Raw genomic sequence first — 144179 nt, forward strand, 5'->3', positions numbered from 1 at the left:
CGGGAATGTCATAATGGGGGCCGCGCGAGTGCGGACGCATTGGCGGCGGTTATCGCCTGGCGGGCGGCAGTAGCCGCCCGCCAAGGTCGTAATGACCCCCAAAGTGTCCCCAGAGAAGCTGCAATACTGTCAGAAAGAGGTAAAGTACTTAGGTCACTTGATTGAAAAGGGCTCCAGGAGAATATCAAAAGAAAGGGTGACAGCCATATTGCAGATGAATACCCTGACAACCAAGAGAGATGTCAGGATGTTTTTGGGAATGGTGGGCTACTGTCGTCAGTGGATTCCCAACTTCTCAATTATCCCTAAACCATTAGTGAAAATGACAGGTAAAGAGGTTCAGGATGACCCAGGTACCATAATCTTGTCCGAGAAAGAGATGGAGGCATTCATGGAATTGAGGGAATGTATGTGTAGGGCACCAGCTTTAGGTATGCCTGACTACACGAAGCCTTTCCTACTGTTTTGTCATGAACGTGATGCTTGTTCTTTGTCTGTCTTAACACAGGTCCATGGAGGTGCAAACCGCCCAGTAGCATATTTTTCAGCTACTTTGGACCTAGTCGCAGCAGCCTTACCGGGTTGTTTGCGGGCAGTTGCAGCAGTTGGTCAAAGCCTCACACAGTGTAAAGGCATAGTGATGGGACATTCCTTAACCATAATGGTTCCACATTCAGTTGAAATTCTGTTAACCTGAACCAAGACTCAGCACATGACAAATGCTAGGCTGACAAAATACGAAACAATCATTCTGGGGTCGTCTAACGTTTCTCTCAAGAGATGTACTGTATTGAACCCGGCAACTTTACTTCCTGTTGAAAATGCTGAGATTAACAATGCTGAGGAAGTAGAACATGATTGTCTTGAGGTACCAGAACTATGCAGCAAACCAAGACCTGACATCAAAATTACCCAATTAGAAGAAAATTACTACATTATGTTTGTTGATGGTTCATGTTTGAGATACTCATTAGGAGTACTGAGAGCTGGGTATGCCGTGTGTACAATCACCGGTATCTTAGAAGCTTCCTGGCTCGAAAGGGTGTACTCTGCACAAGTGGCTGAATTAATTGCACTTACTAAGGCATGCCACGCAGCTGAAAACCTGAAAGTCACTATCTATACTGACAGCAGGTACGGATTCGGAATTGTGCATGATTTTGGCCAATTGTGGTCACAGAGGGGTTTCATGACCTCTTCTGGTTCACCAGTGAAAAATGGCGAAAAGATTAAAGATTTGTTGCATGCAATTCAGTTACCTCTTGAAATTGCCGTGGTGAAATGCAATGCTCATGTTAAGTCACAAGACTTTGTGTCAATGGGAAACGGTTATGCAGATAAAGTCGCAAGGTTTTGCGCATTGAACTGTATATCGTTCAAGGATCAGTGGGAATTGTTACCGGAAACTGAAAATGAAACCTGCCTAAACTTTGCATTGAGGGTGGTTGATACATTAGATGAGTTAAGATCACTACAGGGTCGTGCTAGCAGGGAGGATAAACGTTCCTGGCAGAGAATGCAATGTATACAGAGGTCTGACGACTTATGGGTCTCAGAGGAGGGGAAAATGGTTTTGCCAAACAGTCTTTTGTCACAGTTTGCAAAGTTTTACCATGGTCAAGCACATCTTGGCAGAGACGCAATGATCAGGTTGTTTAAAATCGACTGGTTTAATCCGAAATTCAGACAAGCTGCAGAGGTTATCTGTCACAGGTGCATCATCTGTCAATGGATGAATGCAGGAAAAGGGACTCTGGTGACTTTGAGCCGCATAGGGAGAGCTGGAGGTCCGTTTAGCAAGATGCAAATGGATTTTATTGAGATGCCTGTGTGTGGAGGCTTGAGGTATGTGTTGGTGATTTTGTGTGTTTTCAGTCATTGGATTGAAGCATACCCTACAGGTAGGAATGTCAGTCTCACAGTAGCAAAGTTGTTGCTCAGAGAGTTAATACCACGTTTTGGATTCCCGATCTCTTTAGAATCAGATAGGGGCAGACACTTCGACAATGAGGTGATAAAGCTCTTGTGTGCTTCATTAGACATTGAACAGAAGCTGCATTGTATCTATTGCCCTGAAGCATCAGGACTAGTGGAACAAATGAATGGTACCCTGAAGTCGAGAATGGCAAAAATGTGCGCAGCTACCAATCTGAAGTGGCCAGATGCATTGCCCTTAGTACTGATGTCAATGAGAAACACACCTGACAAGAAAACAGGACTATCTCCCCATGAGATACTGATGGGTCAAGCTATGAGATTGCCCGCAGTACCTGCAAATGCTCTTGTGAATATCACCGATGATATGGTGTTGGACTTCTGCAAGGGTCTGGCTGATGTGGTCCGCTCTTTTTCTCACCAGGTGGAGGCTACCACATTGCCACCGATCAGTGATCCAGGTCACGCCCTGAAAGCCGGTGACTGGGTGGTTGTCAAGATACACGTGAGGAAGTTGTGTTTGAAGCCGCGTTGGAAGGGGCCATATCAAGTAATACTGACAACAACCACTGCTTTGAAATGTGCAGGCGTTCCAAACTGGTTACATGCCAGTCACACAAAGAAGGTGACGTGTCCAACTGATGAGGAACTCGAAGTTTGCAGAATAACAACTGCAGAGAAGGAAGTCTCATGGCCGGAGAGTATTCAAAGGGGAACTGAGACTGGAGGAGAGCCCACTGAGGACGGCTTAGTCTCTCAAACAGTAAACGAGTTCGAGAGAGGTGACAGTGAGCCAATCTCAGCAGAGGCAGCAGGAGAACCAAGGCAAAGGGAGGTTCTCCCAGAAGTAGACGGATACGAGTTTGAAGTTGAGCCCATCTCAGACCCTGAAGACGAGGGGGAAGAAGTAGAAGGAGGCCAAAGTGCACCGACTCCCTCTGAGCCACTTGCAGGTCAGTCAAGAGAAAACACCATAGCAAAAGAGGAGGGCGCTGTTCAATGTTCTGAAAGGCCAAGCAGGAAGAAAACACATAAAGGAGACAACTGGGCGAAGCCACAAGCTGCAATAGAGAAAGTGGTCCCTGGTGACACAACAGAGGAAGAAGTTGATACAACCAGAAAAGAGGACCTCAGTGAAGGAGAATTACAGAGTGAACGCAGACTGAAAAGAAAAAGAGTCGCAAACAGAAGGTATCTAGGTCCTGAATGGGCGTACGCAACATCAGCTGAATGGCAACAAGAATTCTTGGCGTTCTGTTTTGATCGAGAGGTACCAGATCAAAACTACGGCACCTGAATTTACCTTTAGAAAGAGACTGTGTTAAATTGAAATTAAAATTGAAAGCCGAAAGGCTGAGAAAAGAGACTGATAAATTACCGGATGTGACACTATTAACCTGAATTGACTTTGAAAAACCGATTATGACAAACTGAATAACCTGAATTGACAAAAGGGGTCCTGGAGTGAGTGAAACGCTGTAAATATTCGCAGAGAGAGAGAGGCTTTGCATTAGAAAAAAAAAAAAAAAAGAGTTTATATCGTCCTCAAATTGATTGTTTGCTTTGTATTTTTCTGCTATCTGATTCTTTACAGATCATGGGTTAAACTAAGAGTAAAAAGAGTAGGATGTGTGGTTGGTTGAGTGTCATTCTAAGTATTGTATGTGCAATAATAATTATAGGTGTGATTGTAGGAATGCCATGGATTGACAAGAAAGTGACTAACAATGCTTCAAAACCTGAGACTGCTACACTAACACCGTGGGAGAAGTTTGAGCAGGATGCAAAATACTTACATGCAGGAACTAATTCCAAAGGGGAACTGTCTACTAACGTCTTTTATTGCCTGCTGAATGAGTATGTTGATACTATGGATGCGAGAAACTGTTATGTGTGCATAAAGATTCCTTTATCAGTACAAGAAGGGGTTACTTATCATAGCCTGCCTCTAACATACGGGATAAGGTGTAGCTTGCTATTAACAAGATTCTATGATCAAGAACATGTGCAATATTTTTACTCTAACTTAGATGTAGTGTTTTCTTTTGTGCCTGTGATTGAGTTCTCGAACAAGTTAGCTAAAGAGCATAGCATAAAATTAGTTAGGGGTTACTTTGAGCCGACACTGACATTTGGAACAGCTTATGCGCACCGCAATAATCTAACCTGCTTACTAACACCTGTAGAAAAGTGCTTCTTAGATCACACTGATAATAGACGCAAAGCATTGAAAGAAAGGCTAGAAAAGGGGTTAGAAAAACGCACAATTGCAAATGATTATGCTTACACCGCAATAAAGACACAAGGCAAATTAGCTATAGATGCATTACATGTAGGTAGGCTTTGTATATATAGGCCGAAATCCGAGCATGACACTTTATTTGTGGGAACGAGTGAATGCAGGCATGTGTTTTTGTTTCAGAGTAAATGGACATTCATGTTAAATGGACAGGATCCAGCGATCCCTGGGATCTACTATATTTGTGGGCTTAATGCTTATTACCGTCTTCCAAAGGGATGGTATGGGACATGTTGTTTGGGGATAGTTTTCCCAAAGATTTACCAGATTGATGACTTAAAGCAAATTCCTAAAGTGTCTGAATTACAACATACTAGACAAAAGAGAGAGACAGGGGCTGCTGTCGTTGGTGACATATTTGGAGCCATAATTCCTTCAGTAGGGGTTATATTAAACTCCTCAAAGATGCGAAAGTTGTCTACTTTTGTGGATAACATGCTGACAAACTTCACAGGGGCTATACTCCTGATGGATACTGAACTTGCAGTGGAAAGAGCTATGACTCTTCAAAACCGGCTTGCTTTAGACATTCTTTTAGCAAAGAGCGTCAGAGTCTGTAAGATGCTTAATGAGCGCCATTGTTGTGCGTTCATACCGGACAATAGCAAAAAGATTAGAAGTATGCTTACTAACCTAACTAGAGACAGTGCAGATTTGAAGGAACCTGGAGTTTGGGAGAAAGTTGGGAAAGGAATTACCAGAGTAGGGAATTGGTTCAGTAATATTTGGAATGGGGTTCTTGCAAAAATATTAGAGGTCTATTGATTGTTCTGATTTGCCTATTGGGATTATGGGGATCATGCAAAACTAACGAAAGAATTAAAAGAAATCTGACAAAACGAAATAAAAGAAATGAAGAAAATGAAAGGGAGAAAATGTTTAATGAAATTTGAGAAAGTTCACACAAAGGGTAGGATGTTGAAATCCGCGTTATGACGAAAGTGAGAGGTTGACAAGGGAAAGGTTTGTGTGATGACAAAGGTCATCAGAGGAGGGACTGAGAGAGCGTAGCTTATATAATCTATATTAACATGAAATGTTTATGAACTAATGTACAATAATGCTGCATAGAAACTGTATTAATATGTTTTGCTAAAACGTGCACTTGAAATGTGCCCACGGGGAGTGGCCACCAATGTACACGGGGACTAATAAAAAATGACTAATGCTAATGAATTATTATATTTAGAGATAGTTTTACACTAATTATTAATGGTTATGTTATTAAAGTTTTGCTAATAAATCTTTTAGGCCTTAGTTAGCATGAGTCGAGGCCTAGCTGCCTGACTCTCATATTAAATGTGTTTTTCTCTAAACGTGCAGTGTGCTGACTTGCTAAAGGACATGATCTCTTGTTTTTTTTTCCAAACTAGAAGCTGAATGTAACTATAGTAGATCCGTTCTCATGTAGCTCATCTTGCTTGTAGAAATATGTTAGCTAAATGCAACAGTGTAGATTAATGTTAGGTACAAGGTCGTCTAAACCGGTACAGACTTTGGAGCCAGTGACCGAAGATGCGCAAAGAATTACAAAAGGATGAAATCATACCGGACATTCTAACCCTAAAGACGTCAATCATAAGGACCAATAAAATGCATGAGAACTGTTATGGGGTGACAAATTCAATGACCTAATGTAAAGTTAATTGGTTAAAGATAGTGGGGTGCAACCCTTTGTCCAATCACATTTTAGGGGAATGTACAAAGAAAAGGGGATAAAAACCCTTGACACCAGGAAATAAATCAGAATTGGAGAAATTAGAACAGGAGGGATAGGAGAGAGACTAGGGGAGATGCTGATGCGATTTGCTATGATCCAGACACTTAGGCAGTCATTATAACATTGGCGGTAAAAGCCGCTTACCGCCGTGCAGAAGACCGCCAATACACCGCCGCGGCTGCGGAATTCCGCCACAGCTATTATGACCCACATCTCGGAACCCGCCAAAATTCAGACACCCACACAAGTCCGCAACACCAAATGTCAGTGATAAACTGGCGAAAACAAAACCTCCACCGTCACGCCAACAGAAATACGCCCACACTATCACGACACACGAATCCATGCGGCGGTCGTTCACCCGCGGTATTCCATTGGCGGTACACACCGCAGCGCTCAAAATACACACACTCTTACAAAACACAGCCACATTGGACAATTCAAAATACACACACCTGATACACATACACACACACCACTCCCACACACCTAATACAATATAAAACACACACCCACATCACCCACAAACCCCTACGACAAAAACTGAGAAAGAAGCACAGAGAGAGACACCACCAGCAAGTACAACAGCATCCACAGGCACATAACACCATCACCCACACAACTTCCACGCACCTCACACAACACACCACTACATATCACCACACTTATCACCACACACACCACCCCACACATCACCTACACCTACACCACCCCATGGCACGGACACCCCAGGTTCTCGGAGGAGGAGCTCAGGGTCATGGTGGAGTAAATCGTCTGGGTCGAGCCACAGCTATTTGGAGCACAGGTGCAGCACACCTCAATTGCAAGGAAGATGGAGCTATGGCGAAGAATAGTGGACAGGGTCAACACCGTGGGACAACACCCAAGAAATCGGGAGGACATCAGGAAAAGGTTGAACGACCTACGGGGGAAGGTGCGTTCCGTGGTCTCAAGACACCACCTTGAGGTTCAGCGGACTGGTGGTGGACCCCCACCTCCTCACCCACAACTAACAACATGGGAGGAGCAGGTCTTGGCGATTCTGCATCCTGAGGGCCTCGCAGGAGTAGGTGGAGGAATGGACTCTGGTAAGTCAAATCTTAACTATTACATCCCCCACCCTACCTGCATGCTATCACATACCTCCACCCTCGCCCCCACCCCATCACTCCAACTCCTCACAAATGTACCAATATCACAAACCACACATCCCAACACAACAAAGCATGGACACCCATCACCAAAGCATGCACACTGCACATAGCCATACACCCCCCTAAACCATCATCACAGAAGCTCCCACACAGGAATGCCAGCACTGGGTTACACGGTCACCCACCCATTGCACACCATGACACACACAGATGCAATAATCATGCCTTTCCACCCCAGGACATGTCAATCAGCTGTGTGTCCACCACTACAGGGAACCCAGGATAACCCACCACCCCAACAACAACAGGGACCTGGGGGCAGTGGCAGTGGGCACACGGTCCAGGGGACGGAGGCCCAGGAACACAGGGCAACTGGGAGGGCTGCCGTGCGACAGGGTGCGGACAGGCCAAGGGAACCCACTCTCCACGAGGCCCTCTCCTCCATCATGGGAGCATACCACCACTCTCAGGAGACTATGGCAATGGTACTGGCCAAGTTTCAGGAGACCCAGCGCATGCAGGAGGAACAGTATATGGGCTTCAGGGAGGATCTCAGAACCATCAGCTCCACCCTGGGCACCATTGTAGGGGTGCTGAAGGAAGTAATCAACACCAGGAGGGACACTGTGGCACTCCAAGGGGCCCCTGACACTAGCATGGACGATGAACCACCCGCCACCTCCGCCGGCGCTAGTGGACAGGACGCCCCGCCACAGGACCACTACACCAGCACCCCACCCCCTGCAGAGGGAGAACCACCCCGCAAACGGTCCCTGAGATCCAGGAACAAGACAGAGTACAATGCCAAGACCCCCGCCAAGAAATGAGACCACCCTGATTGTCATCCCACTGTCCCACTTTGTCACCCTGTCCATAATTAAACTGCTCCAGCTCCACTTCCTATGCCCATATGGGCAATGCACCTGTGAGACTAATAGACTGGACTCTGCCATGGACACTCCTCCGCCATCACCCCTCACCATTTAACTTCCCCCTCCAATATTTAGCATTTAAATAAACACACCTAAAGCACAAAATGATCTGGAGTCTGTCTGTGATTTCGAAATAGTGTATTTGAAATTACAGTGACCAAATGTTCTTGAAATAGTAATGTCAACATACCTATGTCACACAGCTCTAGTCCATGAGGAATCTAAGCAGATGACACACGTTGGGACCAACATCTGTTAAACCGTAAGGGAAAGTGGCAACTCAGTGACCATACACTGGGTGAAAACGACAGACAGTAGAGAGGTAGTAGTGTAAAAGTACATGTAGTAGTCAGGAATGTATTCTCACCTGTGTCTCACTGGAAATATTGCTGGATCACTGAGTCCCTGTTCTGCATGTCTTCTTCCTCTGCTTCATCCTCATCACTGTCCACCGGCTCCACAGCTGCCACAACACCACCATCTGGACCATCCTCCTGCAGAAAAGGCACCTGTCGTCGCAAAGCCAAGTTGTGAAGCATACAGCAGGCCACGATGATCTGGCACACCTTCTTTGGTGAGTAGAATAGGGATCCACCTGTCATGTGGAGGCACCTGAACCTGGCCTTCAGGAGGCCGAAGGTCCGCTCGATCACCCTCCTAGTTCACCCATGGGCCTCATTGTAGCGTTCCTCTGCCCTGGTCCTGGGATTCCTCACTGGGGTCAGTAGCCATGACAGGCTTTGGTACCCAGAGTCACCTGCAAATGGCGAGGGACAACTGTTAGACGCACACTAACCTGTAAGGAAAACCCCAGACAACCATTCCCACTGTCTTGCTTCCAGGGGCTCACCTAATAGCCACACACGGTGCCTCTGGAGTTGACCCATCACATAAGGGATGCTGCTATTCTGCAGGATGTAGGCATCATGCACTGAGCCAGGGAACATGGCATTCACATGGGAGATGTACTGGTCGGCCAAACATACCATTCATGGAATGATAACTCTTCCGGTTTCTGTACACCTGTTCACTCCTGTGGGGGGGGACCAAAGCCACATGGGTCTCATCAATGGCACCTATGATGTTGGGGATATGTCCAAGGGCATAGAAGTCACTTTCACTGTAGGCAAATCCTCCACCTGAGGGAAAACGATGTAGCTCCGCGTGTGTTTCAGCAGGGCAGACAACACTCTGGACAATACGTTGGAAAACATAGGCTGGGACATCCCTGATGCCATGGCCACAGTTGTATGAAATGGCCCACTTGCAAGGAAATGGAGCACTGATAGCACCTGCACTTGAGGGGGGATTCCTGTGGGATGGCGGATTGCTGACATCAGGTCTGGCTCCAACTGGGTACACAGTTCCTGGATTGTGGCACGGTCAAACCTGTAGGTGATTATCAAATGTCTTTCCTCCATTGTTGACAGGTCCACCAGCGGTCGGTACACCGGAGGATGCTGCCATCTCCTCACATGTCCCAGCGGACGGTGCCTATGAAGGACAACAGCGACCACAGAGTCAAACAACTCAGAGGTACGTACCCACAGTTTACACAGAACACCAATCATACACAAAAGGTGGCCTGTATGTGTGTTGAGACTAGGCCTAGGTATGTGTGACGCAGTTGGAAATTAGGCCATGTGGGCCCCTGAAATGGCAGCTGCCTGACCTCTAAAGTGGGACAATGGGATGTGAGGTAACTGCGCTGGCGTTGTACTACTTCGCGGTAGGCGGTCGGAGACCGCGGCGCAATGCTGCATTGGTTAACATTGGACCCTATTGGTCCCAGGAGCCAATGACGATGTACGCCGGCGGTGATGGTACGCACCGCCGCGGACGTGACCGCCGTGGACGTGACCGCCATTTTCTATCTGTTGAATCACTCGATACCTGATCTTCGACAGGAGAGGACCTACACTGCAAGTGCTGCTGTGACCTCAGTCTGGAAGAGACAATGGCTCGTGCGTCTGGGGAAAGGGCCCCTGCCTTTACATCGGAGGAGTTGGTGAAGCTTGTTGATGGGGTCCTCCCCCAGTAAACGCTACTCTACGGTCCTCCAGACAAACAGGTAAGTACATAGGGAGCATGTTGTATGGGCTATGCCTGTGTGGAGAGGGCAGGATGTAAGAAGGAAGGGGGCAGAGTTCTGCATGCATGACAGACGGTGGGTGCATGTGCCACATGGCAAGGGTAGGGATGGGGGCCACTCACTTTGACGGTGCAATTGGTAATGGCTTCTCTTCTTCCCCTGTACATTTCATGTAGGTCAGCGCCCACCAGAAGAAAGATATTTGGCGTGCCATCGCCAAGGACGTCCGGACCCTGGGGGTCTACCACAGACGGAGCACCCACTGCCGGAAAAGATGGGAGGACATTCGCCGCTGGAGCAAGAAGACGGCGGAGGCTCAGCTGGGGATGGCCTCCCAACGTGGGAGGGGTGCCCGTCAAACCATGACCCCCCTGATGTTCAGGATCCTGGCGGTGGCCTACCCGGAGTTGGATGGGCGCTTGAGGGCATCACAGCAGACACAAGGGGGTGAGTACACTCTCATTCAGCTGACTTTGCGCGCTGTGGAGTTGTCTGGGTGGGGGAGGAGGGCTGTGGGTTTCCCTAGGCCAGGGCGAGTTCCATAGGCTAGGCCCCTCCGTAAATCATGGCCCTGTGGCCCCCCACCCCACCTCTGTAGAGTGCCAAGTACAGCTATTCATGCCCCTGTGTCATCTATGTGTGCAGATGTCATCCATAGCCTTGTAGGCATTTTCCCAGGAATTGCACTGTAGAGCCCAAGAGCGCAGCATAGTGCAGGGGGCTTTTGTGTCTGTCTTGTCCGCCAACTGTAGCGGTAATCCATGCACTCAACATGTCTTTATTCTGTCCCCCCCCTTTTTGTGGTCTCCCTGTTCTTGTGTACATTAGCATCATCAGGCGGAGGAGCAGTGGCACCGGAGCACGAGGGAGCTGCATCCCACATGTCCATGGAGGGCCACACTACGGACTCTGAATTCACCATTGGGACGGAGGGCGAGGGGAGCTCCACGGTGGCGACAGGAGCTGAGACCAGCGACATAGACTCGTCCTCTGATGGGAGCTCCCTTGTGGTGGTGGCAACATCTGTGCCCCCCGCATCTACAGGTACAGCCACCACCCCCCCCCCCCACCAGCACCGCCCTCCCAGCAGCCCCTCAGCCTTCGCCCTGTGCCCGCTCACCCAGGAGGGTGGGCATCACCTTCGCCCCAGGCACCTCAGGCCCTGCCCCAGTCACCCCTGCTGCCCTCAGTGAGGAGGCCATTGACCTCCTCAGGTCCCTCACTGTTGGGCAGTCTACCATTTTGAATGCCATCCAGGGTGTAGAAAGGCAGTTGCAACAAACTAATGCATTCCTGGAGGGCATTCATTCTGGTCAGGTGGCCCTTCACCAAGCCTTTCCAACTCTGGCCTCAGCACTGATGGCAGCCATTGTCCATCTGTCTAGCCTCCCCCCTCCAACTTCCTCCACCCAGACCCAATCCCCTGTACCTCTGCCTATCCCAAGCACACCATCAGACCAGCCTGCACACACCTCACCACACAAGGGAAGCTCAGGCAAACATAAGCACCACACATCCCACAGGCACTCACGCAAGCATCAGACACACCAACATCCACTGCCTCCACTGTGTCCCCCTCCTCGTCGTCTCCCTCCTCCTTCCCGGTCTCGTCTACACACACACCTGCATGCACTACCTCTACAGCCACTACGTCCAGCACACCCCGCTCAAGTGCAGTCACCACCCCCACTACCATTCACACGTCCCCTGTGTCCTCTCCTAGTGTGTCTGTGACGCCCCCTCCCATGATACACAAACGCAGGCACACACCCACCCAACAGCCATCCACCTCACGACAGCCTCCAGCGCATGCACCTGCACCCCAAGTCACCAAACGTACACCTCCTACTACCACCACCTCTTCCTCCACTCCCAAACCCCCTCCAGCTACCCGTCCCAGTGTGTCCAAAAAACTTTTCCTGTCCAGCCTTGACCTTTTTCCCACACCTCCCCCACCCCGTCCATCTCATAGGTCCCGAACTAGCACCTCAGCCACAACATCTCCGCGACCAGTGGTGCCTGTAGTCACAGGTATGTGGAGTGCACCGGCCACCAGGACAGCCAGTGTGGCACGGAGCCACAGCATAGCCAGTCCCCCTTGTGAAGCATCAGAAGTTGGCCAGTGCCCGGCGGGAGAGGGAGAAGACTCCAGCCACCAAAGCCGCACCCAGGTGTCCTGGTTGGAGTGTGACACCTCCCAAGGTGGGGAAGGGCCACAAGAAACCCGGCAAGTCTGGGAAGAGCAGCACGGCGGAGAAGACCGCCATCATCCCCGCTGCCCAGGAGGCCACCGCCAGCCCCAGCCCAGCTGCCCAGGAGGCCACCGCCAGCCCCATCCTAGCTGACCGGGAGGGCCCCGCCAGCCCCAGCCCAGCTGCCCAGGAGGCCACCGCCAGCCCCAGCCCCGCTGCCCAGGAGGGCCCCACCAGCCCCAGCCCAGCTGCACAGGAGGGCCACGCCAGCCCCAGCCCAGCTGCCCAGGAGGCCACCGCCAGCACAAGACCAGCTGGGCCATGAAGGACCGCCAGCACAAGCCCCGCTGGGCCACGAAGGACCGCCAGCACAAGCCCCGCTGGGCCATGAAGGACCGCCAGCACAAGCCCCGCTGGGCCATGAAGGACCGCCAGCACAAGACCCGCTGGGCCATGAAGGACTGCCAACTCAAGCACTGCTGAACAGAGCACCGCCAAATCAAGCACCGCTGAACAGGGCACCGCCAAATCAAGCACCGCTGAACAGGGCACCGCCAACTCAAGCACCGCTGAACAGGGCACCGCCAACTCAAGCACCGCTGAACAGGGCACCGCCAACTCAAGCACCGCTGAACAGGGCACCGCCAAATCAAGCACCGCTGAACAGGGCACCGCCAAATCAAGCACCGCTGAACAGGGCACCGCCAACTCAAGCACCGCTGAACAGGGCACCGTCAAATCAAGCACCGCTGATCAGGGCACCGCCAAATCAAGCACCGCTGAACAGAGCACCGCCAAATCAAGCACCGCTGAACAGGGCACCGCCAAATCAAGCACCGCTGAACAGGGCACCGCCAAATCCAGCACTGCTAGCCCATGAGCGGCAGGGGCACTGATGCAACTGGGACCGTCATGGGGTGAGTGATGCACTCTGGGCACCAGTCCCCCTCCAGAACCAGTGGAGGGATCCATCCACTACCTCTGTCCTTCACAGGATGAAGCACTCTGGGCACCAGTCCCCCTCCAGAACCAGTGGAGACATCCATCCACTACCTCTGTCCTTCACAGGATGAAGCACTCTGGGCACCAGCCCCCCTCCAGAACCAGTGGAGACTGTTATCAACTTGAGAGACTGTGGCTTTGCACTCCCCAGGATTGAACAGTGGGCAAACCACCCACTATAGAGACTTGAGAGACTGTGGCTTTGCACTCCTCAGGATTGAACAGTGGGCAAACCACCCACTGTAGAGACTTGAGAGACTGTGGCTTTGCACTCCCCAGGATTGAACAGTGGGCATTGAGCCCCCTGGTGGATCTGGCGTCGTGCACTCATCCGGCTGAGGTGCCCCCCCTTCCCTTCCCCCTGAGGTGCCTGTTGTATTTCTTTCTGATGCCCCTGCAGTGTTCTCTCTGTTTTAATCTGGTATCGAGTGTGGGCCTCGCCCATGCATTTTGGGCCAGTGGTCCACGGACTATAAATGGTGCAATACCTGGACTTGTATTATTGGTGTATATATTTGTTTATAGTGTATATATATTTTATAGTACTGTATTTTAATAGATTACAATGGTTACAATCATTTCCTTTGGTCTTTGCATTCTTCCGGGGGATTTGGGGGGTGTAACTATAATATATAGATATGTATTAGTGTGTGTGTTGTAGTGGGTGAGGGAGGGGGTGGGGGTGTTGCATGTGTGTGTCCCTGTATTTTGCCTCCCCCTCCCCTGTGTCGTAGGTGCAGCACTCACCGTGGTCTTCGCCGCCGGCATTCGTGCTCCTGGTACAGGAGCAGGAAGACTATTGCAGGTAGAATTTGGAGTTCCGGGTCCATGGTGTCCTCGTTCCTCGTGGAGTGTGTAGAGGTGAGCGTTTTCCCTTCGAAATTCCTGGTTCCGCCGTGTTTTTATCTGCGGTGAATCCACCCCGGAAAAGGTGGCGGATTGGCCTGTCATAATAGTGTGGCCGGTACATTGTCTTCCACCTGTCTGTTGGCGTTGACCGCCGCGCTGTTTGTTTGTACCGGCGTGGCGGTCGGAGTGTTAAAGTGGCTGTCTTTGTTGGCGGTTTCCACCATGGTCGTAATTGCTAATTTTTTACCGTCGGCCTGTTGGCGGTCTTACTGCCGCTTTAACACCGTCCGCCAGGGTTGTAATGAGGGCCTTAGTCACTTTGCTTAGTGACTTGATAATTTTAGATTAGAACCATCCTTGTCCTTAGATTGCCCATTTACACTTTACCTCCTTATGAGGGAAGTGCCCCCTTCCACCTGAGCTGAGTTCCTGACTGATGGCGAATCAACTGACGTCCTGAAGGTGAAGACCGAACCTGAGTGCTGCCCAAACTTGGAGGGTAACTATATGACAATGAAATTGTGATTGTCTGTTTGCTTTTCCTTTCTAGGTACCAACTGCTTTTCTTTTGACAGAGACCTTAGTTAGATGTTTTCCAAATTGGTGTTACTAAATTGTTTTGCATGAAGCCCAACATGCCAATGCTAATTCGAGGTTAGTTGAGAGGGGTTCACTAAACTGACGCAAATAGACAAATGACTGAACCGATGTTTTGTTGAATAATGTACTAATGATACTCTGCTAAGGATAGCCTATGTTTACGCCTTGCTATATTTTGATGTTTTTGATTCTTGCTTTGATGAAATCTTATCAGAGTTGCCATATTGTGACTATGTTAATGTGTTTTTTGGTTTTGAGACTAATAAACTTATTAGTAGAATTGTAATCAATAGGGAATAAATATCACAAAACTCATACTTAACTGGTGTGGTTATTCGTGACTGAAAGGTCATGGTGGTGTCTTGAGTTTAATTAAATGTCATTGACTAAGGTGAAATGCATTGTTGTGATAAATATTGATGACATTATTGACGTATTGATTGACATATTGATTGGTTATCTCGTCCTAAGGTGTCTTCAATCAGGGTCAAAAGATTCATTGGCCTAAAACGAGTCCCAATGTGTAATAATTAGTCCTAAAGGGATGCGTTAGCAAAGTCTATATCAGCAGCCCAGACAGCTAGCAGTGTCATTATAACCTCCAAATCGTCAGCACATCAAAGCAGAGCTGCCATCCAGCCAACATCAGAGACTACAATATGCACAGGTGCAAGTTTGCACGGCCCATGCATAATGTACTGCTGTAATCCAGGTTTTTTTCTTTGAATTCTGGGACTTGTGGTTTCGTTTTATAGTGCTATAAATAAGACTAAAAGTCCCAGAAGTAAAAGGAAAAGTCTGGACTGCAGCAGTACAGCACTCGTACCCAGCTGCACAGGCGTCTATAATGCCGGGTAAAGAGCTCAGCTCACCTATTTAAAAATGCAGAGTGAGTATCCTAGCGTCGACGTGCATATGCCATTTTTGACACTTCATCAATTCCTATATGCAGCTTTTCAGCCTGTCTTTTTAGCAGGTTGCTACGTTTAAAAATAAAACTAATTGAAAAAGTGAAACTACAAGTCCAAAAATGCAATGTGCACAACCCAAGAGGCAAAACGTGTCAGGCAGAATAAGACGCCACTTGGCATCTAAGCAGTTTTCAACATGCTCAATCAAAGGTTCGCGTAAGTGATTCAGTAAGGAAACTATAGACAACTGAAGAGAGAAGCAAGAGACTACAATTGATTGGCTGCTGTTGTGTGTAATTCATTTCCAGCTACTTTAGAAAAACATTTTCAAAAACTACAGTACCATCATGAAGGGCTTTATCTGACATCCTCTGGTTAAATGAAAACGTGTCAGCGGAAAAGTGAAATTACTACAAAAACACTTATTAACTAAAATATGTGCCAATAAAATTGCCACTTTAGTGTCTGTGTGAGCAGCTTTACTTAATTATTGAGGAGCACTCCATTATTCCCCAAAAATAATGTTAAATGAACAAAGCAAAACATTTTTGTTTCATAGCAAAATCTTCAAGTAATGTAATATTTAAACTTCTAATATAAAGTGTTTGTTTTGCAAAGCAGCCATCTCAAGATGTCTAATGTCTGGGCATTGTAGTACTTGTAGTTTTGCTTTTCCTGGTACTGAAGCGGAACTACAAGCACCATAATGCAATGGATGAAAGTCAAACATACACAGAACAATATGAGGTCTAACTGTAAAAGTCTAATGAAAGACTTCTTTGGTACATTGGTGATAAGTGGCCCATCTCCTGCAATGTGTCCATTATCAGGGTTATATATATAATTTCATAGTGGGAGCTCTCATAATGCAAGAATGCACAGCAGCATTAATTATTTACCTTTTTGGTGTCTAAAATAGGGGTTCTCCCTTGTGGATTTTGAGATTATCAGTGGCATTAAAGCATGAAGGACCTGGGAACTGTGCAAAATTGTTCATTAAGCCGGTGATGGTGGCAGGTAACTTTTAGAGAATTATTGCTGGAAGAGGAGTCCTGCAATTGTGTGAGGTCATAATGTAGTTAATATGTTTTCATGCAGATTCCTGCTAATCGTAGAGTCATTTGTATCCTATAAGGCAGTGATTATACATCTGTGGGGAATTTCTACGGCAACTGGTGGAAGAATTTTTTATGCAAGACAACAGGGGTGGCTCCTCTGTTATGGCGGAGGAGTGTCGCCCCCCCACCAGCAGCAGCCTCTATAACTTTTATAGTAAAAACATAATAAACTGTTCATTATGTTTTTACTATAAACGCTGGCGCGGCCACGGGCGTGACGGGGACAGAAGGGGAGTGCACAGCCCTCCCCCTCAGTGCGCATGTATGTTTGGCCAGCCATCTCAGGCAGGCCAAACATACATGCGCAGTAGGCTCTGTCCAACCAGGCAACGCAGTGCCGGATTGGAGAGAGCAGGCAGAGGCTCCCATTCTGCCTCGGACCCCCCTGGCTGGGCACTCAATCCAATCCTTGTGCTTCTTTCATGCTGCCAGCAGCATGAAAGCAGCAGTAGGATTGGACGCAGGGCAGGCTGGGAGCCTGTGCCTGCAACGATGGAGCAGAGCAGATCGGATGGAGCAGAGTGGAAAAAAGGAGTTTGAATCTTTTTTTTTTTTTTTTTGGGGTCCCCGCCACTCGCCTCGCCGCCCCTTTTTCCTCCCACAAGCCGCGCCTGCCAGACAATGACTACGTTTGGAAAAAAGTGTCAAGCAAAATCTCACATGAGACTCAGTAATGTTTCACATTGGCACACTGCAAACATGAAAATAAGACAGAAGAAGACTGGAAATTTGGCAGCCCTTGAATTTACATGTTAATTTGTAGATCCCAGTGATAATGGAGCGCCTTCAGATCAGCTTCCACATACAGTTTTTAGGGTCGAGCCTGCGTTGCATGCGCTCGCGAGACGCTTTAGGTATCAGAAAAGGGCTCAGAGCCCCGTCGACGTCACGTCAGTGTCTTTCATTGGCAAGTTGACTTGCCTGTTAGAATCTGCTTCTTTTGATTAGTAGAAGGCACGCATACGTCAAGCCTTTTCTGGTGGTTAGCCCTCCTCGAGCGCAGCGACCAAGTACAGAAAACATGCGAGGCTCGCTGGGTTTGTGGGCTACTTTTTCTCTGTTTATAGGTATTATTACGTGTGAACTGTAGCAGCGCGCGCTGTTTTTTTCTTTTAATGGAAGAAAAATCTGGTTGGGAGTTTACAACTGCGAACAGCTGTAACTCCGACAAATGCAAGACCCTAGAGCATTTTAAATGCTTGTTTTTCTTATTAGTGCATACACTATGGCCTTGTGGTCAAGTAATCACTATAATCATTTAGAGTTATTAATTTCAGCCTCTCCAGTTCTCAGTGGTAGAAGTGGGCAGTATCTGAGGGGCACAACGTGACCATACTTTTATGATTTATGAAACACCATTCCCCTACTTTTGGTAAAAGACAATCAGACGTTAAAATGCAGAGCAAACTTCTAATCAAAAAGACTACCAAAATGTATTTAACTTACTTGATGGGGGTGGGGGTTGGAGGAGGACCATATCCAATTTTCCATACAAGAATTAAAATTCCTAGGATCACTTAATTTCTTTTTTAAATGCCTTCAGTTACGTGCATTTCGATTTACAGATTTTACTTCTCACCTCTTTGGCTGGTAGGCATTACTTCACACTACGAAGTTGTAACTAAATTTGCACGGAGAGGCTGCTGGCCAATCAGAAGCAGACAAACAGTGCCTAATGGGGTGCTGGACAGATTGGGCCAATGACTTACCGGTTCTCATTTTGACTTCCGGGACTAGTTCGTATAAAACATGGGCATTTAAATCAGGCACGTAGCTGTGTTTTTTGACGGATTGAGAACAGGATAAGCAGGGACTGTAGCAGCTTTTTTTACAGTTCTACTTTCTTTGCCTTTTGGCTGCAGTGATAAAGCATGGGCTGGGAACGGGAATCAGCCGTTACGCGGATTTATATGTTTGTCTGGTTTGTGTTTGGTGCTGTAGCTGCAAGAGCGGAGACCCAAGTGAACGGAAAGCAGCGACTGCTGAACAGCACAGGTGGTGTCATCGTCACTTTTTTGTATTGAATGTTCTTGCCTGACATGTTTATATGTATACTCGTAATGAGTTGTAGTTTTTCAGTTTTTTTTGTTTTTATGAAAGGTGCAGTTATTGACAGTAGGACAGATAAAGCCTTCAAAGCGTCTTATAGATTAAAGGGGGTGTTTGAAGGCGTTACCGGCGCAAGACGTGGTCCGAATATGCTGTGTATAATAGTCATACCTTTTTACAAAATGTTATTTTCTATATGTTCATTGTAATGTTCACCTTAATATAAAGATTTAAGTAGGGGTTGTCTCTGATGCGTGTCCTATCTTGAAAAAACTCTTTACTAACCTATCATTTACGGATTACGTTATGTGTGGTCGATGAATACTGTGTAAGTACATATACAATCCAACATATTCAAAACCTGCAGTGCTGCGAGGTCATAATACTAGCATAGCAGACCTAGGAAATTTCTACTGACCTAAACCAGCCCCTGCCTCAGTAAGCGTGTAGACATTGCTTAGATCCTGAATAAAAGTTGTATTTTAAATACCGGTTCACTGGCAACTAGCAGTTTGCACATGAATCGGAATTCTGAGTTGTGCACCAGTTACTTCACACTGCTCTTTTTTCCTGACATTTCACCAGAAAAAAATCCTAAATACATCTTTCCAGGTAAAATGCAAGACATGAGTGCAAATTATGCCGCAGTGGTTGCTTAAGGTATTCAAAATCTGTGCAGCACTATTGTAACTACTGTAATATGTATCTCACTGAATGCACATCTGTAAATAACAAGGTATATGGAAAGAGGACATAAATGCAAATCGTGCAGTAATCAGTGCATATAAAAGTGATTACTTTTGTTGTAAGATGGGGGCACTTGGAAGTTATTTAGGTCACAATTAAGTACCGCATGCCAGGATAGTGGTTATTACTGTGCGCACTAATGTTCACCCAAATTTTACCTAACTTGGAGCCATGAACTTAGTTTCCAAATTTCTTTGTGCGTCTAACATGATAATATCCGTACAGGTGTATAGCTTAAAATAGATTAGTCTCAGGTTGTGTTCACTAAGCCCTCCTAGTTTGCCTATTTTAACACATCCTATCCTTCAACAAATAGCCACCTCTGCTTTTACCTTTACAATACGATTATGTATTATAAACTGAGAAGAGGAATGTGTTTGGATAGTGCTATCTGTCCTGTCATTTTTTTGCTGCAGCCACTGGCCTTGTCTTCACTCCAACACTTTTTTGTAATATTATAGAGGAGTCGTTCCCAACCTTTTTGACTTCTGTGGACCCCCACTTTATGATTACTGGAATCCGGGGACCCCCTCACTGAGTCATTACTGGGAACCCGGCCTAAACAATGTGAATGATTTGAAACTCAAAATAATACACAAAAAATACAGAAACAAGCATTCCTCGAATATATACACAAGTGATAAGACATTTTATTTAATTTGCAAACCTATCAATAAAAAAAATATATAGGGAAGTTTGGTGTTTTTCTGAATTCAATTTTAACCACACATTGTCCATATTATTGTGTTTGATGCACCTGCACTGCTCCCACTAATCAATGAGGATACTCATATCTTTTTTTTTTTTAGCCTCTAATTTCAAATTCTTTAACATTTACAGTATGTTTTAAAATGTTCAGTTGTACATTTAGCCACGTTATTAATCTGTTAATATTAATTTTCTAAGCAGTCGTGGACCTGCTGAGGAGCTTTTGCAGACCCCTAGGGGTCCCTGGACTACCAGTTGGGAACCACTTATATTGAATAGCTAAATTCTTAATCGAGAGCATACATAAGTAATTACTTGCCTGATAAGTCAAATGGCCAGCTTAGTGTACCTATGTACGCCATGCTTGGGGGCACATTTAGAACCTGTGGACAGTCATTCCATCTGCCAGGATGGGAAAGCTCGTAGCCTCTGCCATTTAGGTGAAGGGACATCCACCCTATTCAGAAGGTCACTCCTGCCTGTCTAGGGTTCTTGGGATGTGAAGGGTGCCACCTGGCGGCTCGTCCTTCAGACTTGCAGAGCGGGAACCAGTTTTAAAGAACATCCTTGGCACAAGTCTGTGTTGAAAAAAATAAACTTGAAGTTGTTTTTTACAAAACAAATGTACTGATGTTATGTTCCTTCTCTTTTATTGCTTCCTCTATTTGGAATGCGCTCCATCTTGGCCTGTGCAAAATAGAGGAACATCCTATGTCTAGGAAGCGGTTTCATCTTCTATTTTATAGTTTTTTTTTTTTTTTTTCTTTTTTTTTTTTTTTTCTCTTCAATGCTGAGTTCAACCTTGGGGTGTTCATTGCACTTTTAGAAGTATAACGTAATGCATGTCTTGCATAGATTGGACCTGAATAGTCCATCTCATTACACCAACCACCCCAACGCTGCTGGAAGACTCCTACTTGCGCACAGAACCAGATCAGGATAGGCACTCTTACCTCTCTCCTAAAGCATTGGAACGAACTCTCACTCCATATCAGAGCCGCCTCTGTTCTTGAGCTCAACAAGAAACTCAACAACTTTTTTTTTTTTTTTTTTTTTTCTCATTAACCAACATATTGTAGGCAGGGATATGCACACATACCTGCTCAGCGTCAAGATACTTCAGGGGTGATAGGTTATGTGCATTTGTATAGCACACTATCTTGCATCTGCAGGTTTTAAATGTTTTTTGTGTTCCCTCAACTACTCAACATAGTGTCAGTGGCAATTTTAGAAGAAATCTAGCAGAAATTATGGCTTGTAGCCATTCACCTCTGGTGATACATTGCCACCAGAGGGATGAATTGGGTGTCAGGTACTTGACTTCTAGTTAGACTAAGAGGTGGCTCAGCTACATGGCGCTTGTACCTATAATTTCAGTCTAACGAGATAAAACGTGCATCTATGTTCTTGTAGTGGATTTAAGGATAGCCCCTCCCCATCATTTGAGGTGTTGCCTTTGCTTCCAATGGTTGACTTGTTTGTCACTTCCAAAATTAATCTAGTTGTATCCCTCATTCGATTACTTATAGGCTCATTAATAATTTGACCTCCCAGCCCCTCTGATAAGAATCTGGTGCAATATCCTTGTTGGATTTTATTTATTTTGTTTTCCTCTTCCCTGGCAGTGCCAAAAGCAGGTGCAAATTGGCACAAGACATTGCTAATAGTTAGGAGGCCTGTAGTAATGGTAAAGTTTATTGGCCAGATTGCATAAACTGTGCTTGTGCGGTTTCCTGAGATTTTTGGACAGTGGCGGAAGATTCTTTACTTGGTCGAATCCAGTGTAATTTTTGCACGTGCCAGGTGCAAGCTGCTGTCCTTGTGGCGATGTAAAGTTTTTGCAGCAGGATCATTTCACACCTTGCATGGCTGTCAATATAAGAAGTCTCTGACAATTTGGGTCAGTATTAACCTTTTAACACTTCTGACCCCTAGTAGCTAATCTTAAATATGGTTTCCAGGGTAACAATAAAAATCTGTTAATTCAGTGTCCAGACACACTTGTAGGTGCAAGTGCAATTTTCAAACACACATGTTAAGTAAACCAATTTCCAAGTTCAGTTATCTCTATAGATCCTGTTCAGCAAAATGTATTCTTAATTGGCGATCTGACATGCAATTTTCGTCACTGGCGTTTTCAACAGTCCATTGTTCTCATATAGCCTTAAAGTCTGCCAAAGCAGACTATTCCGGCGTTCAAAGCCTTCTCCAGTATTGTTGGCCTCGGCTGAAGGAGAGGGATAATAACTTTGGAGCAGAAATTTAGTGGCCAATAAATTCTGCTATGGCGGGTTTGAGCTTATTAAATCATTATCTTCCTTCAAAAGAGATCTGTCTCACGACCCAGGATTAAATACAAAATAAAATAAAAAATCTGCAGCTAAATATTTTAATCTCTCTTATTATAGAACTCCAGCCATTAATTTCAGTTGGTGCGGGGAACATGCAGCCCCATCACTGACAGAAAATAAACAGCAGGAATTGTGACATAAGGGAAGTTTGATGCTTCTGCAGTCTCCAGCTTTCTTTCCTCTCGCGCTGCCAGATTGGTTCACTTTGGTAAGGCACAGGTAGTGACACAAGCTGCAGAGACTCTCTTCTCCCCTCCTCCTCCTTCCAATGGTGTGTAATTGTGAGTCACTAGAGGAAGGAGTGTCAGCATCTGTTCTCTCTTGTCCTTAGCTGGCCTCCGTGGTCCCTCTGCACAACTCTCTATACTGGGGAGAAGCGGAGGGTGTGACAGGACATTGAAATGTTGAAAGCAGGGGGCTTATACATCTGTGTTTACAGGCCACACTCCCTTTATTCTCTTCAGTTCAGAGCTCTACTGTCGGGTGTTCTAATAGAAGACTACGCCGTCTGCCCAACGGCTCCTTTTTAAATCTGAAATGTTTTAGAAGTATCCCTGCCCTAACTATAACGCACAATACTATTGATAGTACTTTAGCACAGGTGAGCGGTACATTTTTAGTCTGGTAACCCAATTAAAACCTTTACCACATGCCCTTGCCCAATGATCCAACGTGTAGTTGGCCAAGTCGCAATAGGACCATCTAAACTGCATACCTTTACTGATGCTTTTGTCTCTGCACGTTTGTTTGCACTCCACACCACTCTTGCTAGTTTTGTCTACCCAGCCTCCTCCTGGCACATTCTGCATTGTGGTTAAGCTCACTGGCTGCCGCTAGCCTGTCATCTCAAGTGTGAGACTGTGCAGCTTCGTCCATTTGCCCGATTCCCTTCACCCTCGTCCCCATAGCTACATAATAATAGCAAAACCTCTGTGGTTTGCAGATTAAACCCCTTTGTCACTCTGTGCCTTCAACCCCCTTTGGCTGTGTGGCTCTCATAGCCGGTTGTACTGCAGTCTATTAATATACGAACCTTGCAGGACCATGTTTGTATCCTGCACAAGTGTTATAGCCGAATTTAAAAAAACAAATGCTCACATTTCTAGTGTTTGCTCTCGTTAATTGCATAACACTCTCCTGGTGATTTCTGTCCCCTTAATTATTTGCTCTTGAAAGCTGCTAAAAAGGTGGATGTGTCCTTCTGGCTTTTACTAACTGGAGTGCTTCACTGCCAGTTTTTGATAGTGTTCTTTAACGGAAAGAGGTAAGAAGTCGTGTATATACTGCATTAACACAGTTGACAAGTCACATCCAACCTTCCCTCGCCACAACCTCACCCCTGTCAAACTGCAAAAAGTGATCCGGTTGGACAGTGGCACTTTCTAGTACTGATCTTTCACTTTCGAAGTGTCCAACTCACTATCATAACAAAGGGAAGAAGTAAGATTACCCATCTCCTCTGTTCTGCTTATGGCCTCTATGAGAAAGGAGTCTGGAACCTTGGTCGTCACACATAGGGAACGCAGAATAAGATTTGTGCACCAGATAAAGCCGCCATAAACGCCTTGTCCATAGCGTTTTCACATTGAACCAGTAGTCTCCTACCAGGAAAGCATTTGTGAACCTTGATGGTGACCAAGATGTTCTGACAGGCGCACGGCTAGAAACGTAAACTACTCCACAATTTCCCTCCCTCCAACCCACACGCGGTAGGACTTGCCTGCTAACGGTAAGAGGCATGCACTACATAGGCCTTTTCTCTCTGCTTCAGGGTTGGACTGAGACAGGAAATAGGCCCATGCACCAAAATAAAAGTAGCCCCCATTCGCTAATTCGATGGCTAACGAATGACATTTGCGACTTTGGGCAGTTTTGGTCTTAGAAAAGACACGCATGAATGTGTTTGCTGAGGGCAATGCTCATGATAATATCTGGAAACCAACACTAATGCCTAGCCCACCAGACCATAAAATAGGCCCACAAAGGCCTAAACACAACCCAAACTCTGGCCTTTCAAACCAGTCCTTCTGGCACTTCCAGATTAGGAGCTAAGGTATGGTAGGCCAGTTTGGCTAGGGTAAGGTATGGTAGGTTAGGTCTAATAGATGAGGCAATAGTAGGTAAGTTATGATTAAGGTAAGCATGGTAGGTATTTATAATAGGGTAGGTATGGTATAATTGTATAGGTATAGTAGGACACATATTTGTTTCCTATAATTGTTTGCTTGGGTCAGTAAGCTCTCACATTGATACCGCAAGCATGTACTGCTATATGGACAAAGGCAGATTATTATCATTATTATTATTATTATTTTTTTTTCTGGCCCTTTAAGAAACGTTATGCATGTGCACGTCTTTATTTTGTGAACGAAAAAACGGTAAATACAAATGCCAACAAAGTAAAACAAATAAATGTTCTACGGCGATTTTCTTAGTACTGTTGTTGGGAAAAAATCTCATTATGGCAGCAAAGTAAGTATATCAAAGAACACTCACTGGGACTCTGTCAACCTATAGGTCATGCTGCATCTGCAGTTCAACAAAGGGTCTATTTGATGTACAGGTACCTATCCATCCTTAAAATGCCACATCCTTGACTCACATTCAAGACAATAGCAAACCATGAAATCCAGTGGCTGAAAAGGGCTGACCTAAATCCCACATTCTGTCTGTACTTGGTTATATATATTTGATATATTCTTGACAAGCTGCCTAGTGCAAGAACGAAAAAGGGCGACTTGTTGAGCTCCTGTTAGAGTAATAAGAATCCCCTGCCTGTTCTTGGCAAACCAATGGTTTGCATAAACTCAGTGTATGATGCTTAGGCAGATGTGCTCTGCAGTGTTGTGCGCATCGGGGAGTACAATTATATGCTTACGTCAGCAGTTGCAGTTCATTGGTGGTCAGCTTTTCTTTATCATTATTGCATTTTATTTCAGCTTAACGGTGTGTGGGTTTTTTATTTATTTTGTAATTCTCAATGCTGTGTAGAGTTTGAGTCCTTTTGACATTTCTATGAATGTCATTAATCCGTGAACCATTGACTATTACAAAATAGTGAGGGAATATCTTAAACACCACACCTTTTCCGTCTCTTGTATAACATGCAGACCCTGTACCAAGGTTGGGCTACTCAAGGGTCTGTTCAAAAGGGCTGTCCTATGCTTGACACGCAACAAGCGAGGGCTCTTAAATGTTTAAGTGATGTGTAGACTCTGAATCACATATTTAAGCGGTCTGCCCTGGATATGGAGCATTATGTATAATGTTTATCTACAGCCTCCAGTTGTTGGCTATCTCAGAAAGCCTTTCTCTGTATACTCCTAAACCCCTGTATGGAAAAATTGAGCTTGACTTAATCCCGCTTGATTCCTCTCCTTTCTTTCTTCGGCGAGATTCTCTCCTTACAGTCCATCCCCTGCAAACCTTTAATTTCCCAATATAGCCTCCTCTCAGTCTCATGCCTGTCTGCTTATATTCTTTTTAGACCTCATTTCATAGACCGCAACCTCTTCTCTTTAAAGCCCTATCCCTGTAACCTAACATTACCTAATTGCTACCAGCATTTCTATCTCGCCAGCCATTCACGTGAAACTAGTTCGCCCCCACTAACGATCGCACCTAACTGATAGATTATAATTTAAATATTATCACAAAGTAACTGCAATAAATGCATTTTCTTTCTGAAGAGCACATGACTATAACCACCATATTAACCCAGAACCTTGGGTTCTGGTGTAGCATGCTACTTGCTGTAAAGAGATTCAGCTCTTTGTAAGGGGTAGTTGGTGCTATATAAATGCAATGATTTTATCTGATGGTCTACCTGGACATCATATTGTTGGAAATATACCCCGTTATCCCTTCCAATTCTCAGTCACTGTCTGGGGCCAAAAGACTTGAGATCCTGTTGCAGAATCTTATCTTTTATCTAACTTATGTAAAATGACATTTAAGTGATGACAGCCCCATACTGCCAAAGAGTTTAGTATAGTGTAGTATATTTTAACTTGTACAAAAAAGGCAACACCACTACAGTATGCAACTCAAATGGATGGAGTGTGTGCTCATAGGCCACTAATCTATCATTAAAAGATGTATTTTAGCAATGCAGTTGCTACTTGAGTAGAAGGTCTTGATCTCTTACAAAAGTAACTGTTCTGGTGTGGGTTTTTTTTTGTTGTTTTTTTACTTGCACTGTTTTCAGATGTTCAGCTGCAGCAAAAACAACCTCCAGTATTAAAGGTAGAGAATAAAGATCCGTATCATTTTCTATTTGCCTTAATGTCCGACCTGACATTTAATATTTTCTCTCTACAGGTCCGCTTAATGTTCTGTTCATAGTAGTAGATGACTTGCGCACTTCTTTGGGTTGTTATGGAGATAAAGTTGTCAGAACTCCGAACATTGATCAACTTTCAGCCCAAAGCGTGGTCTTCCAAAATGCATATGCACAGGTAAGACTGTTTCAGTGGTGGTTATAGAACGTGTATTTGCGATTTACAGAGGTGCCCTGACCTCTTTCAGCATGTACAAAACATTTATTGCCCCTGGTATACGGTGTTCAGGCTTGAATCTGATTTGTAAGGGAAGTTTGACAACAGTGGACTCGATTACACCACACTGGGGATAGAGCAAGCCAGGTAAATGGTATCTCTAGAGTAATTGTGTGTGTGTGTGCTGATATTTGTAGAGCTTGCACATGGCTGAAAAGAGGTGAAGTGTATAACAAGGTACGTGGCTATGGGGAAGTTATGATTATAGTGGAGAGTTAAAAGTAGACTGCCAGGGATAGTGCTCTTTGAAGAGGTGTATCTTCAGCTTTTTTATTTCTTTCCAATCCTATGAGAGTTGGTGCTGATGAAATGGTGATGGAGATTCTGTTCCAGTTCCTGGGAGAACAGCTGGAAATTATTATTATTTTCTCCTCTCTCGCCCTTCTTTAAATGGCCTGTTTCCTATCTGGCAATATTTACGGTTCTGGTATGGTGTCCCCATTGCTTGACTAATTTATTCCCCAGATAAGCTGGGGTCTTGTTAAGGACTATATAAATGATGCATCTGGTCTTAAAGATGACTCGGGATGGGAAGGTTGAGGCAGTGTAGAAAGATCCAGTGGCTTTTATTCATGATCAAGTGTGTGATCAGTTAATTGGTGATCAGACTGATTACTGGAATGGTTTATCCGTAGGACTCCCATTATATATATTTTCTCATATGACACTGCTATGAATCTTGCTACCCACCTCTATTTATTTATCTTGCTAAAAACAAACTTCCTCACTCCACCGACATTAAACAGGTTGGCTGTCTGCCAAGAGCCAGGGCAGCATGAATTATCGACACGGGGTTTCAAGGCCATTCCTGAGCAGTTTACCCCATCCAACGGGTTTCTGCAATATTTACTACACAGTGTTTTTTCGGATATCATATATAGGATCACTATCTATGGGGTGCGGCTTACGCATTTAAAGAATAAAAAAAACAAAAAACAAATGCGACATGTATGTGTGGACTAGAGCAGGTGACCTTTGGCCAAGTATACCGGAAACCTCTTCAGTGTGAGGATTTGTAAAGCGCCTTCCTGCTGCCTCTTTCCGCCTGGTTTGTGTGGGAGAAGGATGAATGGCGCTAACACAAGTGGAGCCTAATCAAAGTATAGATTCTTTGTTTGGTAGTAATTCGTTTTTCATCCTTATTCTAGACGAAGGCATCGGCTTTTTTTTTTTTTTCTCTCCTATCACTATCGCTTAAGTGTTGGGGCGCAGAGAGATGGTAGGTAGACCCGGGCTGGAGGAGGTGGAGCCGGGGGTGGGAACTTGTGTGCCCAGATTGCCCTTTTGAAATGTTTTGCGGCGTGAAGTGCTGCGCAGGCTGGAAAACACGGGCGTTTGGAAAGGGATGCCAGTTCAGAAGTCCTTATAGTGGTCTGTTTGCGCTGTTAACTAGTGTACCCAGAAAACGTCTCCTTGCTTTCGATTAAACGTTTTGGTAGCTTGTTGTTGCACTAAACCATTGGAAGCAATGCTTTTTGTAATCGTCAGTTTTCAAAACTACAGTAACTACTAATAAATTAGGTTTACATTGTTTTCCAGATATTTTGATTTTACTTTCTCTCACCTACTTGTGCTAACTTTTTTTTTTTTTTGTTTCCCCTTTGTTTTAGCAAGCGGTATGTGCTCCAAGCAGAGTGTCCTTTTTAACTGGGCGCAGACCCAGCACAACCAAGCTTTTTGACTTCAACTCGTACTGGCGTGTGCACGCCGGAAATTACTCTACAATACCACAGTATTTCAAAGAGAATGGTTATGTGACGATGTCTGTTGGCAAAGTCTTTCATCCAGGTATGGTGGTGAATTCTAAAAACTGCAGACAAATTAATTGAAATATGCACTACTATCCTGAAAGACGGACCCTTAGTAATAGCATTTAAATTACTCAGGCGGCGTCTGGAGTCACAGTGAGCAGGTCTGCTTCTCCTTCCCCTCAGGGCTCACGACATCATAGAGTATTGGGTTAACTATCCGACTTCGCTTTCAAAAAAACTATGCAGTTCATTTAGACTGATGTACGCCATTTCCGCTTCTTTAAGCCACAGCCAATACTGAAGAATTTATCACAGCCGTTCAATCTGAATTTAAAGTAGACAGTTTGTGGTAAATGGCGGAAACCCAAAATCAGCCCTTCACTTCTTGCTTAATCACACGCACAAGTTTTTGAAGAGCATGTGGCTAGTGATTAATCGGAACAATCAGTGCCTTTTTCTGATAAAAACCACGAAGTAATATGTTAAAATGTCCTCGTAAATGTGCTTGCGAGAACAAAGCATGCCAAACGTGTGTGTATGTATGTGTATGTACACACACACACATAGTGGTGCATTTTTCACCGGATTTTTTTTTTTTGTGCTGATGAATTACTTTGAGCAATGTTTACTATTTATTTATATATATATATATATATATATATATTTTTTTTTTTTACCTGCGAAAGCTTTGTTCATTAGGTCTGGCTTGAGAGCGCTGGTGCTGGAACCTTATGTGATCAAGAGAAACAACTTTAAGAAGCCCTACTGAGCAAAGGGCTTTGTCTACGCTTGCATGATAATTCTCTTGATTAGAGTATTTGAGTGTATGTGCACTTGCTGTGTAAAATATCTGTTGCACTCTTTTGGAAAATCACTCCGGGTCCCTTTTCTAACATGGCCATTGCTTTCAAACATAATGACAAAGGAGCTCGCTTCATCTTGCAAGCAACATCTTATTTGGGCTCATATTTGTTAAAGCTCCTGGTCAAGGAAAAGTCTTTCTCCATGCCTTAATTGCACTGCGGAAAGATGTTCTGGGGCCGAATGCGGTTAATGGATTACAGTAAAGGCAATAGCCTGCCCAGTGTCCTTTATCACTCTCTGCCCACCCACTGAACCTTGGGCCTGAACGAGGGTCAGGGTCAGGACCTACTGCTGTAATGGAGGGGACCATGTTGCCGACACCTTCAGTGGTATTACTCCAACATCTCCTCCCCTCTCCCGAGGGAGGGAGGGGGGGGGGGGGAAGCCTCGGAACTGTTGTCTGCTGCTGAGCCTTGAGCCATACCCTGCTGAGTAAGTGATATGGTATCTCAGTAAGGGACCTCCTCATAGAGTGACATCTGGCATAATAAATGGTTCCCTATCCTTATTGCAGTGAGAACCGGTCCCCCGGACTTGAGTATAGCTTGAGGCCCTGCCTATGTGGACCTGCCATGCAAAGGCCATAGCCCTGTTCTGAGTTGTTGGCAGTACTGCCTGGAGACCCTCAGTTGGCCCTATACTGTGCGTGACCTGGTACTGGACTAGGGTCGCTCATTGTGCCAAGAGCGGAGTGCCCTCATCCTGGAGACCCTCTGCTGCAGCTGCTTCTCTTTCCCCCACCTAAAGAAACTCACCCTGGCGTAAGGGGCCCTCCCAGGCCCAGACCAAGATGAAGCCCCTTATCTGGTTCCCTATTCACCAGGAGAAGTCTGCCGTTTGACAGAAGAGCTTGTACGTGAAGTGAGTGGTATACCTCAGGTTGAGAGAGTGTGTGTGTGTACGCGCATGGGTGCCGGAGGTATCTATAGAATCTGAGTGCAGGATGTGCCTGCCAGTGGTGAGTGCTAGATATGCAGACCGTGCATGCCGGGCAGGTACCTGCCCGTGATCAGTGTAGAGGGGCATGAAGGAATGAGTCCAGGGGGTCCATTTGTGAGAGCACAAGGTATTGGCATGTGCAGAAGGATGTAAGGAAGTTCAGGAGGTTGTAAGTGTAGTGAGTCATAAGTGTGTGCAGTTAGTTTCTGTGTGAGGAGCGCATGGATGACTGTAGAGGGTGAATGCATGGTGTCTTGTATGTGTAGGGGATATATGTGAAGTAAAGTGAATGCTTGGAGGGGGGGTATTTGTAGTGTGTGTGAGTGCCTAGGATACTGATGAGAGGTGCATACTGTGGGTGCCAGTTTGGAAAGAGTGTCTGTAGGTGGCTGAATGCAGGGTAGTTCCTTTATACGGATAGTGCAGGTGGTGAATGCTGGAGTGCGTCTAGATATGAGTGCCGAGTTGCCTGTGTTACCTCAGGGGGCTGAGAGCAGGTGTTGCTTGCAGTGAGTGCAGGGTGTGCCTTTTGAATGCGAGCAAAGTGTATGTCATTAGTGGGTTATTGCATGGGGTGCCTTTGTGAATGGTTTTATGCGGTGTCTGTGTGAGAGTGCCGACATGCCTATAGGTTAAAGATGTGCACCCAGGAGGTGGGTGCAGCAAGTCTCTGTAAGGAGTGAATGAGAGGGTGCCTGTTTAAGTGTCCCACCCGGAAACGCCTGGGTGGTAGCTCAGGGGGTGCCTATGTAAATGCAGAGGGTGGGATGTGAGTGCAAGTAGATTGGTGTGCCTGTTTGTGTGCAGAGTAAGTCTGGTGCCTCTTTGTGTAAGAGATGCCTATATGGTGGTGAGTTTAAGGGATGCTTAGATGGTGAGTGCAAAGTGGGTCTGCATGTGTAGGGGATGCTTGTCAGTGCAAGCAGGTGAGAGCGAAGGAGACTGCGGACTGCAGTGTACCTGTAGGTGGCTTCTGTAAGGGCGAGAGCAGAGGGTGCCTCTAGGAAGTGAGTTTAGAGCCTGGCTGTAGGGAGCATAGAGTGCCTGTAGGAGAAAGGGGTGTATGTATGATTGCATGGTGCTATTATGTTTGTGCATGGGCTGCCTAATTACAGAATGAGGCTTGCGTGCAGATGGTTCCTGGTGAGTGCATTTTGTACCTGTAGGAGTTGAGTGGGATGTCTGTGTGTAAAAAGAATGCTGTTGAAGTGAGTTTTCACCAGAGTGGAGGTGTTGAGCAGCAAGCAGGTCTATGGGGATCAAGCGCATGTGCGTAAGTGTAGAGCTTCAGTTCATGGCAAGTCATAAGCATGTGTGGGGGGCTTGCCATTGTGGGTGGATGCTTATTATACCTGTGTGAAGTGAGTGCATGAGTGCAGAGAGACCAGTAGTGGAGCGAGTGCAAGGATGCCTGTAGGCAGTGAGTGCAGGGTCCACACATAGTGGTGTCTGAAAGGGGGTGAAAGTGAAAGGGGGTTTCAAGGGAGTGAGGGCAGGCGGTGCCTTTCTCTGCGTTTGTGTTAAGGGTTTGCCTGTTTGAGTGCACGAGTATGGAGAAAGCAGGGTGTCTGTGTGCAGTGGGAGTCTAGGGCCTGTGTGCGCAGGGGGTAAGTGCTGGGGGCGGGAGGGGTTCTCCATGTGTGGATACTGGGTGGGTGCTCTTGCAGAAAGTACCTTTAAGGAGATGAGTGCGGTGGCATCTGTAAGTGATGCTTGTGCGGTTTAGGTACAGGTGTTTAGTGCAGGAGATACCTATAGAGTTGAAAATACAGGGATGCTAGTGTCTGTAAGGACTAAGTGCGTGGTTTGTATTTGTGAGTAAAGTGGACATGGTGTGCTTATGTTTATGTGCACTGGGTACGTGTGCGAGTACAGGGATGTCTGTCAGTTCGTAGGAAGTGCCTGTAGGGGCTCAGTTCAGAAGGTGCTTGTTGGTATACATTACTGGGTTGCCTGTGTATGTGCGCCGGGGTATCGCTTGTTTAAGGTGGTGATAACGTCTAGATTTTCTAAAGACTCAGGGCTGTTTTCTAGACACCCTGGGCTAAGGACTCAGTCATTGTGCCAACTGGAATCAGAAAACCAGTTGTACTGCACCCATTCCTCAATCTTTTGAGCGCGATGTGTTTCAGGTGGCAGTCCCATGGTGCATTATAAGGATAATTGCGAACTCCCAGATCCCAAATTTCCCTCCTAACCCCCCCCCCCCCCCCCCCCCCCCCCCCCCAATCCTTGTTTAGTGCACACGATATAAAATAGTTCTCACAAGGAAGACCAATAATATTGCAGCAACGATTACCTAAAGTGTGACTAAGAGGAACCACTCCTACGTGATAGTTACTATAATTATAAGCAGAACTACTCTTGTTCCTTTAACTGCTAAACTAATTGTAGTACAGCAGAAATAAAACCGTCTTCTAGTTTCCGAGATGGTGCATGCTCGCATCCCTTTGAACAATAGAACTGCATGTTCAGTGATACAGCAAGGTCTGCTATTCTCATGTCACGAGACCAGCTATAGCAAGTGAATGAGCAAATGTTCAGTGCCTCCTGTCCCGGTCTTCGATTGGGACTGGAGATCTGATTCTGGATGGCCTTTTCATTGTTACCTGATGTGAAGATTCCCTCTACCCTTCACTCTGTGCTCTACCTTCACAACCTCTCATTGTTTTTAGAAGCTCTTAACATAAGCAATTAACAGAAACAGCCTGTTGCCTTTTCACCTATTTTCACTCTGCAAGACTTGTGTTCTTGTGCATAACGACAATAAACAAGACACGTTCTAGAAACCTGTTCGAAATGAATAAAAAGCTAATATAAAATGTAGCAGTCTGCTTCTAGATTGAGCAGGGTGTGAAGCACATTAAAGCCAGAGCTATTGACATTCACAGTACTTGTTTTGGTATAGAGTAGTAATCTCCGTAGGATGTGTTGTATGGTTCTTTGCAGAGGAAACGCTTCAATTGGTTATTTATGTAGTGTGAGGTTGTTCCATTAGCGTGCGGGTTGAAACCATGTGAATCCTCACATCCGAGGCATTGACAAACGATGCCCATCTTAGCTACAGCCATGGCATGGATGGGATGCTGCCGCTACAGACTATGTAAAGTTTCCAATCGGCTTCTTCCTGTGACAGTACTGATCTCCGCAGGACATACAAGCAGCGCAAGAACTGCTATTTTCCAGTGGCCAACATAGCGGATCATTTGTGAGCCAGTAGGAAGATGCCCTACTTGTCTGCAGACCATCTGCTGTCGTGGATTGAGGTGTAAGCCCCTTAACACCAGAGCAACATGTGAGTGACCGTGAAACGCAACTGATTGCTGTCTACTGACCAAAACATCACTTGCTTCAGCACGTTTAAGCATATAAAGCGTATGAGCGGCTCAAATCTTATTTTATGGTGGCAAAGTAAGTAGGAAAGAGTCTATTATTGACCAATGCTTTGCTGTACTCGACGGACCTCTTCAGCAGCGGATCTTGGGTATAGTAATAACGTTGGACTGCATTGTCTCCTAGATAGTTTTATGATTTTACATCATCTTAAACTTCTGGCTTGTTACTCCCGTATCAATGTTTATATCTAAAACATCTTGAGTTCTGTTCTCTGAAGCTGTAAGTAATAGGAAACCAAGTGTGCAGAAGGAAGCACTAAAGTGGCCTGGGATTCCGTAATGACCGAACCGCAAAGTGCCTAAACATTGCTGAGCACTGAACAGTCAGTGATTTAACAAAAAAAAAAACGCAAGTACAGAGCTCTAGTCCAGACGTGATGACCTTTTTGTATTGAACTTAAATGGATGCATCCGATAGGACAGAACAATTTTGATTCTTAAATTCTGTTAACCCGTGGCTTAGGGAATGAAGTATGGAATCTGCAAAATAGAATAACCAATCTGGAAGTTCACAGTAGGCAATACAGTATTGAAATTTATGGACATCCAGAAGTGATTTACCTACGTTACTGTGGTTAACCCTTTTCTCCTTGATATCCAGAGGGCACATAAAATAAGGGCCAGACTATAGAATGAGTCTCCATTACAGTGAGATCGGTTATAGCATGCATAATCTGGCATTAACAGACGGGGCTTATTTTGTAAGCAGTTAAAGAACATGGTCCATATATGCACAATTGCCACAAAATACCCTTTGCAGCAGATTTTGTTTTTGCATGGAACTAACTTATCTCGAAAGAAATGTCTGGTATTACATCCATATTTTTTTAAGACCAAAACGTCCGATAAGATTTTCTGGACCTTCAATGTTTATCATTGCTGATAAAACTCTAAAATGTAGAAATCCTGAAGAACCAGACCCAGTATTGGAATCTACAGACCGGATGCCTGCTGTGGGAATACTCCAGAGGTCACCGCAGTACCCATCATAATCTGCTCTAGATGCATGTGCCGGACGGAGACGGTAAGAAAGAACGTGACTAGCGGCCCACGTTGAAAGATAACTCTAGATTGCCCCTGAAAGTGCAAGCATTGTGCTTGGACTGGAAATTGACTGGGAGCTATTATGATGCCTTTATTTTTTGATAAAGGCATAGAATTACCCTTTGGGCAAATAATCTATGCACAGTGTTTGAAGCCTCAACTAACCAGACTAAAGATATTTTGATAACCTCTAGTTATACAGTTAGTGTTAACTGCAATTAGATATTTTAGCTCTTGGCCTGTCACTCTTTAGGACAGTCCACTTGGTCCTAACCTAAAAGACCCACAAGCATACAGTAGTCGGGCGCAGGGCTTAGTTTTGTAAATTGTGTTTGCACAGTGCGATAAGAAAAGAGAATAATTTCCGTGTTTTCAGCCAAAGAGCTAGCCACTTCCCCAATCTGTTGTATGGACTGTTCAGTTGTATTTAAAAAAAAAAAAAAAAAAAAAACTGACAATGCTGGCAGCATAATAGGCAGGAATTTCACTTCTGTAAGACACTCTCCTCTTGAAGGAAGATTCAGAAAAGCTGAAGTGCGAATGGATTTGGAAAGTGCGACCGCTTTAGGATCTGGCTTTAAACCGCTCCAGTCGTAGCTATCTTCAAGTCAAAGGTAAAAACTGAGTCACCATCTTAAATCATTACAAAATAGCCAACTACGTTAACGAAATCTAAACACTCCATACAGTTCGTCCATTTTACGTTGCAAGATAATGCTCTTATCGGGTCAATCTAGTCTCCGAACAATCGCAAGCATGACTTCTCCACACTGAGGTGGCTACACACAGAATTTGGGCGTGCCCAAATATGCATGTGTAGAAGAGCAATTCATGGCTTTTTCGCCCACATCAGGTGTTAATAGTATGTTTGTGTCTAAAACACCTAGATTAAAAGGGCCACCTGGCAAGGGTCCTCGCCTCCGCCATTGCTCTTCCTGCTTGCACTGGGATACCTAGCAGCAGCTATTAGAACTGAAGAGACTAGAGAGTGGATAAAACCCGAGCTGGGACTTTTAACCCCTTTCGCTGCCAGCGCTTTTCCCCTCCTGTGCCGAGCCTTTTATGGCTATTTGGGGCAGTTCGCTCTTAGGTCCTCAACTTTTTCTCCACATAAGCTACCCATGCCAAATTAGCGTCCATTTTTTCCAACATCCCAGGGATTCTAGAGGTACCAGACTTTGTGGGTTCCCCTGAAGGAGACCAAGAAATTAGCCAAAATACAGCGCGTGTGTGTGGTTTTTTTTTATTTATTTTTAATTTTTTATATATAGGGCTTGTGGGTTCATCAAGAACCCTAGGTACCCAAAGCCAATAAATGAGCTGCACCTTGCAATGGGTTTTTATTCTATACCAGGTATACAGCAATTAATTTGCTGAAATATAAAAAGTGAAAAAAATAGTTATCAAGAAAACCTTTGTATTGCCAAAAGATAAGGTGTTGAGAATCAGTGGTTATTTGCACATCTCTGAATTCATGGGTACCCATACTAGCATGTGAATTACAGGGCATTTCTCAAATAGACGTGTGGTGTTTTTTTATTTTTTTTATTTTTTTTAACACACGTGGGTCTTTCAGGCCCCCATCACATGGAGGGGGGGGGGGGGGGGGGAAGGGAAGCCCACAGAGGGAGCGCTAGTGCTAACTCTGAGCTCAGTGCCAAGGACGTAATGGTTACGTCCTCTGCACATGAGCACTGTGCCGTTGGATGTAACCATTATGTCCACAGCACAGAAGGGGTTAAACTAATGTTTATACAAGGTATGTTCGATCTCCTCTTGCAATTCTCTTTATTCTGAAATAACATAAATTGATCAAATAGTGAGGCAATACCAGTAACTGCTACTACAACAGAATGAGGGTGGTATTAAATAGTGTCCTGTGTGCACCAGTTTTCTGCAACCTTAGGGCATTGTAGTATTACTGAAGTGGCCACAGTTGCCTGCATGACCCCTTCAGTAATCAAAATAGCACTGGTGCAATCTTAATGGTGGATTGCCTCATTTGAGGGAGCATGTAGCCTCTGGGCTTATGCCTTATGAGCACAGAGGCGAAGTGCACCCACTGACAGCAGCCTTTTGGAGGGGTAAAGAAGCCCATTGACACACCCACACTCGACATCCTCTTGTAGTTGGATGCAGTCACTCACTGTACCAACCTGCAGAAGGATTGCTTTCTCCCTTTCAAGTGCAGGCCGGTGGAGCCTGTACGTTGAACGCCAGAGCAGCTGTTTCATACAGGCGCTCAGATTTTTTTCATTAATGCACTGCTTCCAAGGCTGAGTATTTGCAATGATCCTGAGGGCAGTCCATTATATGTAAGAGGATGCACTGTTCCAGTCTGTCCCCAGTGCACCTCGTTAAAGGTGCGCCATAAGTACATTAAAACTCCAGGTGTTGCAACCAGCCCTTCAAATGGATTCCCCACTACCTAAAATATTTGGGAATCCTGGTTCGCAGAGCCTTAACCTCTGTGTGAAGGAAGGACCATCAGATATTAGCCTTTTTACTGAACAAGTTTTTGCTGGTCATAGGACTCTGCATTCTTTACTCCTGCTAACCAGTGGTGTAAATTGCTTGTTCTCCCCTCTCTAAATCGGTTTTAATTGGCGCACTTCTTATTTACTTGAGTGCCTAGAGTATGGAACCACATGTACCTGGGCCTGTAGGTTACTTGCTGCTAGTGGGTTGCAACATTCATTGTGTCACCCACTAATTTAGCATTGTAAAACCTGTCTACAGACCTGCCACTGCAGTCTGGGTACGCATTTTTAAAATGCTATTTTGACCTTTCTAAATTAAACTTTTTGCCAGGCCTAAACCTTCCTTTTTAGTCTGGCATTAGCCAAGGCATATTGAGTTTACTAAAAATATATGTATAAAATACATATTTAAAGGGGCTTCCAGCAACCCCTATTCATCCATTGGTCTGTCATTCACATTTTGCTTCTGCCCACCACAGCATAGGGCAGTGGGTCAGCCTACTTAAGTAACTGGTTAAGGTTAACTTCCTTTGAGCGACTGCATTTAGCTCTCATAATGCGCACATCCGCACACAAGATAAGTCCCGTCAGTGCAGATGTTATTTGCTTTTGTGTGCCTGATATGAAAGAAGGATACTTTTTACCAGATGTGTGCAAAGGCTACATTGCACTATCAGTTCCAGTCTCCTGCCTGCTCTATTGTATATTGCTTTTGAAGTGTTTGTTTATTTGACCTCTCAACACCAGCACACACTCCTACAGAAGCAATAGCCCTCATGCATCATCGGGCTCTGCTCCACGTCAGACTGGTACTGCAATGTCTGACTGCATCCTACTTCGGACCATCTTGGCAAAAATACTTTTTTTTTTTTATATTTGTCTTAGTACCAAAAAATCTTAGCTTACTAAAACTGCTGCAGCGATGAAATTAAAATTGGCTCTGGTGCCTCCTCAATATGATTTATTTTTTTATTTTTTTATTTTTAAAATAAATGAGCATGGACCCAGTCAAGATTAAAGCATTGAAAAAGTGAAGGGCGATTGATGATCCTACACTTTATATCCTCGAAGTCCAGCACAATAACTTTGACTTATCTTTTTTATATTCTATATTGGGAGCGTGTGCACTGGACCACTTAATCTCCCAGTCCCCCTTTTTTCTTTTTGTATGTTTATTTGACTTCAGGTATTTGTTTTCATTTGAAACTGTTCTGCATTAAGTTGTGTCCTAGGTGTTCAGGATACCAGTATTTTGACCACATGTATGTGTTCACTCATCTTCTCCAAGCTGATGTGACAAACGAAATGGCTGTTGCAACGGTTCTGTCGGTTCGGAGCCAGCCAATTGTGGCCTTGCTTTTCCCTCAAATCTGCGGTGCTAGATATCTTTAATGTTTTAAACTCTAATATTTCATACTACCGTATGGATTTACACAAAACCACAAAGTGTAATCTGCGGAACAGAATCTAGTTTTGTGCCAAGTTTGGTGTAATTCCATTCAGTGGTTCGGGCTGTAGGCATGTTTAAAGAATGCAATATCCCCATAGACCCAAATGGAGAAAGTGTTTTGAGACCCCCCCCCCCACCCTTTATTTTTGCCCCTCCTTCACACAGATCACCCCGACACTTTCAAGACAACAGCTGAACTGACCAAAGTATACGTTTTGAACATTTCTAGAAGATTAATCAAGCGAACCCAAAGTTTTTGCCAAAACAAACGTTCTGTCTATGGAAAAATTGGTCCTAACTATAACTACCTTGTGGCGACGACCACCAGGAAATCTCCTCAGATTTGCGCAAAGGAGAGACTCTATCTGCGCCTCTAAGTTTTCCGTCCGAGCATGCGGATTGAGAGCGCTGAACACAGCGCATGCTTGGGGCTAGAATGCTGACCTGATTTACAAGCTATACGCCCATTTTTCCTGAAAGTGGGACCACTGAAGACTGACAATAAGTGCAAAATCACCCTTAAGAATTTCTTAGTGAATGGAGGGGTGTGCTTCCACTGTGGGTATTTTTGCATGCCCTCACCTACTTGAACCTTTCTTGGTCTTAAGGTGGAATTACTAACTCATCTACTGTGTTCCTGACACCCACCCAGACAAGATGTCCAAATTTATGCTGCTGCTGCTACTACCATCTCAGGAATCCTGAGATTGCCTCGCAGAGGAACTTACTATAGAGCACACCAATTATTACAAACCGCTTGCTATATTTTCGAAAATGTTGATCAGTCAAACTGGATACTTAACTCCTTCTTGAAAACTGTGTTAGCAGACCAAACCTTCTATATGCACAGGACATTTTCATTAGAGCTTACAAATCTGAGTCTTACAAACATGTTTGAGGTATAGCTCTTGGCCTGTAAACTTACAGGTCAGGAAGGGGTATTGCACTTAGCTGTACCTTTCAGGACGAATAATTTACAAATTGGTGGCAGACTGTGCTTTTTGGAGGAGTAAAAGTCTAATGGGTTTTGGGAATTAGATAACTTTTTATGAATTACCGAAATCCTATACAGAATTGGCAAGAGTTTAAATTGAGCAGAGGCCAATTTTGGAAATGCAACTGGCTAATGGTGTCGGTAATGTAATCTAACAGTCCCAAGCAATCACTATACCACAGTTACCTAGTGAAATGAAGGCACTATAAGAAACTAATTTCAGGACTCGGAATGAATGATAGGTGATTGCTACAACCTGAATGTATGCTTAGACACAGGTGGCAAACAAGCCTGCTGAGTGGACACCAAATGTATTGAGCTCAAATGATGGGTCTAAGAAATCCACTGTAAAATTGAACTGTTTTAAAATTTCACAGGACTGACACTGGTACCCCAGCAAACTGGACAGAATGAAAACCTAACATGTTTGTGCCACTGTACAAGCATACAGTCAAACGATCTGGTGCATCATGCCCAATAATAGTGACCTGGTGATCATATCTTTACCACAAGTATTACTACTATGCAATTCTCCCAGTATGCTGGATTGACTAATCCCAAGAAGAGTGGACTAGATAATGCAGTAGTAGCAGCCAAACTGTATCATTCGATTTGGAAGTTGACAACAGCATCCACATTGAGGAAAGGCTAGAGTTGCTCTCTCATGGCAGCCCACGAACGATTAATTTAGAAAGTCAATGACCAACTGCAACTGTTCAGATATCTCTGGGGGCCCTTACTACTAACAACTCCTGGATATTTCATTAAGGGCTCTCAGGCAGCCAAAGGACTTTGAACAGGTGATTGGACATATAGTTTACGTTCAGACTTATTCCAAACTTGGAGTATCAACCAGATATGACATTATGACTACAATCTGATATTCTAAAATCAAGAACTGCAACTTTGACACCAGTTATTTCTAGTAAACAAAGATCTTTGTTGTGGCTGCTCCATGTTAACTACATGACTTGAGCATTATTATTTTATTTCTCACCGTGAGGAGGTACTACATTTTCTGTGAAATAACATTTGAGCATTTTATTGTTTTGCATAATGAGGTTAGAAGATAAGTGGAAATGATAATATTTCATCAGTGTATGACCTGCTTTAGAACTTGTGAATAATATTCAGATTTAGAGAAATTGCTGTTAATAATTAGCTTGACAGACATTGCAGCAGAATAACTATCTACTCTTATTTTAATATTACTTCCAAGATGTTTTTGATGGAAGGGCAGCAAGCATGGTTCGCTGCGCTGAAGGTATTTAGGTTGGGGGGAGGAAGATGCTAGAGTATGTGGACTGTCACATTTAAGATCTGAATTCCATATATTCAGGGGTGTGGAATTCCTATAGCCTGATGCCCAGGACATAATGCTTGAGATCAAGAGCAACGAGATTCCATGTTTACTTTGTCCTTGTGACAAGTAGGCCCCACCATCTGCAGCACGAACCCTTTGACTGCCACCTTACAGTACCACAATATGGAGCAGGGAAGGGCAGTCTCTGTAATTGAGAATACTTATGTCCATATGTTAATGCTGTTCAGACTTGTATTTATGGCTCATTAATGCAAAGCCTTTATTATATGGGTGCACACTCTAAATAAATGTTGTAGCTCAGACTGCACTATCGACCTTGGTTCCAGGAAAAAAATTTGCACAAACGTTTGCAATGTTTAATAAGAGGCTATAAAATGCTCCCAGAATGTTCTGTGATGAAATGCAAATATGTGCAGAAGTGTGAATGTAAGAGATTCTTTGTTTTCAAAATAAAATGTTCACAAAAAAATGCAACTAGGAAAAATGTTTTGCTAAACTACTGTGAAATTGTAGGTACCATTTCTTCGTTGAATCATTTAGTAAAATGTATTTATGCTTGAAATATTGATCATGAAAATCAGTGTAACCAGTTTCAACAAGATTATATGAAACATGAAAATAAACAAACTTTGACAAAGCCAATAGGTCCAACATTGGTGGTCAGTCTCTTTTTTTTTTTTTTTTTTTTTTTTTTTTTAATGCAAGTCTGTTTTTGACATGATTTTTGTAAAATGTTGTTGTTGTGGAAGCTGCCTAGCCCTCACCTTGGTAACAAACCGTGGCAAAGTAAAAATATTTTTTATTCTCAAAATACACTAACAGTAGTTCCTGGTGCTGAACAAAATTACCTTTGTGCCAATATTCTTTGTGAATAAGCAGATTGCTGTCACTCACAATGAAGCCAGCTGATAGAAGGATAGAGAGAATTTTAATATAAAAAAAAAAGGTCTTCACGCCAGACCTAGTTAGGGGCCCAATTCTTCAAGAAAGTCACAAAAGTGCACTAGTATTCCTTTGCATTTGTGCAGATTAACCTATTTAATGAACTCACAAGAATGTACAGAAGTAAACCAGGAACTTTACTCCTAGACGTATTTGTGAACTGTATTTCAGCGCAAGCAAAAATGCACGTGTAGATCTGCTCATTTGAAAATCTGTTTACAAGTTCACTTTCCCTCCAACCACTTTTTTCTGAACCACAGAAAAAGCTTTACTTCTGCCTTATCAGGATTAAAGTTCTAAACATGCAAGTTAGTAGGTTTGCAATTACTCAAAAGGGCATTTTAACCTTGGAACTATTGCTTACCGATAACTTAAGCCCTAGTATGTAGATCTGTGAAAAGGTGGCAAATGAGGAAATTGCTAGTATTAAATCACTAATCTAGTACTAGCCCATCAGAAAGGCTATTATCAGAGCTCTTAAATAATGGTTGTTGCCGGACTACATGGCACCACAGGGACAAGTAGATTGTTTCATAGGATAAGATTTATGAAGCAACCTGTCCCACGGACAAGCAGATATTGCATTAAATTCCACACCCCTTCTATATTGCTCCTAGTTGTCAGGTTTAGTTAGTCTTGGTAGGGGGTTTGATTGTTACAGGACTGACCTTAATGCTTGCTTGATTATCTGCATTTGCACTGACCTTATTTGCTTTGTTGTTTAGTTCTATGCTGCATATAAAATATTCACTATCTGTGTGCAGATGCACCAAGCAAATACTTCAAACGCTGTCTAGCACTTAACTTATGATCGAGAAGGAGAGCAAGTGTAGAATGCATTAACTTTAGATAAAATATGTTTAATGGCACGCTTTCATCTGAAGGACCACCTCAGTCTTGTATATATTTACATAAAGAAATTGAGGAAAAGTGATAGAGGGAGTAAAAAATATTCAAAAAGAAAGACTTCGTTGATTTCTGTTCTGTGTTCCAGCTTCAACTCTGCAACCATCATCCTCTTACTCTAGCCTCTGAATCCATTGCAGAGGCACGATGAAACAAATCCATGTTTAAGGATCCTTGAAGTAATTTTGTTTTCGTGAGTCCTTCTAGGGAGTCTCTATACCAAGCTAACCATTAACTGAAGTCTCTGAACACAATATCCCCCATTACCTGTATTTCTCCTATTGTGTAATTCATGCACTGTGGTCTGACCAAAAAAGCATGCTGCCAATTTAACACACTTATTTTTTTTATTTTTTTTCCTCACATATCCAATACATCTTTCAACCATCAAGTCAGTACTGTTTTCCTTCACGTATCAAAACCTTTTTTTATTTTTTGCAATACTTCATACCATCTATGAATGAATTAACAGTTAATTTCCTCCAGTATACTTTAGGTCTACTTTGGTTGATTTCTGGGGGAATTCGCTTATTACCTCGGAGGTATGCTTATCTTGACTGCTCATACAGATGTCATCACAAGAACGTCATTGCACTATGTCACTGACTATGCTTGTGGCAGGGTGAAATCTTGTGGCTGCCAGGAGTGGGAGACCACCCAGGGGATTCTTTAGATGACCCAACACAAAGTTCTTTTGCCAAAAATCATAAATTGAGGCCTTGGTTTGGTGCAAGGGTGCCTGCATTGGCTTGCAACGCTGCCCTTCGCCAAAACATTGTAAGTCTGGCCCTAAATGTTTGCTCCATGTACAATAGGAATCTAGCCTACATATAGGGTATACATGATCCGTGATTTGCTTTAGTTTACTAACAGCATTGCCTTCAGGGCAGAAGTATTTCCCAGTTTTGTTTAAACCCTCACTTTCATTGAATATTCTACTAAAGCATGATGATGTAACATACTTTCATTTACAGACAGTACATTTCCTAGAAATGTCCACATGCCTTCCCACCAGTTTACAGCTTTGCTGATAAAACCATGTAGTGTTTTAATAATCTGATCTGTGAAAACTGGGTTTCAGGAAACATTTATCATTTTCACATCACCAAGTAAAGTGTTATTATTTGTTTTCATCCTATTAAAATATTTGTTTTCACCTCACTGAAGAAAACAAAAAATGGCCTTTTCATAGGTACTGAGATGTTTTTTGAAATGTTTGTACAGTAGACTTGGGTTTTTAAATGTGTTAGGAAAAACCCACCTAGACTTTCATTTCACAATTGTTTTTATAACGGGTCATCTTAGACAATCCTGGAACTCTGCAGTCAGAATGTAAAAAGACAAGATGACTTCTGACCTGTGTCTCTGAACAAAAAGCCCATGTAACAGAACAGGATTTATAGGCCTGTTTTTCACTTTCTGACTGAACAGAACAGCTGTTCGTTGTCAAATCACCAAAAGAGATGTAGGTCCTAAAAATAGCTCAACCTGATTAAAAAATAAATAAATAACTCACCATAGCCAGGGGTCGAGTAGATTTTTCGAGCCCTGGGATGTTGTGTTTTGTATGTTTCTAGTCTCTTCCTGAACCCAGACCTAATGTTATGGTGGGGGAACCCAATTTCCAATGTTCTATGAATCAAATCAATGTAATGTCCACATTCTCTGAGCAGGAGTGAATTATGAACTGAGCAAGATAAAATGGCTTATCATAAAAATCCCTTGTTGAATGTTTTTGTAAGTTTCCCAGACATTGTGTTTCAGAGGACAGATGTTTCAGAACACATTTAAGAAACCTCTTTCCATTTTCAATATAGTTACAGCTTAGCTTGTGCTAGTACGAGGTTAGCAAAGTACAAAACATTTGAATGATGTGGATGAGCTTCGTGATACATTTAGGATGACCATTGTAGAGAGATCAACATTAAGACAAAGCGCAGGTTTGTAAGAACAGGAGTAGACTTTTATTTTTTAATTTTTTTTAAAGATATTGTATAGTTAAAACAGATTTAGTGACAGAAGGGATTTGGTGACGAAAGTTAAGTACAGAATCTGACTCGCATCAGAATTCAGTAGAAGTGTTAGATGACATTTGAGCTGGTAGAAAGGAGATGACAGAATCTGCATGAAAGTGACTAACTCAAAGAAGATCCGATGGAACAGAAACAAAAAGGTGTGATAAGGAAAGAGTAAAAGACCCATGTAGACCCTGAGGAACACCAAAGTTAACAGAAACAAGTGTGCACACGGAACCCTTCCAAGATACGTGTGGTCAATTACATTCAAGTGAAATATGTCTTGAGGCGAACTACTGATGCCTATCGTGGAAAGAGAAATCCGAAGAGTACAGTTGGTCAGTTGTCACATCTAGCCAAAAATCTAGATATGTGGGCATAGGAAAGGCTGCCGTAAGATCTTTGGAAAGCTCCAGCTATATACCACCTGGTGTTACGACTCTTGCTTAACATATCTGAGAGTCTCTGGACTTTTGAGAGAGCCTTGAAATTTGCATGATTTACAAATCAAAGTATTCTAAACATTTTGTCAGGGTTTTCTTAGTGATGAGTCACCTTTGAACTGTGATTAAGTTTTACAGCAACAACAAGGCGATAGAATAATTGCTTTTTAATCTCTGCCATATTTTTTTGTTTTGTTTCCCCCCCCCACTATGTAACTAAGTAAATCCACCTGGAGACTTCTCTTATGCAAATCAGTCTACGTCCTGCTGCTACCGGGCTCAAGCTGCCCCTGTTGACAAGTCTCTGATAGGCTGCAAACTTTGATTTTGTGTTTTGAACTCGCAGGGGACCTGGCCTGGTAGTATGGTTGCACTGTTCTATTGAAGCAGGTTGCTTTGTGAGGTGGCATGGTGGGCCAAAATAGAATGCATGGGATTGCGGCCCAAATCAATTGCCGGTGGCTTAGATTAATTCAAGCAAACAAATGTCGTGTGTGTGTGTGGTTTTTTTTTTTTTTTTTTTTCTCTCCTCCAGTGATTGAAGGAGTGGAACAATCGCGCTGAGCAGTGAATACAAAATGATATGACCTGTTGGCCATTATTTTGGGCGCTGGATGAATGTGACTGTGCCATATTTGCACAGAGGCTCTAAATCCTGTGGGATCAAGCAAGACTGAGGACTGCCCACCTCTGTATGAGAAGTAAAATCTGAAGAAACTGATAGTAGTACGCAGTCAAGGGGCTTGGAGACCTTCTAGCTCTGTTAAAGGAAAATTAACAATATTGTCTTTGTTTCTTACCCTCATCACCCACTGTGGTCCTTCCTTCATTGGGTAGTGCAGGTGGAGATAAGCATAGGTATTAAAGTGTTAATAAAGGGAATATTCAAAATATTAATGATTTACTGAAGTAATCTTAGCAGTAAGAATACTGCAAATTGAAAAATGTAATGTGATTGAGTGTAGTAACCTTTTTTTAAAAAAAGTTAATCACTTTAAATTGCTTTTTTATTTTATTCTTGGAGAATTGAGACAACATGATTCTACATTTTAGCTTGTCATTTTCCAAAGCTTTTATGTCCCCTCTCCCCCTTTTTGTTTTTGCGTATTGGTTTATTGCAAAATTAGTTGCCTTTCTAGCTAGAACGCACAACGCTCGTACTTATTGTTTCCTCAGGAATTTCAGGCAATCACAGTGATGACTATCCGTACAGCTGGTCCATCCCGCCATACCACCCCTCATCAGAAAAATATGAGAACACAAAGGTAAGCTAGTCGTTAAGTCAATAGTACTGTCTAGTTTGAATGTTCACTTATCATTAGGATGCTAAAACAAAGCTAACTAAGCTGAATCTGACCGCCTGATTTGGGGAAACAGTAGTAGTTCAGGCAGGACATTGAAGATCACATACTGAACTCATGAAGAATTGATTGGTTTCTTTCGAGGTACCATATGACTTGTGACCGTGATATTCAAATTGTCTGTGTGGTTATTAACGCCTAAAGGGTTATTTGATCTTCAGTACAGCAAAGACAGCAGAAAGCAATTGGAACTGGGCATGACTAGGTTAAACTTTACAGATTTGGTCTGTTAATTCAGAGTCCTATGAACTCAGTTTCACTGTTTGCAAATCCAAAAATAAACTCCAGTCCAATTAAATGAAACCTTTGTTTCCTGTAATCCCTTAAAGTTTGTAGATCTGTGAAACTGAAACAATCTGAATGGTTCCCATGCAGCTTTCGAGTTAAAATGATTCGATTGTCGTTATGGCACATGGGGGGACTGTCCCTGAAAATAATTTTGAAAGAGCACATAAGGGGGCTGCATATGCACACATTGACATAGGCCCTAGTAAGGGGTGGGGGATGAAAGAAACCCCTGCATTTCAATGTGTGTTTAAAAAATAATAAACAAAATTGTACTGCAGGGTGTGCCGGAGTCTCTGTCCCCAACCAGAGTTCATTAATCTCCGTTCCCACGTTGGGAAATTAGAACTCAGAGCAAGTTTTCTGGTCATGTGACCGCAAATCCACAAGGTTCAAAGACCTATCTTCGTCTATTGGCTGGGTGCACTGATCTGAAACCATATTCTAGGGCCTATAGCCTACCCCCACTGTAAAGTCTGAATGCCTTTATCTGCATGGCTAGATGCCCATGGTTAGTTGTGCATAGCCAAATTCAATTAGCAGTATGTGTTGGTACAGCGCCTGGTGGAAGTTGTAGCTAATCCCTGCTGCTCTTTGCCAGTCATGAGTACTGAGGGTAGAACACCCATTGTGGGGTGGGTGCATAGCTTGACCATAGTAGCCTATGCCCTTACCGTCTTTGCTCCTCCAATCCTGGCTTCCATCTTCCTGGGAAAATGACATATTAAAGCAAAAAAGTCAGTCTTCAAAACAACTTATTTAGTGGTGAATCTGCTCTGGCATATGCAACTTATATCTACTGGGTTCATAAAGAAACATGTAATATGCAAGGGTGTCCTTGAACAATGTTCAGTCATTGGCCATCACACTTCATCTGATGGCTCTGAAATGGAAATAAAATGGTAGATTCATTTAAAATCTTACTTTATTTGCATTTGTCATGCTCCATCTATGATGTATGTGTAATAGATTTAAGTTCTGAGACGTATGTATAGGTCTATGACATAATGGGTTGAAAGAACTGGGCTGCACTTGTGAGGATCACTTTCTAACAGCTTTAGTTAGGCATAGATATTTAAAAATCCTCAGTCCACTTATTGGCGCTGGTTCTCTTCTAATGAGACCATTGTATATATTCTATCTAATAACACTTATGACTGAGCAACAATGGTGTTTTTGTATGAACAATGCCCACAAAAATCGGGTGTCCTGTGGCTGGTCAAGCTACTCAGTGGTCCTATAGGATTATTAAAAAACATAGCTGAGTTTTGAGGTTTTTGTGGCAAGTGGAGAGGCAGATTATTGCGTAGGTAGAAGCTGGCAGATCACTCCAGGCTTTGGATGCAACAGCTGGAAGTCTTCTGCCAATTTTAGTTTTCATACTTCCAAGGACAAGCATTAAATTTGCCTTGCTTTGCGGAGAGCCCTCAGGGTACTTAGTGAAAAGATAAAACACAAGTGGAAACTGACACGAGGGTTGCTTTGTGACAAAAGCATGGCGCCTTGAAAGTACACTATTTGTTGATGGCAGCTCATGTAGCATTTTAAGAACAGGGATCCTAGAACTTTTATTAAAGCTAAGAATTGGCTTCCGTATGCTGGATAGAACTTCATGTGTGGTGTGTGTTTTTTTTTTTTTTTTTTTTTTCTTATGAAACCAATAAATGAGAGAGATTAAATTATGGAGGCAGCAGGATTTGGAATACATTGAAGTTTGGCAAGAGAGTAAGCTGAGACCAAGGAGGAAAGAACTAATCTGGAGAGAATAAGTGTTTGAATAATGGTTTTATATGGTCTTGTATTACTGGACTGGAAGAAACTGTAGGAGTTTCAGAATACTTTTTAAAAGGACTGTAAACATTGTGTAGTAAGAATGGACAATGGGGGTGGGGAGGAGGCGGAGATGGTGAAGTGCTGAATTTATGGGAGCAGTTGGAGAACCAAGTATATCTGGACACCAGTAATGAGACTAATCTGAGCAGTTTCTGATGACAAAGACATCAGTTATAACTGTAGTTGTTAGAAATAGGGTCTCTGGTTGGCAGTCAGTTTGCACTCTGTCCAAGCAGGGAACCTCACTCTAGTCAGGGCAATGGAGAAGCACACTTGGATAACCCCTGCTTACCCCCATTGTAGCTTGGCACAAGCAGTCAGGCTTCTCTCAGAAGCAATGTGTAAAGTATTTATACCAGAACACACAGTAATATAGTGAAAACACTACAAAATGGACACCACACCAGTTTAGGAAAATAAACAATATTTATCTAAATTAAACAAGACCAAAATGACAAAAATCCAACATACACAAGACAAGAAATTTTCATAGAAAACAATGGAAACACTGATTTTACACACTACCTGGTTTCTGTCCAAAATAAAGCTGCACGGGCGAGCGTGCATCGGAAAAGTCAGCGATGAGTCTATTCCTTACTTGCAAGTGAGGCTGTGGGTCGTTTCTTCTCCAGTTAGGTAGGGTGTGTCGTTTATCTGCCTCGCAAGAGGGTGATGCGTTGATTTCCAGAAAGGGAACCTCGGATATGCATTGATTCACGATGACTTGGACGCCCAGGGACGTTGTGTGAGAAATCTGGTCTTGCAGTGTTAGAAGACCATGCTGCATGGGCTTGTCGTTATCAGCGACTGCAACTGGGTGTTGCATCGTTTCTTCAGCTGCGATGCAGGTAGAGCATCTATTTTAGATGCAAAGCAGGTGGCGCATTGTTTATCCACCGTGTTGCAGAAGGTGCATCAAATTTCCCCTCGCAGCGTTCTGTGAGTGGATTTCAGCTCTTGTTCTGCCAACTTCACCTTTCAAGAGCCCAGGGACTGGATAGGGCACCACTTGGCAGAAGTTTTAGCAGAGAACCCAGGTGCTGGCAGAGGAAGTCTTTGGCCCTGAGACTTCAAAATAAGAGGCAAGCTCAGTCCAAGCCCTTGGAGATTCTTCACAAGCAGGGATGCACAACAAAGTCCAGTCTTTGCCCCCTTTCACAGGCAGAAGCAGCAACTGCAGGATAGCCCTACAAAGCAGTCACAGGCAGCACTTCTCCTCAGCTCTTCTCATTGGCAGAGGTCCCTTTTGGTTCCAGAAGTGATCTTGAATACATCTGGGGTTTTGGGTCCAATACTTATACCCCTTTCTGCCTTTGAGGTAGGCAAACTTCAAAGGAAAGTCTCTGTTGTTCACAAGATCCATCCTTGCCCAGACCAGGCCCCAGACACACACCAGGGGGGGTTGGAGACTGCATTGTGTGAGGGCAGACACAATCCATTCCGTTGCAAGTAACCACTCTAGCCCAGATGGCTCATCAGGATTTGCAGGCTACACCCCAGTTCCCTTTGTGTCACTGTGTGGAGAAGATTAACAAACAGCCCAGCTGTCAGTCTGACCCAGACAGAGAATCCATAAATGGGCCGAGTCACAGAATGGTTTAAGCAAGAAAATGCCTACTTTCTAAAAGTGGCATTTTCAAAATAAAATTCTACAAAACCAACTTCACTAACAAATGCATTTTTAAATGGTGAGTTCAGAGACCCCAAACTCCATATTTCTATCTGCTCTCAAAGGGAAACTGTACTTTTAAAATATTTAAAGGCTGCCCCCATGTTAACCTATGAGAGAGAAAGAGGCCTTGCAACAGTGAAAACTGAATTTGGCAGTATTTCACTGTTAGGACATGTAAAACGCATCAGTACATGTTCCACCTTTAACATATACGCACCCTGCCCATGGGGCTACTTAAGGCCTACCTTAGAGGAGCCTTACATGTATAAAAGGGAAGGTTCTAGGCCTGGCAAGTAGGTACATTTGCCAGGTTGAATTTGCAGTTTAAAACTGCACACTCACACTGCAGTGGCAGGGCTGAACCTTGTTTACAGGGCTATTAATGTAGGTAGCACAATCATGGCTGCAGGCCAACTAGTAGCATTTGATTTACAGGCCCTGGTGCACTTTACTAGGGACTTACTAGTAAACCAAATATGCCAGTCATGGAAAAGACAATTACACATGCACTTTGCACAGGAACACTTGCACTTTAGCACTGATCAGCAGTGGTAAAGTGCCCAGAGTACCAAAAACAGAGTCCAGCACAGTCAAAACATGGGAAGCAAAGACAAAAAAGAGGGGCGACCACACCAAGGATGCCAGTAACACGTGTCTCCCCTTCCCCCTCTTCTCTCTTCCACCCCCCCCAAGCTGAAAGTGGGGAGAACTACACAACCTTGTGGGAGTTCTCATCACTAAGGCGGACGAATCTAGACAGACCATCAGCATTTGCGTGTTCTGTTCCAGGGCAGTGGTCCATCCTCTGTAGGGAAATGGACCACCTCAACAATTTTGGATTCTCACCCCCTAATCTACATTAACCATCTGAGGGGCCTGTGGTTGGTCTGATCCAGAAGTGGGTCCCAAACAAGTAGGGCCTTGGCTTCTTCAGTGCCCAGACCACAGCAAAAGCCTCATGCTCAGTTGTCATGCACCTTCGTTCCCAGAAAGGAACATCCTACTAATGAAGGCTACAGGGTGGTCTAGGCCCTCTTCGTTTAGCTGTGCAAAAAATGCTCTGAAGCATCAGTCTGCACTACCTTCTTTGAAGAAGTCTGGTGCCATGCACATGGCTGCCTTCAGGGCATCAAAAGCTGTCTGGCAAGACTCCGTCCCGATCACCATTCTGGACTGCTTTTTGGAGGTTACCTCAGTCAAGGGACAACAATAGTGCCATACCCCTTGACAAACCTCCTATAGTATCCGTGAGACCTAAAAAGGCTCTCATATCAATCTGGATCTTGGGAGCTCCCCCACGCCCCCAAGCCAGAATGGTGTCAATCTTTGGCTGCAGAGGAGGGGGGGGGGGCACCTGGCCACTCCCCACCTGGTGTCCCAAGTACACCAAGTGAGAGGAGGCCTCTTTTTGCAGGGTTAGCCCCCCACTTTTTGCCTGATGTTGATGTGTCCAAGAGTTGTAGTGCCCAGGGCCCCTGCAAACCAGGTTCCCTAAATCTGTTGTGATGCTTGGCACAATTAGATTAACTCTTAAATATCACTGTAAGCCCCTAGAAAATGGGTACACCTGTACCCAGGGCATGCGATATTGGAGGTAGGCCCCTGAGGGCAGCAGCACTGATTGTGCCACAATCTAGGGCCCTGCACCCAGATACACCCAGCACAACCATTGCAGGCAAGGTGTTCTGGGGCAGACCTAAAAAGACAAATTCGACATGGCACACTCCCTGTGTGCCCTGTCCACCCTACACTGCATATGTTATGGGTAAGTCACCCCTCTAGCAGGCCTCCTGCCCCAAGACAGGGTTCACCATACTATGTGAGGGCATAGCTTCATGAGCAGTATGCCCCCCTGTGTCTTTGCCAAACCTGGGGCATAGTGAGTGAACAGAGCAGCCATTTAAAGTACATGTACTGGACTCTGGTCAAACATGGGTTCCCCAGCTACATGATGGCCATGCTGCACTCTAGGTTGTTTGATATACAACAACTCTGGATGATAAATCCAAACTGGTACCAGTATTGGATTTATCCCAAAATGTACCCAGGGGTCACTTTAGAGGTGTCGCCGGCAAAAGCAAACCTAACTGGCATGGTTGCTGACTGGTTCCATCCAGCATGCCACCTCCAGATGGCTAATATGCAAACCTTGGGGGAAAGCCCTGTCTCTGTGGCTTGTAAGACAGTGCCCTTCCTGGGTAGAGGGATAACACCCACTCCCTCAGGAATCTGGATTCCCCCTGGTGGTGGGCTTCAAAGATCTTCTGCCCTTGAAACACAAGCCCCCCAGGCCTGCTGCTAGCAGCAGATTGGTTCTCCCTTTTTTAAACACCACTTTTTGCAGGAGCAAAGGTGGTAAACCACACAGGGTAGGAGGAGGGGTTCTCGCTGAGCATGCACCACCCCAAGGGCTTGCAGGCAAAGTGGACCCTCAATTTCATTTTACTCCATTATGATGGCAGGAAAATAGCCAGTGAGGTTTAGTGAAGTGACCCTTCCCACAGGAATTGGTCACTGTAGTGTGTGTAGCCACCCAAGGGTAAGTGTCCCATTGAACACTACCAGGTGCCCACTAAATTCAGTATTTGGCGGGCTCCCCTAGACCAAGAAATCCGATTCATCAGGAACAAAAGACTGCACCAAAGAACCCAATAGCACAAGAACAGAGGACCTGCTGCACCAGAAGAGGCTCCAAGACCCCAGCTTGCTGCTCCAGAGTCCTGACAATCACTTTTGCAGAGAAGCTGACCACTGGACCGACTTCAAAAGACCCAGAGGACCTCCAGGCTTTGCAAATAGCCCAAAAACTCCTGAGGGTAGGCACCACTCAAACCTGCAAATAACCAGCAAGCCTGTGAGGGGTCACTTCACCAACCAGATATCATCTCTGCAACTGGAAGTCGCAGCCGGATCTGACGACACACTGACAGTCTGGATGAGACTTGCAAGTGTACCAACTTTGGTGGCACTGCCCCCTCCCGTGGCCGAGTTGTGCCAATACCCCAGGTACTGGTCAGTGCACGTCAGACAATGACAAAAACAGCTCCCCAGAGCTGCAACTGGACCAGGAGGATGCCCCAGTTGAGGGACTTCAGGAACACCCCAGACCTCCCACCAGAGTGCCCTCGTCATCCTGCAAGTCCCCCGGAAGACTTATCTCCAGCTCTCAAGGGTCTCCTTGTGCACAGCCTCCAAGATCTCCAACTCGCCCTGCATTCGGCCACCTTGGGCCCTGCATTGCAGAACCAGCTGTGTGTCACAGGTCCCTAACCCCTTGCAACCTCAACAGCCCAAGGGGACCCTGAAGTACCCCCTTTAATTCTGCAAACCAGGTGTCCCCTCCAAATGGCCTTGTGCCATGGCCAAGAGATTTTCCAGCTCTGCTCCTGCCGGAACTGGGAGCCACCTGAGGCTCTCCAGCTGGCACAGTGTGCCCACCAACCTAATCGACCATCCTCCAAAGAAGAGACTAACTATTATTATTTTTTTTTGTATTTATTTATGCAATTTCTACAGGTCACCTCCCATTGATTCCCTCTGTGCATAATTACACACAGAAAGACTACGTTTTTATTAAAACATTGAAAAATCATATCTCAAAGTACTTAACTTACCTTAACCATTCTGGTACTAAATATAAAAATTTGAAGTGTTTTTTTTTTTTTTTTGTTGTTTTTTTTTTTTAGAAATTCGGGTCTCGAGTTATTCATTGTGTGTGTGTGTGTGTGTGGTGCATGGTTGATATTGTGAGTACAACAAATGCTTAACACATCTCTTGGATTAGCCTAACTCCTCGACCAGCTACCTCAAATTGGAGCATTAGGTGATCTGATTTTTACCTCTAGAAACCAACGTGTGGTTGCCTGGACTCCCTGCAGTGTGCCTTGCTTTGCACAATACATAGAGGGCTAGCCTCTTACACACCATAGAACCCTTCCCTATTTGGTACTTGCTAGCCTTAATAGTGAGGCCTGCCTTCTGCAGGGCCTCCATCACTGTACAGAGGTGCTTCAAGGGTTCCTCCCAAGTGGAGCTGAACACAGCAATGTGTCATCCAGGTAGGCTGCACTGAAATTATCAAACCCAGCCAACACCTTGTTTCCCAACCTCATCCCAAAGGGCATCACTCTAAATTGGTATTTCCCATCTGGGGTGGAAAATACAGACGTCTCCTCAGTCAGAGCAATTTGCCAATATCCAGAGGTCAAGTCAAAAGTATTTAGATATTTGACAACACCTACCCGGTCGATGAGCTCATCAGCTCTCAGGATGGGGTACACGTCAGTCTTAGTGACCGTGTTGAGTCCCCGGTAATCCACACACAACCTGAGCTGTGGGGAGGCACCAGGAGCAGCAGCTTTTGAGACCAAGACCACAGGGCTGGCCCAAGGTGTACTGGAGAACTCAGTTACCCCAAGGGTTAATGTTTTGGATCACTCATCCTTTGTTGGCCCTAACCTTCAGTCACTCTGTAAACCTTAACTTTGGCAGGACTATTTCTGGTGTCCACAGATGAGTAACTCCTGGAGGCCTTCTCCAAGCCTTTCCTAAACAGACTCAAAGGTCTTCTGATAGGGTGGCCTTAGAGTAACTCAAAAGGGCTTAATCCAAGACCCTTTTGAGGCACCTCCCTGTAGGCAAACAAAAGGCATGGCAAGTGTACGTCCCACATACACCTCGGGCTCTGACAGGCCCATGATCATGCCCTTCAAGGTGCAGTTGAATCTCTAAACCAGACTGTTAGTTTGGGGGGTGGTAAGGAGTGATGAACTTATGTTACCTCACACTCCTTCCACACAGACTTCATATAAGTTGATATGAACTTGGTACCCCTATCAGATACCACCTCCTTGGGGAACCCATGCCGGTAAAATTCCCCCATTAATGCACGTCCCACCACAGGGGAGGGGATTGACCTCCAAGGAATGGCTTCTGGGTACTGAGTTGCATGGTCCACCAAGACCAGGATGAACCTGTTGCCCATGGCTGTCTTGGGATCCAGAGTCCCCACAATGCCAATACAATACCAATACCAACCCTCTTAAAGAGGGTGCTGGTCATAGGAAAACGTTGGAGGGGAGCCTTACATTCTCCCCTCCCCCCCCCCCCCCCTCAACCTCTTGCCACTTGTAAGTATCTACTCTATCCCAGATGGCCCATCAGGATTTGCAGGCTACACTCCAGTTCCCTTTGTGTCACTGTCTAGAGGAGATTTACAAACAGCCCAACTGTCTGACCCAGACAGGGAATCCATAAACAGTCACAGAATGGTTTAAGCAAGAAAATGCCTGCTTTGTAAAAGATTGTGCTATTTTCTTTGTTGGGCACATGTGAGAAAGTGGTTTATTAGATGGCATAGATTGAGGTCAAGCACAAGTAGTAAAGGCACTATATTGTTAGAACTAATTAAAGCTTTCGTTAACTTTAAACCTGAGTTTGACCGTTGGTATTTATGGCACAGAGTTAACTTACAGAAAACGTTAAATTACAAAACAGTCAAACACAATTAAAATCCTACTTCCATTTATAAAAAGAGAATTTAATGAACAAAATTGCACAAAAACTACATAAATCCAACAAGGGCAACCGGATGATATACGGTATAGAAGATTTACGTACAAAAACAACTGATTGTGTTGGATTTTGATCTAGGCGCAATTTTAGTCTGACTGCGATAGTGTGTGTCAGATACACCAGCCCGGTTCAACCTGATCTGAGGTTTTATTGTGGGACTTGGGGCCTTATTACTAGGCTGGCAGACTGAAGACTCGCAGCAGTTGGACGGGCTGCTGCTGTGGCGGTTTTAGAGCCACTTTGAGGTTGGCAGGCAGACCCACCAACCTACTGTCGCACCCGCCAGGATTAGTGATCCCGACGGGCTGTCAGTGGTCCTGGTTGCAAACCACCAGAGCAGCACGGAGTTGAGCCTTGCTGATTACAACCTTGTTTTCCGTCAGCCTTTTCATAGCGGTCTGCCCGCCATGAAAAGGCTGGTGGAGAACAAGTGCAAGGGGCCGCAGGAGGTGGGGGGGGGGCTTGCACTGCCCATGGGCACATGGGCTTTACAAGCCCCCCCCCCCCAAGCACCCTCAAAGTGCGCACTGTCTGCTGTGCAGATAGTGCACATTTTGAGGGTGCTGGTGCTGCCTGCACGCAGCAGCATTGCCTCCAGCTCAATTGAGCCGGCAGCAATGCTGCCACATATTTCCCATTAGGCTTGCTGGAAACCTTGGTTTCTGCCGGTCAGTCCAGTGAGAAAGTTGTAATGAGTCCAGCCTGGAGGTCGCCTGCACCATGGCAGCCTCCCCATCGGGAGTTTGGCGGATGAATGTTTCAGTCCGCCAAACTCCTAATCAGCCCCTTTGACTCAAAAATGGGAGTCTCAATTCTCCAGCAAGGCAGCAGGCTGTATCAGAGGAACACTCCACAACATTGGATAGATGTTGAATAAGGTCATAGTGAAGCTGTTTTGACTCGAAGAGCTCAGAGCAAGAAAAACCTACATTTCCTGCCTAGGGAAGTTAAGTCCTCTTGCTGGCCAGATAGCTTTTGCCGCCCTTGCCTGGCATCCCCCCTTTTTTTTTTTTTTTTCGCTTGGATTCCTTGATGTTGTGGGCTGTCCCATGAGGGCTCCACAAGGCTGATACCTTCCTGCTGAGCTCCCAATGAAACTGATTTGCTGCTGGGGAGATCTGTTTCTTTAGCCCAGTGAAGTTGCTTCTTGGGCAGATTGACTTAGCATGTGAGTCTGGTCCACTGAAGGTCTTGAAGGCCAAACATGTTCAGAGGTTTTAAGTTTTCTGAGGTGATAGAAGTCCAGTTAGGCACAGCCAAAGGTCTCAGAACATGAGGAACAGCATGTGGAGGTCAAAACGTGCTCCAGCAGAGGCCTCCGGCAAAACCCAGGTCAGGTCCAGTTCTTACTAGTCAGCTGGGCATTTAAGGAAAAGCCTCTTGCAGCCGTCTCTGTAGCTTACACAGATCAGTCAGATGTTTCTTTAAGTCCACCTCTTTGTCCTGGGTGCAAGTGAGAGCAGCCCCATCCCTTCGAATCTCCTCACAAGCCCCAAACGGGTGCAGTTGTTCTCTTCTTCCACAAGTTCAGAGTTCTGAATGTGTCTTGGGGTGCCATATTTACACATGCCATTAGCTAGTGGTTGAGGGGTGACTCCTGGCTCCTCCCTAAACATTAGGGTAAAGGTTCCAAGTGGGAAATCACATTCCCTTCTACAGCAGTATTTTTGTGTGCTGTCCTGCAACCAATCCGGCAAAGCCTCTCACTAAATCCAAGATGAAGAATAGATTCTCCCCTTTTGCAGACTGTGTCCACTCAGAGGTGTGGTCAGAGGAAAAAGTCCCTTTGTGGTCACTCCAAACCAGTTCGGGGAGCTGCTTTGCCCCCAATGGTTTTGTTGCCTGCATGATGGAGGGAAAAGGCAGGGGCTTTTCCAGGTGCCATTGGACATCTGCGTACAACTGGGAAGGCCCCATTGAAGTACATTTAAGTTCCTGGGCACTGCCCAACCAGTCTTCATGTGAGGGGATCAAAAACACCTGCTCACAGTCACGCCATTGTCTTTGCTCTGGAATACGTTTTCATACCTCACCCGCTGACTATTGGGGGACTAATGAAATTCACATCCAGGAGCTTCTGGCAGGGAACACGTAACTTTCTAAAATTCTCCTTTCCTTTAGTTTAATCATTTTAGCTGGTCCCAAGCCTGAGATAGAAAAAATATTTTTTATTATTGCTTCCTTGTGTTTCTTTATGCTAACCAGCTTTCCTAGAGTGAAAGTATCTTTTGGCTGCCAGTAACGTAAAGGGTATTAACTTTTTCAATTTTCACATGTCCTTCTTTTACACAAGCAGTCTACCTTGTGGGATATAGGGCCTACTTAGGGGTAATTTATTAACATTTAAAAAAGGGAGGTTGTCTTTGTTTTTTTTTTTTTTTGAGGTCAGGCTGAAGTTTTAAACTGCAGCAGCCAGGTTAAAGTGTTAGGCATGGAGTCATGTTTGTCTTGTCACACTAGTGGATGTCAGTTGTTTTGTAGTACACGTTTTACTTTCAGTGGCAGGGGCATATCTTATGACCCCATGTACTATGGCCTTATAGGAAACGGTAAATAGGCCAATTAGGAGTACGCCAGTCTCTGCACATTTAGGGGCTCTGAGCACATGCATTGGTGCCTTGTTAATTTTGCTTCCTACATATTTACCTGAGCTGGGTTTTTTCAGTGTTTGTCCCCTCGTTTCCCACTGTGCTAAGATTCTCATTTCTTCAATTTCTTCACTCTTCTGCTCTTACCATTCCTTTAACATTATCCATTCCTTTCTGTACTCCACCCTACCCGTTCTTGAACAGACTTGCTCATCTTTGTATTGATTTTTACTTATTAAAGTACTTTTTTCTCCCTTCCAGCCTGCCATTTTATTTCTGTATTACCTATATTTGAACAGTATCTACTTCATTTATTTTTCAGTATGCGCTTCCAAAACAGAGCTCAGAGTACCTTTATATTCCTGTTTCCAACTCCTCTACTGGTGTTACGTTTGTGCTGCTTTGTGTGTATTAACTGGCTCTTGATTAGCCATTTTACACCCCCATTTGTTATCAAAGATTTATATAACCTTTTTTTTTCCCTCTTAGTCTGTTCTTGCTTTTTTTTTCGTAATGTATACATTGTTGAAAATAAATGGAATAGTGTGTCCCTCAAGGTGCCCTTAATCCCTTTGAATTGTTGCCACTGTTTTCTTTATGATCACAAGCTTTAAAGCGGGTAATTGTGCAGCTTAAAGTATCTTTGATAAAACGGTAACTTGTTACATGTTTCTAATGTGTCCAAGACTCACTTCAGACATGTTGGACTGTGTGTGTCCGTTTCAAACAATGCATTGGCGAAGCCAGTAACTCTCACCATTGTAACCTATTGCAGCTATGCAGTACAGCATCGGCAAGATGTGCAACATGGTGAGAAGGATAAAAAAAAAAAAGACAAAAGCATGATGATTCAGTTGTTTTGTAGTGATGAACACCTGGTCTACTATGAATGCACAGCTTCAAAAAAATGGCACTGTCATCCGCACCATTTTTTATTTACCAATGTAAGATGGATTGTTAAATGGGGAAGAAGCACACGAGAGCAATCAAAACAGGAAGGAGGGTAGGGAGAAGCATATTGATTAGAGAGGAGTACAGAGCTCAGAATGCAGAGAAGTACAAAATGGAGACGTCTCAAACACATTGACTCTATAGTGCTTAACCCCCGCAAAAAAAACAGTGCCCAAAACGTAAGCAATGGAAGGACAAGTAAAGCTATGCTATAGGGGAGGAACAACCCGAAGAAGAGGCAAGAATTCCCACACAAGCTCATTAAAAATGCAGCAAATGAGTGACAATGCCAACCAGTAGCATGCAGCTGGTGGGCTTAAGCCCACTGTTAACTGTCAATACGTCTTTTTACAAACCGGCAGCTTGCCCTGTCTGGTAGGCAAGACTTAAAGATGATAAAGCTGAGTTTATTTATTTTTTCCTTTCTTTCCCAGACATGTAAAGGTAAAGATGGCAAGCTCCACGCTAATCTAGTGTGTCCAGTTGATGTGGCAGAAGTCCCTGAAAGAACTTTGCCTGACATTCAGAGTACGGAAGAGGCCATACGGTTACTGGAAGCTGCCAAAAAGCAAAACAAGCCATTCTTTCTTGCGGTTGGTTATCACAAACCTCATATTCCTTTCAGGTACCCAAAGGTGAGTGGCTGCCTTTTTTAGAATGATCCTCATAAGCTCTGGCACAATAAAAGGACTCCGGCCAGCTCGCAGGATGTGTGCTACAGTAACATCATTTTAATTGGTTCCATAAATTTCTTTACAGTTATTAATCCTAGGCTTAGATTTAATATTGCCCCAAACCGCCTTTGATGAACCTCCACCTGGGCCTACTCTCCCCCATACTGAAGGAGCTATACAAAACTTGGCCAATATTTATTTTGAATTGCAACCCCCAATACATTATTGTTGGAGCTTAGCCCCACAAATGTGCCCCAGGTGGGACACCAACATTCAGTTGCTATTCTGCTCTGCCGCTCTCCTTAACCTGTGTGGTTGGAACACTAAAATGCTTTGTACCCTCGCATTTCAGTCTTGATTGTTATGGAGGCGACAAATCCACTTGAACTGTAAATTAATTCACCAAGTTGAAGTTTATATCAGGAAGTTGCTATTTTGTATCCTCATTGTGAGGCAGGTCTAGTTAGTTCTGAGGACTTGGTATTGGATGGATACCACTAATGAAGAAACCAAGATAGGAAATCGAGAAGCATAGGGCAGTTGTAACATTGCTTAATTTCGTTTGAGAACAAGGGCAGCCCAGACAATGCAGTTTAGAAGGTGCTGTGTGCAGAACTGTAGTGACTGGTTGGGATTGACGAGTAGTGAGTAATCTGTCTGGAGTTTGGCAGACATAACTGAGACCGTATGAGAATGTACCAATGGCAGAATTCTAAAATTACCTCAACCACATTAATGTCCTAGTACACAGCTGTAGAATTGTCTAAAATATTTGATGGTCATAATGGCGGAATTCTTCAGAAGTATATTTGCCCTGCATAAAAATCCACTTGTACCATTTGATGCAAATTATGGTAACATTCTTATTACCTCAGAACTGTGATAATATCTTCTAAGGTTAAGCTAGGGCTCTTGGTATGTCCGAGTTTGGGTTGTAGCAAGGCTTTGATTATGCTACCTTTATTTTATTGATAAATATTTAAATATTCACAGGCTCTTTGTATGCATATGCCCTGTGTACTAACGAGTTCTGTTCACACAAGTTCAAAGTAGAGCACTTTCGCTATGCCAGTGTTCCGATTACAGCTGGATTCAGGACATCTCATTCTTTTAATGATACCATTGCTCTTTCTTGATTTGTAAAGAAGAGTCTTTTTGCTTTGGCTGATTTGCCTTTAAGGATTCACTCAGTTTCATGGAACTGTAAATTTCCACATTGTATGTGCAGTCCAATGTCCTAGTTTGTCAACTGAACATCATCAAGACTGTTAGTATGACCTTCTCTTCTTGTGTAGGTCTTGGGCAACTCCCTTCTTGTCACTGTGCTTCAGTTCTTATTTGCCATAATCGTGAGTGTGAGAGATTGGGTTACTAGTTGACTGGGGTGTGAGCCCTGGTCAAGCAGCAAGTACAGTCCTTGTCAGAGGAAGGAACAAGCAAACCTTAAATTAGCCTGTGCTCCACCTCCTGGTAGCTTGGCACAGAGCAGTCCGACTTCATTTAGAGGCAACACGTAAAGTATTTGTGCCACACTTCAAACCGTAAATAAAGTGGGGGGAAAAAAAAAACCATAAAGGATCCCACACTAAGATAGAAAAATAGAGCAGAATTTAATAAATATAACCAGACCAAAATGCCAATCTAATCAGCTGACCAGAGTTATGGATTTTAAAATAATAAAGTGAAAAATAGCCCCTGAAAGCACAATGTGCAAACCATGGTTATCTGTGCATGCTGGACCAGGTCAAAGTCAAAATACAAACTGACCCGGAGGAAAAATGGGTGTGATACAGTCCCCGATTAGTCCTTCTGAAGGTTTAACTTAGGTTTTTGTAGCCAGAGTGGTGTTCGTGTTGAGAGGATCACAGAGAAAGGAGAGCGTTGAGTGGATCTCAGCATGGCATGAAGAGCAGACTGGGTGTCAGACAGGCTGGTGCTTTGTGTTGTCAGGCCCCCACAAGTGGTCATTGTTGCGGGACGAAGAGACGGGCTGATGGTATCTCGTGCTGTTTTGCGTTGCGGTTTTGCATTCCCAGTTCAGGAAAGTGAACGTAGAAGTGCTGGAAATGTGCTTATTTAGCATTGTTCATACATATTATCTTGATTTGTCAGCCCTGAGAAATTAGTCAGAGAGCCAGGTCTTCAGCTAGTTGAAAATTCAAGAAGTGAGGAGGAGACCCTGATGTAATGAGAGGTTGTTCCAGGTCTTGGATGCGATGTACCAGAATGCTAGATCTCGGGTTCTGCATTTGCAGATGTAAGGGGGGGGAGGAGAGAGTGGTCCCAGGGATTGTGCTTGTTCCCAAAAATCAGCACCTCTGTCTTGTCGGAGTTGTGTTTTGGGCAGTTGCCTCTCCTCCATTCTGCTATGCTGGTTATTCAGTAAGAGAACTTGGTTCTGGTCATGGTGGACTTGTGTCACTAACTGACAATGAGTTTAGTGTTGCCTGCATAGGATATGACGGATATGCCACATAATCGGCCTATGTTGGTGAGCAATGTCATGTAGATGTTAGGCAGGGTTGGGCTGAGCACTGAACCTTTGGGCACTCTGCAGGTCAGATTCTTAGGTTCTAGTGCATGAGGTTGGTAGTCTGACTCGCTGTGTCCTTCCTATGAAGGAGCAAATCCAGTGTTGGGCCGGTCCTTGGATTCCTTTGTTGTGCAGTCTTCTGACAAAGGTAGGTGTATAGTGTTTTTTGGAGTTTTTCACTGTTAAGATGTGTGAAGCGCACAAGTACATGTCCTGCCTTTTACTTGCATATCACCTTGTCCTATGGGCTACCTAGGGCCTACCTTAGGGGTGATTTATATGTAATAAAAGGGAAGTTTAAGGCTTGGCAAGTAGTTTTATATGCCAAGTTGAAGAGGCAGTAAACTGCACACACGGGCCCAGCAATGGCAGGCCTGAGACGTGGTTAAGGGTCTACTTATGTGGGTGGCATAATCGATGCTGCTGACCACTAGTAACATTTAATTTACAGGCCCTGGGCACATGTAGTGCACTTTACTAGAGACTTAAAGTACATGCCAATTGGTATGAGCCAATGGTACCATGTTTTAGGTAGAGAGCACATGCACTTTATGACTGAGTATAAGTGGAAAAGTGCCCAGAGTCCTAAAGCCAACAAAAAGGAGGTCCGAAGAGGAGGAAGACAAAGTTTGGGGTGACCGTTCAGAGTTTTTTTTTTTTAAACTCCTTTTATTGAATTTTTTTAACTGGTGCATACCAAATTAAAAAAATGCATATAGAACAGCACTGTACCTTGGCACCAAAGGTAGAGGAAAAGAACAATGCCCCCTTCTATTCTCCCCCCCCCCCCCCCACCCAAAAAAAAAAAAAAAACTACAGAGGGCTATTTTCAGACAGTTACCATTTCTTTGAAGCATCATTTAGTAAAATGTGGTGATCCATGTTGACATTTCCCAAAAAATATTCATAATGGAAAATCAGGGTAGCCAGTTCACAAGTTCATGGAAAACTAATATAAACAAGCATTGGAGAAAGAGGTAGGTCCTATGTTGGTGGCCAGTCTTATTTTCTCCCCCCCATGCCTGTATTGCTTAGACATTGGCTTCTGTAAAACTTTATTGTTGTGGCAGCTGCTGAACCCTCACCATGAAAACAAATATTAGCAAAAATATTTTTGGGTTTTAAAAAGCACACGTTACCACAGTAGGTTCTGGCACTGAACAAAACCACTGTGTGTTGATTATTCGTCTTGTTAAAGAGAAGATTACGATTCTTCATAGTGAAGTCAGCCGAGAGATGGGCAGAGAGAATTTTAACAAAAGCAATAGGTATTGGTTAATACCAGACCTAATTAGGAGCCCAATTCTTAAAGAAAGTCACAAAAGTGACCAATGATACATGTTGGTTTACTAGTGCAGATGTACATATTTCATAAGTAGAGTAGGAACTCATCCTCCTAGAAAGTATTTGTGAACTGTAGTTTAGCATGAGCAGATATGCATTATGTGACTCCAAAGGGACAAGTACATTTTATTACAGCACACGTAGATTTATGAATCAACCTGTCCCATTGATAAGCAGATCTAATATATTCCACACCAGTTATACCTTACGAAGCCATAGGAAACGCTCTTGAGTCATGTTATTACCCACAAATCATGTAAGGTTGGTAAAGTTCTCAGAAGCATTGAGGGATATAATCCTAGCTGCTGAGTCCTTACTAGAATTACCAAGGAACCCAACTTGACCATGCCAACTTGTATATTTTAGAAACCCCGTCTGCCTATGCTGTGGCTAACATTCTTCTTTCTTCTTCTTCCGGTGACAGTCCCGGGACTTGCCATCTTTCTCTGTAATCCGCCACTCCATGAGGGGCATTCCTCCCTGTAGGATTAACCGGTGAGTGTTACCTAGAGGATCCCAAAGGAGGTCTGGAGGGTGGGGTAGAAGGATTTGAGAATCCCAAGAAAGTTCCCAAAAGAACCGGAAACCAAACTTGAGACCTAGAATGGCGTGATTAGGATTAAGTTTGCCTGTTGCCTTCTCACCTGCGTTGACAGCCTTATAAATTCCTGTAATTGGGGTAAACACATCCCCATTCCCTGGACCAATCCTGTAGAGAAGCGTCCATTGCCAACGCCAAAGGGTCCATCTGAAGAATCTGGTCATCTGGCGATCCAGACGGGGGTCTAAGAGGTCCACTGTGAAAGGCCCCCAATGGATGTCCAGTTTCTTAAAGATTTGTGGATCAAGTTGCCATAGGCTCATATCAGGCCACTCCTGCGAAGGTACTCCAACGAGATTGTTGGACGTGCATAATGTCCAGAAGTCCTTGGTTAGGCCTGCCAAGACTTTTGATCTGTGCCCCCAAATGAATGAGATAGCAAACTGCTGCCATGTTGTCTATTTGTTAGAAAGGCACAGCAACTCACTGTCTTGTTGGGTCTAACATTGCACTGCAAAGGACCCCACCATCTGCTTGAGACAGTTTATGTGGAGCTGTTCTGCTGTGGACCATTTTCCTTCTATGAAAGTCCCTACAACATACCCACCCCACCTCTAAATCCAGATTTGCTGGAGTCAGACTCAATGACAAAATCTGGGTAGGATATGAAAATGGCCCTTCCATTCCTTGCTTCTATGTGAACCAACCACTACCTCATCCAGTCCTCGACGTTCTCTCTTAGAGGAATCTGCTCCGAATACTGAAGGCCTTTTCACAGATGGAAGTCCTTGAGCCATTGAAGGGCCCTGTGATGCAACAGGCCTAGGGTAACTGCCTGGATGGAGGACAAAAGGCCTACCACTAAGGCAATCTGGCACAGCCAGGGTATGGGCCTGGGCAGTCTCTCAGTTCTCTCCAATCCTATGCCACTTTCCTTGAGGGTGGACTTAGTCTTTTCCAATGAATTGATGACAAGCCCCAGAAAGATTCTGTTTGGATGGAGTTGAGGGATTTCTTCTTGCTGATGATGAAACCCAAGCCTTCCATCCAGAGGATTGTTGTTTGCAACTGTTCCCTTAATCGGTTTGGGCATTGATCCATGAGAAGAATGTCATTTAGGTAGATTTTGTGGGATGGGACAGACGTTAACCAGTTGAATCAGGGCCTCTCTAAAGGCTCCATCGTGGATGCCACTGCCTGGTGTATAGAGGCAACCACAGCCTTTCAGAATTCATCCTCCAGTTGAAGGACCGAAATGGACTGTTCCTCCATGTATTCTCCTTCCATGTTTGCCTGCATGTTGTAAGCTATTTATTACAAGAACTTGGAAGGGGGGGGGGGGGGGTAAATTTGGGGGTATTTTCCCACTATGTTACTGGAAAGGCCAGGTAAAGGGGGGGGTGCGGGGGCGAAATGTGAAATTTTATCAAGGTAGCCCTTGGAGTAATTAAAGCACGGAGCGAAGCCAGTCAAATTTTTTGACGTACTAGTAGCGCAAAATTTAATTGTGAGAAATTCTAGCAAGAATGCCCTTGGGGCGGTATTGTGGCCCAGTCAGATTTTGGGCGTGCCAATAGCTCGAAAGTAGGTCAAAAGCCTGGGGCTTACACATCTACTTTTGTGAAGGGTTAACTCTCTCCCGCCTGGGCCCAGCTTCATGCCTCACTCGTAAGCGCTGCCACTGTTAATACTTGCCCAATGAGGCCAGAAATACTCCAGTTTCACGGGAGTCTGCTCCTTGTTTGCAACTTCAGTATTCAGACCCCTGCTGGGCATAGAATCCTTGCTTGCGGACTGCACAGGCTCTGCAGGGACACAAGCTCATCCGTATGAATGAAAATTATAAGTGTGTGCCCCACGGAGCAACAAGACTTAAACAGCACGTCTCAGTGAGACCTATGCCCCTAGTGGGCAGGACGACTCGCCACATTCATGCGGCCCCAAGTAAATAAATAAAATAGGTTGCAATTGGAGCACTGACATGCGCTTCTGCAGAGAGTACTTCTGTGAACAAAAAAAGTGCTAATTAAACAAACTGGTCAAATACACACTCTGAGAATAAAGAGAAACCATACTCTGATGGGGCAGGAAAGAAAGGGGAAGTTGTTCAGGGGACGTTTGATTATGAAGGACCTGACTGATTGTTGATTGGATAGAACTATTTGTATTTTCTTTCCTGTTTTTGTTAATGTTGAAGTCTGCTGGAACTAAATAAAAGGAAGAAAGCAAAGCATAGTCCTCGCCTCTGGTTCTTCTAGCATAAATTATTTATTTAACTATTTTTCCTTTTTTTTTTTTTTTTTTTTTTTTTATGTTAAAGGATGTTCAAGAGCAACAGATTTATTTCATGATTGCCTTTTGTAAACGAACAAGGAAAAGCACCACTTCTAAATGTAAACAAAAAGCGATATCTAAATGCACCTCTAATGGCCTTCTCTTTTGTTCTGATCCCTATACCCACATCTTTACAGCAGACCTAGAAATTGCTTTTACTGGTAATATTGGAAAACTAACCCCAAGTTTCCCCCTTCATACTATCTTTTACAAATGTGAACTTCGGCAACTGGATTTGGGGGAGGGGAAAGACTACTTTTAGTATTATGACACATCTCTAACTTAATAAAATGTAACACTTGATTTGCATTACTATGGTATTTGCAAAGGCAGCAAACCTTCAGTAGAAACGGTCCTTGAAGGATTTGGTTAAGACCGAGCATAATTCATTTTCGATTTTGACATGTAGTTTATGGCAAACTCCTTGAGCATTATTGAGATGTTGAACCACCTTAAAACCTCAAACGTTTATTTTCTTTTGGTTATTGGTTAGTTTGAAGCCTTGCAGGATGAGGTTAAACAGAAGTTTTGACCTATTCTATCCAGCGTCACACAGTGCTTTTCAGTCACTGAACCTGTTCTGGTAATTTTTTCAGAGCTTCCCTTGTGTCAATCTTGTAGTTGGGCAGAATTTATTAATTGTTTTTGTTTCCTGTGTAAACATGGGGTTTTCATACTTTTTCTTTAAGGAATATAAAAGGTTGTACCCTCTGGAAAACCTCACATTGGCTCCAGACCCTAATATACCTAAAGGGTTGCCACCTGTTGCTTACAATCCCTGGATGGACATTAGAGAGCGTGAGGATGTACAGGCGCTGAATGTCAGCTTTCCTTATGGATCCATTCCCAAACACTTTCAGGTATGTTTGATTCATGAAATGAATAGCCATGTTGTACAGCTTATTTTATTGATGAGGTGCTTTTTAGATGCTGTTTCTCTCTGATGAAAAGTACTTTTACAAAACTTTTTCTGCCTTCTAATAGCAACATTAACATTGGTCTTGCCAACTATTTTCTGTACTGACCTATGCTACATCGCCATAACCATTGAACATCTTCCTCTTGGTCAGTAATACGTATGAAAGCATCGAATGCAAGTGGTCTTCAGTTATATTTAATACACATCTTCATTCCTGGAAAGTAGAGAAAAGAAATATGAACTAATTAAACATTAATTAATGTCCAGTCATAATAGCTTTTTCATATTTCTTTGGTGGTAGAATCTTTGTAGCAGAAAGTCAAAGTGTAATCACTTGCTGATTCTCCATATTAACCCCAGAACAACCTTCTGCAGAATTATCTGTAGACCAAGAACCCATATCCCTGACTTTACACAATTGGCTTCAAAAGGTGCACCAAATTTGATGTATCTGAAAATTGTGTTGCTCTGCTTCAATTACCCTTATACTTAGCAGCAAGTTCTCATTTCACCACATCGTTGACATGTGCAGAAGGTTTCCCAAGCTCACAATTGCCTTTTCTTACAAATTGCCCTTTCTTTCAAATTGTGATGTCTTCTGTTCTACTAAGTCACCCGCATCCAACTATATGGGATCCCTTCTTGCCCACTTTATCCCACACGTATAACTTCACACTCAAATTATGTGTGGTCTAGTACATTTGCGTTCAGGATTTAAATTTGTCTTTAGGCAACACCAATGGTTAAACCCCCTGGAGTATTGTGCAGGGTACCATGATGCGCCGCATTGAATTGCTGCTTTGAGGAACTCTAACTTCAAAAACCTTTGTATTCCCTCTATAATTTGTTTTAATCTCTAACCCATTATGCTGATTATTAATAAGGAATACACTTGTTGGATGTCATAACCTTCCAAAATCTTTTTTTTTTTTTAAACATTTTTTTTATTTAATGAATTGCACTTTACTATCCGATCTTATACCATGAGGTGTCCACTCTCTATTAAAACATCTTGTTAAAAAAAATCTTTCTCTGCCCAGGCTGAGAAATTACCAGCCAGAACTGTGGCATTAACCTTGGCTCGAGTCAGTCCTTCATATGGATTTTACAAATTCACTGCCAAGGGCTTCTGGAAAATCTGACAGGGTTGTTATAACATTCATCTGCTTCAAGGAGTCTTCAGATTTGAGCTGTTTTACACAACTCTGTACATACACCAAGGTTTGTCAATCTGTTCATAGCCATCCATAAAGATCTCTAATTTCTCTTTGTGGCTACCTCCATGATGTCCAGTGTTTTAAACTGCTAAGTTGCTTATGAATGGCATTGTGATGTACAAAACCATCATCTCATTATTTGAGTGAATCTAATGAGATCTGACTTTTCTCTTTCCAAAAGACTTGTAATTTTGGTACTTTTTTTTTTTTTTTTTTTTTGCTACCCATTTCTCATTTACTCTTTACCTTTCTTCACAACTGCGTTGTTTTTCATGGCCTCAATCTAAACCTCTTCTGAAATTGTATAACTCGGATCACCCATAACTCTAGCAATAACACATTTCCAACCAGGCACGTTCTCATGAATTTTCTACTTGTATTCACTTCCCTGGAATTCTGATACTTCAAAGTTCTGTTCATTCAGTTTTGATAGAATCCTAAGGAATCTGCGTGAAACCTTCCCCAGATCATTCCCCCTCAATAATTCCAGTGATTGATTGTGATCAGTTCTGTTATCTCTTAACCTGCAAGTAATTCCTGCAGTGTTCAACACTCAGTGGACATGCTAACTACCTCTCACTCTCTATAGAGGAATAACTGGTTTCAGCATGAGTGTTACCTGGATGTATAGACTGTGGTATCCTCTTTCTGAGGGCCAACTTGTCTGGACAGTGCATGCAAACCAGAACAGCTCGTGTCCATTTTCAGTATGTTTGCATTGTGAGAATGAGGTAAGAAGTGAATATTTGACACCTTTAAAAGTAATCTTTGTGGTGCTGAGATCACTGAAAAGGTATTGTTAAAGCGTGGACCTGTAAATGGAGAAAGCAGTATTTTTACTAGCTGTATGGTCACCCCACTTGTAAATTTGATTTAACTTACCCTCTTTTGTTATGCTCCAGTACCTAGCATCCAAAAATCAAGGTGAGCTACTATACGCTGAATATTTTCAAATAAACTATGCACTAGCTATTGAAATAGACCTCAAAAGTACATTGAAATGGCTTTCTGATATAACTGTACACCCTGTAGTAAAAATGGTGTCTTAAATTGGATGTTCTATCTGAAGCTATGAAAATTTTAAGTCCAGAGTTCTGAAGTACTTTGCTCTTTCTAACATGGCCAGTAGCACCTGTAGTCATGACAGGATGACAGTCCATTTGCTCTTTGTTTACAGATCGAAAGTCACAACTTTGCACCACCAGACTTGTACACAAGGACAATAGAAGAAACTCATTCTTTAGAGTCAATTGGTTCAATAACTTTCATTAATTATTTTTTGATAAGTACTTTCTTGCATTAATGGGCACACATTGTTTTTTTAAATTTATCTCGAACGGCCATGCAGCCTTCACCACTTGAATATATGAAGAGCTTTCTACTTTGCCAGGTTCACTTTGAAGAACACCCACTCATTTTTCCAGTATATTTTTCTAAATTATTTTTAAATACCATCAGCTGTGATCATAAAATAGAGGTGATTCAGCAATTGTCATAAAATGTATAAAGGATTTTATTTCCGTTGGGATTAGGTTATACCCAGGTTATCTTGGTGATGCAATTATGAAACATGCAGACATTTTGATAGTGAAATACCTTTCAGGTAATACTTATTCCCTAAATGAAAGTACGCGAGTCAAACTAGCTGATCAAGGTTTCTTGCCGTCATATGCAAAAGAGATCATTAAGTTCTACTATTTTTGTTTTTCCTCCATTTTGGTAGAAGTAAAGGTCTGCTAGGATGGGGAAAGGTGATTTGCCATAACTTAGATAGTGATTGTACACCTGTTTATTTTACAAATTGGTGAGTACTAATTTTTCATCATTTGCATTTTTGCTGGGGCTTTTTTTGTAACTTAATATTTTTTTGCCTATTGTTTCTTATTGATTTTTGTCATCCTTCTAAGAAAAGATTAAAACATCAGTTCCTGGAAAAGGTTTGTTGTTCAAACGAAGAGAAGACTTGTATTTAATAACAATTAGTTGAGTCAAACTGACCAGAATCTTCAACCTGTATCTTCTGAGTGATCATGTTCGTTGAAGGCGAGCTTAAATCTGTAGTGATTTCTCCAAGTTAAAGTAGAAAACGTGCAAACTAAACCACTGTCCCCTTTTTTTTTTTTTTTTCTTTTTTTTTTTTCTTCGTAGAACATACTTTGTTTCGAAGAGTTACATTTCCTTTTCCTCTGCACGTGTGTGTGTGTGTGTATATATAGCTTGGAGTGTTACAAGTTTTTCTTTGAAGTGTTTTCGAGTCACGAGATCGAGTGACTCCTCCTGTTCGGTTCCATTGTACATGGGCATCGACTCCATGTTAGATTGTGTTCTTTCCGCCGTCTGGTTCGGACGTGTTTTCTCTCGCTCCGAGATTCCGATTCGGAAAACTTTGAAAAAGCTTCCTTTTCGTCTGTATTGTATCGATCGGGTTTACATCTTCCATCGACACGTTGGTACTGTCGGAGAAGACAACTCTACTCGCCCTTCGGGGCGCACGCACCCAACTCTGGCCTAGTCGGGCAGACAGCATGGAAGCCTCATGGATCGGACTCCATTCCGATTTTGTCCTCGGTGCCACACCAAATATCCTTATACAGACCAACATCTCGTCTGTAATCTTTGCCTTTCCCCAGATCATCAGGAAGAAAATGGTGAGGCCTGTCGATCCTTCCGTTCCAAAAAGACTCTTCGAGACAGGAGGGCACGAAGACTTGAGATGGCGTCCAGATGCACCGAACATCTCTACGTGGAGGAGGAAGAAATCATGCAAACAGCAGTCTCCATTTCCTGTTCCGACTCCGAACAGGAATCCAAGGAGGACAGACCGGTCATGGCGGGACAGCATGTGAGTACGCTTGCCCCTGTACCCTCACAAAAACGTAAGGCCTTGGGTGCGCCACTGCTGGAAGGTTATGGCTCAGCCCGAAAAAATACTCCTTTGACCAAACTACCAGTTTGGCACTGAAAAAGGCCACACCTCCCAAACAAGGAGGCAATAAAAGGCTCCGTGTCCGACTCGAGCAAACACCATTTTTCGGAGTTGAAGATTCGGAAATCCCTTTCGGAGCAGAGATCATCCACCGCATTATCTTTTTCATCCCGAAAAAGCCGGCTTTGGAGCTGAAAAGGCCAGCATATACAGAGGAGCATGGACCTTTCAAAGAGACTAAAAGGAAGCCACAAAACCTCTGAAGAAGAGTATAAAGTACAGCCAATACTTGATGTTATGGACGAAAGGCAAGCCAGAATTCGTATCCATAAGGAGACAGGCAGGATTCTAACAGCACCTCCTCTAAAGCCAAAGAGAAAGCTAGTCTTTCAGGAGGAATTGGACACTATGCAGCCTCCGGCTAAAGTGACAAAGCCGAAGGAGAAACCACCTCCTCAATTTTCTCCTCCTCACTCTCCACATCTCCATACCTCTCCTCCTACTAGTCCTACACAAGGGAGCATGCAGTCACCCACACACTTTTGACTCACAGCAGGACAATGTAGATCCATGGGATCTTTGATCCAGATCCCTTTCCTAGTAATGACCCAGACAGCTATCCCTCTAAGCCTTCACCACCTGAAGATAGCACTGTGTACAATCCAGTTTAAGCTAGGGCTGCAGCATACCATGGGGTCACCATGCACACTGAACCACTGGAAGAGGATTATTTTGTTTAATGCCCTATCCTCCACACATTCAAAATACTAGTGCCTCCCCATGCTCCCAGGCATGTTAAAACACGCCGCTCAAATATTCAATGAGCCAGTTAAGGTACGTATAATTACGCCCAGGATAGAGAAAGTATAAACCTCCTCCCTCTGATCCTGATTACATAACACAAGTACTTCCAGATTCGGTAGAGGTCAGCGCTGCCAGAAAAAGGGCAAATTCCCAGTCATCAGGAGATGCTCCCCCATCCGACAAAAAGCAGAAAGTTTGATGCGGCTTGGAAGAGTTGCATCCCAGGAAGCAAATCAGTGGAGGATAGCTAACTCACAAGCACTGTTAGCTCGATATGACGGGGCCCATTGGGATGAGATGCAAGACATAATTCAGTATCTCCCCAAAGAACACAAGAAGAGGGCACAACAAGTAGTGGACGAAGGGCAAGCCATTACAAATCAAATTCGATCTGCTCTAGATGCAGCAGACACTGCACCTAGAAGTGTCAACACTGAAGTGACAATACGAAGGCATGCATGGCTCAGGTCTTCGGGTTTTAAACCCGAAATACAGCAAGCGGTGTTAAATATGCCATTCAATAAGAAACAACTTTTTGGTCCGGAGGTTGACACAGCCATTGAAAAATTACGCAAAGATTGAGACACCGCAAAAGCTATGGGTGCACTATACTCCACACCATACAGGGGATCCTTTCGGAAACTGCAGTTTCGAGGTGGATTTAGACTACAGACATCAGAAGCATCCATATCGCAGGCAAGACCACAATACCAACGAGGTGGTTTTAGGGGCACATAGGGGGCAGTATCCCAGAAATAGAGGGAAATTTCAGACCTCTAAGCAACCTCCACAGCAACCTAAGCAGTGACTTGTCTCATCCCCTTCCACTCCACACCTCTCCTGTGGAGGGCAGACTGCAACCGTTCCACGCAAATTGGCAAAACATTACCACAGACAAATGGGTATTATCAATTATCCACAATGGCCTTTGCCTAGAATTAATACAAACTCCCCCAATCATTTCACCAAGGTCACACAAACTATCTACAGAACACATCAATCTGTTACAGGAAGAAGTCCAATCTCTATTACTCAAACAAGCAATACAATCCGTACCACAAGATCAAATAGGGACAAGAGTTTATTCGCTATATTTCCTGATTCCCAAAAAAGATGGCACCCTCAGACCAATATTAGATCTCAGGTCCCTCAATCTTTACATCCTGTCAACATTTTCACATGGTAACTCTACAAGATGTTATACCACTAATCCAAAAACATGATTTCATGGCAAGATTAGACCTCAAGGATGCATATTTTCATATATCCATCCACCCTTTGCCCAGAAAATATCTCAGATTTGTCATTCAAGGAAAGCACTATCAGTTCAAAGTGTTACCTTTTGGAATAACAGCTCCAAGGGTATTCACAAAGTGCCTAGCGGTAGTCGCAGCCTACCTAAGAAGACAACATAATCATGTCTTTCAATATCTAGACAATTGGCTAATAAAATCAAACAGTCATACGCAGTGTCAAAACCATACGGATTACATAATACAAACCTTGCACAAGCTAGGGTTACCAAAAGTCGCATCTACAACCAGCACAAATACAACAGTATTTGGGTGCAATACTAAATACTCAAAGCGCTAGCATGTCCAAATACGCAAAGAATACAAACCTTAAAAAAAATAGTCACACAGATACAAACAAATCAACGGTACACGGTCAGATTTGTCATGAAGATTTTAGGGATTATGACATAATGTATTGCAATTGTTCCACACGCAAGACTAAACATGCAGCCCCTACAACAGTGCCTTGCACAACAATGGTGACCAGCACACGGTCAGCTTCAAGATCTAGTGTTGATAGACCGCCAAACATGCATGTCCCTTCAGTGGTGGAATTCCACAAATCTAAACAGAGGGCGGCCATTTCCATACCCTGTGCCTCAGACCATAATTACAACAGATGCATCAATGATTGATTGGGGCGGTCACCTCAACAATCACAACATTAAAGGACAATGGGATGCCAAACACAAACAGCTACACATACATCACTTAGAGTTGTTAGCTGTCTTCCTGGCACTCAAAGCTTTTCAGCCTCTTCTCACACAGAAGAATGTCCTTATCAAAACAGACAACATGACAACCATGTATTACCTAAACAAACAAGGAGGGACACATTCATCCCAACTCTCCCTTATAGCCCAAACAATTTGGTAATGGGCAATCCACAACCAAATTCACCTGTTTTCACAATAAATTCCAGGGATACACAACCAATTGGCAGATATTCTCAGCAGAAATCACCAACAAACACACAAATGGGAGATTCACCCTCAAGTACTTCAAAAATACTTTCAACAATGGGGAACTCCAAACCTAGATCTGTTTGTCACAAACGAAAACGCAAAATGCCAAAACTTTGCATCCAGACACCCACATCCTCTATCCAAGGGCAATGCTCTATGGATCAATTGGTCAGGGATATTTGCTTACGCTTTTCCCCCCTCTCCCACTCATTCCGTATCTAGTCAATAAGTTGCATCAAAACTCCCTCAATATGATACTCATAGCACCAATGTGGGTTCAACTGTGGTACACAACATTGTTACTCCTGTCAGTAGTACCACACTCCAAAATCACAAACCTACCAGATCTGTTGACACAAAACAAGGGACAAATCGGGCACCCAAATCCCAATACACTCAATCTAGCGATTTGGCTCCTGAGGTCATAGAATTTGGATATTTACAACTCCCATCAGAATGTATGGAGGTTATTAAGCAAGCAAGAAAACCCACTACTAGGCAGTGCTATGCTAACAAATGGAAAATATTTTTATATTACTGTCAATCTAAACAAATTGCCCCTCTGACCGCATCAATACAAGATATTGTATGCTATTTACTTAATTTACAGAAATCAAATTTAGCATTCTCTTCCATAAAATACATCTTACTGCAAATTTACAAAATATACAACACCGCTCCTTATTTAGAGTTCCTGTTATTAAAGCTTTCATGGAAGATTTAAAATGCATCATTCCACCCAGGACACCTCCAGTTCCCTCTTGGAATTTAAACATAGTGCTTACACGACTAATGGGCCCACCATTTGAACAAATGCACACATGTCAAATGTAATTCTTAACATGGAAGGTTGCCTTCCTAGTCACAATTACATCTTTATGAAGAGTAAGCAACAAGCCTTCACTATTGAAGAACCGTTCTTCCAGGTACACAAGCATAAAGTTGTACTAAGAACAAACCCCAAATTTTTGTCAAAGGTAGCCTCGCCTTTCCATATAAATCAAACAGTGGAACTGCCAGTTTTCTTCCCACAGCCAGATTCTATGGCAGAAAGAGCTCTACATACATTAGACATTAAAAGAGCTCTAATGTACTAAATAGACAAAACCATTCAGAAAGACCAAACAACTGTTTGTAGCTTTCCAAAAACCTCATACAGGTAACAAAGCAAGGGTTGGCAAGATGGATTGTAAGATGCATCCAAACATGCTACGTTAAATCCAGGACAACTCTTAGTTACTCCTAAAGCACATCCTACAAGAAAAAAGGTGCAACAATGGCTTTTTTAGGAAATAAACCAATGGCTGAAATATGCAGAGAAGCTACTTGGTCAACACCACATACATTCACTCTACACTACTGTGTAGATGTTTTAGCAAGACAACAAGCTGCAGTAGGTCAAGCTGTATTCAGAACATTATTTCAAACTTCAACTCCTACAGGCTAACCACCGCCTTTATGGGAGGACAAACTGCTTTGTAGTCTATGCACAGCATGTGCATCTGCAGCTACACATGCCATAGAACGGAAAATGTCACTTACCCAGTGCATATCTGTTAGTGGCATGTTCTGCTGCCGATTCACATGCACCCTCCAACCTCCCTGGAAGCCTGTAGTCGCTTAAGTTAAAAACATTTGCATGCATTTGTTTGTGTGTGTGTGTGTGTGTGTGTGTGTGTGTGTATATATATATGTATGTATATATATATATATATGTGTGTGTGTGTGTGTGTGTATGTATATATATATATATATATATATATATATATTGCACTAGCATGGACATCTTCCTTTTCACCTATATGCTCTATCACTCCTACCGTACCCTCTGCAGGGAAAACAATCTAACATGGAATCGATGCCCATGCGCAATGGAACCGAAGAGGAGTCACTCGATCTCGTGACTCAAACACTTCTTCGAAGAAAAACAACTTGTAACGCTCCAAGCCCAACACTAGATGGCAGAAGTGATATATATATTTTCCAAACAGACGGTCCTCAGCAGCGGTGTGCCTAACTGCCGGTGCTGCGTAAGGGGAAAGGACCAAGCCCTAATATATCAGGAAAAGGCAAAACGCTGCACTCCCGGAAACTGAAACCATTGAAACTTTTATTCTGTTCATGAAAGAAGCAAGATCAGGTCCCACTGACACGTTTCGACTTCCGTCTTCTTCAAAGTGGTTTCAACCATCACATGTTTCGCACAGCATGTTAGTATTTATAGTTCTTACACACCATTGAATTGGGAATCATTCCAAAGGCACCCTATGTTGCGCACCTGTTTACTCTTGTTGACTGCCAATTAGGTAAGTGAAACTCAGTTTATCATCCAACATATTTCTAAAAGATTGCTGCCTTCAGATATAAATTCGGCTTTCATCACTTGTTGTGGAATCGTATTTCTAAACAATGTGATCATTCAGTAATTATCATACATCATATAATGTGGTGCCTTCATATTGTAAATATAGAGATGTGTTTTTAGTGATTACTGCCTCCAAATAGAAAATTAGGCTCTCCTTGCACCTCCTGCAACAAGGAAAAAAACCACTATGTTCTTTGAAAAATGTATCCTGGTGAAAGATCGTTTATGTAGCACCACACAATCTCCAAATCATGCTTTCAGCTTATACGAAGATCTACCCCAATCTTTCATGATGGCCATCACCTTGCTGAAATCCTCTGCCATCCCTGACACAAACTACATGATCATGTCCTTTTTTCCATTTCAACATAGTACATAATCTACCTTAGTTTCAGCCTCAGCCATATAAATGGTGTTAACCAGATTTCTTTACAGCCTACAGATCTCTAAAATAAAATCACTTGTAGCATCAGCATCCATCTGTTCTTCAGAATTCTACTTTTCTTGCCCACACTGACCTTTCAGGTGAGTGCAAGGTAAGAAGTCACAAGTCCCATCTTGGACAAATGACCGTTTACTATTGATAGTGCTCCAGGAAATGATTCAATGTAAGTGGTCATGTATAGTTGAACTTGTACATTGCTTATAGTACATATTTATCTAAGTTTCATTCTTTATTCTGTATATTTGCAAACATGGATTCTGTTGTCTGCCAATTGGTTAAACTGCTGCCTAGAACTTTTGCTATGGCTTCCAGACATCAGTTTGTAGTCATCTATAATAAAGCCTAATTCAGTTTCACCTTGTTTGTTTCCCCTTTAGTTAGCACTTATTTTGGTTATTTGTTTTCACTGATTAACCTTTCTAGCAGTTCTCCTTCATTGTGTCACTGCCTGAGTGATTTTGCTTTCCAGTGAAGGTTTGCTGGTCTGTGGGGGCACTGTCACATACAATTATCCTGTGGGTTGTTTAGTGATTCTTTACTTTAAACTTCTGAATGTTTAGCATTTTCATAAGGCTACTACAACAAGTAATATCTGTTTTTTTTTTTTTTTTTTTTTTTGTCAGCAATGGCCGCCACGTGCAGGCCACCACCCACTTGAGTGAACACTTCCTGGGAAGTGTGGCCAAAATCAATCACAGGGAGCAATATTCCTCCAAAATCCAAGATGGCAAAAATTCAGTCCTAGAGTTTAGGTCTGGCTGAGCCCACCCAGTGATGTGGCTAAGATTCCCTTTATACACCCCTTCCTTAATCTAATCAGGGGGCACATGACTGTCTGGGTTTGCAGGAAATTGGGAATGTACACTGGCTGGCCAAACGTCCTTCCCACCTTTTGAAGACCAGCTTGGCTGCTTCCCCCATCCTTTTCTACCATCTGCTGAGGCAGATCTCCTCCCACCAGATGCTTCCTTTGTGTCAGCCCAGGCCACTTCACACCTCATCAAGGGAGCCTGGCTCAGGCTGCCAGAGGCTGACCAACCAGAGCAGGGCTGAAACTTAACTTTTAGTAAGAGTTTTAAAACTCAGCAGCCGCGAGTTGTTGGATTTATTATAACTTTTAATTTGGTACTAAACATGCCATATTTTTGCTCCCTCCTATGGAAAATAAGACTTTATTATTGTTTTAAAATAAAGTCTCTCCATGTTAGCCTATGGAGCCCATTCACTACAATGGGGAAAACAAATGTAGCTATTGTTCCTTCAGGGCTTCCATAACATCTTTTGTAAAGTCACTGCTTATAGTTACACTGCAACCAACCCTGGGGATGTTTAGGACATATCTTAGGGGTGACTTGTATGTAAATATAAAGTAGCTTAGGACTTTGGAAGTACTTTTAATTCCAAAGTCTAATTTGGGATTTACTTGAACTTAAAAGCAGTCAGCAAGGCAGGCCTGCCTTCACAATGACACTGGGTACCACAGCAGTGCACCTATGGGTGACCTACCTATGCTAAGGCCCCTAAACTTACATGCCGTAATACCTACTAGGGACTTGTAGGTAGGTTGACACAGCCAATTATAATTAGTCTAATTCGCATAGGCAATTTTAATCAGAGCACGGGCCCTGGACTGGTTAGCAGAGCCCGGGGCACCATCAGAAAAACACCAGTATGAGGGAAAAATGGGGGCAAAGAGTTAGGGCTTCTGCAATCAGCCCAGTTTTCCCACACTTGATGCTTAGACAAATTAATTATTCTAAATACATTTTAAGATCTTTGAGTAGTGACACTGTGGAGTCTCCAGTCCTTATGTGAATATTAAATTGGCTCAATCAGTGTTCTGGTAATTAAGAGCAGCTTTGTGCAGTAGATGGAGCCATTTGTTTCTGGTAAAAAATAGTAATTAAGCAGGCAGTACTTTTTTATTTGAAGAGATCATGAAAACGTTTTATTTTTTGAAAACTTTGATTGTATGGTGTGGAGTGGCAATCCAATCTAGGAACCTCATGGCTCTTGTCTCATAATTCCTATATAAACTGGACTGCTAGAATCCTACTTATAGGACCTGAATTCTGTTTGAATTGTTGCACTGAAGAATATTGTCTTGATACCACATGTGGAACGGCTTCTTCTAAAAACGAAGACAAGTATGTGGTGACTCAGTTGTCCTTTAATAATATCCTGAGTACTTGATTTGATTTTTCTGAATCTAAATTAAAGCAGTTACAGCTCCAAAAGCCTTTTGATTCTTCTGTTGATTTTAAATCTAGGCACAATAGTACGTTTAAAAAAATATATATATATGTTTCTAATGGAAATAAAATCACTTCACATTTTTTTGGTTTTAAATATAGAATCCTGAACTTTGCCCTGCGTAGACTAGCAGTTTCAATTAAGAAATGGTCAATGGTTATCATTTGCTTCATACATCTGACATCCTTGGAGTTGTATACGGTGCCAACATTTACCAAGTTATATCTCATAGGGATGTACCATTATTACTCTTGAAACGGGTGACCAATGCAAGGTGGCATTGAAATGTTTTCAATAAATTATGGACGCAATATTCTGATTTTATTTGTCATACTAGTGATATAGATTGATGTTCTCATTTTCCAGTTACCTAATGAGAATGCGGAACATGTAAAAGTAGTTCTGAATAGACTTAATCACCCTCTTAAAGCTCACCCTGAAAAGTGCCTCCGCCTATCTTCAGTTGGATACTTATGCACGTATTGTTCAATTGAATACAACTGGGTAATTGCAAGCTAAAGAATTTCCTGTACAACTTCCATTTTAGAAAATCATCGAATTCTTTGATTAGTGAATTAATCTAGAAATTTCACCAAGATTCTGTCCATTAATATCGTCCATTACCGATTCTGTTTCGGGGGGGGGGTGGGTGGAAGCTTTTTCAATGGATTTTCAATGCTATGCTGTCTTTAAAGCATATTTTTTGCAACATTAACACTACAAAGCAATTTTAAGAGGCTGATGCTTCAAGATTATGCAGTATGAGCACTCACGATTCAACAAACTTTATTAGGCAGTGAACACTTAGTTGCTGATTAATCATCCAAGTTAACTTCATAACCGGTTGAGAATGAATTGACGAGGTGGAATGGAGTGTGCAGGAGGTGGATAGAATGTAAAAAGGGTTGTAAATTGTGAGGTGGAATGGAGGTGTTCGGATGAAACAGACATGGTGGTAGATGGAAGGGCAACTGTTGTAGTGGTTATGGGGGAGATCAATCAATTGGGACACTCCAAGACAAGGATAATAATCTTGTCTTTGTTGTAAACACTGCTGGTGAGTTACATTGAAGTTGACAGATGCTTATGTAGTGAACTTGTAGCAATAGAGAATGTGTCTTGCAAGAGTTTACAGGGATATTTTTAAGCACCTATAACTGAGCATTATTAGCAATGGAGAGCTTCTATTTTCAGGGTGCCAAACTTTCTACTATATTGGTTTGGGTTATGATGTTTGGGATTCTTTTTTTTGCCAAACAAAGCTCATTTTCCTTAAAAGGGTACATAGTTCCATAAAATTTATTAGTAGTCTGCACAGGATTCCTCTGGTAAGGTGAGTAGGCAGAGAGTACCTGGATTGTTCAGTTGTGGTTCCAGGTTATGTATTCAGTTGCATGTTGAGACACGGATTACAGCAGGGAAGAGGATTGCAAATGGAAATTCTTCAATTCAATTGAAGAGAGAATCTGGATTTCGTTAAAGACAAGGAGGCTAGCATAATGCCATTAATCTTTTTAATGCCTCGCCTGCAGGAGTTTAAAGAATTACATACCATCACAATAAAATCAACAATCCAGAATTAAAACGTTCTCAACACCTAAATCCGTCCCTGCTGGAATGTTCTTCCTTTTTTAAATGGAATCGCTTTCAACAAGATTCCAACATCTTTTTTCTAAACCAAAAGCCTTTCCATCCTATAATGCGTAGAACATCGCTGACTCTTTAGAATAACAATAACATATTAAACATTCTTTCCAAATGAAAAACTAATTGTTTCAAACCTCCTTCTGAAACAAACCCCAAAACGTTTCTAGAATTTTATTTTTTTGGTTTCACCATTTTATGCATCAAGGGAGAGGTGGGCATGAAAATGCTAGCCTCCCTGTCTTTTAATGAAATCCAGATTCTCTCTATTTCAATTGGAGAATCACCATTTCATTACAAGACCGGAGGCTATCAGTATGCATGTTAGTAGCCCTCCAGCACCACAATCTCCATATGCTCAATTGGTCTACAATAATGGTGTGCAAAAACGCTGCCTTTCGACCAGACTGCAGCATTAATAATTTATTCCACCACACCAAAAGGCTTTGCTAGCAGTTGGCCCCCTCATTGACTGTGCTCTAAAATTTTATACATCCATTCCTGCTTGATCCATAGTTCATCTGACCCTTCTTGCAATAGTTGCAGAAGTCACTGTGGTTTCACAAACTAAATCAACAATTGACTTACCCCGCCTAGTCTAAATTCCTCCATTCTACTCTGATACTCATACAGACAGTCTTGGTTCTCTTTCGTACATCAAACATTACTCCAACTGGACCATAAAATCTACTACTTACCTCCAGTGTCTTCCCATCCGAAACACTCCTGCATGAAATCAAACACAGTAGACAAGCAAACTTCATAGTAAGTCTTCAAGTCCAAAATTGTATTACTTAGCCAGGAACTCAACAAAGATAACACCATAGTTACACCCACAACACACAATACCTCACGAAGATCTTCTCAATTTAACTCTTCAGTTCTCTGCATACCAAAACATGCTTTCCTACACGTTTTCTGTCTACTTCACTATTACCTGCTGATATTGCTTAGTTGTGTAACTAAGCCCTCTCTCAAGTTGCTCCACAAGGAAATGTATTACATCCAATATATGGGATCCAAATTCCTCTCCATACACTAATGTACCTGCACTCTCCAAATTACTGTATATTTATGCATTGTATCTGGTGCCCACGATTCCTGAAGCAACCAAGCAGCCATTCCTGAAAGGCCTGAGAAGGAAGATCTCATGATATTATCCAAACAAGACGGTTTAAACCCCTTGGCACTACCAGTGAATGTTCTTCTCCATCCCTGTTGCTCAGAAGTACTGGTCTCGCTGGCATCCAGAAAGGTGCATTACATGCCAGCTCCATGACCATTGGAAACCGTTCGGGAGGACACGCCGGGGTAGGTTCCAGATGCAGGGACCGACGCTTACATTTAGCGACAGTCCTAGGCTTGTACCTTCCCAAGGAGCCCTTCCTACAGCTGGTGATGGGCGACCTGTGTGTTTAGTTGGCCGGTAGGACAGTCTACTTCAATGTAAGTGACTGTTTGTTATTTATTTAATTATTTGTATCCAGATAGATCTGATTGGTGTCCTTGTTTTTGGTACAGGAGAAGTTTCTTTGTTCTTGATGGTCCTGATGAAGCGTCATAGGAGCTGCTTAGACCGCTGGACGCTAAACAGGTTGACATGTATCTAGGGGTTACGTGAGAATCTCCCGGTCCCCATTCACTATAGAAAGTGTTTGAGCATTATCTCTCATCATACCACTTGCGTGTTGCTTTTAATCTTGGTCTTACCCCTCTTGATAATCAAACAGTGATGTTTGATGGGGTTTAGAACCAATTTTAATTCTCTCCTGTCTTGAGCAGTGCCTGTCCGTAGGTATCGCTGTAATATTTCCTACCACTGCAGTCACCACAAAAGATCTCCGGCAAAGAGCCCCCTCACGGGGAGCCTGTCAGACATTGCAGTGCCGGTCTGATGAGGAGCACCCCGATGATGAAGCATGACATCCGAAAGGATGTGTGAGGGCTCTTGTTCCTAAACCTGTAGGTTCCCTTGTTCTGTTTGGAACAGTGTACTCCTTATTGTGTCATTGGAAACCATGCCTGAGATACCTGAAACAGTCACCAACACTACTTGACACTTTTCTCTCTGTAAAATCCTCTGAATTCTTACAAAAGGAGAGAACTTGTGTGTGCTTCCTTCCAGTCCTGTTGAAATACATCTACCACTACCTAACCTGGATCCGGCATCCAACTTCAATATATTTTTATTGGGTAAGTCGATCTGCTCGCAAAAAGATCCACTTCCGGGGACCCCATTCCCAATCTATTCTGAAACAATCCGGATTCAAGCTCCAGTTGCTGAACTCTCTTGAGTTTGAATCCGCAGTTAAATTCTCCTTCCCAGGTAAAATGCCCTGCTCTGACTTATTTTGTGTTCCAAACAAAAAATGTAAAGTTCTTTCGCGAAATGCGACAAACAGGACCTGCTGCCTCCTATGTATGTCGCAGCAGAAACCTTGATAACACTGTACTGTTTTTGAAGCTTAAGTGCATTGAAACCTGCTGTCAGTTCTAAGTACTTTGTGCATTTTTCTCTCTACACCTGTCCACAATCCACCAGACTCCTGGACATCCAACAGTGCACCCTAACCAGATAAACTTGCATCAGTCTCCAAAACCTAATCCGGTGCGCATCCAAAAATGGCTCAACCATTTCAAGCCTCTATATTGTGAAACCACCAGCATAATTCGGTCTTTGCTTCCTAATCTAAACATATTTTGTCATTGCCATACCATAAGCTCCTTCTCAAGGCTTCTGCTTTCAATTTCTGAAGACCTCAAAAATGTAAAGGACCTGGAAACACAGCCTTTGAGAGATCTAGCGAGGTTAATCTTATTAATTGAGAAAGATGTTCAACTTTAATGACTAAGGCATCTCCTTTTTAATTGGTTTACTTTTTCACAGCAAATAGTATAGCATTTAGTGTCTGAAACCCAGAAATTCCAAAACAGTTTGTTCCTTGTTCAGGCTAAAGTTCAAGCTTTGCAATAAACCTCTTACTAAATCAGTCTTTCCGTAGTTGGTCCAAACACTGAGACATTACATTTGTCATCTTAATTAAATAATTAACTGAATATCTGTTTCTCTGTGCCTCTCTCTCTCTCTCGCATGCGCTCTGTCGCGGTCAACACTGTTACCCTCATTTCTTTCATGAAACACAATGGAGCAGAAGATGGGTTAGTGGTTAGACACTGAAACTGGTAAAGCTGATTCTGCCATCTGACCGGAAGTAATGGTTGACTAATCTTCCCTGTTGTAATCGTAAAATATGCATCTTTTAGATATAATTTCACCAGTCAAAGAAGCAAAAATAGTCACTGTACTCACCTTGTACTAATCTAGACCTCTAAATTCTTCCCCTCTGGGGTACAAAGTCATTCCAGACTGGAAGCCTTTTTCCTCCTGCTTTTAGATTGAAATTGTAGTGGCACCTCTGAAATCCTTGGCCAGCAAATAGTCCCCTTTTACCACCCCTCCCAGAACACTACCAGCAAAAACTTTTCTCATATTACTTTGAGCCTTACGCAAGGCCTTGAAGGTTGAAGCATATTTACCTAGGCTTTTAACCATATCCTCTCCAAACAGCAACCCTTTGGGATTCTCACTTGCCTCTTTCCCTGTGAAATCACCTGACTTTGGCTTAATTTTCATTAGTACTGCTTTCCTTTCCGCATTAGGGCCAGCTTTAGAATTGCCTAAAAATACTTGAGTCCTCTGACACCATCCCTCCAAATCCACTGGAAGTCCTTTCAGATGTGTTTCCTCCACCATATCTGTAATTCGTGCCAGTGGACCCAGTACATCCTAGAGCTTGCCCTGGCACTGTTTCAAAGGTCTTTATAAACCTCTGTGGATCTCTTCCCATTTTGAAAAAAAATGTAATCCATTTAAGATCTAGATCAGGAGTGTAACAGACGTGATCTACAACTGGCCTAGAACACTTATTTCCCTTGCCAAAGGCTTCCTTAGCCTTTTATTTAAAAACAAAAAAAAAAAAAAAAAAAAAAAACTCCCCTCATGTTTTAAAGGCCACCTGTCTACACTTCTAGGATGTTGTATATTGTAGGGAGAAAAACTCTCTACTCCCAAAGGATTTCTTGTAACTTCTTCCGAAGAGGAAGTCCCTACCGCCTCACCAAACAAATCTTTACGTACATCATCTTGCTTCAAGTCCAGCACCTATTCATTCAAACTCAGATCTTCTCAATTTGTATGTTCATTTTCTAAAACTCTTCCTGTAACTCATCTTCCGTCATGCCTTGTGTGCTACAATGGACACCCTTCCTCAGTGTGGTGCTAAGAACACCTTTCTCCAAACTTGTATTCTGCATGCCGCTAAGGACACCGCTCCTCATATTGATACTCTGAACCAATTTCTGTTATGCTTATCTGCCTTTCCTCCATATGCCTAGCTTTTTTTCTTTTTTCCCTCCTTTTTTCTTTGCCATCAGTTTCACCTTCAGCTGAGGACCAGTTTTTTTTTTTTTTAGAATTCTCATCTCTTTTCATTTTATCAATAGACTCAATTGCTTCCTGCACAGAATCCCTCATTTCTTTCTCTTTAAAATCTCTGGTCTTCTTTCCCTCAAGAGAACTCTTCCCCCACTTTAGTTTAAAATGACTTCAGAAATGGATAAACATTCTTATTGTCCTTGACTATCTCCTAGACTATTCTCTTATATATCAGCTGTCCTGTCAAAAAAATTGTCAACCAAAGTGACAGTTGTGATTAAATGTGTGGAGTGCAACATCAGACCTTCATAGAGTATCCTGCAATACTCCCCAAACCAAAATGGGTATCAAATCTTGCGTGATTATGCACATGCGTCTCATAAGGAAAATGTTCCTCACACTTTGAAGATTCCCTGGCTCGCTCTTTATTGCACACTGCAACTCCTGTATTTCAAAGAGAACAACCCCTTTGATAAATCCAGGTATGCCTTTAATCCTTCTTTTCATTGTTTTAAAAATCCTTTGCAGATCACCTAACTGCACTTTAAAAGCCACTTGCAGCCTCAGTTTTAAACAATTTCCTAAACGTATGATGTAGACTGTATAACTAATTACTTTGTACGCTGTCTAATCGAGATACATAACCACATTCCTCATATACCAACACTCCCACGCTGCTTCCATAAATTGGAAACTCATAAAATTCAAATACATTCAATCAAATCTGTCATTGTATGCTTAAAGAACATACAAATGATGCTACTTACCTGTCCCAGGAGCAGCATTTAAGAGGAAGAACATTGCAGGTGGGTTGTATTTGTGTTGGATAAGGTTCTAGTTCTGAATTTATTGTGGTGTGTGGGTTTTTTTTTTTTTTTTTTTTGCAGGTATGGCATAAAGTCTCTGGTCTTGTAATGAAATAAATAAGTGGATCATAACGGTCACTCATAGACCATTGCAAAAGGATTACATGTTGAATTGGTAATCTGAGACAAGGATAGAAGCAGTTGCGAGTAGTGTTTCACTGATTTAAGTTGGTGGTAGTGGGAAGAGAGATTGTGGTTTGTACAGTGACTAGGTAGTAAACTGGTTTTAGTGAGCTGAGGTGGGATATGCTTCCTTGATGAAAGTGCAGCCTTCAGAAGGTTAATAAGCATGTAGACCTACAAAGTACTTGCAGAAAATGTTTGGGAGGGATGGACCACATTGAGACATTGTAGACCTGATGGCCTTATTGCATAGACTAAAAATAGGAGTATGCATGGGGGTGTCCAGTAGGAATTGGGAAGACCTATGAAATGAAAAACAATACACTTACATTTTTATTTGACGTTGTCTGAACTCCTGTCCCCAATGTCTGACCGAAAGCATAAACCTAAGATTCTCAAGTGTCTTCTGTAGTCAAACTTTGTTTAAATATTCTTGGTGACCATTCATTGCAAGAGTTCTCTCGTGACCCTGTTTCCCGATAGCCTTCATCTTAAATTTTTTTTTTTTTTTTTTAATCATATAAGATTTGATATCTTTCACATAGCCATATTCCACACTTTGACACATTTGTCCGCTGTAAACCATGTGAGCAAGTGCCTGCATCTGGGTGACAGACTCCACTAACCATAGATGGCGAAATCAGTGCGGTAAGCCTCATGAGTGTCTTAGAGAACCAGTTACTTCTACTATCAAAAGTGAGGTTCTAGGATTTACAAATGAGGAAGCGTTCGTTCATGAAACTTAAGGCATGCAAAGTGGCATCTTCTTTAGAGAGGTGAGAGATGTATATGGTCCAGGGTTATTTGCCTTAATATTGAATACTATTAGGAGTTTAGCACTTGACTATTAACTTTGTACAGCAGTTGTAATGGAGATTTCCTAATATCTGACTATAATTTGGTTAGTATTAAACATGTAACCCCTAAGCTACAGTGTTTCTGATTACTTTTCTCCTCAGCTAATGATCCGTCAGAGCTACTTTGCCTCCGTTTCCTACATGGATGCACAAGTTGGTCAGTTGCTGAATGCTTTGGACAAACTTGAACTTGTCAATAATACAGTTATCGTTTTTACTTCTGATCATGGTAGGTGCACTCATTTGCTTGTACAATTTAGAGTTCCAAAAATTGCTACAAGTTTCCAGCTGTTCTGAAAGAAATCTGTTTCACTAATTTGATGGCTATGCCTTGACGTTCAGTCCAGGCCTAGAACTATAATTTTGGGGCTAGAACACAGTTTCTGTGTGGGGTGTACGCTGCCAGCACATCACTGAATTAGTTGGCCTAAATAAATAAAAGTAAATTGTGTAAAATTTTAATTCAAAGTGGCCTCATCAGGTCTTTCAGAGCGCAAGTCGAATTGTTCCTTTTGAGCAAATGATCTCCTCATAAACCCTTATGTCCCTTCTTTACCCCACCATTAACCCAATGTTCCCAAGGCACATACCTTAGTTCATTGCATTTAAATGTGCTTTTGCTATTCTCAGTTTTGCTACCTCTCCCTTGCGCTTCCTGCTGAAATGTACTGTAGAAACAGCTCAGGAATTTTAAGCCCTAAGGGACAGCCCTTGTGTCAATGTCTTTGACTTCTATTTTTCTAAGAAATTGGTTTATCTTAGACTTAGAGTTGGTTACAATTCTTAATTTGACTACATTCATTAAAACTACGTGGTAAGGCACTTCAATCTCACATTAGAATATGTAATTGTATTATTGGAAACCAATTTATTTAAGAAATACATGATCATGTCCATAAAGCCCATGTCAAAATTCTTTTGAAAATCCTCACAGCTGGTGTCATACGTCTTCCAGGTATACACTCTTCCTTCGCTCCTCCATTCGAATTTTATTTATTTTTTTATTTTATTTTTTTTAATCTGAAAATCTGGCTATAATGCCTACAACAGATCTATATTTATATTCTTCCTTTTTTTTTTTTTTTTTTTCTTTTCTGTTTCTGTGAATCCATCGAACACAGATTTGCAGTTCCAGTTGGGAATTCATAATGGATAATGGGAACAAAAGTTTCTATCATCCAATGGTCTCTTTTTTTCTTTTGTGACAGATTAATGGATCCCCTTCGGATTCCCAAATCCCCACAGGAGCTCTGTGATCAAACATTCAAAGCCTATCTCTTATTTTTTTTTTATTTTTTTGTTTGTTTTTTTTAAATGTAAATTCTTTTCCCCCTCCTGTGCCAGGCCTTTTCCCCCTCCTGTGCCAGGCCTTTTCCCCCTCCTGTGCCAGGCCTTTTCCCCCTCCTGTGCCAGGCCTTTTCCCCCTCCTGTGCCAGGCCTTTTCCCCCTCCTGTGCCAGGCCTTTTCCCCCTCCTGTGCCAGGCCTTTTTTTTGCCTATTTGGGGCAGTTTGCGCTTAGGCCCTCATAACTTTTTGTCCACATAAGCTAACCAAGCCAAATTTGCGTCCTTTTTTTCCAACATCCTAGGGATTCTAGAGGTATCCAGACTTTGTGGGTTCCCCTGAAGGAGGCCAAGAAATTAGCCAAAATACAGGGAAAATTTCGTTTTTTTTCAAAACAAATTGGAAAAAGTGGCTGCAGAAGAAGGCTTGTGGTTTTTCCCCTGAAAATGGCTTCAACAAAGGGTTTGCGGTGCTAAACTCAGCAGCTTCTCACCTTTCAGGAACAGGCAGACTTGAATCAGAAAACCCAATTTTTCAACACCATTTTGGCATTTTACTGGGACATACCCCATTTTTGCAATTTGTTTGTGCTTTCAGCCTCCTTCCAGTCAGTGACAGAAATGGGCATGAAACCAGTGCTGGATCCCAGAAAACTAATCAGTTCTGAAAAGTAGACAAAATTCTGAATTCAGCAAGGGGTCATTTGTGTAGATCCTACAAGGGTTTCCTACAGAAAATAACAACTGAAAAAGAAAAATATTGAAATTGAGGTGCAAAAAACATAAATGTTTCTCTACGTTTTACTCTAACTTTTCCCTGCAATGTCAGATTATCGAAAGCAATATACCGTTACGTCTGCTGGACTCCTCTGGTTGCGGGGAGATATAGGGCTTGTAGGTTCATCAAGAACCCAAGGAACCCAGAGCCAATAAATGAGCTGCACCCTGCAGTGCGTTTTTATTCTGTACCAGGTATACAGCAATTCATCTGCTGAAATATAAAGAGTAAAAAATTGCTATCAAGAAAACCTTTGTATTTCCAAAAAGGGCACAAGATAGTGTTGAGGAGCAGTGGTTATTTGCACATCTCTGAATTCCAGGGTGACCATACTAGCATGTGAATTACAGGGCATTTCTCAAATAGATGTCTTTTTTTTACACACTCTCCTATATTTGGAAGGAAATAATGTAGAGAAAGACAAGGGGCAATAACACTTGTTTTGCTAATCTATGTTCCCCCAAGTCTCCCGATAAAAATGATACCTCACTTGTGTGGGTAGGCCTAGCGCCCGCGACAGGAAACGCCCCAAAGCGCAACATGGACACATCCAAAATTTTTGAAGAAAACAGGTGTTTTTTGCAAAGTGCCTACCTGTGGAGTTTGGCCTCTAGCTCAGCCGGCCCCGGGAGGGGGGGGGGGGGGCAGAAATGCCCTAAAATAAATTTGAGCCGCCGCCACCCCCCACCCCCCCCCCCCCTGCCCGGGAACGACCCTTGCCTGCGTGACATTGGCGCCAAAAAACAAATCCCAGGTGCCTAGTGGTTTCTGCCCCCTTGAGGGCAGATTGACCTAAAATCGGCCAATCTGCCCCCAAGGGGGGCAGAAATGGCCTAAATACAATTTGCCCCCCAGGGCAGCGACCCTTGCATGATGGGTCGCTACCCATCTCTAAAAAAAACAAACAAAAAAAAAACACCTAAAATTTGCCCTCCCAGGGAGCGACCCTTGCCTAAGGGGTCGCTCCCCTTGCGTGAAATTCAGGCAAAGAAAAAACTCCCTGGTGTCTAGTGGTTTCTGCCCCCCTTGGGGGCAGATTGGCCTCATCAAAATAGGCCAATCTGCCCCCAAGGGGGGCAGAAATGGCCTAAATATAATATTCCCCCAAGGGGAGCAACCCTTGCCTAAGGAGTCACTCCCCACCTAAAAAAATAAAATGAAACATTAAAAAAAAAAAAAAAAATGGTGCCTAGAGGTTTCTGCCCCCCCCCCGGGGGCAGATTGGCCTAAAAATAGAGGGGGCAGAAAGGCCTTCCCGAAAAAATGCCCCCCATGGGAGAGACCCTTGCCCAAGGGGTCGCTCCCTTATGTAAATTTCAGCCTTCCCTGGACCAGAAACAAGCATCCTGGGACCGGTTTTAGAGTATCACCCTTCATCAGCTAGGTGATTTGCATAGACTGGGTCCAAACTGGGGTGGCGAGGTAAGCACAAAAATGGATTAAACCCAGATCTTTGTGACTGGGGTGAATGCTTGCATTGTTCAGCATTCCATCCGTTATCTGTTCTTTTTGCATTCGTCACCCCAAGTGGCAAGGGTATGCCCAGACTTGGGTCCCTGTACTCACTGCGCCACTTGATTCAAGCTAGCCTAGCTGATGAAGGGTGATACCCTGAAACCAGTCCTAGGATGCTTGTTTCCGGTCCAGGGAGGACCTGGCTTGGCAGTTCGGCTGGACTGTTCCCATGAGGACCAGGGTCAAGACTGATTTGCATATGGCTGGGTCCAAACTGGGGTGGCATGGTGAGCGCACAAACCGTGGATTAAACCCAGATCTTTGTGACTGGGGGTGGATGTTTGCATTGTTCAGCATTCTGTCCATCTGTTCTTTTTGCATTTATCTTCTGAAAGTGACAGTCAGGATTACAATTTAAAATCCAACTTCACCATCAGATGTTATCTTAAATTGTAATTCCAGAGATGCCAAACTCTAAAACCTATCTCTTTCAGATTCTGATTTGCATTTCAGATGTAATAAGGTAATCCCAATATTATCCTATAGGAGAAATAGGCCTTGCAGTAATGAAAAATCAACTTTAGGTTTACATGTACTGATATTGGAAAAAGTACATGTTCTGACTTTTAAATACATTGCACACTCTCTCCTGGGTTGTCCAGGGGCTTAGCGGTGACATATCTATTAAAAGGGTGGGTTTGGGCTTGGAAAAACTGTATTCTGCCAAGTCAACATGGCAGTGTAAACTGTACATAAAGGCTCTGCAATGGCAGGCCTAAGTCATGATTAGAGGGCTTCTTACGTGAGTGGCACAATCTGTGTTGCAGGCCCATAAGTAGCATTTAATTGACTGGCCCTGGGCACATGTAGTGCAATGTACTAGGGACTTATAAGTAAATTAAATATGGTAATTTAGAATAGGCCAATATTACCATGTTTAGGGGAGAGAGCACAAGCGCGTTGTGCTCTTCCCACTGCTAACGAGTGCTAAACTGGATCAGAAAAGCGGGAGAGGCAGGCAAACAGTTGGCCTTTAGACCTGAAAGACGCAGTGTGGTTTCCCCTCTCCCCAATCATCTACATGAACAAAATCACCTGCACAACATCCACTGCCACGACATCCTCCAACATGGAACACCTGTCATTCTTGCTCCTATGTCACAGCCAACTTCACCCTGAGTGCCACTCCTCTACAGACCACCAGGACCATGATGCACAGACTTCACTGACACAATCACAGACTTTATCACACCACTTGCCCTCAATCCTAGCAGTTAACACCTCCCACCCCCTTCCTGAACACACACTTGAGTACTAATTGAAGACTTTGGAAGCCTGTGCCTCACCGAACGAGTAAACAGACCTGCTCATGTAGCCAGAGACCTCCTGGACTCTATTTTCACCAACCTCCACAACATCAAGTCACTGACCCCTTAGCAGGTCCCTAAGCAGACTATGCCCTTGTCAAGTTCAGCAACCCATCCCTGTCCAAGGCACACGAACCACTGCCAGACCAGCCTGCAAAGACTGAAACAACATCCCTTATAAAGACTAGAACACAGCTCATCACCTACTGACCCAAACACTGCAACAACCTCCCTAAAGCCATCAAGAATTTCAGCAATTGGATCACCTACTGTGCCGACTCTCCAGTTCCTCTCAAGCACAGTAATACAACAAAATCCAGACAACAGGGAAGTTGGCACGTGGAGGAAATCAGACTGATGAAACACTACTGCAAACTGGACCTCAACTAGAAAATGAGCCAGAATCATGCAGACAGGAGCATGTTTAAATCGGCCCTAAGACGCTACCACCAAATGGTTCAGGCCACCAAATGTGCTGCTCTAGCAGACCTCTATGCCAGCACCAATAGAAGCAAAGAAATCTTCACAATTGTGATATTTCACCTCACCATTGGCTGCCTTTAGCTCAAACACCCCCTTTCAGGACCTCTGGTGTTTTTTGCTCTGCTGAGGAATTCCGATATTGTGGCAGTTACAGGAACTTAAGCCCACAACTAAACATGACAAACCGCAAACACCTCCTGTTACCCAAAGAATTAGTGCCAACCACCTGGCTCATCACTTAAGAAGAAACCGCAGTTGCCATGAAGTCCATCCACTCAGGGCCCCATCAGAACCCCTACCCCATCATGCCTACTTCAGAGGACTGCAACCAGTCAGCGCCATGCTCCCACCCATTCTGAATGCTTCCACCTCTTCAGCCACCTTCCCAAATCCTTAGAAATAAGCAGCTGTCCTCCCATTGCAGAAGAAACCTGCTTTGGACCCTTCAGTGCTTGCCAAGTACAGATCGATCTCCCTGCTACCATTCCTGGCCAAGGTCTTAAAGAAAATCAAACTGACACCTTACCGAATACCTCAGCAGCCACCAAAGACTTGATGACTCATTCTAGTTTGAGACCCAACCACAGTAAAGAAACTGCTCATCACTGCCACACAACCTATTGATGATTCTGCACAGTGGCCCTCATCCTCCTAGACCTCTCCACAGTATTTGACATTCTCCTACCTGATCTTCATCCAAACTCTACATGATATTGGAATCAAGGGACATGCACTCTGATGAATCTGATTCTTCCTGACTTGAAGGACCCAGCCAGTCAGCCTGGCACAGTACATCTTAGACACTCAGGACCTCTGCTGCTGAGTTCCTGAGTTGAGGACCCTCCCCAAGCCTGACCCTCTTCAATGCATAACCAAATTAACAAGGAGTATGGGGTGTTTAAGTGGGTACCAAGTACCGGAAAGTTGCCCTGGGACTTGTTTGTGTGCTAAATGTGGCTGTCGGGGGGGGGGGGGGGGAAATTTCTCCTTACGGACTAGGTGGTCTCACACACTACATAGTGTCCTGCTTCATCATTTGACCACTTAGCCCCATCCAGGTAGGATAGTACTACCTGGATGGACTCAACCTTGCCGTTAAAAGAACTCCGAGGGAGTGCAGAGATAAAGATGATCTAGATAGAAGTGGGATCCACTTGTACTACAGAAAATATAAAATCACCTAATCAGTCGCCAATGTTATATTACACCTTTATTTGTGGTGACTGTTGGTGAGATTAAAAATTAACGAGTTGTGTGCAGAGGGAAGGAGGGTGGCTACTGACTGCCTTCCCTCATGTTCCTAGCTGCTGCTCCTTCAGCTCCAAAATGGCAGTCAGGTGCATGAGTGTTTGCAGTTGCATTTTTTTTTAAGCTGCTTTGGAGCTCGTGTGGGTCAGGTTTGGCTATTGCTTCATTTATTCCTTTTTAGTTTTCCCAGTCTTGTTTCCGGTCATGTAGTGTTTGATGTAGATTCCTTTTTCTGTTTTTATTGTATAAACTCTTCAATCTGGTTTGAAACTGTGGCTTCAAGGCTGTGTTCCTTCCCTTGTTTTCTTGCTCCGTCCACTTGGCGATCTGGATTTCTCGATCTGATTCTGTGTTCCTTGTGTTTTCTCCAGTCCTCTTGAAGTCTTCATCTGGTATTTTTTGTTTTTTGTTTGTTTAGTTCTTTTTTAAATAAAATGTGTGTGTGTGTGTATATGTATGTATGTATGTATGTATATATATATATATATATATATATATATATATATATATATAGTGTGTATATACACGCCTTTGTCTTTTTTTCTGAGAAGCTTCTCCAGAGACCTTGCCTGTCACGTATTGCAGTGTATGGTGACATTGTAGCTTGCCCCTGTACACAGAACAGTGGAATATAAAGACCTGGATTCTGGTACTTGTCTATCCTAGAACAAGGCCTAGACCTGCTCACACTTTTACTCAGGACTAAGAAGTGGACTCTGATCTATTGGCTAACCTATATGGCTGGCGAGACAAAACCAACTTAAAGCCTTTTTGTGATGTGCTAAGCAACTGGACCTCAGTTGAACCCTGGTAGTGGTCCTTGCTGGAACCCCAAAGTGCTGTTCTTGAAGTCATGGGAGCCTCAGAAGTGACCAAGAGGTGGTGCTTCAGAAATCTTTAAAGACATCCACGACCTCCAGAGCTTGATTGGGACCTCGCAGCGACAGTTGCCAATTTCAAGATGACTTGGTCAGATATGGCTCTAGACTCTCCCGGCTGGAGGATTTGCGTTTCATAAAAGACAGTTTGAAGGTAGAAATCTTGACTGGGTAAATACACAAAGTATTAGCCTGAAGCAAGGACTTTGGGAGCAAAATTTTAATTACCTCCGCTCTGAGCTTGTTCTGCCAAAACCAATGGATTTAGCAGAACGCCGGCTAGTGGCTATCCAGCTTCAAGAGAACTTTGGCGGGTTCAGATTGCAATCGGGCCTACCTGGAGGATTTAGATTTCTATTTCAGAGACTTAAGTCAAAATGTAACATCTTTGACATGAAGAAACCTTTTCGGTGCATCCAACCTGCGCTTGACCCCGATATCACACCAGAGTCCTGGTCAACTGTGAACAGTGAATTCTGATTAGGTTTTCACCTTTTCTTACTGCTTTTACTTTAAAGGGGAGGGTACATGGGGGTGAGAGGGGAATGGTGTGAGGAAGGGCGGTAAGAGGGGGTGGAAGGGTTCACACAACGACACACATCCAAAGACTCCAACGCATCCGCCCGCCTGATCCTCGACATACCCCGCCGATGCCGCATCTCCCACCACTTGAAGGACCTCCACTGGCTCCCCGTGGACAAGAGGATCACCTTTAAACTTCTCACCCACGCGCACAAAGCACTACACGACACCGGACCCGCCTACCTGAACAACAGACTCCACTTCTACGTCCCCTCCCGCCAACTCCGCTCTGCCAACCTCTCCCTCGCCATCGTTCCCCGAATCCAATGCAAGACCTCCGGCGGCAGATCCTTCTCCTACCTCGCCGCCAAGACCTGGAACTCACTCCAGACCTCCCTGCGCCAGACCCAGGACCTCCTCACCTTCAGGAGACTCCTCAAGACATGGCTCTTCGACCGATAGCAGCTGCCCCCCCCCCTCAGCGCCTTGAAACCCTAACAGGTACATAGCGCGCTTTATAAATTATTGATTGATTGACACACCCTCACATGACTAAGGGCGCAGTGCCAAACTTTGTTGAGGGGGTATAACCTTGATAAACGGTTGATGCCCTGTGAGAGGACATTGACAAGCACCACTGGACAGCATTGTTGTGGTGGTTGGTGTCTATACTGGAGAGGGATACACTCTGGATTCTAGAAGACTAGGTAGCTGATTCATACACCTACACGAAGTATGCACTAGTAGTGCAGACGTTTGGTCTCACTCCGAAAGAATATCATAAGAAGTTCTGGGACACACAAGGGGCCAGATCTTGGGTTGATATTCTAGACATCCCACTGAAAGCAGTGTAAAGCTTGCAAGACAGTACAGTGACTGTTTATGATGGATCATACAATTTTGTTATGCAAGGGCAGCTCTTGAATATTTGTTCTTCAGGGCTGCACCAGTATCTGGGGTCAGTCAGCTTGGAATCTATCAGACAGCTGACATGTAGGTATGCACTAGGGAGTCTTAAGTTCCGGGGGGTGCTTGTAAGGCAGGGGGAGGGGGGCAGTCAAGCCCTCACCAGGGAAAGTTGGGGGGGGGGGTGAAAGGATAAAAAGGAGTTCTCTCAAGGCCCTCTTAACTGAAAGAAGATGAGTCCGTCACCTCGTCTAAAGCCAAGTGGGCTCGGCAGAAAGGTAAATGTGATATGACCCCTCAACAGTGGACTGTCATTGACCATTGGCACAAGAAAGGAGACTGCCCTTCAGTGAGGGGCTTCTTGGAACAGACGTTCTCAAAGGATTGAAAGTGGGGTGGAAGTTGATCCAGGGGAAACTAATGGTTGGACAGAAGCCATATCAGTCTTCGTGTGGGGTGAATGTTGAATCCTTGGCTGCCTTCTCTCCCAGCATGGCGACTACACGCAGTCGCCAACTGTCAACAGGACCAGAGTAGAAACTTTTTAGAAGGACATGGAAGTCAGCATGACCACAGCGATGAAAAAGCTAGAGTCCCTGGAGCATATCATTCCAGGTGTCTTTAATAGAGCACCTCACTGTCCATGATGACTGAAGTTCTGTTCCATGGCAGTGATCCACCTCGAGTGTGTTGGGTGTGTTGCTGGCCCAAAGAATGTAGCTGTATCACTGGCATATACATTTAGTCTCTGTGCAAGCAGTTTTCCAGATGATTACCCAACAGAGGTGGAGCGAGGGACCAGTGCTGAAAAGGGTCTGAGTGGATGTGTTCGGCCACAGGGTCCAAAACGGCCCATCATGGGAGCCTGAAGTCTAGAATCTTGTCCCAAGCTCCTTAAGTCAAAAGGAAGAGAATGGGGCATAGGAAACTAGCATCAAAACTTCCCATTGTCCATAAGGAGTCTGAAACTGTCCCTGGAGACCTGCTTGAACTCCGACTTGCAAAGGACAGAAGTTCTGCAGAGAAATTACCCAACTCTTGAAGGTCTTTGACACCAGATAGAGGCATAGAAGCAAGGGGATACCTATGTGACCCCCAATACCTAGGAAGATGGTGCACTGTGCATTTAGGTTATGCAAGGAGGAGTTTGACAGTTTTCACCACAATTGGGCCCTCTTCTTGGAACTGGACTGTGACGTCCACATAGCTGGGTATCTGGGGCAGACTACAACAGGAGAGGTTGATTAACCACTTCTACGAACCCCAGATGTTTGTGTAGGTAAAGCAGTAATGCTGCTTTTGCCAAGCCAGTGCCAAGATGGGCCAATGCTCTGCTTTTACCACTACCAATGGTGAGAGACCCATTTTAAGAGGGTGGGGTTGACATTGTAGAGACCCTAGACCCCAAACCAGCCTCTGGGAACATATTTGTCCTTGTGATAGTGGACTATGCCATTAGGTCCCCTGGAACAAAATAGAATCCGAAATCTGTATTATAAACAGTGGTCTTCATTTTTCTCAAGGAAAGATGCATGCTCATGGTTTTTTTTTTTTTTTTTTTTTTTTTTTTCTTCTTCAAGCATTTGTGGCAAATGATCGAGAATCAGAAGCATTGTCAGCATGCGTTGTAGGTTAGTTTGAGTTGGCTGCCGAACAGAGACTTACTATCATTAAATTCGGTATAATCTATACGTTTCAAATGTTTTTGTACTCCAAGTAATAACTTGAATTCATTTCAGTATTACGGTCTTGATTTAGTTTGATGTTGCCAATGTGATGGTTACACGGCTAGTTTACAAACTTATATTTTAAAAGCGGAAAAAATGACATTTTTCACTAGAAGACATGTCCAGGGGAACCTGGCATATAGTGATGTTATTTCTAAAAGTGTACGATACTGAACCCCTCCTTTTATAGCAAGCGATTCCATTTTGCAGTGTCTTCAAACACCAGAGTTAGCTGATTCAATAAAACTGTTTGAATGGGTTAATTCTGTTTTGTATAACCAAATTTTACTTTATGTGAATACTTAATTGCCTATGCTCGGGAAGGTTTTAATGACAGCTCTGTTTTAATAGAGTTGGTAATTTCTTATGTTTGAAGTTTCTAGAAGTGTTTGTGGGAGGATTAGGCTTTTAGCTAATCACATTTTTGTCACACATTTTGAGACCTAAAACCTTAATGCATGATTTAGCTGCATGTTTCATATTTCGGGTGACTTGGATGCAAACTAACCAAGATTTTTTTCTCTAGGGTGGTCCTTGGGAGAACATGGAGAATGGGCCAAATACAGCAACTTTGATGTGGTCACCCGTGTGCCTTTGATGTTCTATGTTCCTGAAAGAACTACTGTGGCAGTTAGTAGTCCAGTGTTTCCATTTATTGATCCCTTTACTTACATTCCAGGCAGCATCCCTCCTCCAGGTAAAGTTTTGTAATGTAAGGTGTGTGTGTAATATAAATATATAATCATTGCTTTTTACTGTTCCTTTTTGGACAAGTCTTTGTATTTTAATTTGCAACCAGGCTAGTTTGTCTCTTCATACAATATGGATGCACTATGCAGCCATTTTAATTCATCGAAAGAAACTAATTTTGTGTTCTTCATACCAGCCTTACTTTTCTTGCAAGTTCAAGTGGCGGAGCGAAGTCATAAGAACATCTGTTAAACTCTAGGGGGGGTTATATAAACCAAGTGAATGGCGCTCCTGCCTCCATAATATTATATCCTAATCGTCTAATAAAGCACGGTGCCTTATACTGAGGTTAACCCCTCCAATACCCTCAACTAGTAACCCAATGTTACCTCAAACATAAAACAATGTATAAGCACACGTGATTATGTCAATTGAAATTTAACATTTTATAAGTAATCAATTCAATATATGTAATCAATTCAAATGTAATGCAATCCAAAAAGTATCAATATTTAGAACAGAAAAATCAGCAAAGTACACCGAATCTATATTACAGATGTCCTGTTACAGGTTGATTGATCAATAGTCCATAATCCAAAATGAAAGTCCTAACACATCCTCAATTCCAAATAAGGATCCAAAATATATTCAAGGTTTTCCAAACACGATCCAGTCCAATCCAAAAATTGTCCACTATTGGTATGTCCGTCCTGTAGTCAACACGTGTTTCATCCGGGGGGTACCCCTGGATTTCATCAGGACCTCCTACAATAATATTATCATAAACACCATTGTAAAAATGCCACATTTCGATCATGCTTCAATTACATATAATGATACTCCAGTTAAATATAATGATGCAAGATGTATGCAATGGAAACCAAAAGTGATTACATATTTTGTGAAAATTAAGTACCAATTATCTACTAATAGATCTCAAACATCATCTTAATAAACAGGAAGAGTGTGTGTACAATTAATCAAATTAATAGACATGCAATATCCCGAACCTCAGCACCTTATTAGTGATAACTCCACAGCAACAACTAAATCTCCTTATAAACCACAGTGTGAAATGATATCCATGCAGCTAACCCTACCTCGAAGAATAGCTCCAATTAAGTTAAGAGATCTTAACTATCGCAAATCTTTAACAAAAAATTCTGTTAAAGAAAAATAGCGAATATTAAATTGTCTAGCTCCCTACTATGCTAATAGTGGTAAGCCTCATTCTTTACCATCATATGACTTACCCTGTGCTGTATCTCAATCGGTTAATGAAATTCAATCTCCGTTTGTTTTTCTATTACCTTTGATGAATATAAACACGACTTATTAGCCCTGCTATATTACGAGGTGTGAATCTAATATTAGCGTGTATTTCAAAAGGAGATATCCGAGGTACAATGACCTCGCTATAACACCTCTACTATGTGAAGGCTTCTCTAAGGACTCCTTAAAAATGATTGGTACAAGCAAAAACAGGGTGTAGCAATGGGCTCCAAATTTTCCCCCTCATATGCGAATCTGTTTATGGGGTGGTTTGAGGAAACTTGGATTTGGGGCCCAGGCGCAGCGAAATGGCATACTCCTATTCTCTATTGGGGACGGTACATCGATGATTGTTTTATAATATGGACAGGAGATGTGAGTCTACTAGAGGAATTTTGTAAATATCTAAATGATAATGTCGTGAATATTAAATTCACACATAAATATAGTGAGTTCCAGCTAGAATTCCTTGATGTGGAATTATTTGTAGAGAATTGTAAAATAGAAAGTAGATTATATCAAAAGCCGACCTCATGCAATACTATACTGCATGCTACAAGTGCCCATCCACAGCATCAGATAGAGGCAATACCACTCGGAGAAATGATCAGAGCGAGGAGGAATTGTAGTAAAAATAGTGACTTTGTAGAGGAAATTGAGAATATGGGACGGAGATTCCTAGCCAGGGGATATTCTGATATTACAATAAAGAAATCACTACGGAAAGCGAAAAACCTATCACGTAGACGGATATTAGGTCTGGATACATGCAAGAGGGATATATTTGATATAAATAAGGATCAAAGGATTAGAATTATTTTGGATTACACGGAGAAGTCTAAAATACTCATTAGAAGTATGAAAAAACACTGGTCCATATTAACTCAGGATGATACACTTAGCAAATTTATAGGGAATAGACCTGATGTAGTATTTAGAAGGGGTAATACCCTAAGTAATATACTTAGTCCAAGTTATCCACAGGAGAAGAATAAGCCAGACTGGCTGAGTAAGCGGAGCCAGGGCTTTTTCAAATGTGGTTCATGTGCAGTTTGTAAATGGGCATGGCAGCCTATGAAGGAATTTAATGATGACGGTGGCAAAAAAATATCAATAAGATCACATATAGACTGTAATACGAGGTATGTGGTTTATATGATCATATGTAAATGTGATCAGATCTATATAGGTAGCACAATACGCCCACTAAAAGTTAGAATCTCAGAACATTGGTGGGCAATTAATCAACCAGATGAGCGCTATCCTATAGCATCGCACATGATATGTACTGCACAGGCAGTTTAAGACATTTAAATTTTTTGGTTTTGACTATTGTGAAGTTAACCCCAGCGGTGGAAATAGGGAACTAGCCCTTAGGAGAAGGGAATCGCAATGGATTTTAAAATTGGGGGCTGTAGAACGAGGTCTCAATACGGACTACGAATTGGAGTATTTCTTAGGGGAAAAATAGTTAATATTTAGGGACCAATTCTATATATTGACAAGTAGGCAATATTTTATACTTTATAGTTCTTGAACAATGTGTCAATATATACTATGAATGTAGATATATTTAGAGGTATGTAGGCAGTATTTCAACAGGAGTGGATGTTAGAGTCCATATGGATAATTAGGTTGAGAATAATGTGTTCCTTTGAATATAATCAGACTTACATACGAGTCCTTAGAGAAGCCTTCACATAGTAGAGGTGTTTGTTAAAATATAACACAAGAGCATAGTTTAAAAGTGTATAATTTTGATATATTACCGATAAAACTACGAGTAGCCTCTGTGATTTATGTTAATCTTTAAATTTTACTGTCCATTTTCAGTTTCTATTACTAGAAACGTACGGACGTAACTAAGCTAAGTCCTTTCTCTATTTCAGTTAAGGGACGGCCGTATATAGCGTCTTCAGTTGGGGAGTGTCGGCTTTGACACTCGCCAAAGCGTGCTCGCTATGCGCGGCTCTAAGCAATAAGAATTAATAGGTAAGTGTTATAGCGAGATCATTGTACCTCGGATATCTCCTTTTGAAATACACGCTAATATTAGATTCACACCTCGTATTATAGCAGGGCTCATAAGTCGTGTTTATATTCATCATAGGGGATAGAAAAACAAACGAAGATTGAATTTCATTAACCGATTGAGATACAGCACAGGGTAAGTCATATGATGGTAAAGAATGAGGCTTACCACTATTAGCATAGTAGGGAGCTAGACAATTTAATATTCGCTATTTTTCTTTTTAACAGAATTTTTTGTTAAAGATTTGCGATAGTTAAGAACTCTTAACTTAACAATTGGAGCTATTCTTCGAGGTAGGGTTAGCTGCATGGATATCATTTCACACTGTGGTCTATAAGGAGATTATTTAGTTGTTGCTGTGGAGTTATCACTAATAAGGTGCTGAGGTTCAGGATATTGCATGTCTATTAATTTGATTAATTGTACACACACTCTTCCTGTTTATTAAGATGATGTTTGAGATCTATTAGTGGATAATTGGTACTTAATTTTCACAAAATATGTAATCACTTTTGGTTTCCATTGCCTACATCTTGCATCATTATATTTAACTGGCGTATCATTATATGTAATTGAAGTATGATCGAAATGTTGCATTTTTACAATGGTGTTTATGATAATATTATTGTAGGAGGTCCTGATGAAATCCAGGGGTACCCCCCCTGGATGAAACACGTGTTGACTACAGGACGGACATACCAATAGTGGACAATTTTTGGATTGGACTGGATCGTGTTTGGAAAACCTTGAATATAATTTGGATCCTTATTTGGAATTGAGGATGTGTTAGGACTTTCATTTTGGATTATGGACTATTGATCAATCAACCTGTAATAGGACATCGGTAATATAGATTCTATGTACTTTGCTGATTTTTCTGTTCTAAATATTGATACTTTTTGGATTGCATTACATTTGAATTGATTACATATATTGAATTGATTACTTATAAAATGTTCAATTTCAATTGACATAATCACGTGTGCTTATACATTGTTTTATCATAAGAACATCTGAGCTGGCCATTTCAGTTGTGAAGTCTTAAACCATTTTGTTGTAAAACATTGGAACAATTGTCCATGTTCGAAAATAAAACCATATCGGCTTGGCCCCAAAAGAGGAGCAGAAATATGTCAAATAAGACACCACAGCACAAACTAACAAAGGAGATCTATCTGGGTTTAGAAAAACATGACACCATACCAGTTTTAAGAGGCTGCAGTTGCAAAGAGCAGGCATATGAAGATGAAGGTGTACAAGCCAGTACGTTGTAATTGATTAAATCAAAACAAACTGTGTGCTCGAAGTCTAGTGGTGTGACTATCTAAACTAGTATACCTGTACCTCTGTGGAACGACTATATAACACCGTTACCGGGAACATTCTCTGAAGGAGGAACGTTGTGCCTTACATGTGTCATAACTTTCACTGAAACATAAGGGATAATTTCCAGAGAACTTCCAGGTGTAAATGCTTCTCTGTAGTAAAATTTGAACTTTTCTTTTGGTCACCTTCAGGCCTCATTTAGAGAAGTCCATCTGTAAAGGCAGAGCAAAAAGTACAAACATCTTGATTACTTACTCGAGTATGTCTTTATAAATTACATCTACATCGCGGAAACATTTGATGGTGGATCTCTACCCTGTAACGGGCTTACTGATATACATTTTGGTTAACTCGTACATCACCCTCTCTAGGAAATAACAAAGATTCTCAGTTGGATACTTTTTTAAAAAAAAAAAATTTTTTTTTTTATTTTTTTTTTTATTTTTTTACATGGGGACTCGCACAAGCCTCTTAATGTGGATGTTTATCTGAGGCATTATTTTTTTCCCTTGCGTTCTTTGGACAGGTAAACGTCTGTTTTCCTCCATATTTGTAGAGGAAAAAGACAGGAGGGTAGGTACTTTTGGTTTGGTGTCGAGTTGTATACCTTGCCTGAAGGCCTTGCATATGGACAATATCTACCATTTAGAAAAGCATTAATGCACTTGTTTGGTAACCTTTTAATGTTTTTCCCGTTCTTTGACAGCCTTCGTTTACGTACTTTGGCACTAGACAAAAAAGTCTTATCAGCTTTCTCAGTTGCTAAGAATTTATTTTCCAAATATGCTCCCTTCTTTGGGTGTTTGTACATTGTCTCTAGTTGGGAGCGTCTTTTATCTTCACCCATTCTGCCTCCAGGAAGCTTCTGCTTAGTTGGGTTTTCCTTTTCCACGGCCTTGGGAGCGTGGACACCCTGCAATGATATCTGGATTGTTTTCCAGTGAGATTCTGCCAGGAGAGCCAGTCTTTGTTTTGTCTTGAAGTTGAACTACTTTGAATTATTTGTTTACTGTTTAAGATTACATGAATACTGCAGCTCACTAATATAACCAATAATAGAAAATGGCTGCAGTTGACAAGACATAGAGACTAATACTGCATCAAGTGGGTGAAGTAGGCCAGATACAGTACCTTTTGATCTTAATTAATGCACAGTTTGATGTAAACAGCTTATAAATGTTAGGAGTTGCATTGAATTCTTTCTAGATTTATAGGCACTGCAATAGTATTGTCATTCTCCATCAGTGACTAAAATTCACTGTTCGGAATGTACCTGAAGAAAGAAGTGCGTAGACATCAGTGTGCATGTTAATTTGATGTCACCCTTAGAACACGTGTGCATTTGGAAGTTTAACACAATATTCTTCTTATCTACACAGGCCATACCAGAGGTATTGTTGTTGAACTGGTTGCTCTATTCTCAACACTTGCGGAGCTTGTGGGATTGCATGTGCCATCAGATTGTCCAGATCCATCTTTTAGTATTGACCTATGCACGGAAGGTGCGAGCCTTGTGCCACACTTCAATGTATCCGATGAGGAGGACGATGATATCATAGAGTCTGTTGCCTACAGTATGTATCCAAGACCGTCTGATACTCCTCAGTGGAATTCTGACCTACCAGACCTCAAAGACATAAAAATCATGGGTTATTCTATCCGAACCATCGATTATAGGTATACTATATGGGTCACTTTTAATCCAAGTAACTTTAGTCCTACATTCCAGGATATCCATGCAGGAGAGCTGTACTTTGTAGAGGAAGACCCTAATCAGGATGATAATTTGTATAATCGCACCATGCATGATTATGTTTATACAAAGTTTCCTGGATTTATGAGGCCGTGAAATGTACATTTGTCATACTTTTGTATTTCGGAATCACTTTTTGTATTAAAATATATTTTTCTTTGTATTGTCAGTGATTCGTTTCTGTATTATTTGTAATGCCTTATTATAAGGCATTTGCTGCTGTCGTGTTGTTTTTTTTTTTTTTTTTTTTTTTTTTTTTTGGCATCTGCTGAGATGATCTCTTAAAATGCAAGGCGTTTTAGAGATTATGTAGTGAGAAGGAGATAGTGGCAATTATGATACAGTGAGGATTAAATCCTAATGATTTCAGTGCAATTTTGCAGTTATTTCTAGGCAGTTTCGTTGATCCAATCAACTTATAGACTTAAGTGAAGTTATGACACATTTCCATTGGATTGGGACTTTTGCCGAGGGGTGACAAGAAAGCACTGGCTTATGAAAAATGATGATTTCCTCCTCAGACCTTTACACTTTTTGTCTAATTGGGACATGTGGTCCTTCATTATGTCCCCCACACTAAGCATTACCGAATTTGGATCCCTTGATTATCTTTTTAGCTCCTTTTCTCCTGCATTCTCTACTTTAAAACAAATCTATCTGCATAGTGCTTTAACACCATGTTTCGCAGCCTTTTTGCCTCCGGGAAATCTATTCCAATCTTGAGTTGATCAAAAATCTTTGTCACTTAAAACAGCAAATAAGATGTTAATCAAGTGAGACCCTTTTTGATACCCACACCTAGTTGAAGGACTGGCCATCTGCTTTTCTTTCACTTTTGTTTTGTTAGAATACTACAGTGCTAAATTTGCAAAGGAAAATGAGAAGTATATGCTCTTCCCTTTCGTTTAGTGGCCATTCTAATTTCCCATTAATTTTTTTTATCCTTAGCACTGAAGTAGCTCGTGCTCTCAGCCCCTTGATATGTCTGTGTTAAATACGAGAACTCTGCATTCTGATTTAAGTTAAGATTCTCCTTGTATGACTATAAAGTTCATACAAGGAGAACAGTCGTGTTATTTGTTCATGGGTACATTTCTCCTTGCACTTGCTTCTGAGCTTGGTCAGAACTGGTGGTATTCAGCCGTCGATGTCCTACTTACCATTGTAATGCGGTGGGGTAGTTACTGATGCAATGCACTCTGTGTATAGGGCCTACTGGAGGAGTTGTCCCATACATATTTTAGTGCCACAAGAAAACAATTGTTAGGAAGAAAAAATGTCTGTATAGTGACTGATCTAAAGGACATCTTAGATTGAGGAGATCCTAGAGCAAGAAATGTTGCATAATATTCCTTCGCTGCATGTTTATCATTCGAAAATAGTGTGTCTCATTTGTAATCTTGGTGTAGAACCTAGGTAGAGAACGAACACTAAGATTCCAGCTGAGACAGTTGGCCCAGACTTTCTCTGGTGCAGACGTACATTCATCTGCTGTAAATTAATACTTTTATGTACCTGCTGTGCCGGATAAATCATTTTAGGAAAGGAACTCGCCATAGGCCACGATTTGATTCTGCAGAAAATCATTTGTGACTGTCTTCCTACCAGATAGTTGAGGGTTTGGAAGGACATTTGAGGATAACTGCATCTGCTAGTGCCTTGGAACGATGCCAGAGCATCAGATGTTGCTTACTGTTAGAAATGGGGTCTCTAGTTGGCAGTGAATTTACACCCTGTCCAAGTAGGGACACCTTCAGTCTAGTCAGGATAAGGGAGATACACTGCTCAGATAACCCCTGCTCACCCCCTAGGTACTTTGACTCAAGCAGTCAGGCTCATCTCAGAGGCAATGTGTAAAGTATTTGTACAAACACCCACAATAACACAGTGAAAACACCACAAAAGGACTCCACACCAAAGTAGCCAATAGCTATCTAACTCAAACAAGACCAAAATGACAAAAATCCAACATACACAGTAAAGATGAGAATTTTTAATGTAACAAGTCTTAATCCATATAAATCAATGGATGTGTTGTTTTAGTACAAAGTACCTAGTAGGAGTCAAAAATAGAGCTGCAGGGACAAGCGTGTGTCGGAAAAGCAAGTGATGCGTCAAATCCTTACAAGTGAGGCAGGGCGTCAATTCAATCTCCGTCAGGGAAGCAATGCAGTGGTTTCCTTACAAGCAGCCTCAGGTCTGTGTGGTTATGTTGAAGATTTTGATGCCCAGGGACGATGCGTGGAAAATCCAGACGTGCGGCAGCAATAAATCCGTGCTGAACTGCTCCCAGCGGACAGGATGTGGCACCACTAGGCAGTGTAGGAGTCTTGTCAAGAGAGCCCATGTGCTGGCAGATGAAGTCTTTGATGTCCCTGAGACTTCAAAACAGGGGACAAGCTTAGTTCAAGTCCTTGGAGAAACCTCATAAGCAGGATTTCAGAAAGCAAAGTCCAGTCCTTTTCTCCCTTTCAGGCAGAAGCAGCAGGCCAGCACAGCAAAGCAACAGAGTGGCAGGTCCTCCTCGAGCATCAAGTTCTTCTCCTTGGCAGAGTTTACACTTGATCAAGAAGTATTCTAAAGTTGTGGGGTGAGCAGTCCAATACTTATAATAATTTCTGCCTTTTGAAGTAGGCAAACTTCAAAGGAAAGTCTTTGTAGTGCACAAGACCCTGCCCCAGACGCACACTAGGGGGGGGTTGGAGATTGTATTGTGTGAGGGCAGGCACAGCCATTTTAAGTGCAGGTGCCCTCGTCTTCCTCCCACTCTAGCCCGGGAAGACTCATCAGGATATGCAGGACACAGCTCACTCAGCTCCCTTTGTGTTACTGTTTAAATTGAATTCACAAACCGCCAAAGTGTCAGTCTGACCCCCACACTTGTGTTCATTAGCAAGGCAGGGACACACAATGGTTAAGCAAGAAACTGCCCACTTTCTAAAAGTTGCATTTTCAAACTTACAATCTAAAAACCAACTTTACCAAAAGATGCATTTTTATGTTGTAAGTTCAGAGACCCCAAACTCCACATATCTATCTGTTCCAAATGGGAAACTGTACTTAAAATACATTTCAAGGCAAACCCCATGTTCACCTATGGGAGAGCTAGGCCTTACAATAGTGAAAAACGAATTTTGCAGTATTTTACGATCAGGACACATAAAACACATCAGTACATGTCTTATCTTCTAAATACACTGCACCCTGTTCATGGGGCTGCCTTCGGCCTACCTTAGGGGTGACTTAAATGTAGTAAAAGGGAAGGTTTTGGCCGGATAAGTGGGTACACTTGTCAGGTCGATTAACAGTGCAAGACTGCACACACCAACACTGCAATGGCAGGTCTGAGACCGGTTTACTGGGCTACTCGTGGGTTGCACAATCAGTGCTGCAGGCCCACTAGTAGCATTTGATTTACAGACCCTGGGCACCTATAGTGCACTTTACTAGGGACTTGCTAGTAAATCAAATTTGTCAATAATAGTTAAACCAGTCACCAATCCAATTTATATATAGAGCATATACTTGGCTATACTATGGTTAGCAGTGGTAAAGTACCCAGAGTTCTAAAGCCAACAAAAAACGGTCTGAAAAAATAGCTGGAAGGAGGCAATAAGTTTGGGGATAACCCTGCAAAAAGGGCCAGGTCCAAAACGTACACCTAGGAATCAAGATTGACAACACTGGAAATATGATTCCACATGAACAGGAGCGTCCCACAAACATTGACTGAGATTACTGAAAACAAACACTGGACTGTGGGGCTTTAGTAGCCAGTAGACTGGCACTTTAGAAGGGAAAAGAGTGCAAAGTGTGGGTTCAGTCTCTTCATGCAGCCATTGTCTTGTAAACAGCCTACTCTTCATAGTGTAACTGCGTGGCTTCTGTACCTGGCCCATGCTTTGTCTTGGTCCAGTGCGACCTCCAGTAACCCCATGAGCGTTATTTGCTTCTAAGCTTTTTTTTTTTTTTTTTTTTAACACCTATTAATTTAACATTCATAACTCGACTTCTACTCGTTCGATTTCTGTCATTTTGGTCTTGATTTGTTTATAAAATGTATCTATTTTCTTAAACGTGTGATGTCTTGTGATGCTTTCATTTTTTCATTGTTACTGTGTGTTGCACAAAGTTTACACTGCCTCTTTAGATAAGCCTGATGCTTTTACCAGGCTTCCAGGGGGGTGAGCACAGGGTATCTTTTAGTGTGTATTTGACTTACTGTGACTAGAGTGGTGGTCCCTACTTGGACTGGGTGCATACCTCTGCCAACTAGTGATCTCGATTCCTATGTTTTCTGGTTCTTCATGAGTATACTGGAGGCAGCCTCTATGAAATGAAATTGGGGCAGGGAGCAGCTCTGCCCTTATTATGGCAGGGTGGTTGTTAGACTGGACAGTCTTAGGGTGGTCACCCTTAACTTCTTGTGTGCCTCCCTCCACTTTGTTGGACTCTGCGCACATTACCACTGCTATCCAGTGCTAAAGTGCATATGCTCTCTCCCTTAAAACATGGTGACATTGGTTCATACCCAATTGGCTGATTTAATCTACTTGTAAGACCCCAGTAAAGTGCACTACATGTACCAAGGGCCTGTAGATTAAATGCTACTAGTGGGCCTGCAGCATTCATTGTGTCACCCACATAAGTAGCCTCTTAACCATGCCTCAGGCCTGCCATTGTAGGGCTTGTGTGTGTGCAGTTTCACTGCCAGTTCGACTTGGCATTTAAAAGTACTTGCCAAGCCTTAAACTCCCCTTTTTTCTACATATGTCACCCCTAAGGTAGGCCCTAGGTAACCCATAGGGCAGAGTGCTATGTAAATATAAGGCAGGACATGTACCTTTATATGTCCTGGCAGTGTAAAACCCCTAATTTCATTTTTCCACTGCTGTGAGGCCTGCTCCTTTCATAGGCTAACATTAGGACTAACCTCATGTACTCTGAGTGGTAGATTCTGATCTGAAAGGAGTAACAAGGTCCTATTTAGTATGGCCATAATGGTAATATAAAATCCTGCTGACTGGTGAAGTTGGATTTAATATTACTATTTTAGAAATGCCACTTTTAGAAAATGAGCATTTCTCTGCATTTTAATCCTTCTGTGTCTTACAGTCCACGTCTGTCTGGGTTAGTTGACAGCTTCCTTGTGTATTTCTCTGACAAACCCCAAACACAGGTTGCTCAGTCACACTTGTACCCATCTGCATATTGAATGGGTCTTCCTGGGCTGGGAGGGTGGAGGGCCTGACACTTAAATGTCAAAGGACAGAAGCCTGCTCTCACACAAAGGACTGCCACACCCCCTACTGGGACCCCGACAGACAGGATGGAACTGAAAGGGTACCTTGTGCACTTCAAAGCCACTCTTAGAAGTCTCCCACACTTCAAAGGCACATTTGGGTATTTAAGCAGGGTCTCTGACCCTACCAACTCAGACACTTATGGAAAAGATACCACTGGTGAAGAATCCCTGAACCAGAACCTGCATCCTGCCAAAAACTGCCTGCCCAAAGGACGCACCTGGACTGCTTTTCTGAGAAGGACTGCTGCCTTGCTGCTCTCTGGCTGTGCTGAGAAGTGCTCTCCAAGGGATTGGACAGAACTTGCCTCCTGTTCCCTGAAGTCTCAGGACCACAAAGACTTCATTCCTACAAAGAAACTCCTTGTGTGTCGAATTGACGCACAGCCTGCATCGTGGTGAGAAAATCACTGCACGCCGAACCAGAATCGATGCAGCCAGACTTCCCGAAGAGGAGAACGACAACTCCAGCGTTGTGACTGGAAATTCGACTCCTGGTCTACTGGATCGACGCAAGCTGAGCCGAATGACGCAGCCCGACCTCCTGAGAGGAATCCTCGCAGCACCTGCTATGTGGCATAAATTCCACACATCGCCCACTGGATCCACACAGCGCCTGTGACTTCGTCCTGCACGCCCAGGATTTCAATGCATCGTTTCAGGGGCGCCCGAAAACCCTGCAACCCGAAGACATCCCAGTCTACGCACCAGAAACCAACACAAAGCCTGCCCTGTGTGAAAACTCAATGACTCAGTCTGTGTGCGCTGGGAAAATCGAGGCACACCTCCCCGTTTTCCACGCAACTCCTCTTCTGCGGTCCCTTGCAGAGAATTTGAACGCAAACCAGTTACTTTGTGCTTGCAAGAGACACTTGTTGCTTTTTAAAGACTAAGGACACTTTATCATTTTTGCAGTGATATTTCAATGTATACTTATTAATTCTTGATCGTTTTGACCTGCATCTTACCAGATAACTATTTATATATTTTTCTAAACACTGTGTGGTGTATTTTTGTGGTGTTATACTGTGTTATTGTATGATTTATTGCACAAATACTTTACACATTGCCTTCTACGTTAAGCCTGACTGCTCAGTGCCAAGCTACCAGAGGGTGGGTACAGGATAATTTGGATTGTGTGTGACTTACCATGACTAGAGTGAGGGTCCTTGCTTGGACAGGGGGTAACCTGACTGCCAACCAAAGACCCCATTTCTAACAGTGGTCCATCCTGCCAACATCTATTCCCCTCTTGTTGCGCTGTCTTGGAAGAATACACAAAGTCCAGTTGACAACTACACCCACTCATGTCACCCTAACCGGATACAGGCACCAAATGGTTAGGACTTGAAAATACCAGCTTTCTAAAAGTGGCATTTTCAGAACTGACTTTACCATTCAAGCAGGTTTTAAATTATTACAATTCATTTGATGTAAACATGTCTCTACTACCTTTTCCCCAATCAAAAGGTATTACTTATTAAAAGAAATAAGGTAAGCCAATGTTATCTTATGGGAGAGATAGGCCTTGCGATAGTGTAAAATTAATTTTTTAGTTTTTCACCCCCAGGGCATGTGAAACTTAAAAGTACATGCCCAACTTTATAAAGACACGGCCATAAGGGATTTTTAGGGCCTACCATAGGAGTCACATATGTATTAAAAAGGAAAGTTTAGCTTTGGCAAAGGGATTATTTTGCCAAGTCAAATTAGCAGTTTAAAGCTGCAGTGGGAGGCCAAAGGCCAATTTAAAGACTACTTTAGGTGGTGGTACAAGGAGTGCTGCAGGCCAACTGAAAGCATTTAATTTACAGGCACTGGGTACTTGTAGTACCCCTTTACTGGTCACTTAAAAGTAAATTAAATGTGCTAATTGGGTGTTAGTCAATTAGCATGTGTAAATGAGAGCGCAAGCACATTAGCAGTGGTAAAGAGCACAGAGTCCTAAAGCCAACAAAAACAAATTTCTGTAAACTGGAGGTGTGTGTGTGGCGTGGGGGGGGGGGTCGGGGTGAGTGGGAGAGGAAAGGTTTCGGGGGTAGACCGCACCAAAGGCTGGTGGGTCTAACAAGGTACTTTTGTAAGCAAGTGTCACCAGAACTCTTTGTGTTAATTGCCATGTGCTTTCCAACAGACGTGTTAAAGATGACCTTATCACCAAACTCAGATTAGTGGTGAAATTTCGAAAAGGCATGGCTTTCCACAACAACCAGTTTTTTTCATTTTTTTTTTGTTGTCAAATTGTACATGGTTGGTACACAAAAACCATTGTAAAGCACAGCTCTGTGATGACTCTGGTACATGTGGCAAATTGCAAAAGCTATGTATCTCTACGACCAGAAGTCTGGCAAATAAAATGGTGTATTACTTTGAGATCGGCCTTCAATGTAAAAAGTTAATGATGAATACTGTGTTGCGAATTTCTCTTTATTCCCATTTACTGCTACCATTTTCAGATTTTATTGGCTAATTTAATTGCACAAACCTTGACCAGCCTGCACAAATAGCTCATTTTGTCACCTTGCCAAATGCCACCCCTGAAGGGACTGTGCAATAACAGCTGCTGGGTAACTGTAACATCTGATTTTGGCTGCTGTTGCACGTCAGACAAGGGGTTGGTGTCCTGTTCCCCCTAGGCATGGGTGTAGGAACTGTGGGGACACATGGGATGTATCCCCCGCCCCAGATTTTGGAGGTGAGGAGACACTGGGTACAATAGGAGGGGGGGGGGGCGACAGAGGGACAAACAACTTTGATGTTTAGAATGAGACAGTGATGCCGTCCAAGTTTAAACTTCATTTTTCGGTGCATTAAAAGCATGAGACCTGAAAACGAATGACGTTTAAACTGGGCTGCTGATTTTTTTAATTTTATTATTGTAAATCAAAGCTCACAATCCCTGTTGCTGGGGGGCCGCTGCAGCTTCCCTGACACTGAGAATTCTTATCTGATCTGTGAGCTGGATTCCAGTACTTTACAAGTCATTCAAAGGCCTTTTAAAATGTAGAGGAAGCTTTTTTTTTTTATTTTATTTTATTTGCTTCTTGTGCCCCCTGCAGTAGCACCCTGGCTTCAGCCCACTTGCAAGGTGTCATTTATGGACTTGGTGGGGAGGGATAAACCGGGATGAATGGCTCCATTAGCATATCTCTCCCATTGACACTAACACTGCAGTAGTACCTTGTCACTCAAACCTACTACAGAGGAGAGGTTATGCAAGTTTCCTTTGAACTATAAATGGGCAACACAGTTACAGTTTACTATTATACTGGTATTTCTATAGAACTTTCCTATTCCTTGCAAGTCTCAAGGTGCTGTAACATAAATATTTGACAGAATATAAATGTCAACGTATTTATTTTTTATTAGCACCTTGAAACCATTAATAACATAACGCACTATTTAATCAGAATTGTTAATGAAAAAAAGTTACATTCTGTCATCAGGTTCAATAACTGATTTTATTTAATGGCCCAACCATGCGTGTCCATGCACCAGGTATTTGTTGCATTTAGCAAGGTATATTATGAGTGCTATGGGCCCTGTTTCACTATAAACTACATGTCGTATTTTCCTTCTATGGAAGATGCTTTGAGAGGGATTGGTTGAATGTATGGACCTTTTACCTGCATTAAACACTGGTTTTGCACCTCTGAAGGTTGGTACCCTTTAACCCATACCAAAATAGTCCACACATAGGCCACAAGGCACTCACACACTTCCATCCATACATTAAAATCAGTTGCTAGCAACCTATCATTTTCACTTCAAAGTAATGCAAAAGAGAAGTGAAACCACATGGTAGGACCACAACTCTGATCACCACATATAACATATATGGAACCGTTGGGCGTTAAGGCTGTACTAATGAGTTGAAACCTTTGCCCATACAGTATTAGGATTGTAAAAATTGCATTATAATGAAGTAATGCAATCACAAAAAGTGTCAGATTATGAAGAACAAATTGCTTTTTATTGCTGCATTATTTAGTCAATGCGGTCACATAATTTGGTGCTCCCTGATCTGGGCAATCAGATGGTTAATATGGAGGTGGGCAAGCTAACAAATTAACAGGGAGAGCCAAGCCAAGCATCTGGCTCGCATCTTGGAGCCCGGGCATGAGCCAAACCCTGAACATATTTGCTATGTAAGTCATACAACCAACATCATATAAAATATGATAATGTCTCTTTAAAATTGTTTATTTCTTCAAGATGAAGTCTTGGCATTGACAAGGAGCATATTAGCACTCCACCGAGAAGTACTTGTTAAAAGTGATAGTTATCTGTCACTGGTAGTCTGAACTCACATATTTGAATGTGCTCTTATTGGCGATAATGAAGGAAAAATAGTTTTGGTGAAATAAAATGTTTGCCAGTGGCTCAACCACCTCTAATTTCCATACAACCATCCATGGTTTTTGGTGCAAAGCCTTATATACTTAAAATAATTTTTTTTAAAAGTAGATAGGACTTTGTACCAAACATTTACACATCCTCGAGGCTGGCATAAAGAATGAGACAATGTTTATTTTCCCTAAACTCTTGAATCTTTATATATGTACAGCACTTAACAGAATACATAGAGTGGTCAAAATATTAAACTAGGTTAAAGCATTGTATTTGTACAGAAGGGTACCCTTACAACCTATGCTTGACATCAAACACACAATCCTGTACACTAAAGTGCATGGCTGTGTGCACTGATGCAAAGCAGACAAATGTGCGTCAGTGCAGGGAGAGATAAAACTGGCACCATATCTCTCTTGACACATGAAGCTTCAAATGATTCTATGAATTAAAGCCTGTACTGCCTCCAAAGGAGACATTAGATTTGCTTATTAACCAAGCATCACCCACACTCATCTTGTTTGGCTTAATTTACTATACTGAATTTCTGTGAACATCTCACAGGCCACTGCCACATTTCTCATTGTTTCAAACATGTCACAACACATGGTACACTGTCTCATACAGCAAGCATTATGTGTCTGTATGACCTGTTTCAATCACTCTCTCTCTCTCTTTGAAGGCATCTCACATCCTAGGCTTTATGTATCGCTTTCTTTCACATCCGGTTTTTCACATTTGTAAAGCGTCTATCGCCAATACACTGAGCATCTCATTTTGCAAGCATCTTATACATAAGGCATATTTCATGTCACGTTTATATGCATCTTCAGCTTTTCAGTTTGTGACCACTCTACACTCATGATGTCCATCTGCAATAATTCTTCCAGCAGCTTTGACAGCAAAAATTAAAAGTTTTTTTGTTGTGTTTTATCTTTTGTGCTGCATTGAGTGCATACAGTGCCTCGATCTCCACCTTACGGCCACAGGAGAGCAAGTAATACACTTCAGCTGTCTGTGGGTGTATCCCCACTCACCCTCCTGTGCAGTGATAAAGCAAATGCTAGCAGAGTTATATGCTGAAAATATGATTAACCATGAACACACCATTGTTTAGTGGGGGAGGCTAGGAATAATAATCAATTTTCCTGGTTCCACATTTCCTACAGCACTGCAGTTATGGTGAAGTAGGTCCTGAGGAAAATTCCCAGAGAGTGCCCTTGTGGACAAATGTTGCTGTTGGGGGTCTTATGCAGATTTTAATGCTGTGCTTATTACATAATATCTTTATTAAAAAGGGAGAAGCTGGGATTAGAAATCTTTTTTCTTTGGCTAAAACATACACACAGGACCACATTTAAAGAAGTGGTGCTGTCTGCTAATGCTAGTGAATTGCCAACTGGATGTCTGATCCAGGATATTTTAATAGCATTGTTTCTAAGTGATTTCATTCTCTGACATGCCTCTTCTAGTGGCCTGGGGGTAGAAAATGATTATTGGATGATGAATACTGTATAAAATTGGGTTTTTGATTGAGTTGCGTGAAACCCCTTCTCATGCAACAACCACAATCTTGGTCAGGGTGAAACACAGAAGTCACTAAATTAACCTGTGGTTGACCCTCTGGTAACTTGGCGCAAAAACAGTCGGGCTTAACGCCGAGACACAGAGCTAAGTATTTATGCAGCACTTGAACTGTAGTAAAGTGAAAACACAAAACAACACAAGCCAAGCCCAGACCCATACCAACATTGAAAACGAAGTAAAATGCAATAAATAAAATGAGACAAAAATCCTATCTGGAGATCTGAAATTATAAAGGGTTAAGTAAAAATAGCACCAAGAAGCAGAAAGCTCTAACTGTGGCTATCTGGTTGGAAGACCGGAACAAAGTCATACATTCAGACTGATTAAGATGGAGTGTGGGACGGATACAGGGACAAGGTTAGTCTCGCTGAAATGGTTACCTCCTCAAAGTCATGCTTGCTCAAGTAATACCAGCCAATGGTCCAGGACCTGGGGTGGGCACCTCTTGGGGATCAGGAACTAATTTCAGCAGAGACCAGCAGGGCTCAGGCAGGTCTAGGAAGAGCCAGTTGCAGCAGGTCAGTTTGGCAGGTGCAGTGAGGCCCTTGGAGCTTGCTGTGTCCCTGTAACCCATAAGGGGAAAGCCACCTGACCTTTGGAGTCACTCTGGTAGTCCTGGGTTCAAAGAGATGGTCCTCTCATTCAAGCATCAAGGCAGGCCTCAAGCAACAGGGCAGTCCTCTGGAGATCAAGGCAGGCCTCAAGCAGCAGGGTGGTCCTCTGAGAAACAAGGCAGGACACAACCAGCAGGGCAGTCACCTAAAAAACAAGGCAGGTCTCAAGCAGGAGGGCAATCTTCTGAGAAACAAGGCATGCCACAAGCAGCAAGGCAGTACCCTGAAGTACAAGGCAACCCTTTTGTAGTTTTCCACAGTGCCAGAAGTGTACTGAAGAATTGATCTGCGGGTCCAGTATCTATAGCTGGTGCCAGACTTTGAAGTGGGAGAACCTTTTAGGCTTCCCCCACATCTGGTTCTGGAATTTCCTTTCTTCCCTGCCAGACTCCAAGGGATCTGGGGTGACAATAGAACTGGTGTCAAGTTATTTGTGAGTGTGCTGAGGTAGCCCCTTTGAAATTTAATTAGGTCGGGGAACAGCTCCGTCCCTCCCATCATGCCAGAGTAAAGAGTAGCAACTGTGTTTAGTCGAGGTAATAGAGGGATGGTGACTTCCTTACAGCATGATACATTAATCATACACTTTAAAATTCAATGAGTGATTACAGCTTTGTTTGTCAAAAGACTGAGGGCTTATTGTAGAGAATGACGGCATGGATTGAAACCTCGAAAATGGGCAGAGACACACAGAAGACACCATTGCTCGCTACCAAGAAATTGACCATTTGCTACCCTCAAGTCAGTTAACTGTATTATCAAGTATGTTTAAGTACTCTTCAAGGCCAGAACTTGCAGTCATACTTTGAAAAAATGCTTCCAAGAGAGAGCTTTTTAAACATAGGTTGAGGGCCTACAACAGGTCGTCTTAGTTATTCCGCTATCTTCTTTGAGGCTGAGAGAAACTTCATTGGACTCCACCGATAGAAAACTTTGTTAAGGTCAGTTATGCCACAGAAAAGACTGGATAATGCTGTATGCAACATATTTAAAGAGATGATGAATCCTTTGACATACAGACAATAGCAAAATAATTTGTCTTCCACACTGAATGGCACAAGAAAATATTTGATTTTTCAAACATAAGTTCATTTTTTTATTTTTTTATTTTATTATAACTGCCTCCAGCACAAATAATGGTTTCTTCCTTTTTTCTCTCCCACCCTTGTTGCTTGGTGCATAAAGAGGCAAAGATCATGTTTTTTCACATATTTTTAAGTTGCTTTCCATTATATAATTAATAATAAAGCATACCTACAGACTGTGATGACATGCCCGCCTTTCTTGCTATTGCATTTCATAACTACGTGACTATACATTTATCGAAGCCTGCTGCTCTTAGACAACAGTCACCTTCTATAGGGTCAATCAAAAGTCCCCAAGGCTGTCCCTGCCCCCACCCCGAAATTTAGTGTTTCCTACACCCCAGCCCCTAGGGTACGAAAAGGACAATGAGGGCCCAAGTAATGTTTTGCACCCCCATTTGGGGGGAGGGATGGGCGACACAGCTGCACCCTGGCTTGGGGGGTCGGGGGCATAGGGGGTTTAAAAGAATGGTGCTTCCCCTGCATAAGTTACATTTGTGGGGCAGGAGACAGCACCCAGTAATTATTGAGCCCCACCCACACTTGAACAGCAGCATTGTTGCGGTCCTGGAGGGTGGATGAGCAGTTAAAGGGGTACATTTGTCAGTAAAGGAGGCACACTGGCAGTGCAGTGTGCCGGAAGAAGGCTACTTACCTGGGGATACCTTATGTTAGGGTGAGTAGGCCAACGGGTGAGTTAGTGGAGCACAGAACTTGCAGCCTAGACCCGCCAGATGGCAGGGCACAAAATGGGCAGACAAGGTAGTGAGTTGAGCCCAACCACAGTAAGAGGCTGCCCCCACTTTTGATCGGGAAAACAAACACAACCAAAAACTTTGACCCCAAAAAAGCAGTGTGTATGTTGGCCTCCACAAATAAAGGTGTCATAACTATGATAAGCAAACGGCAGGACTTGATTGTTATGGGGAGAGGTGATTTATCACCTGTCACCTATTTATGACTTGTCACGTAATTATGATTTATGGCGCTGACAGAATGATTTATGACACTGTATTAATGATTTATGGCACTGTCATCCTGATTTATTACTGGCCACTGTGGTTTATGAGGTCAGTGTTGTAACCTAGAGTTAATAAAACTGTGGCCAAGAATTCCCATGAGAAAAACACAAACACACGGCTGGTACCATTTTTTATTCACAAATATATATGTCGGATGTGTAGTGATTGGAGTGGGCTTTATGAACCTATTTTTCCCAAACAATGCAAGTAGGGGGAAAAAAAAAATAGAAAACTTTGATCATAACTTGGTGAAGATGTTAAGCTTTCAGCCTCTCTTCCGGTTTCAAGAAACTTAGAAGAGGGTGATCTTGCCACCGCAAACCTTTTGCTGATTGCATTTTTAGGAAAGTTAAACATTGTCTTACATAGCTAATTTTTCACATTTGTGGAATAAGGAGTTGTTCCACAATTTGACCATTTTCTCAGGCTCCTTCAAGTTAAATCATAAACAAACCCTAGATGTTTGTGCAAGCCTCATATTAAAACAAGGATTTGCAATGCAATGGATCTCGCATTTGTAAGAATTAGAACTATTGGTTGTCACAGTGTCCTTTCCTCGGGATCTGCACGCCGCCGAACAACAGGCCCACTGTTAGAAATGGGGTTTCTGGTTGGCTAGGGTATGCACCACAGCCAGGCAGAACTTACCCACTCTAGTCAGGGCAAGGGAGTTATATGTCCAAGATAACCCCTGCTCACCCCCTTGGTAGCTTGGCACGAGCAGTCAGGCTTAACCCGGAGGCAATGTGTAAAGCGTTTGCACAACACACACAACACATGTGACGCAATATCCCCACCACAAAGGAAACCCAACACCAGATTATATGAAAATATACTGTATTGTACACAAGGCAATTATCAGACCAAACATCACATATTAGTACTATCCTGCTACCTTAGCAATTGTCAGAACATTACACATTAGTTACTCTGCAGACTAGCAGTAGTCACACATAACACACAGGTTACTCAGTATTCTGCAACATAAGCAGTAGTCAGGAAACACGTTATCACATTAGAACACTTATCATAAGAATATCTTAAAACGCCCATAGTAGGAACATTAGAAAACATACGGCAAGTTAGAAAAACATATTATCATGTCATGCCCATAACAGGAACATTTGCATACACATATGTAACACCATCAAACGCAGGTAGGTAATATATGAATCAAACAAAAGTCTGTAGAAAGAACTTTGGATTGCAACTATATTGGTCCTTTAAACGGTACCTGGTTGGATGAAGGCACCTCCAGTGCCTAGAAGGCGAACAATGGGGCCCCCGGTGCTCCTATGCGCAAAACGGGGGCCTCCCTTATACTCTGGGGTCAGAGGAGGGCGACATGCATCTCCTCTCTTTTATAGACAGGCCCCTCCGGGGACTGTGATTACTGGGGGCCCCCAGGGCCTCAACTGGCCCTCACGAGGGGGGCCAAAGCCAGCAAAAACAACTTAGGGCAGGAGTGGGGCACCACGCACCCCCTCCGGTTTAATGACAGGCCCCTACCAGGACCCGCGATCTCTGGGGGGGGCCCCGCGGGCCTCCACTGGCCCATCCACCAAGGGGGGGGGGTCACAATAATACCTGTTTTACCTAACAGCAGAAAAGGAGCGTCCTGCTCCTGACGCAGAGGCCAGGGGGCACTCCCCGCACCTTCCCCTGGTCCTGCCGTGAAGCCACAAGAAGATCAGACCCCTCCTGGGGCCCGAGCAGACACTCGCCTGCACCCAATGTGGTGCACGAGTGTTCTTCCAGCTTCCCGGGCCGCTACAGTGATCTTATTTAAAGGGGCACAATGCAGCAAGGAGCCTACAAGCTCCCAAGGCTCCATAAGCGCGCTGCAATCAGCGCTATGGCAGCTGCAACCACGGAGAAGCACCCCTCGTGAAGAAATGGATGCAGGGGTCAGGGGCCACAGCACCCTGCCCCTGGGAGCAGAATCTTAAGACAAGGTCCTCAGGTGGAGGGCCCAGCTACAGGCCAGCACAAGGGAAAGGCAGCAAGTGGCAAGTCCTTCACAGTGACCAGGCAGGTCACAGGTCAGCGCAGCAGTCCATGGCGGTTCCTGGTGAGTCCTTTCAGCCTTTGGTGTCCAGTTTCAAGATGATTCCAAGAGTCTCCAAATTGTGGGGAAAATTCCCCTGTACTTATAGTCAGTTCTTACAGTGTTTTACAATGGTAGGGAGAGGAGGTTCCAGACAGTTACAACTGGTTCTGGGAGTGCCCCTTCTCTCCTTTCAGTACAGGCTCCAAACATCAGTGGGGGGTTAACGACCCTATTGTGTGAGGCCAGGGCACAGTCTTTACAACTGCAGGTGTGCCCCGCCTCTCCCTTCTCTCAGCCCAGGAAGACTATTCAGTATGCAGATGCACCTCTGTGACACCTCCACCCTCCCTGTGTACAGGCTGTCTGAAAAGTATGCACAAAGCCCCAACTGTCACTCTGCCCAGACGTGGATTTGAGTCAAGCTGCAAAACACCAGAGTCATAAGCACAGATAAATGCGCACTTTCTAGAAGTGGCATTTCTGTGATAGTAATAAAAAATACACCCACACCAGTAAGCAGCATTTATTATCACCATCACAACCATACCAAACACGCCTACGCTACCCCTCATAAATCAGACAATACCCCTTACACATAAGGCAGGGCATTTCTAATGCAATCCTATGAGAAGGCAGCACTCACAGCAGTGAGACACCAAGTTAGGCTGTTTGTCACTACTAGGACAGGCCATGCAATATGGCACATGTCCTGCCTTTCTACATACATGGCACCCTGCCCATAGGGCTAGCTACGGCGTATCTTAGGGGTGACTTACATGTATTAAAAGGGGAGTTCTGGGCCTGGCAAGTAAATTTAGATGCCAGGTCCCTGTGGCAGAAAACTGCGCACACAGGCCCTGCGCTAGCAGGCCTGAGACAGGTTTAAAAGTCTACTTCAGTGGGTGGCACAAGCAGCGCTGCAGGCCCACTAGTAGTATTTAATTTACAGGCCCTGGGTATAGAGATACCACTGTACAAGGGACTTATAGGTAAATTAAATATGCCAATTAGGTATAAGCCAATCATACCAACTTTAGATGGGAGAGCACCTGCACTTTAGCACTGGTCAGCAGTGATAAAGTGCTCAGAGTCCTAGAGCCAACAGCGAGAGGTCAGAAAAACCAGGAGGAAGGAGGCAAAAAGACTGGGGATAACACTGCGTAAGGCAAAAAGTCCAACACCCACCTTCCGGCATCAACAACTCAGAAAGCTATTATAGCACAGAGTTATGGTGAAGCCAGTCGGGGGGAAGGGAATTAGGATAGGGAACAGCAGGGAAAGAGATCTGAAAAGGAAAGATGGTTAAGCATGTATGTATATACTTGTTCATAACAGCATTAACATTCAATTATACATTTAGACAAAGGCATCACCGTGAATGTGAGTGTTGAGACCCTTATGGAATAAACAAAGGCGTCTTAGTGGATGCAAGTGTTGAGACCCTTATGGAATAGACAAAGGCGTCTCAGTGAATGCAAGAGTTGAGACCCTTATGGAATAGACAAAGCCGTCTCCGTGGATGCAAGAGTTGAGACCCTTATGGAATAGACAAAGGCGTCTCCATGAATGCAAGTGTTGAGACCCTTATGGAATAGACAAAGGCGTCTCCGTGGATGCAAGAGTTGAGACCCTTATGGAATAGACAAAGGTGTCTCCGTGAATGCAAGTGTTGGTAGAATCATGAAACTTCCGGATGTCATGAGCATTAGGCAAAACTGGGCGTGGCCCTTCTCTGAATCATGGAACAAGAACAATTGGTAGAATCATGATACTTCAGGATGTCATGAGCATTAAACAAAACTGTGTGTGGCCCTTCTCTGAATAATGGAACAAAAACAATTAGTAAAATCATTATACTTCAGGATGTCATGAGCATTAAACAAAACTGGGTGTGGCCCTTCTCTGAATCATGGAACAAGGCCGAACTGAGACCTCTGAACCTTGAGAAGGCAAGAGTTTGGACCATGGACATACTCTGAACATCAATCATGCAACTACTATGCATTCATAAGCATAAAACGTTTGGTCTCAGTCTAGAAATTCGCAAAGACTTAAATATGTATCTCACATATCATCAAAGACGTAAATATGTGTCTCACATATTATGCTTCCAAAAACAATGAAACTATGATTTGCTTATCTTTGAAATGTTTTCACATTTGCCTCCTAGGCCTGAAAGCTTTACTCATGTAAACTGAAGCGCCTTAATTATTGGACCAAGGGCGATTTACTCCTGTGAACTGAAGCGATTTGATTGCTGTGCCAAGGGCGCTTTACTCCTGTGAACTGAAGCGCTTTGAATGCCGTGCCAAGTGCATTTTACTCCTGTGAACTGAAGTGCTTTGAATTCCATGCCAAGAGCGTTTTACTCCTGTGAACTGAAGCGCTTTGATTGCTGTGCGAAGGGCACTTTACTTCCTGTGAACTGAAGCACTTTGAATGTCGTGCCAAGTGCGCTTTACTCCTGTGAACTGAAGCGCTTTGAATACCATGCCAAGTGCGCTTTACTCCTGTGAACTGAAGTGCTTTAAATACCATGTCAAGTGTGCTTTACTCCTGTGAACTGAAGCGCTTTGAATACCATGCCAAGTGCGCTTTACTCCTGTGAACTGAAGCGCTTTGCTGTGCGAAGGGCGCTTTACTTCCTGTGAACTGAAGCACTTTAAAAAGTCGTGCCCGGGGCACTTTACCAGTGGGGCCTGAAAAGCTTTGCTCGTTATGCTAAGGGGCGCTTTACTTTTTGGAAGTAACGACTTCCTTCAAACTTGGATTCAGCAAGGCCTTACCGCTATGAGTACGACCTACTCGTTTTTTAATGCACCATGGAAACAATGATAGTTCGGTTGGATGACACTCTGCCATTCAGGATTCTGCTCTTCTCCAGAGAAAGCCCCAGGAGGTCTGGCTGCATCGAAGTCTTCAAAATAGTGAGCATCGTGCTTGGGTGTGGCTGGGCTTTATAGGCCTGCCACACCCCAAGATGGCTGCTCCCTCTAAAAACATGGGAATTGTAGTCCCTTCATAGGATAGCACTGATAAGTGCATCTTGTCCACCAATGTCCTGAACCTGCAGCTACATGAGCTTTACCACAGGGCAGATGACGCTGATGGCCACTTTTGGAACAAGCTGGGATGACAAGAAGTGCGCATAAAGTGCTGCAAATCTGCGCAGCGGAGTTTCGGGTGGGACCTGGACCGCGACAGCCTTTTTCCTGACATTGGTGGTGCAAAAGACAATGGGCCAGATGTATCAAAAGTTTTTACCCATTCTATGTCTATGGGAAAATGTGTTCATACATATGCCCCTATGTCTTTTAACCATGTGGTTTGGAGTGGATGTATGTGATGTGGAATTATGTAGGTTGGATTGGAATTGGTATTTGTGGAATTGTGTATGGTGGAATTGTGTGGTATTGAATGGATTTTTGTAGCGATTTATATTGCATGGTGTGCAGTGGAATTATGTCAATAGTAATTATGTGGTATTGAGTTAACTGGAATTATGTGGAGTGGGATTGTGTGTCATGGAGTATAGTTATGTGGCATGTTATTTTGTGTAGTGGAGTGGTATGTAGTGAATTTAATTATGTGCTGTTGAATATTGTGGTTTGGTGTGCAATTCTGTGGTGTGGATTGGATGTATGTGATGTGTTGTGTTATTGTGCTGTTCACTTGAATTATGTGGTTTATTGTCATGTGGTATGGAATAGAATTGTGTGGTGTGGAAGTGTGCGGTGTTGAGTAAAATTATGCTGATTGGAATTATGTGGCATGGTATGGAGTGTATTTATGTGGCATGTTGCTATGTAGCTGTAGCATAGAGTGGATTTATGTGGTATTGAGTAGAGTGTAGTTATGTGGAGTTGCATTATGTGGCATTAGCTGGAATTATGTGGCATGCCATTTTGTGTGTTGTAGAATTATGCTGTGGAATTATGTTGAATGGTGTGGAGTGGAAATATGTTGCACGTTGAGGACACTTAGAAGTACAGAAATCCACGATAAGCGTAACCTACTCCACAGAAAGTAGGGGAGGACCTACTAGCATTTCTTCTCTCACTCCTCCAAACAGGTTAAGTGAAGGGGCCAGAGACATGGACAGTGAAGCAAACAATGCGAGACCACCCAAAGCCGGAGGCTAAATGGAATGTCGAGTGATGTAGCATGCCCTTTTAGTGCATATCTGCTGTCAGGCTACATCGTCCTATCCCTTCTGGTCCCGAGGTAACACCATATCCGGTTGCAATGAGTTCATGTAAGTGCAAAGCTCCTACCCTCACCATATGAGGAAGCGTAATAAAGGCTACTATAAGTTGCTCCTTAGGAGACACTCATTAGGCCCTGGCCCGTTTGGTATGTAGGAGAACGTCAGCCAAAGTGCATTATAGGGGTCCTCCGACAAATGTCGCCGAGGATCACACATTCTGCTTTAAGCCGCTGACTGCTTTACGGTTTCTGTTCGACAATTCCTGTGGAATGTCGGTGATCAGAACACGTATCTGAGAATGTATCAATGTAAGCTATCCGAGCACTTCAGATTTCGCCAGTACTTTAAAATGCAATTGAGAGTGAATAAGCAATTTCACAACAGTCACGTACACGGGTAACGGCTCCCAACTTGCGCATTAATGAGTTGTTTATGTTTTTTCATAAAGCAGCTCTAAAAAGAGGGCAACATTTACAGAATAAGAACGCATCTAAAACGAGCAAGAGCTGCATATTTAAAGGACATAAATGTGCCAGCTGCTTCGAGGTCTGAGACTTCGTATAACGATAAGACAATCATTACACACCCCTCGAAGTCGCTCAAGCCTTCCCTGAAAAAAAGTTCCTCCAGCACTCTAACAAATTGAAGGGCGGCCTTTCACCAGGAACATCAGTTGAAAACCACAATGTGTCCACATCATTGATTCAAGAGAGCTGTATGTCCGCTCAATCCTTACTGTCCAAGCCAGGATGGATTCAGACCAAACAACCACGCGGAAATCTATGCTAATGGTGCCTGTAGGCTCTGCCGCGCAACCCCATTCACCCACAGACCATCTGGCTCATCGAATGCACAGTAAGTGCGGTAGATCTCCCAGTCTAAAGAGCAGTATATCTGTCAAGAGGCTGTCCAGGGGAGAGTCTGCATCAACAGCGAAGTACGGATGATGTACCGCCCCAATGATTCATTTGGTGAACGTGTTTTGAATCATACCACCGATAACTGGCCACTCTGCCATCTAACCACACGCCCGGCTAAACCGAGGCAGGCTTCCCAGGTGAATGCGGCTTCGCATCCGAAGTGTGTCCACGCTTTAGTTCTGTAGACACAGCTCCCACACAGACAGAGGCGACGCGCTTCAAATTCGAACCTCCCCCTCTGATCAGATTACGATTCCACACATGCTAAAATGCAATCATCTTCTTTTGCTTGGGAGAGGGGGCATGCAGGACACACATGCTTTGGGCAGTACACAAGTAAGTGTCATTCAAATGACGTTTTGACCACATCATTAAAGTGTTGATTCTTTCCATTGCTTTCGGTAAAGGAAGACACCCTGTGATAGAGGCATTTCCCAAGTATGGGAATAGCACGTCATTAAAAGGGAGAAACCAGTAAATTTTACGCTTGAGTAGTCGCTGCTGTTTCACGTCTGCGGTCAGTAGCAAGCTGGGAGGTTTTCCCACTTCCTATACATACCATTGCGTTTTAATGCCTGAGGTAGTAAGTTGCAGCATGGCACATTAAACTTTATGGAGCAATTGTTTCTCACCATTGTTAGACCTGGCATCATTGGCACAGTCTTCCTTGTCTTTTTTGCCTCTGCTTCCTATGTTTTGACTGTGTGCTGGACTTTGATTTTGGTACTCTAGGCACTTTGGCACTGGTCAGCAGTAGTAAAGTGCAACTGCTCTCCGTGTAAATGGTATGTGTAATTGGCTTTTCCATTTGGCACATTTGATTTACTAGTAAGTCCCTAGTAAAGAGCCCTAGAGGTGCCAAGGGCCTGTAAATCAAATGCTACAAGTGGGCCTGAAGCACTGACTGTGACACCCACATGAGCAGACCTATAAACATAGCTCAGACAATTCGACCTGGCAAGTGTACCCACTTGCCAGCCCCAACCTTTCCCTTTTTATACATGTAAAGCTCCCCGAAGGTACGCCCTAGCTAGCCTCATGGATAGGGTGCAGTGTATGTTAAAGGTGCGACATGTGCTGGTGTATTTCTACATATCTTTACAGTGGAATTCTGCCAAATTAGTTTTTCAGTGTTGCAAGGCCTACCTCTCTCATAGGTTAACATGAGGGCTGCCTTTAAATAACTTTTAAGTGTAGTTTCCCTTTGAGAGCAGGTAGAGTTGTGGCGTTTGGGATCTCTGAACTCACAATTGGTAAAGTTTGTTTTCAAATTGCCAGTTTGAAAATGCCATAAAGTGGGCATTTTATTGCTTAAACCATTCTGTGACTGCCTGCTTGTGTATTTCCTGTCTGGGTCAGTCTGACACTTGGGCTGTTTTTGAATCTCCACTAGACAGTGACACAAAGGGAGCTGGGGTGTAGCCTGCATATCCTGATGGGCTATTTGGGCTACAGTTGAGGGAGAAGCGGACACTTACACCTCAAAGGGCTGTGCCTGCCCTCACACAATGCAGTCTCCAACCCGCTGGTGTGTGTCTGGGGCCATTCCTGGGCAAGGTAGGATCTTGTGAACAAGAGAGACTTTCCTTTGAAGTTTGCCTATTTCAAAGGCAGAAAGGGGTATAAGTAGTGGACCCAAACCCCCAGATTACTTCAGGACTCAAGAGGAACCTCTGCCAAGGACAAGAGCTGGTGGAAGAGTACCACCCCTTTGCCTGTGACTGTGCTTTGCTGGGTTGGCCTGCAGTTGCTGCTTCTTCCTGAAAGAGGACAAAGACTGGACTTTGTGATATATTTCTCCTTGTGAAGTGTCTCCAAGGGCTTGGACTGAGCTTGCCTCCTGTTTTGAAGTCTCAGGGCCACCAAAGACTTCCTCTGCCAGCACCTGGACTCACTGCTGAGCCTTCTATCCTGCAAAGTGGTGCCCACTTCAGACACTGGGCGCTTGAAAGGTGAAGGTGGTGGAACCAAGGCAGAAATCCATGCACAGGAGCTGTGCGGGGAAACATTTGGCACACCACCTGCAACGTGGCTGTAAAAACGTCGCACCACCTGCATCGCGGCTGAGAAATCGACACACCACCTGCATTGGGGCTGGGTAATTGATGCCTCACCTGCATTGCAGCTGGAGAAACAATGCAACACCTGCTTGCAGCTGCTGAAATTGACGCAAGCCCCACACAGGCGGTTCTTCATCGCCGTGCAGCCGGATTACGCACATATCGTTGCTGGGCATCAAAATCAACGTGAACATGCCCGAATCCTTGGTGCCCATCTGGAAATCGACGCATTGCTTTCTTGCAAGAGAGAAAAACATTGCATCGCCTACCAGACTGGAGAATAAATGACGCACGGCCTCGCTTGCGAGTAAGGAATCAACACATCGCTGAATTTTCTGACGCACGCTCGCAGTGTGGCTTTTGTTTTTTTTCACGCAAACCAGGTACTTTGTGTAACATCAGCACATCCATTGTTTTCTATGGAGTAAGACTCTTTAAATTAAGAAATTCATAACTTTACTTGTGTATGTTGGATTTTTGTTGTTTTGTTCTTGCTTGATTTAGATAAATATTGGCTATTTTTCTAAGCTGGTGGGGTGGAAGCTCTACTAAGAAATGCTTTCTAATGTTCTGTACTCAACATCCTTTTGTAAGATATGAAATTGTGTTGTGCTTCAGCTGCTCTTTACCTTGTGACTCATGAATTAAATGGGTATAAATATGCGCTGTCCTAACACCTTTCATGCTATCAAAAGTTAGGTAGCTATAGAGACCAGAATAGTACATCAATCACGTTGGGAGCAGCAGAGGGGCACTGATTAAGCTATATGTATCAGTCCTTGATCCCTACTTCACGGACAAACTAGAAATGATGTAAAGAAAAATGCATGGTATGCCAACAAACGGTGAGTGACAGGAGGGCTCCAAGCTCTTTTCTGACTACAACAGCGTCTCGCAAGCAATATGCATGCGCTAGCGCATGCTATCACAGACTTGACCCTAAGGAAAAAAGCTGGCTTGGTAAACTTGTTCGATTTACATTTTTTGGCACATAATTGTTTAACTGAATGACAAGGGTATTCCTCTTTTTAGTATTTCATTTTCCAACTCTGTATAATCGTTCTGATTTCAGCGGTGTCAAGAACATCAAATAAAGACAAAATAGGCAGGTGTGCTCGTCGGTATGTCTGCCAAACTTTCCAAAAGTAATCCGTAGCCAGAAAGTGGCAGAGAACCTCATGAAACCTCGTTACTTCCCAAAAATGGGATGTGATACTATTCAGTTTGATGCTTCTGCCCGAAGTCTAACTTTCTCACACCCTGAGGGATTTGTACGCGATACAGAAAATAACTCGTCGAAAAATAACAGTTGACACCCACAAACACTGGTTGGGTAGAAAAAGACAATCATAATCAGGACGTACTAGCCTTTCTACTTTCCTCCTATGCTGCTACAAAAAAGGATAACTAACCCTCTACCGAGGACTCTCTTCCATTCACAAATTCATTTTTGAAAGTCTATTTCTTCCTTTTCAACATCACTGACTTTTTTCTTAGTCCTTGAAAGGTGAGTTCTTTATTAAACAGCATAGGGGCTCCAAAGTAGAGGAAACGGGCTGCTAAATATTAGAAAATCACTGCCACAGCTTTACGTTAAACCAACACGAGAAGTAGTCTTATGTAAAAGAGCCCCTAAAGCAGCAGATGAATTCATGATGGGAGCAGATAGTGCCACCTGCCTAGACATAGGAGCTATTGCAAGCGTTTTCAGATCCAGTCTCGTGCTTGCGGAGATTACATGGCGAGAAACCTGCAGTTAGACTATTCATCAGAATTCGGGTTATGTCACTCTCGCACAAAGAGATCAGAATACCAATTACATATTAATCTGGCTAAGCCATCTCTGTCACAGAATGTCCGTGAAATATGGAATATCTTACTATTGCTAATAAAAATAAGAACTTAGAGCCAATCACAAAGGAAATGTCTCTTACAGTACATCCAAACCAGTTCTTAATTTGTAAATAAAAACGTGCCGGTGCCCAAAGCACTCCTCTTAAGCATTTAAATGTGCCGGCACGGAATACCGAGACAGCGTAATTCTGAAGCCATCTCGGGCCTCTTCAATCCATTAAAGCCACTCCTTGACACTTCAGCTCACTCTGGCAGCTTTGTGCTTTCTACCTTTGTGACGCTTTTTCATGTTTCTTTTCCTGCGTCTTTCCCATATGTGTCTTTTGCTCTTAACAAATGTTTGAGGTAGAAGAATAAGCGCCGGCCCTAAAAAATAAGTGCTGGTGCTCAGCACCGGAAACACTAAACACAAATTAAGCACTGATCAAAACACTTCACGGACTGTCATACTTTTCAGTTGGCCTATCTGACTTAATGTGGCATAGAACCTGAAGAACCCTAGAGGTGGAGATAGAACGAGCAGGCTGAAACCTTCTCAGTGCAAATATATCTTTGCTTCAGAATGCTGCCATTCGAAAGTAGTAAATCAGGATGAGGAAATAGTCAATAATCTATAGTTAGTGAGTGGGTAACTATGGTTACTATGTCTAATCCTTAGGTCTGCTCTCCACATTAACTGTGGGGTTGGGTTATACCTCTTTTCATCTTTTTTCCTGCAGCTGCCCTTTACACTGAGCTGAAAAGGACTGACGCATTTTAATTTACGCAATTCGAAATCAATATATGCTGTCAGCTGTCATCGTGAAACTGATGCATTCAACTTTAAGGTTTATTTTGTCCACTTAGGTATTTTACTGTCAGCAACCTGGTCAAATTATTTTGTAATCATTGATTTTAATTTGGTGTGGTGGATTTCTATCTGCCCCCAATGTTTGGTCATTGCATTGCGTTAACTGAGAATGCACTGAATTATTTCAGTTTAAGAACCTAACTTTATCTGAAGTAATTTAAGGAATAAATGGAATATTGCTTTAGCCTTATTTTCTAAACTATTTTTTTTATTTTTTTGACTTTTTCATTTTTTTCGTGCAACGCACTCATAGGTTGCTGTCCTTCACATGATCGCACCATTATAAATGCCCAACATGGCCAAACGCGTTGGCATTGTATGTCTGACATGAATCTGTAATACATCCCACAACACGTTAGTGTGCCTGGGAGTGGCTTAGCCTTTTGTTTTGGTGCTAGGCAGAAATAAGTCTGGATTATATTTGTCCATCAGAGAACCTTTAAAAAGCTCTCGCTCTGGCAGGGCAGAGCTATATGTGCAGAAAGAACTACATAGAGGGGTTGTGGGACCGTGGTCTTCATCTATGATTCAGCTGCCAATCGCATTTCACTTCTGCCCACCGCAGTATGCGACACATACAGGGAGTGCAGAATTATTAGGCAAATTAGTATTTTGACCACATCATCCTCTTTATGCATGTTGTCTTACTCCAAGCTGTATAGGCTCGAAAGCCTACTACCAATTAAGCATATTAGGTGATGTGCATCTCTGTAATGAGAAGGGGTGTGGTCTAATGACATCAACACCCTATATCAGGTGTGCATAATTATTAGGCAACTTCCTTTCCTTTGGCAAAATGGGTCAAAAGAAGGACTTGACAGGCTCAGAAAAGTCAAAAATAGTGAGAGATCTTGCAGAGGGATGCAGCACTCTTAAAATTGCAAAGCTTCTGAAGCGTGATCATCGAACAATCAAGCGTTTCATTCAAAATAGTCAACAGGGTCGCAAGAAGCGTGTGGAAAAACCAAGGCGCAAAATAACTGCCCATGAACTGAGAAAAGTCAAGCGTGCAGCTGCCACGATGCCACTTGCCACCAGTTTGGCCATATTTCAGAGCTGCAACATCACTGGAGTGCCCAAAAGCACAAGGTGTGCAATACTCAGAGACATGGCCAAGGTAAGAAAGGCTGAAAGACGACCACCACTGAACAAGACACACAAGCTGAAACGTCAAGACTGGGCCAAGAAATATCTCAAGACTGATTTTTCTAAGGTTTTATGGACTGATGAAATGAGAGTGAGTCTTGATGGGCCAGATGGATGGGCCCGTGGCTGGATTGGTAAAGGGCAGAGAGCTCCAGTCCGACTCAGACGCCAGCAAGGTGGAGGTGGAGTACTGGTTTGGGCTGGTATCATCAAAGATGAGCTTGTGGGGCCTTTTCGGGTTGAGGATGGAGTCAAGCTCAACTCCCAGTCCTACTGCCAGTTCCTGGAAGACACCTTCTTCAAGCAGTGGTACAGGAAGAAGTCTGCATCCTTCAAGAAAAACATGATTTTCATGCAGGACAATGCTCCATCACACGCGTCCAAGTACTCCACAGCGTGGCTGGCAAGAAAGGGTATAAAAGAAGGAAATCTAATTACATGGCCTCCTTGTTCACCTGATCTGAACCCCATTGAGAACCTGTGGTCCATCATCAAATGTGAGATTTACAAGGAGGGAAAACAGTACACCTCTCTGAACAGTGTCTGGGAGGCTGTGGTTGCTGCTGCACGCAATGTTGATGGTGAACAGATCAAAACACTGACAGAATCCATGGATGGCAGGCTTTTGAGTGTCCTTGCAAAGAAAGGTGGCTATATTGGTCACTGATTTGTTTTTATTTTGTTTTTGAATGTCAGAAATGTATATTTGTGAATGTTGAGATGTTATATTGGTTTCACTGGTAATAATAAATAATTGAAATGGGTATATATTTTTTTTTGTTAAGTTGCCTAATAATTATGCACAGTAATAGTCACCTGCACACACAGATATCCCCCTAACATAGCTAAAACTAAAAACAAACTAAAAACTACTTCCAAAAATATTCAGCTTTGATATTAATGAGTTTTTTGGGTTCATTGAGAACATGGTTGTTGTTCAATAATAAAATTAATCCTCAAAAATACAACTTGCCTAATAATTCTGCACTCCCTGAGGACTAATGGATAAGCCAATTTCAATTGTTTTGCACTGTGAGTGAAGGCACTGCCTCATAACACACATCTCTCTAGAAATAAATGCACTTCAGTGCTAAGGGTGATGGGAGAATATTATGCCAGTGCTTTTTCTTTCCATTGTTTTTTTTAATTTAAATCGCCCTTTACAGTTAAAAAACGTTTTTCTATTAGTGTAATTCACAGGGAATTGTACCTTTGTTTTGCAAGTATAAGAATTATATTTTCCTTCTATAGGCATCAACATTAAACTGTTTTTTGTAGCTATTCTTAGTACATCTGCCTGCTAGGAAGCACCCATACTTTTATATTAAAATGTTGTGGCATGCTTCATTTTTTAATGTGAATTTTCGTGGCAAGCAAATCCGCAACTTTTAGTCGGCAGAGTGTATTTTTGTTCCTTCTTTTTTTGCCTTCTGATTGCAAAAGCAAAATAAAAAATTAAGCTTCATGTCTGCTTGCTAAAGCTAGACATGTTGGCTTTACCAATGCTTGTCAGCCGATATACGATCTTGTGAGCCAGAATGAATGATCATGTCACTGTGGAACTATTTGTAGTAAATGTTGAATTGAAGCCTAAAAGCCTCATTTATTTGTTCCCTAGTCCATTGTATGGTTTAAGCATCGGCCGATACCAAACATTTACAAGCAAGTGATCTAAGTGTCTCAATTTCTTGCCCCTAGAATGATTGTCCTTGAAATCAAAGGGCCCAATTTGGAGTTCAGCAGAGAAGGTGGTATAACTCAATAGAGACAGAGTACATTCTCCGCCAAACCGAAGGTCCGGGCAGACCTTCAGCATGTACAGGACAGACTAATCTTTCTGCCGCTGACATACACATCCGATTGCCCAATAGTAACGGCCGATGGAGGTTTTGACATTTGTCCTCCCGCCCTATTTAAAGTGGACAGACAAACGGCAAGTTTTCACTGTCCGTCACCGCCAGATAAAGCCTGGTAGTAAGGGGCAGGGAAAACTGCAAAATGACCCCCACGCCTTGGGAGAAAAGTCCCATGGTTGGGGTGGAGGAGGGAGTTGCATTGTATTTTCTTGATTTTTTTCTCTTTCTTTGAAAAATAAAAGCATGCCATAGGATTTTGTTTTTTGTTGTTAAATTATTAACAAAAAAGTTGAAAATTGTATCCACGACTCAGTCACGTTGAGGGAGGCATCAGTCAAACTTGCAATCCATTTACAAGAACTGCCATAACGGCTAGGTTGCAGACATCTCTTAATTTGTGGGTGGACTGCGCCATAGCGATAGTAAAATACAGTGCGTAATCTGTCCACCAAAGTCTAAAACCAGGCCCTAAATCTGTCTGAAAATCTGAGAAACCAGGCAAATATTTATGGCGTTATTGTACAGTAGATAGAGAAATACTTTAATGCCTGCTCGGAAACAATATTTTGAACTCCTATTCAAAATCTGATTATTTATGATTGATACTAGACGCAAGCGAACGCAAGAAACATTGAAATACGCAATGTCCATTTATGTATTTGTGAGTTTAAAGTTTTCTTTTGTTATATGGCTCACTAGTACACTGCGTGGGCTATGCCACTGGAGGGCAGCAAAGATCCAGTGATGGATAGGCTGCCAACAGGAATGTCAGAAAATAAGGCTTTCTATTTTGTTTTGGATATAGATTGCAGTGTTGATGCAGAAAACGATGTTTGCTTTTTTAACAATTTTAGCTGTTTATTCGTCTAACAAAACGGTGAATTATATCAACCCACTTAACTTGGCTCTTAAAGTGACTTTTGCGGACAATCACGATACTCGCATGCTAACCTTGTAATATTGTTTTTTAATCTGGTAACATTCTTGGAGGGTTTGATAAATGCATTAATTTGCAAACGTTGTTAAATTCTTTTGAAGTGTAAAACGCCTTGTGCATGCAATCTTACATTAGATGAAATGCTCCAATTCTTGTATAAGAACTGCATCTAATTTTAAGGTCGAGCGTTCGGCCTCCTGTATACTAAAGTATACAATAGAGTGAGTTCCAGCGTTTTGATTTGTTAGTTGCAGTGTCGTTCAAAAATCCTTGCTTGCTAGTGGTCAGTTCTGCCTCTTTGTCCTGCCTTTTTTCATTTTTGGAGCAGCACAAAGTACTTTGTAATTACGCTATGTCCTGTTTATCTCTTCTGAAGGGGACTTTTTCTTTCAGTATTGGCCTGTTTGACTTGCACTGTGGGTGTGTGTTCAGTCCCTCCTCCCCACCAACTCCTTCTGTAAACATAAACCAACAGCAGAGGGGGGCTTTTCCAGGGCCAGCTTGCTCTCACTCTCTTCCTCTTGTTATTTTTAGTCTGTGTGTCAATAAAAGTCCAGTCAGTAAATTACAACGCTGTGAGCTCTAACTCGAGCAAACACAATACTATTGCATTCCAAATGCTTGTTTTCTATTTTCGCAGCGTGATCTCGCTTGGCAGAAGTCAAGCCCTTTGCATAATATCGACCCTGGTACATAGTTAATTGCACTTTTGCCGATTACGTAGATAATTGCACTTTTGCCGATAGGTTTAATTACGAGTAAACTGTAACAGCGCGATCGCGCTGTTTTTTTCTTTCAATCTGGTTCTTCCTTGCCTCTATAATATTCTGCTCCTTCTCAATACCTCCTTTTGCATCACATCCGCAACACGAGACGAGGGCGGCTTCCAGCAGCTAAACCAGGATGGAATCACCAATGGCAAGCCTGTATGTACCAGGCTAAATAAACATTTGGCAGGCGACCTGCAGCAGAGGAGTTTTAATTACTGAGGCCGGGAGGGACACACCCCTTGTGCGGGCCCCGCCCTTGTGCTGCATGGTGTCACACCATCAAGTGCCCGCTGAGCTCGCAGCAACTTGCTCTGCCCTGACAGGAGCTGCTTCATGTTCGAAGAGATGTCGTGTCCAGCAGGACAGGCTGCCGGCCATATCAGCGGCTCTCTCAGGTTGCATCAAATTCATAATCTCTAGCAGGTGATGCAGTGGGAGGCGGAACTACGACTTGCACTTTGTCAATCTTCCAAGCTCTTGTTTTTGTAACAGTTTTTTTTCTATCAATATATTCTCGTTTTTTTCATAAAACGGTTCGATATCCACCTTTTCAGCGCAATGCCATTTTCACCATCATAGCTGCATGGTGACTAAGTGGCCCGATGCAATGTGTGCTATCTACCGCTATTCATATTTTTTTTTAGCTAACATTATTTGAGTTATTATTGCTTTTTAGCCCATATTTTAAATGTTTAAAGAAAAAAATATAAGTCCCATAATGCAGTGAGTTATTAGCTAAGAAGCCTGCAGCGGCTGAAGGTCTGTGGAACATTAAATTGAGCCACTTGACAACTGTTTCTCTGGAACTGGAATATATTTCCACATCCGCAGTGTCAGTAGCGCATTGCCTGCCACTCTCTTGGCAAGTAAGAGACAGCACGTATTGAACGCCGAGACACCCAGGGTTATATCCCAGCGGCCGCTGTGCCTTCCTCTAAAAGCGGTCTTGTAAGAAGGTTCTATTTAGGGCTTTAAATGGGATGAAAAAGGTGAAGGGAGTGGGGGGGGGGGGGGGAGTTAAGATCTTTAAAAGGGGTGTGGCAAAAAAAGCATAGCTATGACTCTGTCCAAAAAAGATTGCCGATATAATTAAGGGCTTGGCTTAAAATGTGTAAACTAAATTCCTGTGCTTCACAAAACCTGCCATCTGATTAGCATTTGAGTGCCTCTCTGTCAGCTCTCTGTTATTGCATCCAGACATTTCACACAATAACACCCCTTCAAACCATTTTCCTCTGCCGCAGCTCTGTGTGAACTTTACACTATTTTTCTCGCCTTAATGTTCACAAATGCTACATCTGCATATATAATCTCATCTCTTTTCTTTCCTCGCCTTCTTTTCACTCTCTCGTTCTGCACATATTTACTTGCATCTCCTCTTCTCCACTACTCCCAAAAACACACACCTACAAGCAAATCAAATTCTTTTATATTTTGACTTGTCAATATTTCAACAACTTTGTACCCCCTTCACACATTTACTCATATACTCAGAATCACATGTTGTCCTCACTGATCTGTGTGCCCTGCAAAGGGACTTAAGAATGCATGATATGAGCATGTATTCTGAACACCTTTATGCCCCACTGGCATGTGGCGCGAGAACCTCACACTGCCTTTAGTCTAAACTCTTTAAGTTCTCAGTCATGGCCCATTTTAAACACCCACCACAACCTAAGCTCATGCAGATATCTAGAGACGACTCAGGTCACAGTACGCATAACACAAATTTACTATAAGCCATAAGACAACTCCAGGAAAAAACTACATCCTGAAAAAAAGCAATTACTCATAGGAGAGTAAATCAAGGAAAACATGAAATGTAAACAAAACTACATCACTAGCATTGGCTAACTTCTCTGTGAGGCTCCAATGCATACCTCTGGGGGAATAATGGAGGTCCTTGTGTGACAGATCCATATCAGAATTTCAGAATATTCACTAGGGGATACTTTACATCAATGGGGCCTAATTTGCAAAGAAAGCAGCAAATCTGTCTCTGCCTGTTTGCTACATCTCATGGGCATAGATTCACAACTTTCAGGTATTCACAAAAGTTTCCTGAAGTGTGTCCGTAAAGCTGACTCAGCTTTCCTGGCATATTTTGTAGGTAAACATTTGTGAATTTATTTTTATGGGCGAGTGCAAAGCACCCCATCCCATGCTGTAATCTCTCTTTGGGCTTCTAACCAAGTCTATGTCCCGTCAGTCACTTTCATTGGTTTGTGGGCTTGCCTTTTAAAATCCGCTTGCTTTCATTTGTGAAAGGCATGCATGCATACGTCATGCCTTTTCCGGTGTTTAGACCACCTACACAGCACCGGTAAACTATTGAAACTATTCGAGGCTCGATGTTTTCAGCATGGTTTCTGGACTACCTTATTTTTTTATTTTCCACGCAGCACGATCGCGCTGGGGTTTACGTAGCGCAATCTCGCTCAGTTTTTCCGTTTTCAATTTCAGCATGATCGCGCTGCATTTTACATAGCGCAATTGTGCTGTGTTTTTTTTTCTTGTAATTTGTGTTGCAAGAAAAGTCTGGTTAGGAGTTTACAACGCTAATAGCTCTAACTCGAGCAAATGCGAGACCCGTTGCATTGCAAATGCTTGTTTTAGTCTTGTTATGAAGAATGTATTCAAAGTGCATGTTAGACCTGACATGCCTTAGGGTGGTCACCCCTAACTTTTTGCATGCCTCCCTCCACTTTTTGGACTCTGTTTTTGATGGCTTTTAGACTCTGCGCACTTTACCACTGCTAACCAGTGCTAAAGTGCATATGCTCTCTCCCTTTAAACATGGTAACTTTGGATCATACCCAATTGGACTATTTAATCTACTTGTAAGTCCTTAGTAATGTGCACTGTATGTGCCTAGGGCCTGTAGATTAAATGCTACTAGTGGGCCTGCAGCATTGTTGTGCCACCCACTCAAGTAGCCCCTTTACCTTGTCCCAGGCCTGCCATTGCAAGGCCTGTGTGTGCAGTTTCACTGCCAATTCGACTTGGCATTTAAAAGTAATTGCCAAGCCTAAAACTCCCCTTTTTCTACACCTAAGTCACCTCTAATGTGTGCCCTAGGTAACCTCTAGAGCAGGGTGCTGTGTGGGTAAAAGGCAGGACATGTACCTGTGTAGTTTACGTGTCCTGGTAGTGTAAAACTCCTATATTCGTTTTTACACTACTGTGAGGCCTGCTCCCTTCATAGGCTAACATTGGGGCTGCCCTCATGCATTATTGAAGTGGTAGCTGCTGATCCGAAAGGAGCAGGAAGGTCATATTTAGTATGGCCAGAATGGTAATACAAAATCCTGCTGACTGGTGAAGTTGGATTTAATATTACTATTCTAGAAATGCCACTTTTAGAAAGTGAGCATTTCTTTGCACTTAAATCTTTCTGTGCCTTACAATCCAAGTATGGCTGGGTTTAGTTGACAGCTCCTTGTGCGTTCACTCAGACACACCCCAAACACAGGGTACTGTGTGAGGCCTGCTCCCTTCATAGGCTAACATTGGGGCTGCCCTCATGCATTATTGAAGTGGTAGCTGCTGATCTGAAAGGAGCAGGAAGGTCATATTTAGTATGGCCAGAATGGTAATACAAAATCCTGCTGACTGGTGAAGTTGGATTTAATATTACTATTCTAGAAATGCCACTTTTAGAAAGTGAGCATTTCTTTGCACTTAAATCTTTCTGTGCCTTACAATCCAAGTCTGGCTGGGTTTAGTTGACAGCTCCTTGTGCATTCACTCAGACACACCCCAAACACAGGGTACTCAGCCTCACTTGCATACATCTGCATTTTGAATGGGTCTTCCTGGGCTGGGAGGGTGGAGGGCCTGCTCTGACACAAAAGACTGCCACACCCCCTACTGGGACCCTGGCAGACAGGATTGAACTGAAAGGGGACCTGGTGCACTTCTAAGCCACTCTTTGAAGTCTTCCCCACTTCAAAGGCACATTTGGGTATAAAACAGGGCCTCTGCCATACCACCTCAGACACTTGCTGGAGAAGAAACCTGAACCAGAACCTGCATCCTGCCAAGAAGAACTGCCTGGCTGCTCAAAGGACTCAAAGGACTCACATGACTGCTTTCTACAAAGGACTGCTGCCTTGCTGTTGGCCTGCTGCCTTGCTGAACTCTTGTCTTGCTGCAAAAGTGCTCTCCAAGGGCTTGGATAGAGCTTGCCTCCTGTTTCCTGAAGTCTCAGGACCAAAAAGACTTCTTTCTTTCAACTGGACGCCTTGTGCGCTGAAAAATTCGACGCACCACTTGCTCCGCGGTGAAAAATTCACCGCACGCCGATCCGGAAAGACGCCGTTCGACCCCGCAAGGAAAAGATCGATGCGACGCCTGCGGTGCGACCTGAACTTTGACGCATGGCCCGCCTGGACAACGCCGCCCGACTTCCAGAGAGGAAATCGACGCAACGCCTGCCGTGAGGGAGAAAATTACACGCACAGCCCACCAGAACGACGCGCAGCCAGATAACAAGTCCAGGATTCCACGCACAGACCCCGGGACATCTGGTGATCCCGCAAACCACAGAAGGAGACTGTTCGCGCACCGGAAAACGACGCACGTCTTCCCCGGGTGAAAAATAACGACGCAAGTCCGTGTGTGAAGGGGCGAAACCGACACACACACCATTTTTCCACGCATCTCCTCCTCTGCGGCCCTTTGCAGAGATTTTCCACTCCAAACCCGGTACTTTGTGCTTGAAAGAGACTTTGTTTGCTTTTTAAAGACTTAAGAGACTTCATATCACTTTTCAGTGATATTTCTACAATTTCTTATTGCATCTTTTATCGTTTTGACCTACAAATACCTAGATAAATATTATATATTTTTCTAAACACTGTGTGGTGTATTTTTGTGGTGCTATATTGTGTTATTGTATGATTTATTGCACAAATACTTTTCACATTGCCTTCTAAGTTAAGCCTGGCTGCTCAGTGCCAAGCTACCAGAGGGTGGGCACAGGATAGTTTGGATTGTGTGTAACTTACCCTGACTGGAGTGAGGGTCCTTGCTTGGACAGGGGGTAACCTGACTGCCAACCAAAGACCCCATTTCTAACAGTGCATATTCACCAAAAGTCTGAAAATGCCATCAGTTCTGTACGGTAATAATTTATAACTGCTTTGTGACTTCTTAGTGAGTCCTGTCCGAGCCAATAAATCTGCTTCCTTGTACAATGCCAACCTCCATTTTAATTTAAGTAAATACTTGTTTTCAGCTTCCTTTAATTGAAAAGTCATTGTTTAGGTGCTAGGACGGCCTTTATGGAAGTGGTTCTTTATGCACTGATGGAGTTGTGTGCAACGTACTCTCTACATTCTTCCACTCAACCACAACTACGTTCATACTGACAGAACCTAAATGCATATAAAAATGTGTGTTTGTGACAACTCCCTTATCTTTTTACTTTGAGTACCCTAGAGTATGAATTTTAGCTCTGTTCCTTGTGTCACAAAAGTCAGCAGAATGTGACAAGTTTCAGTTATAAACTACAAGAGAGAACAAGCATTTACAATGCAATGGGTCTCGCTGAGTTAAAGCTATTAGCATTGTAACTTCCTAACTGGACTTTTCTTGCCACAAAAATTGAAAATAAAAAGTAGAACAGTTGACATAAGCGAGCCAATTAAAAAATGCCACAGCCACCATGCGCTTGAGAGGTATTGGCTCCCTGTGTAAATGTCTAGAAAGGATTGTGGCTAGGATGAAAGACAAACCGAAACTGGAGAAGGTGGCAATCACACGTTGTAACAGGAGGAAGTGTGACGTAGTGTGATGGCCAACAAAATGTTCACTTAGTGAAATCATCTAAAAGGGAACTTAGCATACGAAGGATGGACATTTCACAACATGCACCTATAAAAATGAAGCATTTAAAACAAGCACAACAAAGAATGAATAGCAAGAGTGGGCGTGGTTGAAAACCCACTGTTAGATTACAACAGGGCAGAGCACTTGCACGCTAGAACACAAAAACTAATGTACATAGCTACACTGACGAGCATTTTAAATGTGCAATTTGCCTGTTTCAGTTTGACAAAGGTGCCTTTCTAATTAAATCACATGCTAGAAAGTTAAAGTTGATGTTAGAATGTAAGTTAGACTCTAAACTAATAGCCAATTTTGAAACACATTTAGATGTGTTTTATGAAAGATTAATGACTTTGAAATTACCTGCAAGTGAGAAAAGTGCTGTTCTCAGATATACTTAATGTAATGCAATAAATAACAAAGCTTTTACAATGATAAATTAAATGTTTTACTTATAATGATGAAATATTATTAATGCTGAAGTTATAAGTTTGCATATTGTTAGAAATGGGGTCTTTGACAGTCAGGTTATCCCCTGTTCAAGCAAGGACCCTCACTCTAGTCAGGGTAAAAGAGAATCATCCTCAGCTAACCCCTGCTTACCCCCTTAGTAGCTTGGCAGAGCAGTAGGCTTAACTTCAGAGTGCTAGGTGTAAAGTATTTGTACCAACACACACAGTAACTTAATGAAAACACTACAAAATGACACAATACAGGTTTAGAAAAATAGAAAATATTTATCTAAACAAAACAAGACCAAAACAACAGAAATCCACAATACACAAGTCAAGTTATCAATTAAAAAGCAAAAAGAGTCTTTATGTAGTTTAAAACACACACTAACACTGTTAGCGTGAAAATGTACCCTGGGTGCGTCAAAAATAACCCCGCACGGGCAAGTGTGCATCAAAAAGGGCTTGCAATGCGTCAATTCCACTCACGAGCGGGACCTTGCGTCGTTTCTCCTTTCGTCAGGTTGAGGTTGAGTTCCTTCTCTCCGCAAGGAGAGCGACGTGTGGATCGGGTCAGCACTCTCGGGTCCAGGCAGACCTTGTGTTGTTATTACACACCTAGTGGTGCTTGCGTCAGAAATCCAGCAGCATGATGATCTGAAAACCACGCAGCGCGGGTTGCGATCTCCCAGCCTCCTTCTGCGATGATGCATGTCGTTTCTCCTGCTCTGTGCATCGATTCTTCGGTCGTGTTTCTGGCTAGCGTCGATTTTCAGCTGTGGAGCCGGCGGTGCGTCATTTCTTCAGCCGCAGATTGGAGTTGCGTCAATATTTTCCCCGCACGGCGCTCTGTGTGTGGATTTCCTCCTATTAGGCTGCCAGCTTCTGCTTTCAGGGTCCCAGGAACTGGATGGGCACCACAGGGCAGAGTAGTAGTCTCTCCAGAGACTCCAGGTGCTGGCGGAGAGAAGTCATTGCTGTCCCTGAGACTTCAAACAA

The 144179-nt window shown here is 43.1% G+C and overlaps 1 protein-coding gene across 1 annotated transcript; it reads left to right on the forward strand.

Moving 5' to 3' along the window:
- Positions 1–18537: 18537 nt before the first annotated feature.
- IDS (iduronate 2-sulfatase) lies at positions 18538–106455 on the forward strand. Its single transcript, XM_069212414.1, has 9 exons — positions 18538–18799; positions 26980–27116; positions 28826–29003; positions 46939–47027; positions 60461–60661; positions 68142–68312; positions 88669–88795; positions 99740–99910; positions 105913–106455. The coding sequence occupies exons 1-9, from the start codon at positions 18676–18678 to the stop codon at positions 106380–106382; spliced, it is 1668 nt and encodes a 555-aa protein (XP_069068515.1). The 5' UTR covers positions 18538–18675; the 3' UTR covers positions 106383–106455.
- The last annotated feature ends 37724 nt before the right edge of the window (positions 106456–144179 follow it).

Source organism: Pleurodeles waltl, chromosome 2_1 (genome assembly GCF_031143425.1).
Source record: "Pleurodeles waltl isolate 20211129_DDA chromosome 2_1, aPleWal1.hap1.20221129, whole genome shotgun sequence".
NCBI classification, from domain to species: domain Eukaryota; kingdom Metazoa; phylum Chordata; class Amphibia; order Caudata; family Salamandridae; genus Pleurodeles; species Pleurodeles waltl.

Coding starts and splice junctions, on each gene's coding strand:
- IDS (XM_069212414.1), top strand. CDS start 18,676: ATGGGCTGGGAACGGGAATCAGCCGTTACGCGGATTTATATGTTTGTC. Junction 18,800..26,979: donor GCGACTGCTGAACAGCACAG/GTGGTGTCATCG, acceptor TTCTCTCTACAG/GTCCGCTTAATGTTCTGTTC. Junction 27,117..28,825: donor TCCAAAATGCATATGCACAG/GTAAGACTGTTT, acceptor CCTTTGTTTTAG/CAAGCGGTATGTGCTCCAAG.